Consider the following 144179-nt stretch of genomic DNA (forward strand, 5'->3'; position numbering starts at 1 on the left):
ATAATATTGAGTAGAGTTCCCTGTGCTATACAGCAGGTCCTTGTTGGTTATCTATTTCATCCATAGTAGTGTGTGTATGTTAATTCTGTGGAGGAATCTTAAATGCGTGGTACTAAGTGAAAGAAGCCAGTCTGAAAAGGCTACACACTGTGTGACTCCAACTACGTGACATCCTGGAAGAGGCAAAACGATGGAGACAGTGAAAGATCAGTGGCCCCCAGGGGTTTGGGAGGAGGAGGGATGGATGTGAGGGGCGCAGAAGACGTTTAGGGCGGTGAGACTGTCCTGCGTATGATACTATATGGTGCATGCATGTCACTATACGTGTGTCTAAATCCATAGGATGTACAACACAATGAGTGAACCCTAAGGTAAACTATAGACTTTAGTTAATAATAAGGTTTCAACATTGGCTTGTCCATTGTCACAAATGGACCACATCAATGCGAGATGTTATTAACAGGGGACACTGCCCGGGGTGTGGGTGGTCAGTTATGGGAACTCTGTATTTTCCAGTCAATTTTTCTATAACTCTAAAACTGTACTAAAAATACCGTCTATTTATGTTTTTCCTTAAAGTGAAGACATGCCCTGGAATTTCTTAGCGTCTCTGCACTGTGTTCTACGGGGAAGCTTGAGGCCACATGCTTGGGCCCTTCACTTTCTCGGCGTGTCCCTGCCTCGCAGCCCTGAAAAACCTCTCCAGGGAGACAGGAGTGTCGAGAAGTGGATGCCAGTTCTGTTCCCATGACTCCTCTCTTGGCCCTCCGTCCACAAGGAATCTGAATGCCAGGCTGGCACCCAAGCCCACTTCGGAAGCTTCCAGCCCCGACTCCACCAGGAGTTCAGGGACTGGAGTGAAAAACCAACAGTTTCTGCCCAGTTCCCAGGGCCGAGTGGAGCAGGGGCTGTTTCTCTTTCCCTCGAGATGACTCGTCCCAGGATGAGAGCGAATCACAGGCGTTTGGTAACAGTGTGTCCCGCGTCCTCCGTGGCCGTGGGGTCCTGCCGGGGGGGTGCCTGGACTGTGCCCCTCAGCCAGCGCCCCAGCGGGCGGAACCTAGGGCTGACACTGACCGGTCCCTAGGCCACGGGCCGTCCTCTAGGGGCCGAACTCTGTACCAGGCAGGGGACGGACGTAGTGGGGAACAGATCTACCCCCAAGAGACTCGGCAGAAAGGATGAGTCCAGCAACGTGGTAAGTGCTATGCAGAAAAAGTGTTTTGCAAGAGGGATGTCTACGGCCACGCCTGAAGGCTCAGCAGGAAGTAGCCAGACCCAGGGGCGGGGGAAGAGGGGAAGCTCTCCCCGCCGCAGACACTGCCAGGCCGGCCCGCAGACGCCCCCCTGCAGCCCTCAGGACGCCAGGTGGCGCTCTCTCAGTGCACCCGGTCCCCAGCTAAGCTTGGACATCTCAGCAGCACCCGGGGGCACAGCGGGCGAGGACCCTGCTTCACACGCCGGTGGTACTTACGTCACTCCAGGGATCTTCCATGGATTTTTCTTCAAGGGACCATTTCCAAAGCCCTTTGGGGCAGTTACGTTGCAGAGTAGGCCTGTGGACCAGTATACCCATTCATAATAGCATCTAACAGCTCTAACTCATCTCATCACATAGTATCACAGCCAGGAGGGATCTCTGGAAGCCTTCATCCTTTCTAAAGCTGAGGAACGGAAGCCCCGAGGGCTAAGTCTGGTTAGGGCTTTCCCTCCTCCACAGAGCTATTTCTTGGAAGCAAGGCGAGAAGAGCAGAGGAATCTTGGCGAGCTATCACCTCATTTGGGTGCCTCCGACCTAAGCAACATTGTATTTATCACATCAAGGGCACAAATCCTCTGTTCTGAGATAAACCAGTAGATTGCCATGTACATACACGACCCCGACTGTTCTCAGAATCCACCCCCATTCCTGAGTTATCTGGCAAAGAGCACAGGTGCGGAGACTTTGCGGGGCGCGTGACATCCCCCCATTTCCCAGAAGAGAGCCTGCAGATCAGTGGTTCCCAGTGCAGCCCTAGATAGGTAGTCAGTGGCTTTGCCACGTGGCCGGAGTGCGAACACAGCTGAGAAAGAATACGTGTCATCGATGCTGGGGGTGAGTTGATGGTTGGCAGCAACTCCAAGCAAAAGTGTCGGTAGAGGGCAGGTCTAAACAGTGTCTCCAAGACAAAAAAGCCACCACCAACACCAACCAAAAAAATACCCTGTTATTTTAAAATACAAGCTTTCCAATTTCAAACTTTTCAATCGGTTTCAAAATTGTGAAGAAGAGAAGCTCTATTTTGCTGTGTGTCTTCGTGCGCCAGTCTTGGTGTCACTAAGGTACTATTTTGTCTGTAAACTGCGCGGGCTCTTGTTGCTGAAGGTGTTTTATCTGTGCTGGTTCTATAGCAACATTCAGAAAGAAATCCCACAGCGTGGGGAGCCGCAGGGCTGGCGTCTCACACGCCTGTGACTCCGGGGCCGCAGGGGCCCCAGCCAGTCGCGCCTCTCAAGTTACAGCTGCAGGGTGGCTGTAGCACTGACGTCACCACCCAGATCAGCAGGGACTTTTCTCAGAGTAAAGAGTGAAGCGAATGGAACATGCAATTGTTCTAAGTGAGAGGGTTTAGACCAGATTTGCAAACAGGTGTGTGTGCAACCCAGATCGGCCCTCAGGTGTCAGCTGAGTCCCATTCTCCGCCTCCGCGAGCCCTTCCTGAATGGTGACTGTGAACGTTTTGGGGGAGGACGGGGGCTAAGAGGACGGCTGAGCCGCAGGGAGGGTGGCAAGGGGATCCTGACGACCAGACTCGGGGTTGGTGCCGTCCTCCATCCTCCTCTGGCACTCAGATGGGTGCTGGCCATCCTCCTGCTCGTCCAGCTGTGCAGCTCATTCTGTGTGTCAGTTCAGATCATACCTCTGGGAGAACATCCCTACCCCGAAAGCCCCCTGCGAGTCCCAAACCCTTCATCCAGGATGGCGATGTCACGTGGGGTCTGTTTCCTGCCTGTCCCACCACAGCTGAGTCCTGGAGAGCAGAGGTCAGCCCTGCAACTCTGTGTCCCCAAGCCTGGCAAGGTGCCTGCCACATGCCAGCTATTCATCAAACATGGATAAACAACAAGATCCTGCTGTGTAGCACAGAAAACTATATTCAGTATCCTGTGATAATGGAAAAGAATATTAAAAAAATAATGCATATATATGTACGACGAATCCCTTTGCTGTACAGCAGAAATTAACACAACATTGTTTTTTTCTATTTTTTTTTATTGGAGTAAAATTGCTTTACAATGTTGTGTTAGTTTCTGCTGTACAATGAAGTGAATCAGCTGTATGTATACCTATATCCCCTCCCTCTTGGACCTCTCCACCACCCTCCCCCCATCTAGGTCTAGAAAAATGGTACAGATGAACCTATGTGTAGGGCAGGAATAGAGACGTAGATGTAGAGAATGGACGTGTGGACACGGGGGGGGAAGGGGAGGGTGGGACGAACTGGGAGATTAGGTTTGACATAAATACACCACCATGTGTAAAATAGAAAGCTAGTGGGGACCTGCGGGACAGCACAGGGAGCTCAGCCCGGTGCTCTGTGAACACAACATTGTAAATCAACTATACTTCAATTAAAAAAAAAAGTATTTGAGATGAACAAGAGCCCGGGAGTCATTCAGCAGGATGGGGATGCTGACTTCCAGCTTGTGGCCCCCATCCCTGCTCTCACCACCCCATCGCCCCCAGCTAAGCACCAATTCCTGGACCACAGGAAGTAGACCTCACACATCATGGTGGCTTTCTTGTCTCCACGCTTAGGCTAATCATGCCTGCACACTCTTCCTGTTTTCTCTGAAATGGCTCTTGTCTTCCATAATTATATATTTTTAAAGTACTTCCTGTGCCTTTGTTCTATTGGTTTGCTTAATTATAAAAAGAGGCTGCCTTTTTTAGATTGAGTTATATATTAGCCTATTGTACTATCAAGTTACGTAACAGATATTATTTGAAACTTAACGGAAATATTGCACGTCATCCCTGCCCCAAATTTCATGATCTATCAAAAACTGGTTGCTCAGGTTAATTGATCCACAGTATAGTTAATCCATTCAAGACCAGGGCACTCATTTTTCCTTTGATTGCTCATGAAAATGTCTTTTATTTTAGTGTCTGCCCTGCCAAACACGGATATGTTACGCTACAGCCACTAAGGGAAGGTATCGTAGAAGACTGTTTAATGACAATAGACAAAGCTGGCCTTACGTCGTATATAAAATAAGAAAGTGTGTTAGAACCTCTATTACATTATGATCCCAAATGGAAAAAATTTGGGAAAATCATCTCTGGTTGGTGCATAGGGATGATTTTCATTTTCTTCTGTATGTTTCTCTGCATTGGGGAGTTTTCTGTGATGAACAGAAATTTCCTTGTAACAAGGGGGAGAAAAGTTTTAAAAATCTTTGGCATTTTGGAAACTTAAGCTCTTCATTTCCTTGAATAGCTAGAGAATGAGGAGCCCTTAATTCACAGAAAGACCAGAAGATTCTGCTACTCTCCAGGGGTACTGGAAACCTCCACTGAAACTCTAGGTTTATGGCAGGTGGGAGGTCATCGGTATTAAAGGTTGTGAAGCTGGATCTGGGAAGGACGAGAGCATTCTGAACTAATAAGTCTTCAACAAGCAGGAGAAGCCATATACATCTTCAACCCATGGGCCCAGAAGGAGTGTCATTTGGGGAGCTCATACGTTCGGGTGCATCTAGGAGATCAGCCCTCCAGGAACAATCACTGGGTCTTATCGTGGAATATCATGCCTTCCGCGGTGACCCTATGTAACAGCACCTAGGGTTGCCCAAGGAAGGGCCGCACCGAACGATACAGCTGATCAGTGGAATAGGATGACGCAAGACTGACGTGAGGTAGACCGTCCCATCACATCTGCCAGCTCGGGATGCTTTTAGAAATAACGTTTCCTAAAAGGAAAAAAGAACCCTTCCATGTGTCTACTCCATAAACCAGGCATTTTACATACAGCTTTCTGTTTAATGTCTGTAGAATAAATCACATCTTCATTACACAGATGAGAACGCTGAGACCCAGGGAGGTAATAGCCCAAGAGCCAGGAAGTGGCAAGAGTTATAACCTACAGCTGGGTCTCCAGATCCCATCCAATCCCACGCTTCCCCACCATCTGGCACCCCATCAGCAACGAGATAAGTCGGCCGCACCCCCTTGAACGAGCCCATGTCTCCCAGCTTCAGTTTCTGCCTATAACATGAGGTGAGTGAGTGAAGTGGACTTTGAGGTCTCTTTAGCCTTTGCATTTTATGCTTCTTGAAGGATTTTACTCATATACTAGAGTGACAGCTTAACACAGTTTTTAATGAAACGCTACATTCCTTTTGGCATTAACTTCACGTGGTCCCATGAGCAAAGCACAGCAAAGTAAAGACCGGTTATAGGTTCAGATGATAGAGGATTCCAGAAAGCCTAGGATTAGAATTGCATTTCCAGAGGCCTGTGCTCCCCTCCCTGAACAAGACCAAAATGTTGGTGAAATTGAAACATTGCCTGTAGTTTGAAAGTGAGTTTCTGAGGAGTACATTTAATGATGCAGTTATAGCGCGCTCTCTCTCCCGTTCCAAGTTTCACACGATATGCACCGTTTGGGATACACACGTTAACTTTTCATCATGTTGGAATTCTAATTTCCTCCAAGTCTTTGAAACAAGATTCCAAAATGGCAAATGGAATTCCTTCCATCTTTACTTCAATACTACACTGTGATTGAAATAAACGTGTCCGAGTCGAAAGACAGGCGGCGCCGGGGAGGCGGGGCGCCAAGGCGCCGGACACGGGTCTCTCGACTCCTAGCCTCTCTCCCGTCTGCGCCCCCCGGCCTCCTCCAGAACCCCGACTCCCCAGGAGGGCCACGCGGGAAGGAGAGCGAGTGCTGCTTTCGCTTTCCCTTCCCCGTGCCCAGTCCTGACTCTGCGGGCGGCGCTAGACCCCCGCCCCGGCCATGGCCACGCTCAGGGTCTTGCCTGAAGCCCAAGCCAAGGTGGCTGTGTTCCGTGAAGACCCATGTATGTGGTAAGACAGAGACCCGCTCGGGAGCTATTTCTCCAAGAAGATTTCTGAGTTGGATGCATTTTTAAAGGAACCAGCTGTCAATGAAGCCAACCTGAACCATCTGAAGGCCCCCTGGACATCCCAGGGCCTGATCCACTCAAGGAGAAAGAAAAGGAGCAGCGGAAGAAACAGCAGGAGAAGGAATACGAGGAGGAAAAGAAGAAAGAGGAAGATGACGACAGAGGTGCTCTTTGTGGCCCCGCGAACTGCAACAAGAAGGTCCTCCTGCAGCGCCTGAAGCCTGACAGCAAGGATGTCACCGAGAAGCTCAACCTGGTCACCACCTGGTTGCAGCTGCAGATCCCTCGGATTGAGGATGGGAAAAATTAGGCATGGCTGTCCAGGAGGAGGTGTTTGAGCAATGACCACCCTCCACAGCAAGCCGGAAGGCTTCCACACTCAGACCTCCGAATATTGCTCTGAGCGCTCTGACGCCGTGACCACAGCAGCTGAGCAGCCCCACGTGGGTGATTATCGGCGACGGGGGCACCAGCTGGATGAGGCAGAGTCCTGGGATATCCGGCTGACGGTCATGGAGATCTGCGAGGCTTATACTGTGTTCTACGACAGCATCCTGAAGAACTTCGAGAAGCTCAGGAAGCCCAGGGGAGAAACAAAGGGAATGATCTATTGGCCTCCTCTCATATTCTGTGACGGGTCCAGCAGGGACCTTCCTGACGTTTACAGGGGACTCCAGACTTTTCCCACCTTCTGTCTGTTGAGATTTCTCCCTCACCTTGCCTCCCAGGCACAATAAATATAGTCATACCATTGCGCAACAAAAAAAAAAAAAAAAAGGAAGAAACTTGTCCAAGCACATAAGAACAAATATTTTCAGTACCTTGTAAGGGTCTGAGTGTGTAAGGTGACTGCAAATCAAAGCCGGTTAACGGACTCAGCGCTTCAGACAACGAGCCACAGGGAGCTGCGGCCGGTCTTTTGTTGTTCAGGTTACACTTGGACCCAGGTTCGTCTGCTTGTAATCATTAACATCTAGAAAGAAGAGTACATTGTTTTATAACATCTGTATTGGAGTATAATTGCTTTACAATGCTGTGTTAGCTTCTGCTGTATAACAAAGTGAATCAGCTATATGTATACATATATCCCCATATCCCCTCCCTCTCACATCTCCCTCCCACCCTCCCTATCCCACCCCTCTAGGTGGACACAAAGCACCAAGCTGATCTCCCTGTGCTATGCGGCTGCTTCCCACTAGCTATCTATTTTACGTTTGGTAGTGTATATATGTCCACGCCACTCTCTCACTTCGTCCCAGCTTCCCCTTCCCCCTCCCTGTGTCCTCAAGTCCATTCTCTACGTCTGCGTCTTTATTCCTGTCCTGCCCCTAAGAAGAGTACATTTGAATGCAAAAAATGTTAGAATTTCACATGTTTTTTATCCAATGGTCAAAGTGGGAAATTAAGTCCATAATTTTTTATGAATGTTTTGATGCCTGTGAAGGCATACAACTTAACTAATGGCTGAGAATTGTTGAGACGCAGAGGTTATCTGAATAAACACTATGAAGAAGCGTATTTAGACTTCCTCTGCGTTCAAAGGCGGGCACGGGGTGCCTGAAGTCTCTGATGGCAGCTGGCGACCAGAAGATTCTGCCTGAGGACCAAGGAAGCCTCAGTTTCTGAGCTCAGAAGGGGGCAGGCTGTTCTGCTGTCAGGCAGCCATTGGGTTTTCACTGGTTCTGACACGGATTTGGAGTCATGTGAGCACAGACGCGTTACTTACATTCTGAGTCTCTGCCTCTGTGAAGGCGGATGAGGGGCTCCGCTTCTCTGTGAGATGGTGGTGAGGCTGGCAGGAGACTGTGCAGGTGGCGGCCCAGGTGACAGGCCAGCTCAGGGCCGGGTACGGGCCGGGTATCCACTGAAAGTTGGCATCCACGAAGAGGGAGAGGAGTGTGGGTGGGGCTCCCTCTCCCGGGGCGTGGAGGAGGGGCTGGGGACGGGCGCCTTACGCGGAAGGCCTCGCCGCTCAGAGGGAGACCCGGGGCGGGCATCAGCCACCGTGGTGCTTCTTCCCTCCTGGGATTGGCTCGCAACATGGCCTTTTCTCTCTTTTTCTCGAGCGTCCGTCATTGGACGGCTCTTGCCAACAGCTCATTCTAACCTCGAAAGTAACTCTCACTTGCATTTTCTCTCGGGGGCTGTTCTTGGTTCTTGCGTTTGCAGGAACCCCAGATTCATAGACGTGTATCTCCATCTACCGCTGGTCCAAGGTGCCATCTCTGCCTTGGTCTGCACAGGGGTCACGTGTGGGCCGGCAAAGCTGGAGAGCGAGAGTGGCCTGGCGCTGCGGTTTAGCGCAGGCCTTGGGACCTGAGGCGGCTGAGAAGCTGGTTGACCAGGAGGCCACGCAGGAGAACAGGGCAGAAGGTAGACCTCGGGGAGCAGTGCGCTCCGATGACAAGCGAGGGGGCCTGGTGAGTCTCACGGCCACTGTCACCAAATTGCAATGTCATCACTTTTCTCCCCAATTTGGTCACAGTCTTCCCTGATTGGATGGTTAATCTTTGATAGACAGCAAGCAACTCTGAATAATCTTGTAATTTATAAATACGAAATAACACCATATAATACCAAAGGTGCTCTTTTGGAGGAGGAAAAAGATAAACATAACTTTTAAAAATATCCTTTAATAGCCTAAGAGTGGAACAGAGTACAAGGCCCACCATCCGTAAAACAGTTTTGTCATCGGCTTAGAAAGTGGATGGAAAGAATTTTGGTAAAGATATACAATCTTACAATGTTAATGAGGCCCGTTTGCAAAATTCCGCTTTTAAACAGATGTTGATTAATCTGTAGGCAGCCGAAAATAAGAATTTATGAGTTTAAAAAGTTAATTATCTTAGAGCAACCAAAGCTGTCACCCTTAACCTATTTCTTCTGTGGACCAGCAAAAGCACACATGGACAATTTGTTTTCCTGACCATTTGTACCATAATTTTACTTTCAGTGAAAGACTATGTCTGAATTAAAGGCTTACCCGGCAAAAATAAAGCTTGCCTATATATGATTTTACGGATGGTGCCATCACTGATATTCCTGGCTATTAATACTTCCCCATTGATTTAGGCCATGGGTGAGGGTGTTATTTAGAATCTGAAATATTACACAACAGTTTCAAAGGAAATATAATTATATGATCCATTATCCAGGGAGTGGGCCAGAGTTTTAATCTCATAACATCGAAGATATAATTTTTAATATGATGTATGCCTGGGATTCTGTTAAACTATAACTTTCAGAGCCTTGTTTCTGTTGCATCAACAAATGAGGAAATGAAGCTGCCAGAGGAGGTGCTAGTTGCTTCACCTGAGATCTTTTTTTTAAATAAAGAGACAGACGACGGTGTGTACAGTGCTGTTGGGTGAACAGGCACAGATGGAAGAGAGCGAGAGCTCCGTCCTGGAGGAGGGGAGCCATGGAGGGCGCGTTAATTTGAGAATCTGTTAATTTTACAGAGAGACAGCTATGTTTCCTTATCCATCAACCATGGTGTTTCCTCATTCCACTCTGGGCCAATGGGGGGGATTTTTCAAAACAATCAAGTCTTGGGTACTTCCTGATGGTTTGTTCAAGCAGTTCATACTTTATCTCCAGTGATTTGAAGCTCAATGTTTATGAATGGATCTTCACCTTCCTTGAGAGAGGGAACGGGAATGCTGCTCAGAGCAAAGTCTGTGGTCTGGGGGGAGGGGGCAGGGCCAGGCCATCGTCTTTGGCTGGAATCCTGTTCCCTCCAGAAATCACAAACAGCACGTGGGAGAGACAGAGTGATGAGCAGCTGCAATGTCTACTGGGAAAATCTTTAAAATCCTAGAGAACCTCGATATTCCAGCTGTGAGCCCTAGCTGAGGGCAAAGGAGATTCTCAGGATCATAAAGAGATTGTCTGATCTGTTGGTTTTCAAAATATTTCTCATCAACATGTCCTATTCTCAAACAAAATCTCAGGCAGGTCTCTAATACCACAAAATAAATAGTAAGATAAGGGGGAAGCTGCTCTAGTGAGGGCAGGGGTCGGGTGGGGAGCCCAGAGCGGTTCGTTCTAGATGGTTCTAGGTGGTTCTAGATCAAAAGAGCAACCCTCAAGAGCAAGGGAACTGATGAGCCTATGTGGCTGTTAGCAACTCAGCTCAATGGACGCAGAAGTGCTACCAGAACTTAGTTCCTTTGAAAAACACAGTGGGGTGATGTTCTTTCCAGCACACAGCATGCCGACAAGAAACGTGTATTTCAGTAAGAGGTGTATTGTTTAAGAAGCAGAGAGACTCACACTTCAGTTTAGAAAAATTTCCGTTAAGCGGTTTAATGAATACACCAGGTGTTAAAGGTGTCTTCACCTTTACTTGTCTAGACAACTTATTCTCACGAGGGGAAACTTCATTTACTGGTGCTGGACAAACAGGTGGTTTGGTGCACATGTAGATAACAATACAAGTCATTTGGTCTTGCGTTTTATGTTAGTATGCACGCCTTTCAGGGCCTGGGGACCCAAAACAACTACGTGCCTCATTAACCAATCTCCTCCCCTCCAGCACCGTCACCTGCCTCTCCTGGTGGTACCCTGGAATCTTCTCTTGATCAAGGTACTATTATCCACGTCAACACCCTTCCCACCATTTCTCTCAGGGTAACACTGTCTGACTGTGGCGATCAGAAAGAGCCTGTTGTAGGCTCTTCTCCTTCTCTTATAGGGTAAGTATGCAGGACGTGTTTAGTCACGGGGCTGTGGCTTACAGAAGCAGGTACCATGCTGTATGAAAACTATCGTATCCACGAAGACGAGAAGTTTCTGGGCCCCCTTCTTGCCTCTACCCTCCATCTCTGTTCCTGCCACAGCCCTTTGTGTGACAGAAGGGAACAGCAGTGAGAGATCTGTCTAGTGAGGGAATAGCCCTATATAGAAATCTACACAGATGATGACGTGGCACCTTGCACATTGCAGCAATGGACATTTCCTGGTTTGGATATTGCAGTGTGGTTATGTGATATCTAACCATAGAGGAAACTGGCCTGTGGGTATCAGAGGCCTCTCTACATAATTTTTGTAACCACTTGTTAACCTACAATTAAAGTACAGTAAGTCCCCTACATACAAACCTTCAAGTCGTGAACTTTCAAAGATGCGGACTTGCGTTCTCATGTCCCATCACGTAAGCTAGTTCACGTGTATGGCGTACGTTGTCACATCCGTGCATCCTCTGCAAGGGGTTGTGCTTTTGTGTACTTTACAGTACTGTAGAGAGTACAGTAGTACAATATCTTTATTTCCAGCCGAGGATGTCCAGAAACAAGCGTAAAGGTACCGGTGATATAGCTGGTACTGCTACCAGCCCCTGTATGCCAGCTGTTGTCCTGTACTACTGTACTTTTCAAGGTACTGTTCTGTAAGATTAAAAATGGTTTCTTGGGCTTCCCTGGTGGTGCAGTGGTTGAGAGTCCGCCTGCCGATGCAGGGGACGTGAGTTCGTGCCCCGGTCCAGGAGGATCCCACGTGCCACGGAGCTGCTGGGCCTGTGAGCCATGGCCGCGGGCCTGTGCGTCCAGAGCCTGTGCTCCGCAACGGGAGAGGCCACAACAGTGAGAGGCCCGCGTATCAAAAAAAAAAAAAAAAAAAAGGTTTCTTTATTTTTAGCGTTTGTTTTTAGGTATTACTTGTGTGAAAAGTATTATAAGCCTATTACAGTACAGTACTACATAGCTGATTGTGTTAGTTAGGTACCTAGGCTAACTTTGCTGGACTTATGAACGTGCTCTTGGAACGGAACCCGTTCATATGTAGGGGACTTCCTGTACAGAGAAGGAACCCCAGAATCTCTTTCCTAGTTGGTACTTGCCCCTTCTCCCCATCTTTCTGGGTATCCCACCTCCACGATCTCAGCCGGATGGCAGCAGTCACCCAAGCTCTGAGGGAACGAGATGAGGGAAGAGCACGGAGCCTGGAAAAGCTGAGAGGTCCCCACTCCTTCTCCCCCTCTGCTGGGTCCCAGATCCATGCACATCAGCCCTAGGACCAGGATGCCTATAATTTTAAGGCATCTTTTGCTGTTTTGCATTCAGTAGCGGCATCCACAGGTCTGTGTGACAGACCTCTTGAGATGGACGTTTTTCTTTTTTAACCAAGATTACTTTAGAGAACAAACTCACAGTTTTTCGACTTCTATTAAAGTACATGGCTTTCTAGGTACTTTTCAGTGTCTCATACAAATCCCTGTTGTGATAACAGAGCTAATGAGAGGATGCTCTCTGGGCTCCTGCGGGGCTGAGGGTGGGAGTCTGGGACTCCTCCTCTGTCCCTTTGATTGGAGGTGTAGGAAATCTAGGTACTTTTCCCCACTGGCACTGAAGTCCTGTGTAAAACGAGTAATATCACAGGATACCGGGAAAACCCAACAAGAAATTTTCAAGTATTTTCCCAAATGTTCCTTTGAAAACCTTTTATGCACCATTGTCACATTTATTATAAGACATGACGCCTGTGGCATAAAATGTGTACACGGAGCTTTTCCCTCTGAGATACACAAACAGTAAATCTGAACAACGGAGCAGGATTAAAGCATCTTCAATTGTGCAGTGAAGATGCTGCGTTCTTTTTTTTTTTTTGCGGTACGCGGGCCTCTCACTGTTGTGGCCTCTCCCGTTGCGGAGCACAGGCTCCGGACACGCAGGCTCAGCGGCCTTGGCTCACGGGCCCAGCCGCTCCGCGGCATGTGGGATCTTCCCGGACCGGGGCACAAACCCGTGTCCCCTGCATCGGCAGGTGGACTCTCAAACACTGTGCCACCAGGGAAGCCCAGATGCTGTATTCTTGACATGGTGTCATAGCCACCATTAATTTCTTTTTTAAAAAAGTTTATTTTATTGAAGTATAGTTGATATACAATGTGTTAATTTCTACTGTACAGCAACTTGATGTTATACATATATATAGTGTGTGTATATATATATATATATATACCTTTTTTCATGTTCTTTTCCGTTATGGTTTATCACAGGGTATTGAATATAGTTCCCTGTGCTCTACAGTAGGACCTTGCTGTTTATCCATTCCATACATAATAGTTTGCATCTACTAATCCCTAACTCCCACTCCATTCTTCCCCTACCCAGGTGGGGCAACCCCTTGGCCACCTCAAATCTATTCTCTATGTCTGTGAGTCTGTTTCTGTTCTGTAGATAAGTTCACCTGGGCCATAGTGTGCCACTGCTCATTTCTCACTGTGCCATCGTTGTAATGATCATCAGATCTGCTCTTAAAAAGGTTGCTGTTAAACATTTTTTTGGAAAACAGTATTTAATAATTCGCAAACACTGACTGCAGGTGAAGCATATGTAACATTATCTCCGGGCTTTGAGTGAATTATTATTAAAGAAGTGAAAGCAAAGGGAAATAGCTAATCCCGGTCTTCGAAGTCCGTTTGGAACTTAATTGACCATTAGGACACCAACTACCTTGGCAGACCACCATTCAATAAAGAGAGACTCAACCTTACATTAGGGATGAGAGCAGAGCAATTCATCAGAAGTTACACACCATTTACATCGCTTTCCGTGGAGATTTCTCGGGGAAAGTGCAGAGCACACAGTTTTAAGTAATTTATGAGCTTTTTAGTAGTGTTACAGCAATTGAGTTCTGACAATAATGAAACTGTTTGTTGACAAGTGTGTGTGAGATTTGTTTGAATTGGGCCGTGATTGTACCTCGTCTCCTGCCTTAGAAGCTCAGGCTGCAATGAATGAAGTCATGGGGGGAAATGTTTTGAAAAAAATAAGTAATGCTGATACACATAAACATCTCCAGTGTTTAACCAGACGAAAACAATAATACCGCCTTATATCCAAACAACATCCATTTGTAAAGTTGCGTTGCTATTCTGACAAATCTCATTGGATCCATAGGGACCCAACTGTCAAAATATCAATTTAACAATTAATTGTCAGGCTTGAAAAAATATTACTCTCACATTAGCCCTATGATGTGCTTATAACCAAGAAATAGGATCAAAACCATTTTTTCAAGTTTTGATCTGAAAACGGACATAACCCTGGTCCCACTGGTGGGCTTTCCATGGTAAGGACACTGGATAGATGCCCACCAGCTTCTTTGTTTCGAGAGGTTGAACAAGATACCAGAAAAGAGGGATTCTGACTTTTCTTTTGATGAGCTCCATGGCCTTGAGTATAGCATTCAGCCTGTCTGGACTACGGGTCCCAGTCCATGGTTCTAGACTGTCCTGTAGAATTGTGATTTTCAAGCTTTGCGCACACGAGGACCATTTGTGTAACATTAACAACTATACAGACCACCATAAAAATAGTAGGTTTACCTTCATTCTCCACCGATGAAAAGAAAAAAATATATGTATATATATTTATTTAATTTACTCAGTCTATAAAATCATAAGAGCTATTACTCTTAGCTAGTAAGCATTGTGCTAATTATGTACTTGACATTATAAGTGAACATTATTAGTATACTGATTTTACAAGTGAGGCCCTGAGGCCTTGAGAGGTTAATTAACTTGCTCAAGGTCACAGAGCTGGAAAGATGTGGACTATCGAACCCTCTCAAATTACTCCAGACCCTAAACGCCCACGTTCCAGACCTCGTGTTGGGTACTGCAGTGGGGCGGGGCAGGGCGGGGCGGGGGGGGGGGATGACGATAGGTTTCGTCGTTCTATCATGATGCTTGAGTCTAAGGAAATTCTTCCTCACCAGCCCCCAGAGCATCAGTTGAGAAGACCACACCTGTTTGTTTATTGCACAGCGTTGATTTACTCTGTTAGAAGAAGTGACGGGTCTGGATCTACACACAAAGCAGTGAATAAATCATTAGCTGTGTTGGCGACCCCGTCATTGGCTAATAATGGGCTCGTACTTGATTCCCTATGACTGTAGGATATCCCAGGTAAGAAATGTAGGAAGCAATGTATTTTTTTTGGAGAAGCTGACTTCAGGTGAATAAACAAAATAATGACTTGAAACGTCTTTTCATGGACGCTACTGTATTATTTATCAAATGGTGTAAATGCCTACCTTTAAGGAGGTTTCCAAGGCAAACAACGTGCGAGTCTTGTTAAGTGCCCTAAAATATATTTTTTTTTTTTTGCAGTACGCGGGCCTCTCACTGTTGCAGCCTCTCCCGTTGCGGAGCACAGGCTCCAGACGCACGGGCTCAGCGGCCATGGCTCACGGGCCCAGCCACTCCGTGGCATGTGGGGTCTTCCCGGACCGGGGCACGAACCCGCGTCCCCTGCATCGGCAGGCGGACTCTCAACCACTGCGCCACCAGGGAAGCACAAGTGCCCTAATATTTAACAAGAAATTCCCTGCCTAGATTTTCAGGTATGGCCCTATTGTCTGTGAGGTTACTCACTGTTACATAATTCAGCACCTCTGAAATCATTTTGAATGTCTCTGCTAGAAGAACCTTACTTTCCACTGTTAACATTGGGCAGATATAAGACCCTGATTTTGAACTTATACCAAAGGGACACCAACTGACCTCTGATAATGTTTGTGTCATAGATCCAGCTCTGTTCCCTCCATCCAAATCAAACCTCTTAGGCAACTTTGTGCTCCATTAATCCCACGTGTGGTTCAGGAAGACTGTTTTAACTATAAGACTCACTTGGGGCTCAGGGTGAGGGCAACCCCACAACTTCACACACAAGTGAATCAAGTACACATATTTGATTTCGTTGTTATGTTAGGTTGGCATTTTTTCTAATCAAGCGGCATCTTTCTAAGGCTGTACTCCATAGGGTGTATTCATAGGGTGTTCTAGATTGAAATGTACATTCACACACATTATCATCACGTTGAATAATGCTAAATCGTTCCAAATTAGAATATCTCAATGTATTTATATAAATCTCGTTATGAAAGTTATTTGCATATGGAACATTATTTAAAAGAAATTGTCATTCCTAATTATTTTTTAACCACATCCTTTATTTATGAACTTGAATCTTTACTTCAAATGGTCCACAAGAGACAACATTCCCAACAGGAATCCACTGACGCTGGAGCTATTTTCATGTGAAACCGTTTTGCAGATGCCAACTGTTCTCCTCTTTCCAAATTCTATTCGCTATTTGAAGTTTGACCCACAAGTATTTATATTAATTTGTATTATTAACTGAGCTGCAGAAATTTTCTCAGCAATGTTTTGAATAAATAGGAATATTGTCCCAATGATACTTAGACCGAAAAATAAGTAAATGCTTCAAGAAAGTATTTTGAGATGCAGGAATATTTGACGCATTTTCAGTAAGTACCGACACCAGGACATGCTGTGTTGACCTCACTAACTGAAGTGACAACTACAACAGTAAACCCTCCACCTTACGTGTTGTTTCTAGTCACAAAAAAGCGTACTTTAAAAAAAATGTTTTTATTGACTTACAGTTGCTGTACAATATTATATAAGGTACAGGTATATAATATAGTGATCCACAATTTTTAAAGGTTCTACTCCACTTATAGTTATTATAAAATATTGACTACAGTCCGTGAGTTGTACAACATGTCCTTGTGGCTTACGTTATACATAATAGTTTGTACCTCTTACTTGCCTACCCCTGTGTGCCCCTCCCCTTTCCCTACGAAAAGAGTACTTTGGAAACTTGTCAATATCCCCACAGTTTTCGTACAAATCTGCTTAACAAAATCTATCAACTCTTTTGCTTTTGACCAAAATAATGTATTCCAGCTTGGCCTCTCCACATTTGTTTTATATTAATTTTTTTACTGGCATATTTAGTTGCTATGCCTAATTTGTGGCTCATTACATCATTTTGAACAAAAATCGAAACCAGTCATTTTTTTTTTTTCCAAGGGGGTGTATGCTCCAAAATATCTGACAGACTCTAAAAAAGTGTTTGGGAGGAATCGTCGTGCACACTGATAAATTACACAGTTAAGGAAGACTCACCAGGTTCCAGACAGCACATCAGTGAGCACCCCAGATGTGGACTTTATACATCATGAGCACCCCAGATGTGGACTTTATACGCTAATAGTGGGAAATGCAGTACAGTCCGTAGAAGTAATAAATAAACATAGTCTCTGCATGTTACAAATGGACCTTTGTTATGAAAAATAAAGTAGAAGAGGGGAGAGAGACTTAAGGTGACACGTGGGCAAAGCCTTGAAGGAGACGGGGGATGGGAGGACATCCAGGGCTAGCTCAAGGCACCACGTGCTGGAGGTCCTCGCCTTCCGTTGGAAAGAACTTGACTTTTTCCTCCCAGAATGAAACAGGGAGCCAAGTATCGATTGAGAGAAAGCCCTCTGTGCAGAGGGAGCAGACAGGCACAGCCTCTACATGGTGGGTTAAATTGCGTTCCCCAAAGAGATGTCAAAGCCCTAACCCCCGGTATCTATGAATGGGATCTTAGTTGGAAATAGAATCTTTGCAGATGTGATCAGGTGAAGATGAAGTTATCAGGGTGTGATCAGTGACCTTGCGAGAAGAGACACACCTGCCGGGAGAAGGCCATGGGAAGCAGAGGCAGAGATTGGACCACTGCGTCTTCGCCCCAGGATCAAAGGCCACCCCCAGCAGCTGGAAGAGGCAAGGAAGGTCCTCCCCTTGAGCCTTCGAGGGGGCTTGGCCCTGCCAACACCTTGATTTCAGACTTCCAGCCTTAGAAGCGCACGAGAGAATACATTTCTGTTGTTTTAAGTCCCCCAGTGCATAGTATGTTGTCACAGCAGCTCTGGGAAACTCACACATCAGCTGAGAGTGAGGATGGGGTGGGAGGGGGTGGAGCCTGAGGAAGGAGGGCCCGGGGCAGGGAGAGTGGAAGGGGTGCTGGATCTGGAGGTGCAGGAGGCTGTTCAGCGTCCTGGGTTCATTGGATGCTTGTGTTTGTGAGTTTCCCGGGAGACCCATCAGTGAGTTCCGTTTTCTCTCACAGCCCGATGGTGGAGAATTGCATGAGGTACAGGTGGGCTCATTACAGCGGGTGAGAGGCATGGCAGCATAGGGTATTTGCCAGGGAGTGACATAACTAAGTTGACCTTGGAGTTGAAGTTGGGTATCTATCGAGGGAAGCGAGGGCTGGAGGGCCGGCTGAGAAATCATGCAGAAGTGGGGAAAGCACTGATCTCTGGCTCCCACTAAAGTTGTTTTTCATTTTCCAATTGCTGGAGTAGTTAATTCCTATATAATTCCTGTCCAATGAATTGACAAACTGAAATAATGCAGCCCTAAGGTTGTATTGCTTACAAAATCAGGGCTCTGGGTTTAAACATGGTTGAGGAACGTAATTTTTTAGAACAGAAAGGAGCCTCAGCCGGCATCTAACCAGACACCCACATGTTTTTAGGTGGGAAACACTTAGGGTAAGTGCGCTGCCCGTAATTTCATGGCTATTAAGTCATAGAAGCAGGAGCAGAATTGAGGTGGTCGGTTGGTGTAGCGCTGCTACCACAACTACAACTTACTTGACGTAAATGTCCATCAACTCTGGCAGGCTGGAAACGACTTTGAAATACATTTTTTTAATGCGTCTGTTAATGTGTCTATTAATGGTTATTTAGAACAGTTTGCTTTACGGAACGCATTTTAAGAATCAAACAAGATTAGAATAAAAAGTAACTATTATTATATCTGTTCTATTTTAACTTACTTGCTTTTCCCACTAAATTACACCTTTTTTTAAAAAAAAAAAACCCTACCATTATTTTTGTGTCTTTTAGCAACCTAAGCAAATGCAGTCACCTGGCGATTACTCAGAGGGGCGACGGGTGTTGGGAAAAGGAACTGTAGTCTGTGTAGCAATTTGCATGAAAATGTATGCTAGATGCTGGGTGAGGATTTACAGACGATGCATTGCCTCGTATTCCCTTGGTTGTCATACGTTGAAAGAAAATATTAGTCATAAGTGGGAAAATCTGCGCTGCTGGCCACTCGCATGCACGCTTTTGTGTTTCAGTAAAGCTCCTTGGGTGGAGTGGGGTGTAATTTCCAGCATGACTGACTGTGTCTGTTACTGGCCTCCAGTCCACTGCTTTCTCAGCAATTTATGTGTTTTGAAAATGTTCGTGCAACCTCAGTACTTTCTTTTCCTTCCACTCAGCATCTCAAAGCTACAGACACCGAGGAACAAAGACTAGAGAGGAGGTGGAACCTCATTTCTGCTCCACTGAGGATGCCAGCCAAGTGGACGCTGAAACGTAGAAGTCCTTCCATCACTTCTGAAGGAGAGTCAAGAGCCCTCTGTGGTCTGTTCTCCCACGATTGCTCCTGGGCTACCTCTGCTGTTCCTGAACTCTCCAGTTCCTTATTCTCTCGGCCCCAACACTTCTCTTACCACTGAGAACGTACCCTCGCCCATCTCACGTGACTCCAGCTAGAGGGTTAACTCTGAGACCCCCGTCTCCAACCACGAAATGGGCACCTGGCTGAGGCTGGTGACCCTGGCGTCCCATTTGCCCTTCGCAGTGATGGTTCATCAAGGCATATAGGAAACCCCCAGGTAGGACAAGTCTGAGTCGTTCTGTGACAACTGATACTAGATGCCGGGAGAGAGGGGTTCTTTCTGGCTTCAGAGCACTAGCTGTAAAGAAATGGTCACCTTTCCAACCGTGGGGAGAGAGTCTGCCTGCTGGTGGGGACAACGGAGTCAACAAGGAAAATTAAATATTAGAAATAAGTCGAGAAGGGAGAGGGGAGGGAGAGACAGAGAGAGAGAGAGAGGTCAGGTTATATTATACCATCTAAGCTTTAAGCTTCAGGTCCAAATGTGCCTTCCATCCAGATTGCGTGCTGTAGGTCAGTAAGCCTTTTCTAATTAAGTCAGTGCAACCAGTGGGCACCAGGAACTTCAAACACCTTCTACATCTTTTCCTCTTTCTGCCTCCTAAAGACACTCAAACCGGTCCCATGACTTTTCTGTCACCCTCAGTTATCGGCACCCTCATTTCCTCAGACATTACAAATGCCACTCCCATACACATCAAAACCGTACTCTTTCTTCCTGGTCAAAGAGCTCTTCCTTCCAGCTCAGGGATTCCCTGAAATGTGGGGACCAGCCATGAGAGAGGAAAGCTGGCATTTGTCCTTCAATTCTTGGTGTCGTGACTTTCCCCTTGGTACGATGACTTCCGCAGAAGGGAAGGGAGAGCGTCCTGCTTGAACGGTGTCATGGTCTGAGTGTTTAATCCTCGTTTGCAGATGCCTAGACGTTGGGCGTTTCTATTTCTGGAAATAGAAACCATCCTGACCCTGCCTTTTCCCCGCCGCCTTCTTGGGAGAAGTCTTTGAGCTGGTGACATTTCCTGGTACCCAGCTGGTCCCTGGGAAAATCTGGCACCCTTGCCCCTCCCGCCTCCCCAATCCGGGAAGAGCTTGTTTCTCCCCCTGCTGCCTGTCTTTTTGTCTTGTCACTGGGGGCTGCTTCAGCCTTCCTGCTTCTGCAAGTAAGATCAGGTCAACAGTCTCTTCCTTCAAATATGCCCACCAATTCCAGGGGTGCCTGTAAGCCCCCCGGGGGCTCCTGGAGGTGCACTTCTCGATCACTTCTTGAGCCAGTGCAGGTCTTATGAGGCGCTAGAGGGTGTCTCCTCTTCTTGAAAGTACATCCTTGTTGCTCAAAGATTCTCCTGGACTTCCCTCAGTTGACTCGGGAGCACAAATGCCATAAAATCCAAACTAGTCCCGGCAAGGAGAGCAAGCTCGGCCATCAGTCTCCTTGACTCTCTCCTCTTCTTTCACCTTGGCTGGCGGTGGGTGATGGGCAAAGGATCTCAGAAGGACCTTCTGCAGGTGCTGTGCCTTTTCCCATCAATAATGAGGACAATCCTGTCCCACTGTCCTGAACCTCTGAGGCACGAGGAAAGTTTAATGTAGTATCCCATGACAGTGATTTCAACTTAGGTTGACTTTATTGCAAGCAAAGGAGTCCTGACCTGCACACCTCCTATTTCTCATTCATTCCTGAGGCCTTGGGGTCTCCTGTTTATAGAAACTCGCTTCTCCCCTGGAAGGCCCCTATACATGTCAGGTTTATTACTGCTGTTTCAATTCCCTGTCATCCAGTTGGCATCCCCTAGGAAATCCCCTCTGCTGATATAGAGGTCCCAAATATTCTCTCTCCCACTCCTTGGCAACAAGTGCTGGATGAAGGCATAAATAGACAAGTCAGTACAGAGATCGATGCGCTGCCATCGTCCTGATGTGTCAGGTCGGTAACTTGCCATGTGAAAGTGCATGACCAATGTTCGCTACTGCCAACAGTCAGACCGTTTTCCACCCCTACGCCGAACAGTGTGCATCTGTCTCTGTAGAGACATGTCCAACCTAGAGAGGTAAACCCTACCAAATGCTATAAAAGACAATGAAGACTCTCAAAGAAAGGGCAGTGAGTTGCCATCAGCTTGCGAACAATGAGAAGGCAACAGGCGCACCCCCTGGGCAAGCCCGTGGAACACAGGTACCACGGTGCACGAAATGAAGGCGGGGCTTAGTCAGCTGCTAAAAGCCAGTGAATTTGTTCCAGCAACCAGGTCCATACACTGAACGATGCCAGCCTCCCCAGAAGCCCTGGCTGTGTCCCCCTTCCCGTCACGGGCTCTCATCCCTTCCAAAATCACCACCCCTCTCCTGGTTTTGACACTAATCGCTCCTTTACACTTCCTTATTGCTGTACTTAAACTTGATTAAGTTTTAAGTCCACACATCATCTCCCACCAACCAATTCTTTTTCTTACTGTTCATCTGTTGAAGAAGGTGGGCCATTTGTCCTGTTGTGTTTCCCAAGGACTAGATCTTGCTGATTGCCATATATCATGAACAAACCACACAGCAATAATTACATAAAGTTTTACTGATCCAAAAGTATTATGTTTGCCACCAAAAATGATTCTGTGTATATTTTTGTTCTAAAAATCATAATGATGCCACAATTCAGATTTGCTGCCTACTTTTTACAATTAAATATTAAATCCTTTTGGGAGATCATGATACACAAGAGGGAGGAGATATGGGGATATATGTATAGCTGATTCACTTTGTTATAAAGCAGAAACTAACACACCATTGTAAAGCAATTACACTCCAATAAAGATGTTAAAAAATGCATTTATTTCAGGAATAGCTTTTGTAAAGATGTAATTGATAACATTAAAAATCAGAATATGCGTTTTCCATACTTACCTGTAAAGTACAGAAGTGCAGTGTTGAGATGTTAAGGCATTTCGGGACAAAGGACACTTCCATGTTTCCTTAGCTTAGAGCTTGCTTCTTTGCTTAGAAGACTCTTTCATCCTTTTGACAAAAGAAAGGTCCCCTACTCCCTAGAGCCAGTTATCCTGTACCCGCTGTGTGTGGTTGGATTCAGAGGTTCATTCAGATCTGGGTTCAATTCCTTTGGCAAGACCACACTGGGATGTATCCTCAGAACGTACTTTATGTCTGTTTCTTTGTCCTTTTCGACACCTCGATCCATAGATTCACTGGAGATTGGTAAATAGTTGCATTCAAATTTTATCGTTTTGTTTTCATTTATTAGCTAGAATAAGTTTATAAGTAGAGCTTTCCCCTCATCTGATCTTGAGTTAAATGTCTATAGTTGATGGAGGATAAGCATAAAAAGTGCTTGATCCTTTCCTTTTATTTACTGGGGTTTCAAAATAATGGGCTCATTATTCATGCCTCTCAAGAAGTGACCAATTTGGTTTTGTAAAATATCATTATAATCACAAGGATTTAAGCCAATGTGATATAGGTCAATCTTTGCCGTTTCTACCCTTTTTAAAACTCAAATTGCGCCCTTTTGACCAGGGGGAAATTTGTCAAGCTGGCTCCCTAGTTCTTTTGAAATAAGCCTAGTAGTCTTTTATCGCTTAATAATTATCTGGAATTACAACATGTTTTAGGCTAATTGTAGTAGTTTCTTAGGGCTCCGTAGCAAAGTACCATAAACTGATTGTTTAAAGCAACAGAAAGGTATTCTTCCAGTTCTGGAGACCAGAAGTCTGAACTCGAGGTATTAGTAGGGACGTGCTCTTAATGAATGCACTAGGGGAAATCTGTTCCACACCTTCCTCTTGGTTTCTGTTGCTGGCGATCCTTGCTCTTTGGCATGTAGCAGACCTGACACTCCAATCTCTGCCTCTGTCATCAGGTGGCTTCTCCCTGTGTGTCTTCACACCATCCTCCCTCTGCATGTGTCTGCCTCTGTGTCTCTTCTCTTCTATAAGGACACAAGGCCTATTGGATTAGCCCACCTAGTCCACCATCACCTAGGCTGTGTTATCAAAGGGAGATACCCATGTCCAATTGCTCTCACCCTCCATTGTCTGAGGGTTGCCGCGTGGTATTGGGTTGCCGTGGGACTTTCATGTAGCGTAAGCCTGAGTGCTGAGGAGACATTCCCTTGTGTCTTTAGTATCACAGAAGCCCAAGGAAAGAGCAAGAGAGGAGTGGCATGCGTTTGAGTTGAGGTGCCGTCAGCACGAGGCCAGCTGCAGCCTCACTGAACCGCCAGCCATCGCCGTGGCCAGAATCAGAGAGGAGCCTGGAAGGATGGGAGGCTTTGCACAGATGCACCCAAAACAGGGGCCTGGCCTGGGCTCAGCATCGATCCAGAAGCAGGTGGTGCAGAACTGGTAAGGCAGCTCTGCTGTCGTCAACACACGTCTTAGTTACCTCTGGGTCCAAAGTGGTTCCACAGGTGCAGAAGCTAAGGAGCACATGCCCACTCCCTGGGAGGACGCGTCCAGAATGTATCACCCATCTCGTCCTGGCAGCTGGAGCTACGTGAGTCATGCACGTCGGGCTCCAGAGGAGAGGGGGAAGCTCTTAGCATGCCCAGCTGGTGGTCCTGTGCTTCCCCAAGATCTCCACGAAGGGAAGCAGAATGGGAGAACGCACATCCCGACGCAGACGTCAGGACCTACTCCGGAAGGAAGTCTGGGAGGGAACAACGGCAGCAAGCAGGAGCAGCCCATCGGACGGCAGAGACGCCTCGCGGAGGGCTTGGGAAGGGCAGCTGGGACAGTCATGCTAAGGCAGGGACCACCCACGGGAGTGCCAAGGTGTCAGCGCTGCTGGGCTCCCTTTCTTTTCTTTAGCTGAGGTGGTTTCAGTGCAAAGGAGTTGGTGTCCTTGCTTTTCTCCTTCAGCCCAACTTCCTGCCTGGTTGAGTGCCCTCCTCCCCTCTTGGCCAGAACTCCTCTGGGGCTCTACCTGGATCTCATGGTAACTTTTTCCAATTCTGCCAAATTGTCGGAGGAAAAACACGTAACAACAGTTCCAAAGATTTACAGACAAAGAACAATAGCTTACAAACATTTATACCTGGGCCAAGTTTTCATAAATTTTCAGCCAGGTACTTCCAGGAACCCTCCTAGCAAGCATCACGCTGGAAACACCACGCTGAGCCCAGGGCTCGGGGCCAGGGCATATTCGGGGATGTGTCGTGGGATTGTTTATGTCCAGGTTTGCATTTGGACTCGACACCAGCCAGGCTTCCCTGGAGCGCCTCTCGCCAGGGGCCGCTTGGAAGCCTCCAAACAGCAAACGGCGTGTGGATCGGAGGTTCTGAGAGGCCGGCTAAGTTCTGGGGTCCCCTGGGGCTTCTGCGTGTCACTCTGCTGGCTGAAGGGTGTACAGGTCAGTCTCTGCAACTCGGAGCATTCTTCAAACCAAACTCAGTTCCTTAAAGAATCTGAGGGCTAGAGGTCGTCTTGGGCTGGCCGGTCACTGTTCCTTTCCGTACCGTCTCCTTCCTGATCTTCCTTACCCAACCTTCCACCAGGAAGGAGGGAGGGAACCTGGGACCCTAACCTGGGCTCGTGGTACATAAGCAAAGCTTAATCGCATAATCGCTGTACCGTTACTATTACGTCTGTTTCCTATCCTGAGGGCAGGACCCATGGGGCTGCTTCATCGTCCCTCCTGACACACAGCTCAGTGCACTGCGCACAGCAGGTCCCCATTGACCTTTTTGCTTAGCTAATGGTGGGAATGTGAGAAAATAAGTTACTGGTAACCCTCCTCACCAGCTGGCTGTGTGGGCGCTGAGCCCACCTGTGGCCTCGGGCACCACGCAGCTTCGGGGTGGGGGGTGGCATGGCCCGCAGAGCTCGGCTGCCAGCCCTGAATCTCGGCTCTGCTCCTCACCAGCCATGTGGTTTGAGCTTAAGCACCACTCTGTGCCTCAGTTTCATCATCTATAAAATGGGAAGAATGACACCTGCAGTATTTAGGACCATCCTTGCTATATCTTCTATTTCCCTGACTCCGTTTTGCGTCCTTTCTCTTTGGGTCCTCAGTAGCCAGGGCTCCTGCTTGCAGAAATACAACAAATGCTCAGTGAACTGAACGGACCGCCATCCACGTCTGCTGTCAGCATCTGCTGCATCTGCAGCCGCTCGGGAACAGTGACCATCAGACAGTGGCGGCGATGCTCACAGGCCGTGTCTGGCTCTTCCAAACGTTCTGAGCCTGGCAGCCCGTGGGCAATGAGTGCAAGTGGCCGAAGGGACCAGGTAATTGCAGTGAGGAAATGGAATGGTACGTAGCCATAAGAAAAATCATGTTTTAAGAAATTGGTGGCATTGAAACATTTTAAAGCAGCATGGTTTCCATTTTGCACAACAACATATATGCATATGAAAAGACAGCCAGGATGTCCTTAAAGCGGTAACAATGGCTGTCTCCGGGTGCACACTTATGGCTCATTTTAATTCTCCTCTATTCACTTTTCTATAGTCAAAAATTTGTCTACGCTAAGCAATTATTCCTTCAATAATCAGAATATAGATGTGGCATTTTACAAGGCAACTGAAATCGTTGCCAACCTCTTCAAACCCATGTTACGACACTGAGGGTAGATGGGTGGCTTGTGAAACCGTGCGTGTGCTGTGGGAAATCAACGGGGAAGAGGGATGTATGTTTGTTATGCGGTAATTATGTGGCTGAAGGTTAAAAGCCTCTTTGGGCAATCAAATTAGAGCATTCCCTCAGACACTGTTAATGCAGGATCGTGGATCGTAATGCCTTCTGTTCGAGTGCATCCCAGGTGATTCAAGGTCAGGACCCAGCACCTCCAGCACAAACCCCTAAGAGAAACTTGTCAGTTTATCAGAAACTTTTTGTCTTCTGATCTGGTGGGATTAGGGCACTACCTGGTTCTCTTCTCCTTAATTTGGGAATGTCAGCATTTGCGTTTTAGCCTTGCCTTCCCTTTTTTCTTAATTTTCTCTATCCATTTCTGCTCTCCTTCTGTTTCCTGTTTTTGAAATAAGCACATCTTTTGGAAGAAAGATTATGCTTTGGTTTTTTTGTCTGTTGCAGTAGGATAACCATGGCGTGACTTGAACCCTCTCCGTAGAGGTGAAACGCTTTTCTTTAATCACGGAGGATTCTTTTAGGTGAAATTCACATAACATAAAATAACTATGTTAAAATACATAATTCAGTGACATTTAGTACTTTCTCACGGGAGATGTTTTTTGAAACAAAATTTAAGACTTTATTATTTAGAGCAGTTTTAGGTTTACGACAAAATTGAGAGGAAGGTTTAGAGATTTCCTCCTGCCCCCCTCCACCCATTCACAGCCTCCCTCATTATCACATCATTCACCAGAATGGTGCATTTTTCACCACCGATGAACATATATTGACAGCTCACAATCACCCAGAGCCCATAGATTACCTTAGGTTAACTCTGGGTGCTCTCTATTCTATGGGCTTGGATAAAGATGTAATGACACAGAACCATCATTACCTCATACAGAGTGTTTATTTTCACTCATCTCTCGCCTTCCCCCAGAAACCACTGATTTATTTATTTTTATTGTCTCCATAGTTTTGCCTTTTCCAGGATGTCATAGAGTTGGAATCATACAGTGAATAGCTTTCTCAGATTGCCTTCCTTCACTCGGTAACATGCATCTAATGTGCTTTTATATCTTTCATGACTCGACAGCTCAGTTTTTAAAAGAACCGGTGAGTATACTGGTTTGTTTATCCATTTACCTATGACTGTGAATCTTGGTTATTTGCAGGTTTGGCAGTTAGGACCGAAGCTGCTGTAGCCGTTTGTGTTCACATTTTATATGGACATGAGTTTTCAACTGCTTTGAAAAAATACCAGGAAGCATGATTCCTGGATTGCGTGGTAAGATTATGTTTAGTTTTGTAAGACATTGCCAAACCACCTTCCAACCAGCGCAGTTTTCCTCCCTCATCTCCCAAACTCCTCCGTAGGTTCTTTCAAGTTTCCATTTGACTCTAAACCTGAGTCTGTCTTAGGTGAACCCTCCTTCCATCCTGAGGACGCCCGCTGCCCTGTGCTCCCCAAGGATACTGCTATTTCTCCACCTCAGCTACCCTCGGAATTCTGTGTCCTGCTTGGTCCCCACCGCTCCTGCCAGGACAGTACTTTCAACCCATAATGGAAGTACTTCCCTTGTTCAATTTCATCCTCAGGGACCCTGCTCATCTTTCATGCCTTCTCTGGGCTTCCTTCCAACCTCCTTGTCTCCACAAACACCCTCCATGAGGAAACCACTCCTGTCCAGATCCACAGCGGCTTCCATGTCACCAGATCCACCTCCCTGAGTCACTCAGTATCCTTACCCTGCAGGGCTGTCCTCCGCTCACTCTTGTGATGCCTCGCCCTGCTGTTTTCTCCTGCTTCAAAGGCTGCTTCTTCTGAGTGTGCTCTGAGGGCTCCTCTTCCTGTCACTGACGTTGAAATGTGAGAGTGTCCTGGGTGCTCTCCCTGCTCTGGTCTCTCTCGCTACGATTTTAGCCCATCCCACAGATTTAAATGCCACTATATGCCTGTGACTCCCAAACTGATACCTCCGGTCCAAACTTCTGTGACAGTCTACCCATCATCTTCCCTTGGATCCTGACGGTATGTCCAAACCCTCCGGCATCTCAAGTCAACCTCCCTCCCCAGCCCTCTCTCCACGGCCAGTCTCCCCACCTCAGGAAAGGATGCTGCCAACCACCCAGTTCCCATGCAAGACATTTCAGGAGCCATTCTTTGTTGTTGTTTTAATTTGATTTTTATTTTATATTGCAGTACAGTTGATTTACAAAGTTGTGTTAGTTTCAGGTGTACAGCAAAGTGATTCCGTTATACAGGTACGTATATCCATTCTTCTTCAGATTCTTTCCCCATATAGGTTATTACAGAATATTGAGTAGAGTTCTCTGTGCTGTACAGTAGGTCCTTGTTGATTATCTATTTTATATAGAGTAGAGTGTATCTGTTAATCCCAAACCCCTGATATATCCCACCCCGCACCTTTCCCATTTGGTAAACATTAAGTTTGTTTTCGAAGTCTGTGAGTCTGTTTCTGTTTTGTAAGTAAGTTCATTTGTATCTTTTTTTTTTTTTTAGATTCTACATATAGGTGATATCATATGATATTTGTCTGACTTTGTCTGTCTTACTTCACTTTGTATGATCATCTCCAGGTCCATCCACCTCACTACAAATAACTCAATATCGTTTCTTTTTTATGGCTGTGTAATATTCCACTGTATATATGTGCCACATCTTCTTTATCCACTCCTCTGTCGATGGACACTTAGGTTGCTGCCATGTCCTGGCTATTGTAAATAGTGCTGCAGTGAACATTGGGGCGCACGTATCCTTTCGAATTAGAGTCTTCTCTGAATATATGCCCAGGAGTGGGATTGCCGGATTATATGGTAGCTCTACCGTTAGCTTTTTGAGGACCTTCCATGCTATTCTCCATAGTGGCTGCACCAGTTTGCATTCTCGCCAGCAGTGCAGGAGGGTCCCTTCTCTCAGGAGCTATTCTTGCTTCTTCCCTTCCTCCCTCACAGACATACCATCAGCAAGGTCTACTGAGCCACTAACCATTAACATACATTACTTTTACACCTCTGAATATTTAACAGATTCTTGTGTTATATTTTCTTTCCTTATACTGCATCTTCAGATATTATGGTCCGTACGAATAAAGCTGCCTCGTTTATGCCTCAGTTGCAGAGTATTGCATCCATATATGATTTGACCAGTTCCAAATTGTTGGCACTCAACTAGCTTCCAAATGTTTGCTATTCCAGACAAGACTGGAATGAAGGTCTTCCAATACGTATTATTTCACACATGTATATCAGGTTCATTCTCAGCAATAATGCAATAAATACTCTTGCAAAGCAATCATTTCCAGAATGCACAAGTGATTCTCAGAAGTTAGACTGTCAGTCAAGGAGCGTGGGCATTTGTCACTTTGATAGATTGAGTCCAATTGCCCTGCGTGGATGCTGCTTCAGTCTATACCGCCAGCATCCTTGCATGGGAAACTTTCCTGACATTCTGGCAAACACACTGTGTTATCAAACTTCTCATTGGTGCCAATCTGATAGGTGAACGATTGTACCACTCTGTGGGTTTAATTGGCATTTATCTTATTATGAGAAAGGTTAAGCAAGGTTTAATTGGATTAAGACTTTCTTGCGTTTATTTTCATCATTGTGAGCTTTGTGTTCAGATCTTTCATCCATGTTTATGTTGTGTTTGTGGTCTCTTTATGATTGCCTTACAGGAGACTTGAAAGTATGAAATAAACACAAAATTAGCACTTCATCTGTGATATTGGCTGTGATTTCTTCCCAGTTTGCTGTCTGTACTTTGATTTTGTATTTTTCTCCTCAGAATTCTGTTTCAGAGAGTTAAATTTATCAATATTTCTTTCCTTTTCTCCTAAGTTTGATGGTTTCATGTTTTAAGATGCAGAACTTTGATTCATCTGACATTTTAGTGGGAGGAGACAGGGATGCAACTGTAACGTGTCTTCAGATATATTTTCCGGTTGTGCCAACATCATTTATCAAAGAGTCTATCTTCTCCAGAAACGAAATAAAATGCCAACTTTAGAGTACACCAACTTCCCCTGTGAAGCTGGATGTGTTTCTGTACTGAATGCCTCTGGCCCCTGGCTTTGGCTATGTACGTACAGGCTCTCTGTCCCCTCAGACGGAGCCTCCTGAAAGGCAGTATCTCAGGCTGAGATTTCATTGTGCTTTTTCCTTATGAGCTGAGCACTTAGCCTGTCACTGTGACATGCTCACTGGCAGAGGACATGGGCTTCTCGGGTCAGAGACTTGTGCCACAGAAAAGAGCAAGACCTGCTTCTGTCCCTCACATGCCCCCAAGCATCATGGGGGTGATATGGGGAGTCCCAAAGGATGTCCCTGCAGCAGGGGATAGGCTGTCACAGCTGCGGTTCACCGGGCTTGGGAAATCCACCTCTTTTGTAGCAGGAAATAAGCAAGCCTGCTCTTTATCCTGGAGGGAGCCATCCATCACCCTATCTCTTAGGGTGACTGCTGCAAATGCAGTCCCTGGAAATGGCTTGAGTAAGGGGGAGCCAGGGACCTGCACATCTCACTTACCCAGCAAGAGGTATGGGGACCAGAGACACCTGTGGGAGGCCGTCCCTCCCGACAGGCACAGCTCAGGGGCTGCTGTGGGTTTGCATTTTGGTGCCAACAGGACCACACAGACTTTAGCTCAAAGTAGATGCTTAAGATGTTGATCAATTTGATAGAATCAAATATTTTATTGGGTTAGTATGAGTTTATCACCAGATAACGTTAACTGCGGACCATCTACTAGTATTCCCTACTGTAGACCTTCAGGACCGGTTGTCTAAAATATTAGCTTTAAAAACTTTAACCTAAAAATAGTCTAAACAGAATTACTAATGTTTGACTAGTTAAAACTAATTTCCATGAAATGAAAGTTAGAGACTTTTTTTTTTTTCTTAAACACTTTTCATTCCCTGCGGAGTTTTCGGCTTGGGAAGCAAGCACGGGGTTTAAGCACACTTAATCTCGTTTAAATGGATGTGTCTTGCTTGTAAAATGGGCACTTTGTTATTATCACTAAAATGTTTTAATTATGCATGGCTATGTTTGAAATTGTAGTCCAATCACGATTGGGAACAGCATCCAGAAAGCAAACTTGGGAAGACAACACGGGTTTTCCCTCCTATGGCATCAGCTGGAGATTGCAAAGAGCACTGAGAAGAGAGTAAAGTGAACTTGCTTAAGAATTTAAAGGGAGGAAAAAAAAAAAGAGAACCAGTGGAAAACAAACAGCTTAATTACAGTTAGGAAACATTTTGAAATGAATGACAGGAACTTCAATAGCATTAAAAATGGGGTTGTTACTCTAACTGAACATGGAATGAGGGCAGATGAGCCATGCACATGCTCCTGTGAGACCAGGTGGAAGGTCTTTCATGGCTCAGGATCACCTGCAAATTGATTTAAATATTAACTGCTCAACACCTCCCATCAAGAAAATGAAATAAAATAAAAAGCCATTTAAAACAAGATTAATGTTAAAGTTGCCTCAATTTACCTTTTACTTGTTCTCATGTAGCCTCTTTCTTTCTTCTAATTGCAAACAGAATTTTAACCAGAAGATAGTTCCATGTAACCAAGATGAAGTTCAGCTTTTGTTTTCTTATTATATCTTCATATCACCTTTTCCTGGAATTTTCCTAAATGTTATCTAATGTGATATGGGATACTTTGTGAAAGTTCCTGGGCTTAAAGATGAAAATCACTTTCTCTACCATATATTATTAATTAGAAGAGGTTAAAATAGCAACATTAGGAACCAAAATACAGCATTAAGAAAATTAAGAAAAATGCCAGATGACGGTTGTAATAACATATAACAATTTTTGTTTCCGAATTATATGTGACAATATTGTAATGAAAGAAATTTCTCAAACGTAAATCATTTATTATTTAGATAGAAAACCAAAGGGGCAAAAACCTATGTTCTAGATAATTCCTAAAATGTTTGATGCTTAAATGAATACTTAACATATGTTTAATAATTTGATATTTCCTGATTTTCATATTTTAAATTGAGAAAGATAAAAATTCACCTGCATAATAAAGGATAAGCCTACTTTTCTATCATTCTATAACTGAAAAATAATGTAACTTTAAACAATGTTGCTCATTGACAATCTGCATATTAATTTCCTTTAAACTGATACCATGAGGGATACGGTTACCATTTTGAAACTGGAATCCACTTTTAGTGTGCAGAAGTTTTAAAATCAGAGACACACTTGCCAAAATAAAAACAGAATAATAAAGTCTCAAAATACCAAATATATTTCATTTTCTGTGTGCTGTTTAACAGCAGAGAAAAGTATGGCTTTTTAATCCTTACTACTAACTACCTAAAAAGACATTCTTATAGGATCAAATGTCATTTCAAGAAATTTTCAATATGTAATTCTAATCTTTTTTCTCTCTTCTAGCAAGACGATAGGCTGACATTTTAATGAAGAACTAACAAACGTGAAAATGCAGGCTGATGTGTGCGCTCCCAGCAGGGATTCTTAGAATGTGTTTATCTGAACTGAAATCTCCGTTTAACATTTAACAGTCAGTGGGGAATGGCGATAGTGGCATCTGCTTTAATTTCACAAGTTGTTGCTCTAATTATTTTCTTGTGAACCTCAGGAATCCCTCTTGCCTCAAGTTACTTCAGTTTAGTTAATATCATTTGTGTTCTAAGTGTGTTAAACAAGGCAAAAAGTAGCATACACATATAAATAGCTCATCATTCTTAAACATTGTATGTGGGTTCATAGTTCAAGTTACTAAAGATAACCCAGAATGGGAATTAAAGATCTAGCTGGACGCTCACTTGTGTCAGAATCATATGTTTATAATGTTGGCATTATGGGAGAATGATGTATTTTATTATATTACATTGATACCTATTATAATAATATATCAATATGTTATTAATTATTATAATATAGTTATAACTATAATAATTATAATATATTAATTAATAACATAATAATATATATTACATTATTTGATTTGATACTCACAGATTGGTGGGAATCAAATGCTGTAACATGTAAATACACTGATAAACCACTCTAGTTAGTTGTTATTATTATTATTATTATTGCTATTGGGTTTTTTTTTTTCCTCTTTCATCCAGGATAAAGGTAACTGAAGAACAAATTTGGGGACTTCCTTGGTGGCGCAGTGGTTAAGAATCTGCTTGCCACTGCAGGGGACACGGGTTCGACCCCCGGTCCAGGAAGATCCCACACGTCGCCGAGTAACTAAGCCCGTGCACCACAACTAATGAGCCTGTGCTCTAGAGCCCACGTGCCACAACTACTGAAGCCCGCGCACCTAGAGCCCGCGCTCCACAACAAGAGAAGCCACCGCAATGAGACACCTGGGCGCTGCAATGAAGAGCAGCCCCCGCTCACCGCAACTAGAGAAAGCCCGCGTGCAGCAATGAAGACCCAACGTAGCCAAAAAAAAAAAAAAAGAACAAATTTGGTAGCAAATAAATCCCATCTTCTGATCCCTTCACCTTATTTGGGTAACTTAGCTCAAATACCATCACTAACTTGACTATCTCTGTCATTGGCATTGCCTAAAAACTGAGACTAGAGCAATTATGAAAGATGGTATAATTTATACATTTAGCTTTGATAAATAAGCCATGAGTTCATAAGTTCAAATTAATCAGAAAGATGGCCACGGTTGACACTTCACTGCTATTTGTCATTTATAGCTTTTAAAATGTTCTTATTTATAGTTTTTAAAATATATTTTCTTTCCTCCATACTTTTCAAATTTTGCTTTTCACTATCTCTCAAGATGACTTTGGCTTATTCTAAAAAAAAAAAAAAAAAATTGAGACTGATAGGTCGGTTCAGTGGAGAAAACAACCAAAAGTTTGTATCCCTATTGTAACCCTTAGGTTTGCTCCAGGAAATGGTCGAGAATAAGCTTGTTTAGATTCTTGTTTTTAAATTGTTGGCTAAGTAGTTTTCTAAAATCTTAAATGGACATTGGTATACATTTTTTATACAACAGCTGTTCTTGGTAACTAAAGATGCAAATTGAGATTTAAAGAATATTAGAAAATGTGACCATGTTAGCTTGATACCCAATCCAAAAAAAAAAAACAATTCTTAAACTTACTAATATACTCATCCCTCATTTGTCATCTGACTTTGCCCTTAGTTCACTTGTTGATATTTCTTTGTTTTATCTCCAACAGTTTCTATTGATTTATTTAAAGATTTGTGCAGAGCAAGTGTAGGTGAGGTTGCAACCAGCTTTCTACAAAAGCAGGGACCACTCTGGCTGTGACAAGTCGCTTGGGAGCTGGTCCTGCCTTGGGAAGAAGCGTTGCCAGTTGGTGGCAGCATTCACAAGAGCGGGTCACATTTCCTCTCTTATCTTTAGGTTGGATTTCAAAACAACTCTAGAAAACAGACTGAAAGGCAAGCCTAGAAACAGCACGTGAACGACTGCAGAAAAGTGGAAGGTTTCTGACTACAGCCCAAAACACCAGAGCATTTGGCGAAAAGCGAGGCAGCCGTGTCCTATTTGTGTCCTGAGCAGTTTGCAAAAACAGGGCGAAAGCTTGTTCCCAGAACTGACAGTGGGATCAATGAACTCGGGTTGATCTTTCCCCTTCCTTAACATTTGCGCTCTGTTCAAGGGCACTCCCAGCGGGCCTCACTGCTCATCCCCCCTCCCTTCCCAGAAAATATAGCCGTGTCACTTTAAAGCCCCCCCCCTTTTTTTTAATGTCATCTGCTCATGAACGACACATTGAGAAGCAGACACTTTTGTTCTGCTCTGACAGGAAAAACCAAACAAACACAATAAACAACGCTTTAACTCTGCAGCCAGAACATTGCAAAGCATCAGTTTAGTCAAGCAAAATGTTAGTATATTGTATTTCAGGGCCAAGAATTCCAAGGAAGAGGGATGTTTTAAGAAGGAACAGGTTTTTTGTTTGATTTTTTTTTAATGATTCAGTAATTTTATATAGCCATTAATGTGAAATTTTTATTTCAATCATGGGAAGTCTTTAGGGAAAAAAAAAGTTCTGTTTGGTTTTTAATCTAGAAATATATTCTCGAAATTTAAACACAACAAAATTCAGGGGTTAATGAATAAGAATTTTAAGTCACTGACAGCAGTCACTATGTAATTGGTTGTTTATGTGTTAATATTTCTTCAACACAATTCTATTTAAAATAAAAATGTTTTTAATATTGGATTAGCCTATCCTGGTGCCTACTACTTAAATGAGCATTTTTCTAAACAGTATTAATTCAATTCATACACTTTTCAGAATAATTCTTAAGTGTTAGTTTGCTCTAGCATATATGTGCATGAGAAATCATTTATTTTAGAAAATCCCTCTTCCCCAAATGAATATTTAAGGAAAGGACTATTTAAAATATATCAGGATTTTTAATGAGCGAAAGAAATAGTGAAGTGGAAAGCCTTTACAACTTCCGAGAAACCGATACAATCTATGAACAAATCCTGCTTTTTCAAACATTTGCAAAGCCACCCGTTGACAGTGAATGATCCAAACAGCAGTTACATTCCTTCATGTAAATCATTCTGTTGCACAGCACTGGAATGTTACAAAATCCTTGTGAAATTTCAGTTGAAACATATTAGCAAATATATTCGTGAGAGAAAAAAACTAGCTGCGAAAGTGTAGGAAGTCCCCATATGAATCCTAGATGAGGAAAAGTCTGTCCTCAGGGTTCATTCATCACAGAAAGGGAAATGTGTTAAATGAGCAACTGTTATACATTATTTAACACAGCAAAATTGATGAAATGTTGCCACTCTTTTTAAAGACTACAATGTAAACCTCTGATGTTAAAATTTCTATTCCTAAAATACATTTTATTTATTTATTTATTTTTACACGGTATATCTTAATTTAATTTTATTTTTTTAACATCTTTATTGGAGTATGATTGCTTTACAATGGTGTGTTAGTTTCTGCTTTATAACAAAGTGAATCAGCTGTACCTATACATATGTTCCCATATCTCTTCCCTCTTGTGTCTCCCTCCCACCCTCCCTATCCCACCCCTCTAGGTGGTCACAAAGCACGGAGGTGACCTCCCTGTGCTATGTGGCTAAAATACATTTTAAAACCGGTCATGTAATATTCCACTTAGTGATCTGCTTACTCAGTCAGATAAGAGTTCATCCAGACCAAAAATACTGTCAAACAGCTACAGGGTTAAGAATTAAAAAAACCAAAAATACAAAAAAAACCCCTCTCATGTTATCTACTTTTCTCCTGTTACAGATGCTTCCTTATATGAAACAGAGAAGAAAATTAATGATGGTCACTATTATTGTTACTGTTATTTGTGTTATGGATTTATGGTACGTATTTAATGTCTACACTTTTGTGAAATTGACTACTTTATGAAAGGTAATTAAATTATTCCAGAAAGGACTTTTGGTTTTAGTAAAAGAATCCTTGTGTAAGATTCTACGTTAAAAAACAAAACAAAACAACAAAACCAAACAAACAAAAATCCCTCCTTGTTTAAAGATATGGCCATTTTGCTATCCATGAAAGGAAAGAGAATTTCTGATGAAAGCTTTCGGACCATGAGAAAAAATTTCATCCAGGCTCTTGCTGGCAACAGGCCACACAGCAGCACCCAGCCCTGCGCAGAGAGCAGGTTGCCAGATGTTATTTAGCTGACTTTTGCTGGAAAAGTATGGGAGAGCAGTTGGAAAATCACAAGGTGTCACACAAGCTTTAAATAAATAAATAGCTTATTTGGCAATGGAAAGGGAGAAAGGCAACCAGTTCCTTCGCTGAGGAAGAAGACTGGGATGCTTCTAATTACAGAGCTCCTTTCTGCTGGTTTCATGGACTGACTTCTTAATGAGAATGGAAACTGTGCTCCCACACTTGTAGTGAGAGGTTCTAGGACTTCAGAATGACAAGTAGTTTTGCTGTAGCTTTGTGATCTTATAGTACGAGAACGCCACTGAGAGAGGAGATCATTCTTCACCCTGCCTTGTCTGCCCCTAATCAGTGACTGAGGCAGTACTACATGGGGAAAGTGTCAACTGCCAAAGGAGAGCTTCTGACACCTTTACTTGAAACTGGCATTGAACATTGTAATCCCTCTAAGGGGAAAAAAACAAACAAATCCAAGATGGACTTGTTAACATCTGAAGGGCACAGCAAAGAAGTATTCAACGAATATTTGAAAACTTAATTTTGTATGAAAAGCCAAAATCAAAAAGAAAAGGTACTTTCTCAGAAGACATTATTATGGCGTGATGCTGAAAACAGGTTGCCCCATGATCATACTATGCCCATTAGGGTTACTGAACATACAGGCAGCGCTGCTTTACTGTAACTCATCACAAAGCCAATAAAATTGGGCCACATTTTCTTCAAGCTCCCAGATAAGAACCCCTTCATCTCTCAATCTCTTTTTTTTTTTTGAGTTCCTAAGAATTTTATTTTTCAAAGTGTCAAGGAAGAAGAAAACATGAATGGATATTAACTACTTAGCAGATTGCTAGGAAACATGTTACCATAAAAGGGGCAGCAAGATCTAAAAAGAATAAAAAACCGAAGCACAATGTCCATAATGGTGGTGCCCCCAACACATACACAATCACACACACACACACACACACACACACAAATGTATATACACACCCAGGCCCACACATAGAAATACACATGCACACTTAAAAGGGCACTCCCAGAGGTATTACTTTTTAAAGCATGGTTTAAAATGAAGGATCAACTTTACATACACCTCTTTTTTTTTTTTTGCGGTACGCGGGCCTCTCACTGTCGTGGCCTCTCCCGCTGCGGGGCACAGGCTCCGGACGCGCAGGCCCAGCGGCCATGGCTCACGGGCCCAGCCGCTCCGCGGCATGTGGGATCCTCCCGGACCGGGGCACGAACCCGTGTCCCCTGCATGGGCAGGCGGACTCTCAACCACTGCGTCACCAGGAAAACCCTACATACACCTCTTTGAGGCAAATTCTATGATGATTTTTGTGACATTGATTATTCTTATGTTTGTTACTCATCAATAATCATAACGTGTATACACAACAAACAAAACTACTATGATCTTTCTGTAAGTAAGGATCTCTTGGCCCATAAAATTAGCAGAATTTTTAGGTCACAGTTTTACAAACAGGTTAAAATATATATCACCCTTTCTAATATTATAATCTTGTTACTTTTCTTAAATTTAAGACTTTATTATATTTAAAATAAAGACTTTTATAAAGTACAGAGGACATTCAAAGGCAAACTTCCAGGACTTAATAAAAAAATAACCAACATCATTGTTCCAAATCATTTCGTGAAGACACACAATTGAAAAAAACAAAAAACGAAAAAACAAAGACACAAGCTTGCTTTTAGCCTTCGTGGTTTCTGCAGGATCCGGAGCCTGCTCTGATCTGAACTCGGGGACTCCCACCCTCACCAGTAGCCCTCACTGTCATTTAGGAGACGCGATTGTATGGTGGGTCCTTATTTGTGATCGACTTTGAAAGTCACAGAAGGCACACAGATGTAAAAATTCGAAGCATCCATGGGCGCCTTCCACGCAGCGGCCGCTGCCGGCTAAGGGCGCGCGGGTCTGGAACCGCCCACTCCCGCGCCTCCGCGCGTGGGGCGGAGGGTCTAGCAGGAGGAGGGCACCCGCCGCGGGGACCCGGCTCACAGGGCTGTGTGCTCGCTGGAGCGCGCCCCCTTCCCAGCACTAAGGAAACTGCAGTTTTCTACGCCTGCTCGTCCTCCTCTTTCTCCTATTACATCCAACAGACGATTTCAACTTCCCGAGACCCTGACAAGTGAATGGCGCTGATGACGCCCCGGAAAGAGCCCACGACCCGGTGCGAGGGAAGGGCGCCCCTGAGCGGGTGGGACCCCGGGAGCACCCCGGCTCTCCTTCCAGGAAGGGGCACGAAACTGCTATGGATCCAGAGCTCACTGGTGCTAACGTGATGCTCGTAAACAAGCCGCGGGCCGGGCACCCGGGAACCACCCAGGAACCACCCAGGAGCAAACCCGCCCAGCCGGGCGGGCGCGCGTCCACCCCAAGCCGGGGCGCCGGATCCGCAAGCCAAAGTGTGTGCTGAGGGGAGGGGGATTCCGAGAGGGCGGCCAAGTTCACTGCCCCTATCTTGGGCCCCGCTAGTGGGGCGGCGGCGAGGCGATGCGGGGCCCGAGTGCGGTGCCACCGTCCCCTCCCACGCACCGAACCCTGGCAGGCGGTGTCGGCCCTTGATCTCCGCCGGCCCCCGCCCCCTGCAGTCCCAATTCCTCCCCCCTCACCGCCCACCCCAGTCCCCTCCCTGGCGGAAGCTCCCAGCCCAATTAATTGAGTCAAAGGCGGGAGGGCAGGGCCCTCCGCGCGTCGGCCGCCGGCCCCCGCCCCTCCCGCGCGCCCCTTTTCCCGCCCTGGGTGGCATCTCCTCCGCCGGCATCCACAACGAGCCTCTGATTAATGAGGCCCGAGCCGGCCCCCACCCGACCCGGGCCCTGGCCTCCGCGGGAGGGGGAGGGGACGGCGGGAAACGCGGCCCCGGGAGAAAGGGGGGCGGGGCGGGGTGCGCGGCCCGCCCCGCCCCCCCCGCGCCCCGCGCCTATTGGCCGTGCGAGCCGTCCGTCGCGGAGCGCGGCGCCAATGCGGGCGGCGGGGCGGGGCGGGCCGCGCCGTGTGTGCCTGCGTAACGCCGAGTCACATGTTGTTTTGCTCTTCTTAGTTCAGTCACTCGGTGCGCGATGTGTTACTCACTGTGCGGCGGGGACCGCGAAGAGCCCGGGTCGCCGTTGGCAGCACCAGCAGCAGCAGCCCCGGCGGCGGCGGCGCGGACCCCGAGTACCGGGGCACACCCCGGCACCCCGGAGCGCGGCGCGGCGGCGGGACCCGTGCGGCCGGGCGCGCCTTAGGCTCGGCCCCGAGGCTCGGGGACCCCCGACTCTCGGCCCAGCCCGCGAGCCCCAGGCGCCGCCCGAGAGCCCGGGAGGCAGCGGCCGCTGCCGCCGCCGCCGCCCGCGCGGGGCATCCTCTGGGGCCCCGGAGCGCGGAGGGCGCTGCGCCACCGCGCGGTGCCGGCCCCCCGCCCTCCACCCGGCGGGCCTCCCCGAACCTTCCCCACCTCCTGGGCCCGAGGGACGCGGGCTCCGGCGGGCGAGCAGGGGGGGAGGGAGCCGCCCGCGCCCCCTCCGCTCCCCCCGGCTCCTCCACGCCGGGCCGGGCGGCGCGGCCTGAAGCGCCGGTGATGGCGAGCCCGCCGATGAACGGGCGCCCCGGGCCGGCGGGTGGCGACGGCCCCAACCTCAACCTCAACCACAACAACAACAACAACAACAGCGGCGTGCGCAAGTGCGGCTACCTGCGCAAGCAGAAGCACGGCCACAAGCGCTTCTTCGTGCTGCGCGGACCCGGAGCGGGCGGCGACGAGGCGGCGGCGGCGGCGGCGACAGCGGGCGGGGGGCCGGCGCCGCAGCCGCCGCGGCTCGAGTACTACGAGAGCGAGAAGAAGTGGCGGAGCAAAGCGGGCGCCCCGAAGCGGGTCATCGCGCTCGACTGCTGCCTGAACATCAACAAGCGCGCCGACGCCAAGCACAAGTACCTGATCGCCCTCTACACCAAGGACGAGTACTTCGCAGTGGCGGCCGAGAACGAGCAGGAGCAGGAGGGCTGGTACCGCGCGCTCACCGACCTGGTCAGCGAGGGCCGAGCGAGCGCCGGCGACGCGCCCCCCGCCGCCGCCGCCGCCCCCTCCGCGTCCTGCAGCGCCTCCCTGCCCGGCGCCCTGGGCGGCTCGGCCGGCGCCGCCGTCGCCGCCGCCGCCGCGGCCGATGACAGCTACGGGCTGGTGGCGCCCGCCACGGCCGCCTACCGTGAGGTGTGGCAGGTGAACCTGAAGCCCAAAGGCCTGGGCCAGAGCAAGAACCTGACGGGCGTGTACCGCCTGTGCCTGTCGGCGCGCACCATCGGCTTCGTGAAGCTCAACTGCGAGCAGCCGTCGGTGACGCTGCAGCTGATGAACATTCGCCGCTGCGGCCACTCGGACAGCTTCTTCTTCATCGAGGTGGGCCGCTCGGCCGTGACGGGCCCCGGTGAGTTGTGGATGCAGGCAGACGACTCGGTGGTGGCGCAGAACATCCACGAGACCATCCTGGAGGCCATGAAGGCGCTCAAGGAGCTCTTCGAGTTCCGGCCGCGCAGCAAGAGCCAGTCGTCCGGCTCGTCGGCCACGCACCCCATCAGCGTCCCCGGCGCGCGTCGCCACCACCACCTGGTCAACCTGCCCCCCAGCCAGACGGGCCTGGTGCGCCGCTCGCGCACCGACAGCTTGGCCGCCACACCGCCGGCCGCCAAGTGCAGCTCGTGCCGGGTGCGCACGGCCAGCGAGGGCGACGGCGGCGTGGCGGCGGGGGCCGGGGCGGCGGGCGGCAGGCCGGTGTCGGTGGCGGGGAGCCCCCTGAGCCCGGGGCCGGTGCGCGCGCCCCTGAGCCGCTCGCACACCCTGAGCGGCGGCTGCGGCGGCCGCGCGAGCAAGGTGACGCTGGCGCCGGCAGGGGGCGCCCTGCAGCACAGCCGCTCCATGTCCATGCCCGTGGCGCACTCGCCCCCGGCGGCCGCCACCAGCCCCGGCAGCCTGTCGTCCAGCAGCGGGCACGGCTCGGGCTCCTACCCGCCGCCCCCGGGCCCGCACCCGCACATGCAGCACCCCCTGCACCCCCAGCGACCCTCCAGCGGCAGCGCCTCGGCCTCGGGCTCCCCCAGCGATCCTGGCTTCATGTCCCTGGACGAGTACGGCTCGAGCCCTGGGGACCTGAGAGCCTTCTGCAGTCTCAGGAGCAACACGCCCGAGTCCATCGCCGAGACGCCCCCGGCCAGGGACGGCAGCGGGGGCGAGCTGTACGGGTACATGACCATGGACCGGCCCCTGAGCCACTGCGGCCGACCCTACCGCAGAGTCTCCGGGGACGGGGCCCAGGACTTGGACAGGGGGCTGAGGAAGAGGACCTACTCCCTGACCACGCCTGCCCGGCAGCGGCCAGTGCCCCAGCCCTCCTCCGCGTCCCTGGATGAATACACCCTGATGCGGGCCACCTTCTCCGGCAGCTCAGGCCGCCTCTGCCCGTCGTGCCCCGCGTCCTCCCCCAAAGTGGCCTACCACCCCTACCCCGAGGACTACGGCGACATCGAGATCGGGTCGCACAGGAGCTCCAGCAGTAACCTGGGCACGGACGACGGCTACATGCCCATGACCCCCGGCGTGGCCCTCGCGGGCGGCGGCGGGAGCTGCAAGAGCGACGACTACATGCCCATGAGCCCCACCAGCGTGTCCGCCCCGAAGCAGATCCTGCAGCCGCGCGCGGCCGTCGCGGCCTTGCCCCCCACGGGAGCCGCGGGGCCCACGCCCGCGTCTGCCGCCAGCAGGGCCTTCCCGGGGAGCGGGGGCGGCTACAAGACCAGCTCCCCGGCCGAGAGCTCCCCGGAGGACAGCGGGTACATGCGCATGTGGTGCGGAGGCTCCAAGCTGTCCGTGGAGAGCGCCGCCGACGGCAGGCTGCTTCCAAACGGGGACTACCTCAACATGTCCCCCGGCGACGCGGGAGCCTCGGGCACCCCGCCCGACTTCTTCTCGGCCGCCCTGCACGCCGGCGGCGGCGGGGAGATGCTCCGGGGCGTCCCCGGCTACTGCTACAGCTCCCTGCCGCGCTCTTACAAGGCCGCCTACACCTGCAACGGGGACAACGACCAGTACGTGCTCATGAGCTCCCCCGTGGGGCGCATCCTGGAGGAGGAGCGGCTGGAGTCGACGGCCGGCCCGGGGTCCACGCAGCCAGCCGGCTCCTTCGCGGCCGGGGCAGGGGGCGGCGGCGGCCACCCGCAGCCACCCCACCAGGCGGTGCCTTCGCCCGGGAGGCCCGGTGGCAGCGGCAGCGGCCGCCTGGAGGGCTTCCTGGGCCAGCGCTGCCGGGCCACGCGGCCCACGCGCCTGTCCCTGGAGGGGCTGCAGACCCTGCCCCGCATGCACGAGTACCCCCTGCCGCCCGAGCCCAAGAGCCCGGGCGAGTACATCAACATCGACTTCGGCGAGGCGGGCGCGCGCCTGTCGCCGCCCGCTCCCCCGCTGCTGGCCTCGGCCGCCTCGTCGTCGTCGCTGCTGTCCGCCGGCAGCCCGGCCTCATCGCTGGGCTCGGGCACCCCGGGCACGAGCGGCGACAGCCGGCAGCGCTCCCCGCTCTCCGACTACATGAACCTCGACTTCAGCTCGCCCAAGTCGCCCCAGCCGGGCGGCCAGACCGGGGACCCCGTGGGCTCTCTGGACGCCCTCCTGTCCCCCGAGGCCTCCGCGTACCCGCCGCTGCCCCCGCGCCCCGCCGCCCCCTCCTCGGCCCTGCAGCCGGCGCCCCCGCCGCCCCCGCCCGGAGAGCTGTACCGCCTGCCTCCGGCACCACCCTCCCAGGGTCCTGGCGCGGCCTCCTCTCCATCCTCGGGGGCGGGCGACAGCGGCGACTACACCGAGATGGCCTTCGGCGTGGCTGCCACGCCGCCGCAACCGATCGCCGCGCCCCCGAAGCCCGACGGGGCCCGCGTGAGCAGCCCCGTGTCCGGCCTGAAGAGGCTAAGCCTCATGGACCAGGTGTCGGGGGTCGAGGCCTTCCTGCAAGCCAGCCAGCCCCCAGACCCGCACCGCGGGGCCAAGGTCATCCGTGCGGACCCGCAAGGGGGCCGCCGCCGCCACAGCTCGGAGACCTTCTCCTCGACCACCACTGTGACCCCCGTGTCCCCGTCCTTCGCCCACAACCCCAAGCGCCACAACTCGGCCTCGGTGGAGAACGTGTCTCTCAGGAAAAGCGGCGAAGGGGGCGGCGGCAGCGTCCTGGGTGGCGGTGACGAGCCCCCCACGTCCCCCCGCCAGTTGCCACCGCCGCAACACCCGCAGGCGCGGCCCTGGACGCCGAGCCAGCCCGGGGGCTTGGTCGGCTGCCCCGGGGGCAGTGGCTCGCCGATGCGCCGGGAGACTTCTGCTGGCTTCCAGAACGGCCTCAACTACATCGCCATCGACGTGAGGGACGAGCCGGGGCTGTCGCCGTCCCCGCAGCAGCCTCAGCAGCATCCTCAGACGGGAGACAAGAGCGCCTGGAGCCGGACCCGGAGCCTCGGGGGCCTCATCGGCGCGGTAGGGGCCGGCAGCACCGGCGGGGTGTGTGTGGGGCCCGGCCCTGGCGCCCTGCCCTCCGCCAGCACCTACGCCAGCCTCGACTTCTTGACGCATCACCTGAAAGAGGCCACGGTCGTGAAAGGTGAGACCCCTGCGGCTGGTGGAAGAAGGGTGGGCACGCGAGGGCGTCCGTGGCTCAAGCCTCTTCCCTTCTTTGGTACCTCGACCTAAATGCCAGAGTGCGGGCGCAGGTTTCCTGTTCTGTTTCACTGTGGGGCCGATGTCAGCTCTCGAACCCCAGAGACCTTGCCAGGAGCACTCGGGTCATCTTTGAGTTGAGTGGGAATCTTTGGACTCGGGAGACTTTTGATTTGTTTTCTTGGGCCCAGACTCCCCGTCTTCCCATGAGCACACCTGGCGGGTGCCCCCAGGTCAGCCCCCCGGGGGGAGGCAGGCGGCAGAGGGGGTCTTCTCCATCTGAGAGGCGGGAAACTGGTGCCGGGAGGGGACTTGAAGTTCCGGTAGCTCCCAGGCCGCAGCCTTCACCTTTCTCTTTGTTTTCCTGGAGCCAGGCCCGGCTGACTGTCGCCGAGCCTCAGAGTTTATAAAACACGGGCCCAAAAGTTGTTTAGGAAACGCACATCCATTTTGGTGACTGCTGCAGGGAACAGCGAACCATTTCAAGTTTACACGCAGCCTGTGGGAGCTTTTCCACCAGAGACGTTCCTTTGCTCCGAGCAAGCTGAAATGGTGACGCTGCTTAAACACAGCTCAAAAGCAGTGGTTGTCCAACTCGAGCCCACCTGGGAGTCACCTGGAGAGTTTGCTGAGCCCCGGACGGCCGGGCTAGGTGAATCCCCGAGATTCCGGTGCAGTGGGTCTGGGATGCGGCTCCCAGTGTGCTTCTTCTAAGAAGCCCCCAGGTTGTACTGGTGCTGCCAGTTTGGGGACCATGGCTGGGAGCACCTGACCCAGTTAGACCGCCTGAGTAGGCTTGAGAAATGGCCTATGGGGGCAGCCCAGGCGCAGTCATGTGAAGCGGCCAGTGGGCGGGGCCCAGGCCCCCAGCATTTTTCGGCCGCCCAGGTGATGTGAATCTGGGCTTCAGAGGAGACAGTGAAAGACGACCATGCTGGTCTTCTCAGGAACCATTGGATGGGATGGTGTCCAGTATTGTTCTTTGCAGTCTCATCACAGATCCAAAAGGAGAGAGGTGTGCTTGCCTTGCACCTGCAGGTGCGTCCTGACTGTCTCAGAGGTTCTGACTGTCTCAAACTTTGAATGATGCGGTGGAGGAGAGGTGGGGGGGGCGGGGGGGCTCAAGAGAGTTTCTTCTTTAATTTTGTAGCCGCTTCTGTGCAGCGTTGTCAGGAAGATAGAGGCTTTATGGGAACCGCAGAACACAGAGCAGCGAACACGTCTTAGATGCTGGCCCGAGGTCAGCAGTCTGCAAGGGTTACAGGGTGACGACTGAGGTAGCTTGGGGATCCGTACACCTTTTTTTCTAAACGTGAACAGAGCCCTCTAATGCCATCTGAATCCAGCATGTGTTTTCTAGTATCCACGGGATTTAAAGTTATAGCTGTAGAGTGGATACCCTGGAAATCCAATATAACGGAGGAAACGCTACCTGCTTTTTTATTAAAATTGTGGAACACGAGATAAAAAGAGTCACGGAGAGCTATCAGAGTGTGGTGGTTCAGCATCTAACGAAGCCCCCTGGGAGTTGTCAGGATGTGTCCCATAAACGATGCTCAGCGGAAGGTCACTTTGCTTGGAGTTAACTGAAGCCCTACAGGTGCATCTGAAAAATTGTGCGTGTGTCTGGGACTTGCAGGGTGATTAGCTGCCGTCCAAGATGCACACCAGCGTAGCTAGACTTGAGTGGAGGAGAAATCTGTACACACAGGAATGGGTATAAGCCATCGTGAGCACGAAAGTACATTTTGCTGAAATCTGATTCTAATCAGAAAAACAGCCTGAGAACACAACACCTCTCACTGCTTCTGGTGGAGTAGGCGGGAAAAACCTGGACTGGATTGAGGAGGGCCCTGGGAGGCGTTTCTTGCAGTCACAGGGCGAACGAGCTGGAGCGCGCACCTCCAGGCCTGAAAGGATTCAAGGCCTTTCCGATAAAGTAGATACTTTCAGAAACGTGATTCACGTCTAATATGATACCCTTTTCAGATGAGGGAAAATGTTAAACCGCAAGAGATAAGTTTATGAGAGGCCTGATTTGGCCTGTTTTGTTTCAGATTTCCCACCAGTATAAAATTCCTTACAACCTATAGGATTCAGGATTCTGAAATCAAAACAGCAGTTTGTATGTTCGGTGGTGGCTGAACAAAGATGAGAGATCGCTTTGCTGGTTGTCCAGAGTCTCTGTGGGCGTTAATGTAAACACTCTCTTAAGAAGGAAAAAAGCCTATTTTTAAGCAAAATGGATAACTACAATTGGTCCATTGTGCCCAAACCACATTTTTTTTTTTTTTTTGGAAAAAAGGACTACATGCTAAATGGATTTCTAGTAAACTAATTTGAGCACAGAGAACAGTAGGGTAGGGAAGACGGGCATCTCATCTTAATTAACGGGGAAACTAAATTGCATTTTGTGGAGCCAGAAAGGGACTGTGGAGAAACCCAGAACGAACATCCACTTTTACTGAACTCACGTTTACGCGTAGACATTTGTCTGTGATGCTGATAGATAAAAAGTGCACAGGAGATAAGTGTTGTTTGAGAGCACGGTTTATGGAAGGAAGACTTGCAAAGCATTTCTTTGAAGAGAAAATGGAAAATGAACTTCCTGAGTCATTGGGTGTGCTGCCCTGACTCTCGGAAGTGGCCGTGTTTCCACATCCAGCTCCTTGGGTTCCGCGTGGAAAAACTTCACGAGTTATGCTGAAGTGGAACCATTCGGGGTCCCTTGGGGGGCTAGCGTTTGGTATTTGGAGAGGTGGTGACAAAGAGGTAAGGTCCCAGCAGTGTCTGATGGTTGTTTCCAATAGAATTGGGGATGGCGGTGGGGTTTCAGTGGTGGAGCCAATTCAAAAGTTAGCACGCCTTAGATTGACACAGATGGGTGTGCATGTATCTGTAGGTCCTGCAGAGCAGGTACAAATTTACCTCGAAACTATGCACCTTACTTGGGAGCCGGGAGAAGGTTACCTATCCTTTGTTTTGTGGGTGTGTATGGGAACAAATACAACCAATGTTTAGAGTATTGTTGTTTGGGAACTGAAACTATGCTACTGGAGTCACTGTGCTTTAAAGCCACTTTTTAAAATGAACTTTATATATTTGGTCGTTAGGGTTATAGATCGGTGTATACCATAAACTGTGCTATTTTGCTATTTCTCTTTAGTGGGGTTTTTGTTCTAGAATTGGTTTATCTGTAGGTACAAGGCAGATCAGATAAGAATTACCCCGAAAGCATCTGTATTTAAATTTGTTCCATAAAAGGACTGTTTATTCACCTCCCACAGTGAAAGAATCCAGGGATGAGAGAGCAACACAATTGTTTCTGAAGGGGCAGCAGAGTCACAAGGCACGTTTAAAAGTATTGTCTGTTGAAGTCTTAAAGCAAGGGGCTTGAATATTTTTAGAACTCCAAGGAGATGACTTGACAAACCACACACGCTTTATTTTTCCTGTCGTGCAAGCTTTTCTGCTTTGGTTGGCTAGCTCTTGTCATAATAAGGTAATCCGTGCCCTGTTCCCACCCTGTTCCCAGGAACAGACAACTAAGGTGCTAATGAAAACACACACAGGCTTTCCTGAATGAAAGTCACATGACTTGTTCTAGTTCCTTTATTGAAAGAGAAACCTTTACCAAAATAGTACTTCGGAGCAGGAAGCAGGGTGTGTGGAACACTAGCCCAGGAATCAGGAAGCCAGGTGTCTAGTTGCCGTGCTGCGTGAGTCACGTGCAAGAGAGGAAAGCCATTTAATCCCTCTTTCTCACTTTCTCTGTCTGTAGAATGGGGTCCTTATAACCCTCTCCTCCTGTGCTCAGGGCCCCTGGGAGGCCCAGGAGGTTGTCAACATCCGGAGCGGTTCAGCTCCTCTAAAGAAGCGTGTTAAAAAATCCAGCGATGCTACCGATGTTTATGTACAGGAAAGGCACTTCTGTAAACGGGTGTTCTTAAATTAAAAACCGGGATGCTCAAAGTTGTCTGAACGTGGGGCCGGTACCTTCCTAAGAAATTCAGGCCTTCTCTGTTTTGGTGGCTGGTTTTACTCCAGTCTCCGAGAACCATTGTTTTTTCCCCCCTCTTTGTTTCACTTGAGATTTTTCTTTTCCTAGATAATTATCAATTGTCATGAAGTAGTGTTTTAAATTACAGAGTAAAATAACGATTAAGGAAAAGAGCATTCCGATCCTGAAACTACATCAGGACCGTACTTTCTGATGACCTTTTGCGAGGTGCTTGTAAGAGATAGTGTCAAGATGAAAAACGTGTAACTGGAATATAGGTTTTTTAAAATTGACAGTATTGCTCCTAATATGGGGTGCCTTATGAGAAAAGCAGAACCCTTAAACTGTGAGTTGCTGAATCGGCCATTGTTTGGCCTGGGGCTTCAGTCTTCAGGGTTGATTTAATGAGGGTGATCACTCCTGCCCTGTTTTGATTTGACTGGTTGTCAAACTGGGTAGGAAAACCTCCAGCGTTTCTTTTGTTCTTCCACAGGCCCACTAACCCCCAGAAGAGGAATTTTCATAGGTAATTAATGCTTTATTTTCTTTAGAACTCTTAGTATTAAAATGAATCTCTTTCTGAAAAGAACTTGCGAAAGTTTCAGGACCAGCACGGGGATAATGGGTTTTCTGTTAAAATTCCCACTAATGCGTTTTCTGTAGCAGCACAGTCCCAAGAGCCGGTTAACTTTTGGTATCAGATTTGGCAAGTAGAGAGGGTTTTTTGTTTTGTTTTTTTGGGTAGCACGGAATCAGGTGTTCCCATTTCACCTCAGAAACTTAAGGGAAAATGTACCTTGACTCCTTTATCTGCTTTGCCAAGTACACCAAGTTGGGGAAGCTCGGAGGGAAGGGGACCAACGTGCCCTTCCCCACAGCCCGGTCTTCACTGGGGCTCCTGTGATAGGTGCATCCTCTGCAGACTTTATCTGCTGCAGACATGAGCAGAATGCACGTTTCCGTACAAGTTGGGCAAGGCCTTTGAATGCTGGCATTCTTCTCCACCAAACGGAATTTTCTGAACCTCCAAGATCAGCGGGTATAAGCATGTTATCGATCAGGTGGTAGGTTTTATGAGAATAGCCACATTTCAATGGGAAGATTCTTTCTGTGTTCGTTTCATTAATTTGAACGTATTCTTCAAGGTGGCAGTGCTTATTCTGAATCACTCCAGGTCGATTATCGTAGACAGAGTTCAGCGGTAGATTTTTTCTGAAGAGAACTGGTGAAGTCATCACTCAAGATGGAGGAAATGCTGAGGCTGATAATTGCTCCTGATGATTCCATTTCTTTCTAGATGTGGCTGCAGAGACTTCCATGAACTGTGCACTGAAATAACGGGCACAGAAGAAAGTGTGAACAGAGCTGGAGTCTATGTTGGGCACTAGCATTTTGCTCTGTGGGTGCGAATAATACAAGATACTTCTGTGCTTGGCCGTCTCATTTAATTGAATTCATTGCATCAGAACTGAATTCATTGCATTCTGCTGAAATGGAATTGGGTTAAGACTTACAGGCTGCATTTTTACAAATGATACAGTGGTTAAGTTAGCGGCTCTCGATGTCTTTTCTATTGGACTAGGAAATGTTAACTTTGTATCAGGTCGCTTTTACCTGTCCAGAGACTTTGTGAAAGTTCATCAGGCAAACGTGTCTTCAGACTTGGCCCAGTTTTCTTATGCCATAGGTGATGTTTATGCCCAGAGATGCGATTTGCTTCTGGTGCTTTTACTGAATTTGGAATATTTGGTCAAATATTGTGATCCATGATAGACCTTAAAGATGAATGATTACGTGTACGGCATTTTGTAAATACTGGGCTTTTTAGTATCAGTTTTAAAGAGTACCAAATTTGGGGGAAATAAATAATTACTCTTTTGGGGTGATGTGTGTGTGTGTGTGTACATGTGTGTAGCTTCATAATATCGCATCCAGTTGTGCTCCCAGAGGCTGGCTCTGGATATTATTTTCATAATTGAAGCTCCAATACTGAATGATAATGTGTTCTCTAATCGCGTTAAAACTTTATAACCTTAAGTATAACTATAGTTTTACTGTTACTTTAATCTATCCATATGGTACTGTTAGTACAGCTGCTTGAGTGAGTTACTATGGTAGAGTACTAAATTTCAATCTTTCCAATGTGAAAAAAAATAGGTATTCTGATAGAGTTCATTATATTAGTGATTTTAATGATTACCTTAAAATCCATATGTATAGCTCAGGAATGACTTACACTTTTGCATAGAATCAGTGCATAATCTTTACTATTTATGAATGCAACACAGTGCTTTCTCTATGCAAATTCAAAAGTACTTACTTAAATCCACCCATCTTTTGCCTCCAAATTATAAGTGTAACTAACGATCCCCAAAACTCCGTGGGCAGTGAATGATTTTGAAAGAATGCTGCTGAAGTCGATGAGATGATGAAAACGTAACCCTTGTTCTGATCAATATGGAAAGATAATTGCATCCCCCTCTCCCCTTTCAATCAAAAGAAGTGTTTAAAATCCAAAAAGTATTTTTTTTTTCACTTTATAGCGTTCAGACATTTTCATACATAAAGTCTCACGTAATACTCCAAAAGCCCTGTGTCATAGGAGGGCCGCCTGGATCTCCATTTTTGGAACGAGGAACCTGCAACTTAGAGAGTCCCAGTGACTTGCCTGGGAATCCCTGAGACAGAAAAGGGTAGTGATGGGTTGAACCACACGAAGACGCTGTTGTACCAGTACTCTTTATTTTATATCCCATCTTATCCAAGTCCTACACACTGTCTACTTCGGAAGCTCCTATACAATAGTGACCTTGGGATTTTACTGTAGATCGGCCTTAGGCAGCTTTCAAGTGAACAGCTGGGTTTTTATTTCACTTGGTGGCAGTAACTTAATTTCTCTCTCTTTTCTTCCACACGTTATTCATTCAGAGTGAGATGGGGACAGCTAAAAGCAGGAAGACTGAACAATAAAGGAAAGCTCTGTCATTTTTTAAAAATGTATTTTTTATTTTATTTTCTAATTTTTATTGTAGTACAGTTGATTTACAAGGTCATGTTAGTTTCAGAAAGCTCTCCTTTTTTTTTGTTTTTGGTTTTTTTGGATGGGGACCACTTTTAAAGTCTTTATTGACTTTGTTGCAATATCGCTTCTGTTTTATGTTTGGGTTTTTTGGCCGCGAGGCGTGTGGGATCTTAGCTCCCTGACCAGGAATCGTACCCGCACCCCCTGCATTGGAAGGCAAAATCTCAACCACTGGACCACCAGGGAAGTCCTCCTCATTTTTAAAACTGTTTTCCACACCTGCCAGTTGGAAGAGCTCAGGATTCGACATTGTTTTCAAAGCTCTTGTGATGTTGGTGAATTTTAGAGCTGAATCAAAATGTTGGTTGGTCGTCTCTTCTGGGGCCTCTCAGGCTCTCTTCCTGGACTTCCAGTGGTCTGCAGAGTTGGAAAACTTACATTCCTCCAGCTGTCTTTGTTTTAGTAAAGCAAACTGTAGATTGTACTTGATAAGCTACCCCCCCACCCCCCACAACACTAAATGCTTGAAAACTCTCTCCACACAGAGTGGTGACAGGAAAAAAAATACAAGGTCATTTTGAGGGAGAGGAGTTGAGAACCATCCGTCTAATGTAACTCATTTTAAGGTTGTGAAAACAGAGTCCGAGGGAGGTCGTGCGTCTTTTCCAAGGTCACTGATTTAATCAGTGGGTAGAGATGTTAGTAAACATTATCAGGAAAGAATAGGTTTGCTCTGTCTCTGTGGGCCTTTGTGTGGAGATGAATGCCTTTCTCCTAGGATATGGCCTGTTCCCTCTAGAATGATTTATTGTTTGTAGAAGTGCTATTTGTTTTTTGATTTGGGAGCCTTGCAGGAAATGGCTTCATGCATATACTACAAGGTATGCTGGTGGACAGAACTAGAGGAAAGCAGACACTTGAATAAGGAAGAATGCTGTAAGTTAGAGAAGTAGGCTGCTGATGCCCATGTGGGCAGTGTTCTCTAATGTGGCAGAAGGGTGAAGGCCTGGCAGACATTCAAGATCATGTGCTTACTTGTGTTTAAAAATAAAAAAAAGAGAAGAGGAAGAAAGAAAATTCTTGGGATAATTCAAAGCGAAAGGCCTCTGTGATCTGGGAAAATGTAAGTCCTTTTTCTTTATCAGTGGGTCATCCTGGGGCCCTGATCTGACATCTAATGGGGCTGTGTTTTCATTCATTCCTTGAGGGGTCCTTAAGATGCATTTCTTCTCTAAGTGAAATATCCTATACTCGTCATTATGAATAAGGCCATTAGCAGTCTCCTAAGAAACTGTTTCATGATGAGTCATCACTCTATTTGATGATGAGTCTATTTGAAAACGAACAATTTTAGAATTTGCCTAAGGACCCATGAATAATCAGTGGTTGCTAGGTGGTGATCTTCTGGGGAGTGGATTATCTCACCGGTGCCCTTCTTGTTTTTAAGATCTTTTATTTTTTTCCGAGAAAAAACTTACTTAACTTCATTGTTATGGGATGAGAAATGGTTTTTCAGAAGGCACTGCCTTCCTAAGATGTGATTCTAACCCCCCTTTGAAAGGCATAAAAGAAGACATAAACAAACATAACAGCTCACACAACAGCTATCCATGTTTGAAAAACCGTGGTTGGGAATCTATAGCCTTGTGCTCTGGGGAGTGGTTCAGGGCTGTGTTTACACGAGCTGCCAGTCTCTCCAGCATCCGCAGAGAGAGCACTTCCTTCCTAGCAGACGGCCACACGCCTGCCATTAGAAGCCACGCGCACCAGTAATCCACCCAGCATCGCTGGCGGCCAGCGGCGCAGGATAACAAAACGGGAATGCTTGTCCCCCTGTCAGGAATGAATGGAGTGATGGAACTGCTTCTCAGGATAAGAAGAAAGCAAAGCTCAGAGGACCCTGTCAGGGGGCACTGGCTCTGTGGAGCACTTTCCCAGTTAGGTGGAAAGCGGACGAGAATAAAGACGCTGACGTGCTATGTGGGGAGTGTTTGTAAGTAAACCCGGTCGTCTTGCCCTGGGTGAGGTCTGGATCCCTTCTGTGAAAACTTGTCTTCCTCGGAGGACCTGGGACGGAGCTCTGGCTTCCCGGCCCCGTGCTAGTGATGGAAAGCAACTGAAAATAGAGGCTGAGCTCAGTGACCGTCTGATGCCCGTGGATGCCCAGGTCGTAGAAGCCTCCCCAACCTGTCATGTGAGTGACGCAGCCGTTTTCTGCCCTGCCAGGCCCGGCTCAGGCCCCCTGTGGTCCCCTGCTGCTTTCTTCCTGGAGGGCTTCCGGAGCCCAACGTGGGTGGATGAATGGATGGATGGATAGACGGAGGGACGGATGGATGGAGGGAATTGTTAGCTGGGGGAGAAGTTTTGGAAACAGGCCAGGACGTTCTTACTAAATTTAAAAACTGTGCATATAGTATTTTAGAAACTCCAGGCAGTAAGCAGGATTAAACAGGGCATGGACTAGAGGGTGCTGTGCACATTGATTTTGTTTGAAAATCAGAGATGGACGTACAGCCAGAGCTCCTGAAGTGCTAAGGCAACAAGAATTCCTAGAAAGGGAAAGTGGTCAGTTTCTTATACCACAGCCTGGATGCATTTTTTTAAAAGATAATTTGCTACCGTGATTTGTGGTGGTGTTATGCTTCTGTTTTATTCTTATATGATGCAGGTAATTTAAAAAATGTTTTCCAGCATGAAAGGGACCTAAACTAATACTTTTGGTATTATGCAAATGAAACAAAACAAATCCATGAGCTACTCATAAGCTCTTCCAGTTACATTTATATCAAATTTTTTAAACAAATCCTTGATCAAATATTTATATCAAATAAGTTTGGTGAAACTAATACAGAGAACTCTTCTTACTTCACCAATTAGACTCATAAGAAACGTACAGTTCAGCTGAAAATATTTAGATGCGTTTTCGCAAAATATCTTAGTTGCGAAACTGCAAAATCTGTATTTCTTCTTTCTTTAGAATATTATAAAACCAGAGTGGACATTTATCTCAGTCAGTTTCAGAAAACTCACTTTAACTGGTTGAATAAACAAAAAAAATTTCAACTTTTAATAATGAACCGTGTGGAAATGCTTGATATGAAATATTGACCCACTTCTATAAATACAAACATTCATGAATTTTGAAACAGTCTTTCGATTTTATTTATTTTGACAAGTTTTTGAAATGAACATTTTCTTTTCAAGTTGAAAGTTTGCAGTAGCTTCCAAACACTGATAGAATGACATTTCGGTGCGGAGGGTCAGAATCAAAACTAAAGACACAGTAGCACGGACAGATCTTAATTCCGTTTTCCTTCTTACTGTTATTTGTGGTTTAGCTTGTGGGTAGTGCTGGTTTATGAGTAGATTTAGTTCTCAATGAAATAAGCACCGCAGTAAAATACCCAAGTTTAACGCAAGTTAAACGCGTGGAGCGTTTAACTCGGTTCCTAGAATAACTCTGGGCGACAAGCACGCATCTTCACGAGTCTGGAGTCCGTGCCGTTCAGCTGGAATGTTCAGAATTCATCTCTGAATTTACTCTTGAGCCGTTCTTGGCCAAAGACACAGGATGGGCTGTCCCTGCTAGGACTGCAGGTGTCCTTGCTGGAAAAGTCTGGTGGAACCACTCAAACGTGTAGCGCCCCCAGTCCCCCACACACACTTGGGGTCCATCCAATGAAGTGGAATTTCCACATCAGTTTTCTCCTCCGAGAAACCACAGGTTTGATCTTGCTGGGCCCCGGCTCCGAGCTGTCAGCCTCTCTGAGCTCTGGGTAGCCTCGCCTCAGAACTCCCAGTATTTCTCTGTGTGCTCTGTCTTTGCTGTTAGCCTTTGGATTCCAGAAACTTCACGAGGTTAGTGGACTCCCTCTCCCGTTCCTTCTGAGGCTTCCCTGCTCACCCTCAGCTCTTGCCGAAGAAGGATGCTCACCTGTAGTCTGTGTGATGGGAAGCATCCGTAGCTGCAAAGCTGAGAAAACTCACACGTAAGATGTGCTCAGTGCTGCTGCCTGTCCGTGAGAAGTCAACATTTCGATTTTAGTTCGTTTTTTTCCTCATAAATGATCCACAGACATTTCATGTGATCACAGTTGTATTTATAGTGTAGGCTTCAAAATTGCTTAATTTTCAGACGTCCTATTAATTTCCAAGTAGAGTTCTGTTTTCTTAAGACACACCTGAAACCACGTGCAGGCAGCTCTGAGCCTTTTTAAAAAGTGTGTGTTTTATCTGTTTTTCCCCGAAAAAAGCCAACAAAGAAATGACAGGCACTTCCCTTAAGGGCCCCTTGGGAGGATAGAAAGGTGGCCTGTGGGGCGGGAGAGACAGAGGCGGGAAAGGTTAGATCTTCCTTCAGCTTTCAGATTTAACCAAATGGTTACGTTTTCTTATTTTTTCATTACAGAGATGCTAATTGTGACATGTTGCATACTTTAAAACTATTTCACCCATTTGAAAAATATTACAGTGCAGGCTAGAAAGAAAGAGGTTTGGCTTCCAAGCTAAAACAAACAAACAAAAAACAACCCAAAACCAGAAGTACCGAATCTTCAAACCTACCTTTGAAACCAAGGAAATAAACGTAATGTTGACATGTGTTCGGAGCATGAAGTAGTGTAGGTAGTAACAAGTGCTCCAGAAAACAAGGCAGGGAAGAGAGAGGGAGAAGGTGGAGAGGAAGCAAGTCCTGTAGGTATTTAGGGGGAGAGTCCATATGAGCAAAGGGAATGACTAACTGTGCAAAGGCCCTGGGGCAGAAAGTTGCTGGTGTGTCCCAGGATCAGAAGGAGACCCGTGTAGCTGACCAAGAGGGAGCAGAGAGAGAGCAGTAGGTGATGAGAAGGAACTAACAATGAACCGTGACGTGTAGAGCCTGGGCAACCGGTGTAAAGACTTTGTTCACGTTCAACAGCGAAGACGGAAAATATAGTTTCTTTGGAACAGTATGTGAAGTGTTTAAAAATTTTTCATATCATTTCGCCATAGCGTCTTTTTCCACTTAGTGTGGTATATGTCAGCTCCTGACTTTCTTTCTCAAAAATATGACGTAAAAGGTGAAAAGACCTAAAAGTTTCTGGGGGAAGGAATATGCTGAGATGTCATTGCACTGGGGAAGGCAGAGGGAAATTGTCACAAGATAAACAATGCCATCAAAGCACAAGTGTCTGGTCGTGGAATTACATGCTCGGTTACACAGACGTTATTTGTAAAGCACCTTATAACATGTCTAGATGGTGTCTCATCCTCAGAACCTCCAAGGAGGGAACGTTCTTGCCCTTACCCTTATTTTTTAAAGGAACCACCCGAGGGTGAAGGGGTCTAGCAGTGGACCTCAGGGGAGCCTCTGCCGGGCTGTAGGGAACGATGCTCTGGTCCGCTCGCTGCTTCCTGGTTCTGTGTCTTCTCAGAACCCCCAGTGGCTTCCTTTGAAAAACTGGGTCAGTTACTCCCAACTCCCCCTCCCCAGGGCATCCATCCGCACAGTGTGCTTTCCGGTAAGGCGCGTGAAATTCGGGCTCTGCAACAAACTGATTTTCTTCATCAGCTGATTGGGAAACTAAAATGATAGAAAAGTCATTATTCCTTGTATTTCATGGAGATTGGGCCTCAACGTGGAAGCACCGGTGGGGGTGAGCTTGGAGTTAAGGGGAGTAAGGCGTCCAGAACAGCTAGTACCGCGTGTGGATAAAGACCCTCCCCTTCTTCTAGCCTTTCTGTGGAGAAACCGCACCCTTCGTACGTGGACTTTGTGGCTATTTGTAGCTTATGTCACTTTAAGGACTTGACATGGGTTTAGGTCTACCTTCAGAACATAAGCTCGGTTTTACTTAATTTTTCTGAGATACGTAAAAAAGGGATGGCCTGCATGAAGTGTCTTAAAGCAGCTCATTCATTCGAACAAGAGAAAAATGACGATCCCATCCTAATTGTTTATTTCTACTGTGTTAGTAGTTGTTCCTTCTCGTAGGGGTTGCTATTACTTTGTCCAGACCGGAAGTGTGAAATTTGCATTTTCTCTGTCCAGTGTATATTTTAGGAAACACGCTTATGCTCGTGGGTCTCTTAAAGTCATTTTTCAGAATCTGATGTGTAAGGAATCAGAGCAGGAAGGGGTGGATGGCGGGAGGCTGCGTGTTCGCGTTGGGGGGAGGTTTGTGACCCACACCCAGGGTCTCAGCGGGGACGCACGGCCGGGGGGGCTGTGCTTCCCCCTCTGTGTCTGCCACTCTCGCCCTACAAGCAGATTGCTAGCATAGACTTGTAAATAACTTGATTCACGCATAGTCTTGTCAGATCTGTGCAAAATGTGTGAAGTATGGGCAAGTCAAATAAGGCTCCAATTCAAGCTTATCTCCAAAGAATGACAATGGCTAAATATTAATATTTCTTTATGTGAGCATATTGAAACAACCGATTTGTAAATATAGTAAAAGTTACAATGAATGGGCAAGTTTATTCTGCTTCTTCTGTTTCGGTCACTTTGAAGCCTACGCCCCATTCGTGTTCAGTTCGATACAACGAGTAGATTTTGCAGAATGGCCGGCTGCCCTCTAAGGAGGATGGAGAAAATAAGTTATTTTATGTTAATTCATATAGACCGAGTGTCGCAGAATCATAACGCTGCTAAATGTGAAAAGGTGGAAGTGATCTCTCCGGACAGGACTTCCCTGTCTGCGTGATGCTTTTCTGGAGGGGAGGGGCCTGTGTGTGTGATGTATTGGGCGTCATTGTGGTCTATCAAGTGGTCGTCTGCTCAGTCTGGAGTTTGTGTTTTTGATTCCTGAAGAGGTGGTTGGGAAGGCATGTCTTCTTTAAATCCATTCTTAAAAGTCATAGAGAGGGCTTCCCTGGTGGCGCAGTGGTTGAGAGTCTGCCTGACAATGCAGGGGACACGGGTTCGTGCCCCGGTCCGGGAGGATCCCACGTGCCGCGGAGCGGCTGGGCCCGTGAGCCATGGCCGCTGAGCCTGCGCGTCCGGAGCCTGTGCTCCGCAACGGGAGAGGCCACAACAGTGAGAGGCCCGCGTACCTCAGGGAAAAAAAAAAAAAAAAGTCATAGACAAACCCTGCCCAGCTTTGGAGCCCGGGAAGGTTTTCGTGTCAATCAGTAAGAAATGCCGTCTTAACACCGGATGATGGATCGTTTCCCACCTTTCCAAGCCTTCAGCAGTTTGGGAAGCTGACTTTATGTCGCTGGGTATTTTGGTCCTGCCCTCTGCCTTCTCCCTGGAGAAGAGGGAAGGATGAGACGGGTTTGTGATCAGGGGTGTCCCAGCAGTGTCCCCCTGTGTGTCACCGTCTGGACAGGACTGGGTGCCCTCCAGCCCCGGGCATGAAGGCTTCCCACCTGGGGGCAGCGGCAGACACCTCCCTGCTCCGTGTCTGACAGCTGGTGGCCCTGGGCACTCCAGGAGGGACTGGGGGCCAAAGTTTCCAACCACAGGCTTCTGCGGATCTCCCGATGGCACGTTGAAAGTCCCGGGTCTGAGGCCCCTGGTGTGCAGGGTCCCTCCCAGCAAACGAGCAGGTAGAATGTCTAGGCTGGGCTCTGACAAGTCTGCACAAGTTCTCTTCAGCAGGTGTACCCAGCTGAGGCTCAAGCTGTGAAGGACATTAAAAACATTTCAGCATTTGGGCGGAAGGAGCGTGCAGGGCGGCTTCACCTGGCTGGTCCAGGCACTGCCTGCCGGGGAAGCTGGGGGTGGTCTGCAGCCTGGGGCACCGGGGCCTGGGTCCCCCTGGAACCACGGGAAGGCGTGGCTGTCAGTGGCTGCTGTCTTACTTTACTGTTTAGCAAATGCACTTGATAAAGATGGTCCGTAACTTCGCACGTTCCACTCTTCATTCCTGAAATTTCAATCAGGGGTACTCCATTTGGATGTAAATCGCTCTCTTCGGCCACAGAGGAATTTACAGAGGAATTTAAATGTCTGTCTGCATTATGGGGCACCGCTGTGTGTGACTCCCGAGAGAATAGAGGTCCTGTGCCCCGTGGCCCCGCCTAGTTGGGGCCCCGCCGGCTGCTGGCATCTTGCTCGCGGGCCCTGCGATGCGGAGAGGGATGTGTGCGTTCTCCGGTGATGCAGAGACACGCGCGGCCTGTGCACGAGGCGTGCAGAAAGCACCCAGGCAGGATGCTCTGGGCAGGGTCTGAGAACTGTTAGCTTTAAATGGCCCTGAGTTACCCCCTCCCAAAGAAAACCACAATTCTGCTTCTGTTCCGCTTCTAGCCAATGAAAACAAGTTTATTCATTTTTTTTTTTCCCTCCCGAGAGCTCTTCGCCCTCGTGTTTGTGCATTCATGGCTTGTTTACTTACTGCTTGAAGTTGCAATTGCTGGTGATGTCATTCATGGGTGTAGTTTTGAATGGAGGAGACGCCGTGACGGCAGATCGATGTGCTCAGAGATTCCCAGTGCACAGGGCTGCCAGGCCTAGGGCTTTGTCATTCACAGCACAGCGTGTGGTTACCCGTGTACATCATTGAAAGGTGCGGGAAGAAGGCAGAAGGACCCGGCCCCAAGGTGCACATCCTGCCAGCAGCACGTGCTTGCTGTGTGTGGAAAAAACATTTTTTGTGTGTGTATATATACTTTTTCTGTTTGTACTACTTAGTTATATAGTGTATGCATAAAACCTCTTTTGGTGGTTTCCCCATGCCCAGTGAGAAATCTAGGGCAGAAGAATAATGTCCCCATTTTCCTAACAGGGAACACCCTGGTGGGTGCTGCCTGCTGGGCCTGGGGACCCCCGACTCTGGTGAGGCCAGTGGCTCTCCACACTCGCATGTCCTTGAGCCGTGGGGACGGTTGCCCTGAGTCCTTCCTGAGCTCCCAGCAAGGCTCCTGAGGTGGCCGGTGGTAGGAATGGGTGTCCACCTGTGCCAGGGCAAAGGACACGGCCCTCAGCCTCCTCACTGCTGGGAGATCCTGCATCTCAATGTAAAGGCCAGGTGTACGTCTGCACAAGGTGTGTTCTTCCCCCCGAGCCAGGACGCTGGCGTCCGTATCAGTGAGGTGTCGTCCACGGGAGGGAATGTACTCGCAGTCTGGAGGTGGAGGCTGCTCAGGCCCTGTGGGTCTGTGCCCAGCAAGACAGCTCGGGGCGCTGGCTGGGCTGGTGGTGGGTCACAATATGTTTCCCCCCATTTTTTCTAATCCTTTCTTTTTTTTTCTTTTTCTGTGACGACAGACAAGCACTTCACAAATCCCGTTTTCAGAACATTTCCAAATTATTGCATTATCATTATGTATAAGCCAGAGTAAATTTCAGATTCCTGAAGGTGTACCTTTTTAACTGTACTCATAAGTACGTTTCCTGTTAGTGATATCCTAGAGGTAATTTGAGTTACATTTGGCATAATTTCAGACTTCCAGAAAATGCTTATTTCAGTTTCAATAATAAAAACAAAAAAGGTATCAAATTATAAAATGAAGAAAACCCAGTAGCAACTCTTAAATATTTAAATATTCGAAGGAAAGAACGGCTCATTTGAAATGATACGTAACAGGATATTTGGGGATGGATATATTTTGAACAAACTGTTATTCTACACTCCCTTAAGTTCATAGCAAAACTATAATATTTAGGTTTGAGAACCTCAGATAGACACAATATAAACATTTTTATAGTGTACAAAAATACACCCCTGAGGGAGAATTACACCGTTCATAGGATATGTGCAATTTTAACGCAGGTTCCATCAGTTGGCCCAGATACTGTTTCAGAGGGTAGGAACGTAATGCTTCTAGTCACGTTCTCAAATGACTCAAGCAAGAGAAGAGATTTGGGCCCTTTCTGAATTGCAGATCTATCATATATTAACTTTACTTATCATGTTCAAGTTGAAAGAGTAGTACTGTAGGATATATTTAGTAATAATGAGATTTCTTCAGGACTATGGTGTTATGCATGGAATATCAAGTGGAAGAGTAAGGAAAACTAATTCCTAAAGTGTGTGCTAGCTTCATAAATGATTTTATGACTTGCTTCCTCCTCCGTAGGGTCTGTAACAGGATAGCAGGCTTTTAAGTCAATGGGATTGCATCTCTGAAGCACGTAAGCCTGCCGATAATTTTCAGAGGGGGTATCAATTAGTCTCCAGGTGTAACCCGCAGATGGAAATGTACGTTGTAACTTTCACAAATTTACCCTTCTTTCTCCTCCTTGTCTTCCTCGTGTCCTGGGACACAATGTCTCTGTCACCATCACTCAGCTCCACTGTTAAAGTGAGAAACAGCCGTGTCCAAGTGAGTGAACGTGGCTGTGTTCCAATAAAACTTTATTTCCAGAAACAGGCAAGGACCCGATTTGGCCGTACTCTGCTGACCTCTCTCTTAGAAGGCCACTCTCGCGTGAGACGACAAAGGTTTTCTTTTCTCTTGGGCCTCAGACAGTCCTAAAGTTCTGTGCTCCTTTAGAAGATTTTATTCTGCTTTTCTGCCTATGAGAAATGGCGTGAACCACATGGGTTTTTCTTTCTGTTTAGCTCGTCAGAGCTTCGTGAAGGACCTAACAGGCATGTGCTGTATGCTGGGGACCGAGGTGGTCCAGGCCCTTGACCAAGCAGGAGAGATAGTTGCACGAAGCAGAAACGCACAGTTTGCAGGGTTCGGTGTCTTCGGGGAGTTGACAAACAGCTGATGGTACCGTGTAAAGGTTTAAACTCCAGGACCCAAATGGAAGTTCCAGACCTCCCCTCACTCCTTCCCGAGTCCTCCCGTCTTTTATTCGCAAAAATGGGGGCTGCATTGTCGGCTCCCAGTGCAGCAGTGAGGAAAGTTCTGGGAGAAGTTAAGGATCGTCCTTTCCTGCTGATCAGCTCCAAGGCAGCGGGCAAGTCACCAAGGCTCCCTCATCTGGTTTTTACCTAGAAAAGGTCTAACGTTTCATAATTTAAGAGAAGGGTCCACCAGCAATTTAAGGACATTTTTGCTTCTCGGGTGTTTGCGTTAGGGCATGATAATAGTTCTCCGATGATGCTAGAAAACTCTTGCCATAAAAGGGTAGCTTCCAGGATCCACACACCAGGCTTTTCAATAACAAACAGAAAAGGAATGGATACTTACGTATTACAACATAAAGTTGGTGTAGGCTGTTCACTATAAAGTTTACGCTGGTTGCTGTGGGTGAAACTTGGACAGTGGGGGGAAATTTGAAGTGCGATAACAGTCTAGGACACCTGATTGCTCTAGTCTTTGGTGATTAAGACAAGGTCTTATGGGAAGGATTAAGCAAGAGCTAAAGAAGGAGAGATGCCTTTCATTAACCCCAGCCTCACGTGAGAACTTGGTTGTCTCATCCTGTTTCACGTTGTGTCATTAGCATCAAGTTGCAACTTGATGCTGGGAAATGTCTTCAATAACAAGCATTCCGGATGAAATGATTTCAATTGTCAGTGGAAATGATGAGCTCAACTCCAAGAAGCTTCTAAATCTTTCACGAGTCGGGTTGGTGAAGTCAGTTACTGAGCCCGTTTGTCCCGGGGACCCTGTGCTTCCATATTTTCCTTTTAAGTTATTTTTTTTTTTCCACTTGCAAAGTTCAAGTAACCGTTTTTCTTAGAATCCCTGGCTTATCACACCCGACCTTACTTTTTTTTTTGTATATTCTAAGAGTGTTTTTGCTTCTAGTAAAGTGAGGAGATACTGAATTATCAGGTTGACTTTTCTAGGAATTTCTCATGTAACAGAAAAGTTTATTTTCTCCTGTCATTCTGTGTTTAACATAAAAAGTCTCAATGGGCCTGAAGGACATGTTTGGGCTCACCATAGGGTTTATATATTTTTTTTCAATCATAGTTACTACTAGAAATATAAATTTTAATCTTAAGAAGTCTAACGTTTCATTCTTGTCACGCACATAAGTGTCTGCACTGGTCCTCATTCAGATCTGCCTGAAAATAGTAAGTCACTGGTACCTGCGACGTGGGTTTGCTGTCTGTTTTGTCCACTGCTGCTCACCCAGGGCCCATGAGACCAGGCCCCGTTCCCTCCTGCTGTGCCGTGGAGCCCCACACGGGACTCTGTCTGCATCCAAACCCAAGTAATCGTAAGAAATCATTTAAAAAAGAGCCGTGAGTGAGAACACGCTCCCAGAATGCTGCTTGAGTTTGTTTGCCAGAGCACATCTACCCGATGTATTTCTGAAACCTTCTCGACCCGACGCTCACTGCATTTTCCACTGAAGTGTTTGCGATCTCGGAGGCCAGCTCGGCGGTGGTGTGATGTGGCCGTGTTCTGACATCCGAGCCTTCCGTGGCTGGGGAGCTCCCCCACTGGGCTCAAGGACAGAGTTTTTCAGTGATTGTTTTCTTTTTCTTTCCTTTTTTTTTTTTTTTTTTTTAAATAGAGCAAATTGGAGGTGGGACCTTTGTTGACAACACCCGTCCTCATTTGCATTCTGATTGGTCTTTTAAATGGAAGAGAAAGGGCAGAATTAGCGCTGGTCCCTAGGGAGTTAGGATAACTGCATGAGGGACTGTATCCCTCATATGAACATCATTTGTCATATGTCACCGAGTGAAAAGGAAAAGGATAGCTGGGCTGCGTGACATGCCATATGGGACAACGTCAGTCTTTGTGCTGAAAGTTTTTTTTTTTTTCAATCAAATAACTCTAGATTGATGCTTTCCATGAATGAGTTTCTTTACGAAGCAATGTCTAGGCTACAGAACAGTACAGTGTGTAATTATACCGCAAATGCAATGTGTATCAATAAATTTAAATTATTTTAGAAGCATTACATCTAGGAGCAGATTCAGAACTGGTGCATGTTACTCTGTAATTTTCACCAGCAACACATGGTTCTGGCCTTTATTTCTTCTCTGTGTCGCCCCTGTACCCTCACAGTTCAGAGAATGTCTCCCATCTTAATGATATTCACCGTGGAGGAATTGTGAAATTAATCACTGGTTCTTTGCCTCTAGTAGAATTAACATAGGTCATAAAATAAATAAAATTTTGCTGGAATCTCATCGTTACGAAGCATACATATTTAACAGTTGAGGGTGATGGGCTGGCAGTGTTGGAAGATTTTTGTTTCTAGTTGGCTGAACCAGACTGATTTTCAGCGGGAGGGGTAGTTTAACTTACTTTAGAAGGGACTAAATAAAAGGCAAAAGTGGGCTCACATTCCCAGGGCCCCGCTCCCGCCTCCGTCCCCTTCTTCCTGGGATGTGGGACGGAGCGACAGCAGTGAGAGGCGGCTCCTGGCAGGCGCGTCTGGCTTTGCTGGCTGGCTGCTGGCCTGGCCGCAGAGAGCCTGCCCGCTTGGCGCACTTGAGCCCCGAATCCCAGGCATCTTCCACGAGTGGCCCCCTCCTGGTGATCCTAGGTCGGGATTCTTGCTGGGGTGCGTGCAGGAGGATCTCCCCGTGAGTTGGGGGTGAACCCAAGAGGGTTCAGTGGCAGGTGACTTGGGTGGCGTGGACTGAAGTTCGGAGGCTGTCTGCCTCGAGGTGTCTGTGCAAGGCCACTGTTATCTGACCCAGTAGGAGACAGATTGCATCCACGTTGGGTCGATGTGTTGGCTCCAGGGCACATCTATATGCTGAGATATGTGTTTGAAGCACGGCACAGCTCTCGCCCAGACATCTGTCTCTGAGCTGGTGGCCGTCCTCTTTCTGCTGTCCTTGGCCTGAGGCTGCTCACGTCCTTCCCACGTGCCGTGAACGAACCCCCCTCCCTGTGATGGTACCTGTGTGTGCGTGCATGTGCGCGCGTGCTCAGCCCCCCTCCCCAGTCATCCGTGGCTCTCCCTGGCCAGGTGTGGGACCACATCCCTGGCCCTTCCCTTCCGTGGAAGCCTGGGGCTGCTCGGCCCAGGGCTCAGCATCTTAGGGGACCATGTTCCTTACTGTCCCCACATCAAGTTGACTCACTGGGTGGCCGACAGCCCGAATCTCTCTTGTGCCCTTGGAAGAGCTTTCTTCTCCCTTTGCTGGTAACGGCAGCCGAGCATCCTTCAGAATGCAGGTGTTTACAGAGGGCAGCGCACCTTTGAAAGAGTTGCTTCCTTCCCTGCCCAGAAAACAGCTGTCATGTGACTCCCATTCTCTACCTCATCATTCTCCCATGTGCCTCACAGAGGCCCTGCACCGGAGCAGAATTGGAAGTCATGTTGAAAGGTCATTGTGTGAATAAATGCATGAATTATTTCCTTGCTCCTTAGCAGCTCTTTTCTTTCATAATGCTAGTGCTTAGAAATTAAGGTTTTGACAATCGTGTTGTTTGTACCTCAAAAAAATGAAGTTACACATTCAACTTGATTAGAGCTCATGACGGTCTAATGATAGTTATTTCATAGCAAGAAAGCATCCTTAAAAACAGAGCAAAAATGTCCATGGCCCTATGAGTTTGCAGTAAAGGAATGTAAGTTTTTCAGCAATAATTAACTCTGTGTGTTTGAGTTTGAGGGATTAAAGAAGTTACTTGCTTAGCTGTTTTCAAGGTAATGGGGTTTTAGCGTTAACAGGAGACAATTAGGTACATTTAGCTAATCGTTAGTGTAAAAATAAAATAAACTCTGAATAGAAACCTTCTGAAAGTGGACCCACAGGGTAGTACTCCCTCTAGGGTGGCCGTCAGATTCTTTTCACCGTCAGGGCCTGAGTGACAAAATGCAAACTCATTTAGGGTGAGACTCAAGTCCAGGTGGATTTTAGCAAATGCCTGTATTTATTAAGGGACACTAACCTTCAGGTTCTCACCAGAGCCTCTTAGAACCAGAAATCACAATAATGAATAAAATAGCCGGAGACACATCTTCCCTTCGGAGGAACTTTGGGACCCTGTTCTCCATTAAGTTTCATGTGCTGAACAGTTTACTTGTTACATTTCTTAAAGGACGTAAGCTTTTTTAAAAACAATGAAGTGACACTGCCTCAAAATGTCACATTGTAGGGAACTTCTGAAAACGTCATGAAAAGATACAGTATCTGTGTTGCATGTAGACAGCACGTGTCTACACAGGCTCTTGTTTGGGTTCTGCCGGGCTACAGAGCAGGTGCTTACTCTTGGCTGTGGGATACTGGAAGTTTCTCTCTTGCTGGGATTAGTCCTCTGAACTCAAGATGAACAGAAAAGAAGTAGACACACACAAAAAGCAAATCCAGGAGTGTGGTGAGCGCCGAGCGCAGAATTCTGAGTGATTTTAGAGGAATATTCAGAGGTGCAGGTTAAGTAACTACAGCTGCAAAGGAAGACACTGTTCTGTTTACGGTGGGGCGTGACCCGCCGGGCACGCATGTGACCAAGTAGTTACCAGCATGGGGAGTGATGAACAACTTGGCATTTTTGTTTAAAAGCCAAGAGGCTTAAAAAGAGAAAAAAGGCGGTATGCTGTGAAATGTCAGTCAGTCTCTCCAGTCTCTCCTCTAAAGGGACAAACACATCCAGTAAAAATATGCTGAAAACATTGGGGACTGGGAAAAAGTTAAGGAAGTTGGATCTTTCAGCCCAGAAAGAGGGGAGCACTTGAAGCTGGTGAGGGTCCTGCTGGCTCCGCCCAAGGGCAGAGGAAGCGGGTGTGTAACGGGGGCTTATTTTTGAATCTTGGGTCGTTTTAGCAACAGGATAGAGTACCCAGTGGGAAGGGTTTTCCGAGGGCAGAAGTGTGAACGTATTACTTCTCCCACTTTCTTACCGCGACCCACATTGGCATTATCCGTGTAGCTGAGAACACGTGGCGTGGTTTTCATTCTCTCCGCAGCCCTGTGAGGAAAGCAGTGGTTTCTCCCGCTCTGTCCACACGAAGAACTGAGACCTGGGCATTTAAGGGGCCGTTGCCAGGTCGCTCAGCCCCTCTCTCAAGGGTAGAATCATGAATGGTTTTCTTGCATTGAAAATGTGAACCTCACTTTATGGATCTCACAACTCACTGTAAACCCAGTCGCCCTGCTCCTGGGGAAACCGAAGGGGAGTTTACCCATTGAACTCGTCTCTGGAAAACGGAATGAGTAAACGTTTGCTTCCCAAAGTGGATCATTTCCTGGAAGTGACACAGATGGTAAAGGAGGGTTGAGAGGGACCTCGTCTCCCGCAGTAGGATGGCTCTGTGTGCACAGCGGCCCCGCTGACTTCTTTCCTTCCTCTTTCAGAGTGAAGATCTGCCTGGCTTTATCCCCGTGACGACACACATCAGAGAAAAACATGAACAGAAGATGCTCAGCATTTTTTTAAAATCTGAAGCTGCTCAGCTTCCTTTTGAATCTGAGCGATTACCACACGTGGACGCCTCTGGATTAGACGTGGAACCATCTCTGTCCCTCGTTCCCACAGGGGGCATTCATCCTTGTGCTGGTCGTGTTGTGTTTTGTTTTTCGACGAAATTAGCGGAAGGAGTGATTCACGAGAAGATTGGACGTTTTCCTCGGCCTTTTCCGTTGTGGCCAGTGTCTTAATTTCTCCTTAACTTTCATTTTGGCAAAGCAGATATATCCCTCAGCATGCTAGGAGATTCCACCAATTCGCATTAAAGTGGTAAAGTCTGGTATTTACTGGCATCCTCTCAAAACTACCACCGTCCTACCTCAGTTCCAAGTGAAGCCAGATCGGCGTGGTCAGGGGCCGGCAGGACGTCTGGGTACCTCGAGTCCCAGCGCGGTCATCTGCCTCATCGAACAGGCCCGGTACACAGCTGCTTGTCGGACTCCAACCCAGGTACCTGCGTGTTTACTCACAGACAGAGCCCAGCGTGGGACTGACGTTTCCCAACGGAGATGAAATTTGAGATTGGACTTTGAAGATGGATGGATAAATAATAATTATTATATGTAACTGAAGCAACCTACTTTGGAAAACCATCAGCTGTATTGGGGGATGGGGGGTGGGAGGGGCGGGGTCTGGGAAGGGGGTGAGTATCTCTTTTTACCTTTAACAGACTTGTTTAATCTTCTCTCTGTAGATGTTTATGTAGGTACTGCAAATTGCAAACGCCTTTGATGCTATTTACAAGCTCAAACGTCTCTGCTATCCTTAATCCTGAGCTTGCATTTCTCTAACCAAAAATTCACGTAGGCATGCTAGCGGTTCAAGGCTGGTCAAGGGTTTGGCAGGTTTCTTTTAAAATGTATTATCTTTACTATGATGCTATTGTGTCTGGCAACGAGGCTGCCCTCAACAACAACAACAACACACACAGACACACACACACACACACACACACAAAGGAACTGATAAAAGAGGCATTCTGGCCCCTATGTTATTAATAGACAAGGAAGAAGAAAAACAATCTTACAGTACATGTCACTTGTGAAAACAATTCCCGACAAGGCTACCCCTATTGCACATGTTTTCAGTGTGGTGGCAGTTACCGCGGGTGTCACGGAAGACCACTGCCCTTGACCTGCAGGATGTCACGGCATCTCTCTGCTGCCTTGACATGTCGGGGGAGCTCTAGAGCCCCCCTCCCATGTCTGGGTCCCCAGTGCCTCTTCTCTGAGAGTCCTGTAGAGGTTACACGAATTCATTGGAGATACGAGTTGTGTTTTTTTGGGGGGGGGGGTGGGAGAAAAATATATATAAATATATAGATAGATATCACTATAGAATAATGCATTCATAAAATGAGGCTTTTCTAGAGGAAGACCAAAAAATTCAATGTCTTAAACATGTATTTAATCGCAATGCAAAAGTCTTTCTCCTGCCATGCTGACCTTTTAGAACAGAGGATTGTACCGCAAGACAAAGTTGAATGTAAAGTGATCGCCCTGAGCATTTTCCAAGTTTCACTTTTCTAGAGAATCACACAGCACAACAGTGCGTAAACTATACCACGTTAGTTTGATGGTCATTTTCAGTGTGTAATATAGAGAGACTTTATTAAAATGTATAAAATGTCCTAAAGTTTTGGTTTAGTTTTGGGACTCGGGATGGATGGAGTTGCTATGGAAACCACCCCCCCACACCCCCCCCATAGATAGGACTGAACGTGGGCGCTGCTGATCGCAGTGTCTGACTCGTATTTAAGTAGCTCTCCCCATCCTTCACGTGGTCCTGCCACCCTTCCCATGGTTCATGTTCCTCCTGCAACTTTAAACAAGCGAAGTAAAAAGTTGATAATATACTAAATTTTCTTCTATCCTGTACATTTCAAAAAAAAAGGCATATGCAATATTTACATTTTTAATTTAGTTTACAGAATGGAACCAAAATGTATAAATGTTATGTTTGTTAAAACTTCACAATGTATATTGGGTCTTTGTACATTTTGCCTGACTTACCTTAAATTTAAAATATTTTTTGCTATATAAACTTTAACAGTTATTAAACAGTGTTTTCTTTTGGGGTACGTATTGTTTCTGGAGATCAAGATGTTAAATATATTTCTTGCTATTGTGATATGACAAAAGACTGACCTTCTCTTGCTGTCTTCCACTGTCCTTGCTGTACATAAGGGCCTATATGGCACTGCTGGAAACCAGACTCAATGGAACTAGACTAGTGCATTGTATTTAGTCTGTAATGATCATGGATGCTCTCCTTAATAGCCATATGCAATACAATAAAATACATTATTTATGAAATGAAGGAAGCCTGGAGAACGCTTTTTCCTGTGTGGATAATGAAGTTGACATCAAGCCACTCTTCTGGTGTTTGGGGTCGTTCACTAAATATTTGGTTCTTTAAAAACACTTGGTGACTGTGTGACCTCTTCACTTATTATTTGTATTCTGGAAACCAGAAAATACCCCACACATCACAACATTTATGAAAAGTCGATGTGTTCATTAAAAAAATATTTTACTCACTTCACCCAACGTAGAATCATTGCCTGTGTGCTGGGTGCTGTTCTCAGTCCTGTACAGACACTCACTCCTTCATCGTCCCTCACACCCTTCGGTGGTGGCATTCGCCCTCCCATTTCGTAGATGAGGAGACTGAGGCTCACAATGGTGAAAGGACTCGCCGGAGGGCACAGAGCTCACTAGCCGTGGAACCAGGACTCAGACGCAGAAGCACAGCCCCGGAACCTGTGCCCGTGTGCTTGCTGCCATCCTGCTTCCGAGACACGGGCACGGGACAGATGGCATCCAGAGCACGTGGCAGTCAGGTCAGCAGAGCCAAGAGGTGCAGTTCGGGAGGTGGAAGATACGAAAATGGTGTCTGTTGGTTTTCATCAAGGATGGTTTCACCTCCTTGTTAGAAGTCGTTTTTCTGTACCTCCGCTTTACCTGGGCGTTATAGTAATGCAATAACATGGGTGTCGTCTCTTTTGAACAAATAACATCAGAGCGATGGGGAAGGTGATTTTTTTTTTTTTTTTTTTTTTTTTTTTGCGGTACGCGGGCCTCTCACTGCTGTGGCCTCTCCCACTGCGGAGCACAGGCTCCGGACACGCAGGCTCAGCGGCCGTGGCTCGCGGGCCCAGCCACTCCGCGGCATGTGGGACCCTCCCGGACCGGGGCATGAACCCGCGTCCCCTGCATCGGCAGGCGGACTCCCAACCACTGCGCCACCAGGGAAGCCCCGGGAAGGTGATTTTTTAAATGATGGCGTTTAAGCCACAAGACTGGCCTGCATTGTGTGGCATCTGGGAACTTGTCGGTGACGCGCAGCCCGTTGGTGCCCTGACTGATTGTTCCTGGGGGCTCCTGTTCGGCACCGGGAAGAAGGCATGATCTGCAGGGTTTAAAATCCCTGAAATCTGGTATTTTAGTGACGAGAGGGCTGTCATTCTAAGGGAGTCGTACAAGGCAGGAATTGGCGAGTGTATTTACCCAGAAAAGTTGATTGTAAATAAAGAAGCGAGGAGTTGTTTCAAAGTCCCGTAGATGCTGGAACTATTCACCAGAAACCAACTTATAAACTTGGAGGAGAATGCTAGGTTCCAGGGCACCCCGCGCTGAGGGCTCAAGGGCCCCCCTGCACTGTTTTGGGAGAGTTTGACTCTGACCCATTAGTGGTCAGCTTGGAAGATGCACATTGACTCCTGGTGATCTAGTGATGCTGTTACCATCTTCAAGGGTCCGGCAGGATCATAGCTAGTCCGTCTTGAAGCCCCTGAGTCCCAGGTTAAAGATCACTTGGCAAGTTTGCAGGCTCCTTGGGCAGGCGGTTCATTCCTTTGTGTGTCCAAACCCTGAGCTATAGCAGTGTTCGACTTCTTTGTCATTTCCGCTCTTCAGTGCCGCCAGTTGAAAGACAAAGGGAGCCGTTGCTTCTTTCGATCTTGATGACGCTGTGTCCATTGCCCTACCTTTAAGATAGGGCATGTGATGAGTCAGGGTGATTCAGAATTGCCGGGCTGTGTATTTTCTTCATCCACTGATATAACTGCTGTTAGCACTATTGTGGTCTTGGTTAGTATGACCATCAGTGATGTCTGCTATACACGGCCATGCTGTGTCCTAGAAAAGCGAAACATACAAGAGTCACGGTCCTTTTGTCCTCACACGGAATGAACGCTTCCGGGTGTGCTGAGGAGGGGAGATGGGCACCTCCTGTTACAATAATCAAAGATAAGGTTTTAATGAAGTTGCCGTCTCTCTGGCAGTGTTTTCACGGGCCACCTACCTTCACCACCCAGCGAGGCCAGAGGATGCCCAGAAGTGGTCACGCCCACGGCGACTTTGCAAGATTAGAGATCCGGTTCATAACTGTCCTGCGGGGTGTGCAGAAACAGGTTTTCCCCTAAAAGAGCGAGGGAGGCCAGTTAATTTGCGAGGGCACCAGACGACAAACCCCAGGGAAGGGTCTGTCTTTGCAAAGTTCTTTCATCTGTGTGGATGTGGTCATGCCCCTCTCAGACTCCTTGTGAGGGAGGAAGGGAAGCCCTGGGCTAAGACCCAGACGGGCCCTCCCTGCAGGACCCCGTGGTAACAGGACCCTCTCGTGAACGAGCTCCTGTCCCGCGAGAAGCACCTGCTGGCAGAGTTCGGGAGATGCTGCCTGGCCGTTTCCCTCCATCCTCTTTTCCCATCAGGGAGCTGAGCCCTGGTGGCGTTTATCCCAACCACCAAAGCCAGCCTGGGCTCTTCCTCTTCCTCTGGACCATGGCCCTCCCTGGGAAGGGAGGGAGGAGAAGGGACGACCCCCCCCACCTCCCCCCCCACCACCGCCCCTGCCCAGCAGCCCTCCTGCTGCCCATTCCCAGCCCTAACGAGGCCCCAGCAGCCGCCAGGCTTTCCAGGATCTGCTGGAGACGTCAGCTCCTCCCTGGCAGGCAGCCAAAGTTTTGTTTACTGCTCTCAAAGCAAACCCGTGCTGCTTCCTCCCGTCCGGTCTATTTTTTGAAAACACTCAGCTCTTGGCTCACAGACATCGCTTCCTGCTTTCATCTGCTTGGCCTGGACCAAGGACGTCCGGCCAGAGGCCAGAGCAGCCCTCCAAGGTCAGGACCACTGGTCTTGCAGAAACACAGAGGCCCGGGGAATCCTCTTCTTCTCACTCCCCTCCGAGTTACTTACCAGGCTGACCTTTGAAGACTCACGTGAAGGGGAGTGTATCCCACTTGGGCCACGGGATGTAAAGTCGATAATACATCTGTCTCCGGCTCAGCCGTGCCCTCAGCCACCTTGATTTTTGCCAGATGGCAGCCCCCGGGGTGGTCCTCCAGGGCTTGCCTGAATTCTGGAGTCGCGCTGCTAATGGCCCCTTTCTGGCCTCCTCCAAAGGGTAACTGAACACGGCAGGAAGCTTTTCATCACATACTTTTCCAGCAGGAAGCGAAGTTGTTCCACTGCAAGGATAGTGAGTAAACCCCTCCCTCCACTTAGCCTTCCTCTGCACAGACTCCCATCAGTCATAGGGATGTTGTTTCCCTTCCACTGAACGTTTTCTCCCGACTACCTGGGGGCATCCAGGTGTGGCTGAAAATACGCTCCATCCCGGAGTAAATGCCACACCTGAGGGCAGTGAACAGCCGTGCAAGACAGCTGGGCAGGGCACCGATGCTCACAGTAACCTGAGCTGTTTACCTGGTGACTCAGGAGAGATGCAGGGGCCAGGTGGCTGGCTTGTTGCAAAGGATGCCGGGGTGCTGATTCCCTAAGTTCTCTGGAAAGAGGGTTTCACACGTCCTCATTCTTTCTGGACGTCATGGGTTCATTACCCTGCTCGCTGAGCTCGTATCTTGGGGAAGAAAATAAGACTTTTCATGACATGCCTTGGCATTCAAGGTCTGGTAGAAAGGTGAGACTTGTAGTGATTGAAAGGCACCAAAATGAACATGTCAGGAAGTTGAAAACATAGGTTGAAATGGTTTCTGTGTCATTTTCTAGAAAATAACTTCTCATCTTTGTTTGTTGCTATAGACGGGATGTGTGTGTCTCTTCCAGATTCCTTTGTTGAAACCTACGTCCCTGGGTGATGGTGTTGGGAAGCAGGGCCTTTGGGAGGTGAGGGGGTCATGGGTGGGATTAGGGCCCTTATGAAAGAGGCCTGAGATGGCCCCCTTCTACCACGTGGGTACAATGAGGAGTCTGCAACCCAGAAGAGGCCCTCACCAGACCCTGCCCAGGCTGGCACGTGGACCTCGGAATTCCAGCTTCCAAAGCTATGCGCGATAGGTTTCTCCCGTGTTTAAGCTGCTCAGTTTACGGTACTTTTGTTACCGTAGCCCAAACAGACTGAGACTTTTGTAAAGTGCCCACCCACCTAGGATGTGAAAATGGCTAAAAGGATGATACACAATTCAAAGTCAAAGCCAGGAGACGGCGAAGAAGGATGCTTTTGCTTTTCTCAGTCTCTGGCACTTGGACATTGCAGGGAGCTGTCTCGGGGCCCAGGATAGAGACCAAAGCCTGGGTCCGAGTCTCGCTTGGCATTGGACGGATGGCTTGGAGCCCTTCGGCAGCCACGGGTAGAGGGGAGACCTCCCAGCCCTGCTGTGCCCTCAACATGGTGAACAAGCATGAAGGATCTCCAGAGAGCGAGTGAAGCCTCGTGTCAGGAAGTGTTAGAGCCACATGGGCCACTCCTGTGACACCAGCCACCTGCCCTGCTTTGCTGTGGTTTTGTATTTTTTTAATTTTTCTTTTATACTGGAGTATAGTTGATTAACAATGCTGTGTTCGTTTCAGGTGTACAGCAAAGTGATTCAGTTATACACATACACGTATCTATCCTTTTTTCAAATTCTTTTCCCATTTAGGTTATTACAGAGGATTGGGCAGAGTTCCCTGTGTTATACAATAGGTCCTTGTTGATTATCTATTTTAACTAATCCCACTTTGTTTTGATTGATATAATCAGCGGATAAGGATAGAATCCTTTATAGGAAAAACAGGATCCCATGATTTCCTTCATAACGTGCTGCCCATGAATCCACTCCCAGGACACACAGCTATCCTTTGCTGATCGCGTCTTTTTTGCTGCTACAGATGTTTCCCAGCCAAGCCACGTGTCCACCAGTTACTGCCCGTGGCACGTGCTTCTTCTGGAACCTCGTCTGTGACTACGTCCCCTGGGCTTTCTTCCGTAGTATCATTGCTCTGTGGTCCAGAGCTGCTCTTAGCCAAGGGCCCTCCTGCAGTTTGAGGATGGAATCCCCACTTGCTTTTGACAAAGGGAAACGCTGACCAGCAGATTGAGTATAAAAAGCAGAAGATCCTCTTGTACTGAAGTCTTTGCTGAGTTATTCAAGAAACGACTTCTCCAGACCTAAAGAGAGGATCTGGAGTGAATATGGAATCAGCTGTCCTGGAAAAATCTGAGGCTAAAATAAGTACCGTTTGATAAAATAATTGAACAACGTTCTTGGGTTTGATGTCCCAAGGCGTGGTGTTAGGTAGTCGGCAGAGAAACTGGTTCCTTATATTACAGGATAATCTATTTCATATCATGTAATATACCACCGTAGCCACAAAACTTTTGAGCGAAGCTAGGTTAAATAAATTTAAAATGATAAAACATATTACGTGACTTAATGTTACAGTGTCTTCAATCATTTTCTCTTTTCTTATCACGTATAAAAAAAAAACACAATTAACAGAGAATGAAAAGGAGGCGGGATTAACTAGGATTCGGGGAAAGAGATTCTCCTGTGTGACACTAAGCAAACTCTTCTGCCTCTCTGGGCCTCATTTTCCTTACACGTGAATTATCTCAAAGGGGATTGAATTAGATTCATTCAGCAAATACCTCTACTAATCACCTACCCTGTGTCAGGCACAGGTCTTTCATAAAAGTTCATTAATTTTATAATAAGTGACAAGCACGAAAATAAATCATATAAGAAACTCTAGATCCTTCCCCCAATTCCCTAAATGACATTCTACGTGACAGACCATCGTATCAAGTGGCAACTCATTCGGCCTTATCAGGAGTTGTAAATGACCCAATGCCAAGACTTCACGCTCCGAAGTTCCCTGCCTGACGACAGACGCCACCGTAGCACCATTTTTCTTTGTCTCCTTCCTCTTCCCCAAGCTTCAGGCATACATTTACTGCAAAAACGCTCCCACGTATGTCCCTCTCCGGCCCCGCCCTGCATCTCCCCCCTGAGATGTGACCCCCGTCTCATCAGGAAAAGGAGTCTGTTTCTCCACTCCTGAGTCAGGCCGGCCGTGACATGCTGTGTCCAGGAGGATGCTGGCACAAATGACAGGGACCGAACCTGGTCGTCCCCAGGACCGGCAGCTTCCGCTTGCCCCCCTGGAGCCTGAGGTCGCCGTGGAGCAAGCCCAGGCTGGTCTGTTGGCTGATGGGGGACCACACACAGCAGATACCCGTCAGGCCGGTTGTCCCAAAGCCTTCTGAGAGCCCAGGCTAGACGAGAAGTCACCCAGCTGACTCAAAGACTCCCAGCCCGCCCTTCGGAGCAAAGGGGAAGGTCTGTCTGCCACTGGGCTTCCCTGCTTGTTCGGTGACAAGAAGGTCTCCTCTTGAACATGCCCCACTTCCCCCCGTGCCGTCCATGGTTACGACACTGCCCCTCGCTTTTCTCTATGTCCCCAGCCCATCCTCCCTGCCACCCCGTGGTCTCAGGTGCACATTTAACCTGAAGCAGGTGGGCAAGCATAAATAGAGTCAGGAGATCGGTCCAGAAAGGCCCGACAGGTTTCACCTTCTTGGCCCAGAGGACCCTGTGGTCAGGGCCTTCCCGACCTCGGGCTACGAGGACACCCCACGTCAAATCTGCACTTTCTAATCCCGGCTCGGGTCTGTAACTGACAGCTCCCCGCCCCTCCCGCTCTCCAGGATGCTGGCCGCCTGGGTTTCTCCCTCCCTTTCCCCCGTCCAGCCAGCCCCAGGGGTCCTGGTTCTGCGGCGGGGGGTGGGGGGGGTCGACGGAGTGTCTACCACGCAAACCCCCTCCCTCCCCTCCTTCTGCCTCATTCTCATCAGCACTTGATCCCATCCTGCTCTAGGACGTGGGCATCATTCCTGCTTGAGTCTCTGTCTGTAATCCGTGTGGGTGGGCTGGTGCCAAACCAGCTGGTGAGAAACTCAGTGGCCCCCCCTTGGGCCTCATATGAAGAACAAAGACTAGCAGACGCCAGTCGCTGAGATCCCAGTTCTGCTTTGAAGAGTTGAGGAAAGCGTTCGAGGGAGAAACTGTCAGTTATAGCTTCGAAGGAAGGCAGGGAGACAGACAGTCTCCATGTTTTCCAGGTAGAGAAGGGACGACCCGCAGTGGCTCCGGCGCTCCCTGCCAGCAGGTGCCACGGGTGCGGACAACCTCCCGGCCACCGGAGCCGTACGTCACGGCTCCTCCGAGCGGCCTCCACGGGGCGGTCGTGGGCCAGACCCTGTGGTCGCACTTCATCCTCAGAGCACCTCCCCCTGGAACACGAGGGGATGCTGGCAGGGGGAGCCGCGCTGTACTGTGGCCTCAGGAGGGGGGGCCCAGGGCTCATGCCCAGTCTGTCTGGCTTCACGCCTCCGCACGGCGCCCACCCTCCCCCGGGGCTCTGGTTGCCCAGCTGTCCTTCTCCTCCAGCCCCTCCTGCGTCCTCTGCCCTCTGACCCTCATCGAGCCCCGCTTTGCTTCCGTAACCTCCCGGCTCGGCGTTTCCTTCCTCTGCGACCTCCTTCTTGGTGTCTGCTCCCATCTCTCGGTCCCAGAAGCCACGATCTCGCATTGACAGTGGCCTGCAGGATGCCTTCACCTGGTTTTCCTGATGGCATCGTCAATCCAGCAGGTCCAAAAACGGACCATTGTCTTCCCTGAACACCAGTTCCACTTCCTGACCACGTTCTCTGAGTCAGTGAGGCTGAAACTTACTTCTGACAGCCCCCTGGGCCCTCCCCACATCCAGCCAGTTTCTGTCTTCGGGGTCTCACTCAGCTCCGCCCCTGCTTCGCCGTCCCCGCTGATAGGTTGCTGCTTCTTGCGTCAGCTCCTCTGGACTCCCTGTTCCAGCCCGACTCCCGTCCAGCCCACCTCTGTGGCGTCACACATTCATCGTTCTGATGCTCAGCTCAGGTCGCATCACTGCTCAGCGCACAAAACCTCAACAGATCTCCCTCTTGTTACCCAGCAAGGTCTAAACTCTGGTCTTCAGGGTTCCGGGCCCTTACGACTCAGCCCCATTTCCAGCGACTCATCTGGGCATCCCCGGCGCCGTGTGGTCCAGGGGCGGCGGGAAGGAATCAGGAGCCCTCCTTACACATTTACGCCCCCCTGTCTGTGTGGATGCCGCCTCCTTCTGTCCCCTAAGTTGGCCTGGTAAAAGCCTAGCCGTGCTCGAAGGCCTTTCGCCACTGTTACCTCCTCCCGGAAGACTTCCCTGATTCCCTCAAACGTACGACGGACCCATGGCACGGGGGTGGCTGCGGCGGCTCATGCTTGCCCCTGAATTGAGGTACCTGGTCACCCCTCTAGTAAAGTGTATGTTCTCCGAGATTAGGGATGGACGAATGTCCAGCCTACCCCGAACCTGGACTTTCACGGGCGTAAATGTTTAGAAAACTGACTCAAAATGAGAGTATGGTGGTAACTGTGGTTTTATAACTCAGGGATAGTCCTTTTAGAGGCGTGAACGTACTCCGGCAGAGTGGACGGGGGAGGTAAGCTCGCGGGTGCTAAGGCCTGAACGGCTTGCTGGGGGATTAACCCTAGCAACGGCTGGCCTCTCCCTGGTCAAAGTGTTCGCCCCAGTGCTACTGGATCTCAAAGAATGTCAAAGTTTGGGTCTTCAAAATCATTTGTGGACTTGCGGGTTGGTGTGAAAAGGCCGTCCTGTGGGGAGCTACCTTTGGATCTTGATAAATGACTTTTGTGGCCAGGTCAGCTTAGCCAGCTGCACTCTGCTCTCTCTATTTTGACAGGTCTGTTCTTGAATGATAGGATTATGTGTAACTCGGACAAACATATCATAAGTGTGTATCGCTTCTTTTATTTGGACTCTCTGATTAAATAAATCTGTTCATAGGAGAATCCTAGCTGTATCCTTAGAAGATCTAACCAATGGGTATTGGCATTTTGAGAAACGCTCTCCCCAAATTCTTTCATTCATTGAAAATTATGTTAAACCCCATAATATGCACAGTCATTTTTTTTTTTTTTTTTTTTGGCGGTACGCGGGCCTCTCACTGCTACGGCCTCTCCCGTTGCGGAGCACAGGCTCCGGACACGCACGCTAAGCGGCCATGGCTCACGGGCCCAGCCGCTCCGCGGCACGTGGGATCCTCCCAGACCGGGGCACGAACCCACGTCCCCTGCATCGGCAGGCGGACCCTCAACCACTGCGCCACCAGGGAAGCCCTGCACAGTCATTTTTTTATGATGTGGAGACATGACGAGGAATAAAATAACAATTTGAGTCGTGGCGGGGGTGTGAGGTGGCGGGTAGCGGAGTCCAGCTTTCCCTCCCTGAGGCCAAGGTATCTTAATGGAAAAGGACATCATCCCCCAGACCCACATTTCTTACCCCATCAGCAGCAAATATAAAGATTTCCTTACTCCAGTGAGCTGCATGTTTCACACTCTTATGCTATATTTAAAGTTTGAAATCCCGACTTGGCGTCAGAAAGGCAAACACACAAACAAGGCGACACAAGATTTGTTTTAATTCACACTTCCTCCCTCTGCCTCCAACTTCCTTGTACTTTTGCCCCAACTCTCTCTCTCTCCATCTTTCTCTCCGTCTCTCTCCCTCCATCTTTCTCTCCATCTCTCTCTCTCCATCTTTCTCTCCGTCTCTCTCTCTCCATCTTTCTCTCCGTCTCTCTCTCCATCTTTCTCTCCGTCTCTCTCTCTCCCTCTCTCCAGTTTCCAGCTCTCTCTCTTCCTGCAGACATTCCAATCATGCAGACTTGACCTAATGCTGCCTGGGACCCCCTGACCCAACTCTTGCCCGGCTGACACCTCTCCACGTGGTCCTCAGAAGAGCCCACTCCCCGACCTGGGCCTTGGTTTCCTCCCGGACTGACCCCCCAGCTTCGCTCTCACTGCCTTTCAGTTCATTCCTCATTAGGAAGCACTGTGACCCTGTTAAGAAAATAGGTCAGATGTGTCCCCACTTGACTCGGGGGAAAAGTCTGTGTCCTGAAAACCTTCCTGGCTCCGTTCCCAGCTCTGCTTCCCCAGGCCACGCCACACGGTATCTCCCAAAGTCACCAGGCAGGGCCTGGTGCCCAGCGAGTGCCCCCGTGCTCACCACGACGGGCAGCCCCCTGTGCTCCAGAACCTTCTGTCCCCCCCGGTCCTCTGTCTGAGGGGCATCCTGAGCTGTGTTCCCCATGTTCCCTCTGGTCCTCAGCCGCCCTGAGTCCCAGCTGCCCCAGTGCAGCTCACTCTCCAGGCTCCCTGCTCACCTCCTACTTCCCCACTGGGCTTCCTGGAGTTGCCTCCCGGATAAAGGAATCGAACCCAACTCCTTGCGGGGGCTGGTTATTTTCACAGTCAGTTCTTCCCTGGCTACTATTTAAAATGAAAACTCTAGCGTTGCCTCCATACTTCCTATCCGCTTTCCCATCTGTTGCTTTTTCACGCTTGTCCCTCCGTCGTTCCATTTGCTGACCCTGTGTGTTGTCCGTCTTTCCTGCCAGAAGGTAAGTGACCTGGGCGGTGAGGTCTGCTTTGCTCACTCCTGCTACCCAGACCCTAGAAGAAGAGTCCCCTCCACACAGTAGGCATTCGATAAATCCTTTGTGAATCTTCCGTCCTGACAAAGTGGGACATTTCAAACAGGTGTAACGTTACAGGCTCTTGGAGTTGGAAGAAGCCTCAGATGGGCTTGAGTCCTAGCTCTCAGTACGGAAACCCTGGGATGAACTTCCCGACTGGGAATCCGTCACTTCCGTCCCCTGGAGTTATTCTCGGGATGGGGACTTGCAACTTCGCACCGCTGTTCCTCTGCTAGAGATCCCCTGCTTCATTCCACAGACATTTCTAAGAGAACGCTGAGGCCCCGACGGACCTTATGCCGGAAGGAGGCTGGTCCCCCTGCAGCTCCAGGGGGGCTGCCTTCTCGTTGCTGGGTGGTTCGGGACCCCGGATAGCATGTGAGGGAGGCTTAGGGCTCATGGAAGGGTTTCCCCAGCACTGCTGAGAACCTTCTGGAAGCAGCTCACTCAGTGCATGTAGGTAAGATCTCAGGCATTCAGCCCAGGACTGCAAGACGTGTCAGTCCGGGACGGAGCTAACGCGGGATGAACAAGCAGAAGAATGGAGACCTAGGCTGATGGCAGGGGAGGGGGCAACACAGGACTCCCGGCCCCTCCAGCCCCGAAGCAGGCCCTGCCTCTGGACTGATGGTCCGGAGGAGCCGCTACGTTTCCTTATTAATTAAACCAGTTTGGTACAGGATTTCTGCCACCCTCACTGGTGCCCTCTCACTACAAAGGGGCGAGGTGGAGGTGAGCGTGTGGTATATACTGTAGACGTACTTCCAAGGAATACGTCAACGGTGATGGAATTTCTGCTGCTACAGCTCACGTTTGGTGTGGAGGCCACCTTTCCGTGGCACCCCTAAACCCTCGTTGCAATGAATCCTGACCTTCTCCGATCTCTTTTGAATTTTATAAATGAACGCTAAGTAGGGAAATAGAGAGAGTAGCTTTATTTTATTTTCAATAAATCAACTGGATTTCCTTATGTATACTGCTATCTACTTCCACGTGTTAGATAAATTTTGGAATAATCTTCTCTTTGCTATAGAAACAGAGTTGCCTTTGTGACAGATGACCAATGAGCCCTACATTTTGCATTGTTGAGTTTAAATCACCTGACGCCTGATGTTATAGGGAACGAAGTTCTCTAAAATCACAAAGAAATACGTAAGCTTAACGTAATCCAAGAAGTTCATGGATACAGTCCAAATTATAATTCAGAACTGAAAAGGATGTATTAGGCTGAACCATCTAAAACCTAAGGCAGTACTATGACTTCATTTTATTACCCTGGTGACAGATATATGAACCACATGTATCTAACTAGAAAATCCTGGCATTACTGTATATCTGAAGCAGCACTGTGAATCTTCCATTTAAAAAAAAAAATGATATTCGAAGGTGCACGTCGGGACACAGAGCCTGAGATGGGAGCAGGCGGATGGAAGCTGAGCTCTGCGGAACAGTTCTGCATGTTGAGGGTTCAGGTTTCCGTGGTTTTAAACGTTAAGCCACTGTGATTCCCTCAAAATATATGATCTAAAACAAGTCAGCTTATTCTTAAAATGTGAGTTGTTTGCACGTTTTTCCAAACACTGCTGGAATAGGAAACAAGAAAAAGAAAGGAATAGGCTCGTGCAAAGAAAAGAAAGGAATGGGCTGGCGGGGAGGAGAGAGATGGAGGCCATTCCAGCAATTTCTCCTACAGCCCAGCTCCCTTAAATTGCACAGCACAGTCATCTTTGGGGGAAGTGACGGGTGACTTTTTAAAGGCCTTATTGGAGTGTGTGTTCTCTAGCACGGTACCAGCCAGGGAGGACAGGGTCCCTTGCAGATTCGGGAGAGATTTAATCCCGGAACCCTGCACGACGGAGCCTGGGGCCAGGGCAGAGCCGGAGGAGTGAAGGGCCTTTGCAGAGCCCAGCCAGCCTGCAGGCATTCCAGATCCAGGGAAAACACTTTAATTAATATGTAAAACAGCAGTGGGAAGAAAAACCAGGTTAATTTCCAAACCACATCACTGGGCAGCATTCGGGTTGTGCAACCCGGGGACCCTTCTAGGGGTTGCTGTTAAAGGCACAGAGGTGCTTTTGTGAGTCTGTGAGCCGCTTCTGCGATGCTCAGAGCCCTTTGATCTGCTCCCCGCCGTGGCATTCCTCTTCTTATGCTGAACAGCATTGCCTTTGACGGGCAGGCTGTTGTTTTTAATCTGCAATGCACCCTCCCCTCGGTGAGGCCATCAGAGGGCCTCCCAGTGGCTCTGGGCGATTGTTTGGGACCAGCCTGAAACCGCGTTGATGGGGGGGAGAGCAGCTGCCTTTCTTTCTCTTTCCTGCTGCTTCCTGTTCGCTGCTGCTGGCTACCTTTGGAACGTGTGAAGCAGGTCGTCTTTCTGGGCTCAGGAGACCCTACTTGCCTGGGGTGAGACTGTAGCTTCTTTCCTGGGCTGAGGTCTCCAACCCCGACCTGGGCAGAGGGTATCACAACCTCACTGTGCTGAGCAGCACGTGGTCCCTCCAAGGTGAGGTGCCTGAAGAAGCAGAGCTGACGAGTCTTCCCTGAGTTGAACTGAAACAGCTTCCTTCCGCGCTGGACCGATTAACCCAGTTAAAGAACACGTGCAAAGCACGGAGCTGACCTCCCTGTGCTATGCGGCTGCCACCTATTTTATTTATTTCCCACCAGCCACCTATTTTACATTTGGTAGTGTATATATGTCCATGCCACTCTCTCACTTTGTCCCAGCTCACCCTTCCCCTTCCCCGTGTCCTCAAGTCCATTCTCTACATCTGCATCTTTATTCCCATCTTGCCCCTACGTTCTCCATGACCATTTTTTTGTTTGTTTTTTAGATTCCATATATACGCGTTAGCATACGGTATTTGTTTTTCTCTTTCTGACTTACTTCACTCTGCATGACAGACTCTAGGTCCAGCCACCTCATTACAAATAACTCAATTTTGTTTCTTTTTATGGCTGAGTAATATTCCCTTGTATACATAGCCACATCTAGAGGGGTGGGGTAGGGAGGGTGAGAGGGAGACGTGGGAGGGAAGGGATATGGGGATATATGTATACGAATAGCAGAAACTAAATGTTTACAGCATTGTAAAGCAATTATACTCCAATAAAGATGTTTAAAAATAAAGAAATAAATAGATACATCAAAAAACACACAAAAGAACATGTGCACCTAAGACTTGCCGACCTGTGAACGCGTGTGCCCTCTCCCTGGCGTGTCTGCAGGCTACCCTCCCCCTAGGCTCCCTGGAGAGAAGCCACAAGCCTTAAGAGTGACGCCCCATTCCTACCTGCCATTAACCAGTAAAACACCCAATCCCGCCCAATGGACAGTATGCATCTCCAAAATTAGATAAGGACGTCTTCTTGGGTCACGGACATCTTTAAGAATGAAAACTGTCCCCAGGAAGAAAGGCAGACTTGCACACGTATGCAAAATCTGCCCCCATTGTCACAGCTCTTCACATGCCCCCTTGTAACCCAGTTACGCTGTCTCCTGCACATTCTGCCCCGCTGTCCCATTTCCTCTGTTACTGCTGCCGTTGGCAACTCCGCCCGCCACCTGCCTCTTGCCTGGATCGTGACTCTCACCCTCCAGCCTTGGCACTGGTTTCTTTTCCATCCGCGATGCTGGCAGGTGTCTTGCCGTGTGCCCCGGGCTTCCCGATGGCCTTCATGATGAAGCCCAAGCGCCAGCTTGGCCTCCCGGTCCCAGGAGTTCCTCCCTTGCTCTGGGGATGCCAAATGGCCCGGGTTTTCCTGCACTTGGTCATTCTGCCCTCCTGCTTCTCCTCCTGCTACATCCTGTTGCCTCTTGTGAGTCGCCTCCTCCAACTGGGTAGCTCCTACTGGTCTAAGGTACAGGCCCTTCTCGCTCCCTCCGGGAATTCCATGCTCCGATGGACTCGTGAGCCTCCCAGGAGCACCCGGGGTCGACCTCTCTGCTCTACACAGTTCAGCATCGTCACTACCTCCTTACGTTGACCTTGGGCTTCTGCAGTCACAGTTTCTGTGGTTGGTGTCCTCATCTCTAAACCTCCCAGGGCAGGGGCAGCCCCGGATTTCTACAGGGAGGACCTGTGGGGAGGGTGATCTGAGGAGGGCACTTGTTTGGAAGCTGCGTTTCATGGCAAATGCTATCTTCTAACTTATATCCAGCATCTATTTGAGGGGGCTTGAGGGCTTGGAGATTACACAGGGCAGGAGCTAAGGCCCCAAACCCTACCCTGCAACTGTTACCAGATTGGTTGACCAGACCCATGCTGGGGTCGTAGCCCGGGTGGAGACGACCTGTCTTGGTTGGGGAGGTTCTTTTTCCGATCAGATTCACGCAGCCAATAACAAAACTGATGCTGAGACTGGAAGAGCACCAGGTTTATTCAGCGGCCAAAGGATGGGGAAGTGGGAACCTAGTTTGCAAATCAACTTCTCAACACAGTTCGGGTGGAGACACCAAGTATATAGGAAGGTCGAGGTAAAAGGGAGGGGTTTGGAAAAGAGTGGGAGGAACACATGAGTTATCTGGAAACAGCGTTGTGGCTTGGGCCCAGAATTGATGCAACCGTCCTTTTCAGTCCTTGTTTTGGCTTTTCCCGGTTGTTGTCATGGCAACTGGCAACCGTGTGCAGCTGGTGGGCGTGTCATTCAGCTAATGCATCGCAGTGAGCTTGTGATGAGGCTCAGGGTCCACCGGAAGTCGGATCTTCTGCCATCTTGGGTCACGGTGGTTTGAACCAGTTCTTGTTTTTTTCTCTTTGTAGCTTCCTCCTGAAACTTGGATAACAGTAATTGTTTTCTATTCATGGGGGGGGGAGGGGTATGATTCTGGGGCGACAGCCGTGGTCACACGACTCTCGCCTTGGGCGTTGCTATGTCTCTGTGCATGGTCACATTGCCTGGCGTAGAAGGTGCTCGTTGAACATTTGTTGGATGAATAGATGGGTGACTCTGGAGGAACAGCGTGCAGACCTATGGGTGGAAAGCACGGAACCCAGGAGCCAGAAGGTAGGGGTTCCAGCCCAGCTCTGCCCCAGAGCCCTGTGATGCCTCTGTCTCTCTCTCTCTCACACCTCTGCAGCCGTGAGCCTCCCCACTTTTACAAGAGGGTTGCCTCATAGGATACCCCACACCTCCTCTCTTTTCCATTGCTTCCTACTCACCCCTCCACTCAGTTTATAAGCATGCGGCCATCCATCCTCCTAGGACACGCCCTCCTCCAGCCTCCACGTCAGCCACCTGCCATCCACAACCTGTGTCCTGGGATGTACACCCCACCCCCAGGACAACTGCCGGTAGCATCTACTCACTCCTTTTCCAGCTTAGTTTCCCTCCCATCTCCATCCCCTGCTGAAACAGCTCACCAGTCTTCTCCATGGGCAGATCCAAAGGACACTCCTAGGCCCACAGCCCTGGACCTCTGGGAGGCGTTTTAAACCACCGGCCACATCCTGCTTTTCTAGGAGCACCGCATGCAGTGACCACTGCCCGTGAGAACTGTCCCCTCATCCACTGTTCTCCTTTGCTCTCATCTCCTGTGATATCTTTTTCGGCCATTCTTTCTCCATGCATTTAGCAAAGGTAAGGATGCATGTCATTTCCAAGTCTTCAAATTTTTCTTCAAAGATTTCATCGTCTGTCATTTTTCTCCTCTTTACTAGAGTTTTGTGTTGTGTGAATTGCGGTGTTCTCCAGTGGCCACATCTACGCTTCCAGCCCCCTCCTTTCTCTGTGGCCTGGACTCCTCTTGCTAACTGCTTCCTGTGTAAATGACAGCCACTCAGATTCCACATCCCCAGCGGTGCTTTCAGCAGTTCAGCACTCATGGCGTCAGATAGGACTTCTGTCTGTGGAGCTTCAAACTTCCTCTTTCTTGTAAGCATCAGGCAGATACTAACGAACACAAAACAACGAAAACACCCCCCAAGGCACCTCTGTAGTGAAAAGCTTCTCATTAGAAAATAATTGTTTGCTTGGGATGTACAGAAAGACTTTAACTTTTTCATGAAAATAATTCAAAACTATCTTGGTTTTGTTTCTTTTATTTTAATCAAAGTCTAGGCAAAGAAAGGGCATTTGTTAGCTCATGAAAGTAAAGACTCCGGGGTTGACCTAGAGCCGTGGTTTTCTAGGGGAACTTGCATCAGCCTCGCCTGGAGGACCCCACCTTCAGAGTTTCCAATTCACTGAGTCTGGGGTGGCTGAAATTTGCGCTTCCAACAAGGTCCAAAGGGATGTTGCTACTGCTGCCCTGGGTATCCCACTCTGAGAACCATTGGCCCAGAGATCCCGTCACTGCTGGATCTCAGGGATGAAATTCCTAGGAGTCTATTTCTCTCCTCACCTCTCCGTGTTGTATTCCTATGGGTTGAAGTCTGGACACAGTAAGCTCCCAGCAGCCCCAGGCCTACATTCCCTTCAGAGTTAGCAATTTCAAAAAGAGATTTTCCCAACATCGTACAAAGTTTCCTCCAGATGATTCTGGTTCTGTATGGGTTGCATGCTCACTCCCAGACCAGTCACCGGGGGACCCTGTGGGGTAGCCTGATTCCGCAGCCTGGGTCAGCGTCCACCCTATGTGACAGCTCTCCTGCCCACCCGCATTCAGAATCCTAGTGAAAGGAAGGACGTTAGGGTGGACAAAATATTATATGTATCGATGTGTATTGAGCTGGGCAAGGTACTCAGTCTCACAGAGCCTCACTTCACTTATCCAGCTAACTGATTCAATAATATTACATTCCAGGACCATTGAGAGGATTAGAAATATCACCTGCTTCAAATAGCCACCACGCTGCCTGCCACATAAAATATGTAGAATAAAAGATAGATAGTTAGTTATTAAGGGACGACTGCTTCGTCCTGGACCCCTACCTCTCCCAGTAAAGCGGATTCCTTAGATGCCTGGGAACTGACGGAGTGCAGCCCCCTTGAGGATAACCTCCCCCATCATTCGTCCTCACCCATCTCTTGCTCCTCGACCAGTGACCACAGCCCTCCATCCATGCATGTGAGGGCTGAGGGTCTCAGCTGGAAAATGAAGCATATGTTTAAGAAACACTCACCCAATTAGCACCCGTCAAGATCTGCTTCCATTTGGTCAGAGATGCTGGGGCCCAAAGGGGCTCCTTCCTGCTGCTAAAGTTCATTTCTTGTGGCTTTGCTATTTCTTCCTTGTTGAAGTTTTCTCAAAGACTTCAGATATTCACAGGTCTGCAAGAAGGCTGTGAGGTTGAATTTTCCCTCCTCTTGGAGCTGATAATGTCAGCTCTGTACCTCTTTCTTGCAGGTCCCTCCTCTGAGCTTCCACACGGAGAGCATCTCTGTGAGGCTTATATTAGGGCAATTAGGGTGCTCCCTTGTTCGGGAGGCCTTTGCTTCTTGGTGTGAACTTCCTTCTATCACAGCAGCCTGAAGGATCATAATAATACTGTCTTGTGTGCTGAGCGCTTCTGTGCCGGCCTTGAAGCCTCCCGGAGCCTGTGAGGCTGATATCCCATTTTATAGACGAGGAAGCCAAGGCTTTGTGAGATAAATGTCTCACTAGAGGCACAGCCATCGGGTCCCTTCAGACCTGGGCTGGGTTTCGCCCTCGCAGAACAGGGAATGTTCAGTTGATGTTGTTGTTCTAAATTGGATTACATATAAATTCTCTCTCCCTCCAATATTCAGTGAGATTCCTGGCAGTCACTGAAGACTCATGGCCTAATTGTTGCCATGGGTGATTTTCTCAAATCGCTGCTCTGGGCCCAGGGCCATCACACCGATTTACCATGCTGAAGAGATGCCTTTGTTAGTACAGAGGCAACCTCAGGTAATCCACCCTTTGATCCACCTCTGAGGCTAAGCACCAAATTAATTTTAGGAGTCGCATAAGGAAGGGCTGACCTTTCTGTTTTCTCTGGGAGTGGCAGCCAGCGGTGAGCTTGTGGGGTGGGCAGCTCTGCCTTTATCCCTGCCCTCAGCCCAGACTGGAGCCGTTCTGGGGTGGGTCGAGGGTCCTGCACCAACGTCATGGGCAAGTGCTAAGGGCTTAGAATGGCCGGAAGCTTAAAATACTGGGCTTCAAATCCCAAGGAGTCCACTATCCTGTCCTATATATCAGAAAATTTAACACCCCACTTCCTTTCCTGGCAGATAGATTAATGTACTTGAGTTACATCTTAATGGTTTAAGAAAGTTAAAAGTAATCCATTTGGGGGTCCCTACATGGTTTTATACACTTCCTGCAATTCTGCTTTTGTGTGATGTCAGCTTCGGAACGAAGTGAATGAATGAATGAGTGGATGAATGAAGGCTCTGAACCTAAAGAAATCAAACACTTGAGAATAGAAATGATGATAAATGTGTAATTGAATTTTTATTTAAGGCCAATTAGAGCTTCTTAAAGGTTTGGGGGTAATTGGAAAACATTCACAATTTATGGAGAAAATAAATCACAAATTTTGGTGTATCTGACACCACACATTACCTATCTGACAAGATTTTAAATTGCTCTTCTGAAAAGAGAACCCTCCTACACTGTTGGTGGGAATGTAAATTGGTGCAGTCACTATGGAGAACAGTATGGAGGGTCCTTAAAACACTAAAAATAGAGCTACCGTATAATACTGCAGTCCCACTCCTGGGCATATATCTGGAGAAAAACATGGTTTGAAAGGTTATACGCACCCTAATGTTCATTGCAGTGCTGTTTACAATAGCCAAGACACGGAAACAACTTAAATGTCCACCAACAGATGAATGGATAGAAAGATGTGGTACATGTATACAATGGAATATTACTCAGCCATGAAAAGGAATGAAATAATGCCATTTGCGGCAACATGGATGGACCTGGAGATTATCGTACTAAGTGAAGTAAGTCAGACAGAGAAAGACAAATATCATGTGATATCACTTATATGTAGAATGTAAAAATATGATACAAGTGAATTTTATTTACAAAACAGAAACAGACTCGCAGACATAGAAAACAAAACTTACAGTTACCAAAGGGGAAAGGTGGAGGGATAAATTAGAAATTTGGGATTAACGGATACACACTACTATATAAAAAATAGATAAACAACAAGGACCTACTGTATAGCACAGGGAACCATATTCAATATCTTGTAATAAATCATAATGGAAAAGAATATATACATATGTATATATACACACATATATGTATTGTGTATATATGTATATATATCTCATTGTGCTGTACACCAGAAACTAACACAACATTGTAAGTCAACTATACTTCGATTAATAAAATAAATAAATAAACTTGGGAGTACAAATTTAGAGAATGAAATAAAATGGCTCTACTGGAACCTAGAGCTGTTCTCTCTGTGACTGGGAGATTCAGGGCTCTACCTGGACCCGCATAAGTTATACTGGCGCTCAAGTTGTTTCTAACCTGCTTGTCTTTCCTCTTCCCCTTTTTTTCTTTTTCTTTTTTGGGAAGAATTACCTGAGGAGCGGGGACGCCCAGCACATCTGACTGAGAGTTGAATTTAAGGGAGCCTGGAGGTGACACCTTCAGATTGAATTTTGCCTGTTAATGGAAGTCCACATACATCAAGGCTCACACAGCTCCTCTATGAATAAAATATTATACCTGGAGGCAGGACGATGTGCTGTATTTTACTACCTTCATTAATCTGCAAGTTTGCTGTTCAAGGCAGAGGCTGCCCATCATGGTAGAGGGGAGACGTTCTGCCATTTCCACAGATCAAGAAAATGTTTTTTCTTTTGCGAAGGAGCATCTCTTTGCTCTGATAAACACCTCACTGCACTTGTTTGAGGATTTACAGAATTACTTAGTCATATCCAGCTTCAGGTCTTGGCTGGGTCCTTGAACCCTGTCTTCAGGTGATGACCACCCAGCACTCAGTAGCACCTTTTACTGTTTACCTTTTACTCAGATCAGATGCGGTATGATTACAAAGACCCCTGTGTGGTCAACAGAGTAAAGACTGGATCCGCAGACATGGCCCCAGACTGGTCGCTGTGAACGAAGGGATGATGGGAAAATCTAAGCTGAGGTCCAGGTCTTAGGCAAGACAGTTACCTTGAGCTCTGGAAAATTCGGTACCTTAAATATTTTGGTACGGTCCAGTCAAACAGCGTTTGTGACCTAGTCTGACAGTTATTCAGGATGTGCAGTAAGGTGATTTTTCTTCTAAACCATCTTATCAACCAAGCAGATTCTTCCATGGGGCGATCTGCTCAGTTCTGCAGCCCTCAGCAGTTCTTTCTTAGAACTGAAAAAAATAATCCTGCTCTGGAAAAAAATCAGTGTCCTTGTCTCATAGAGACATAGATTTACTATGTCACAGAACAGATGCCGTAGAAATCTCTCAATTGATCACACGGATCATATCTCCATTTGATTGAGAGATCTTAGGGTCAATAAAGCGTGGCTCCATGGAGGAGACGTCAGATTACTTCAGTTATTGTTTTAATGACGAATTCAGCAATTTGAGAAAGTAGAAGAAGGAAAACCCACAGCACACTGAAATCGATTGCAGGAAACTTTCCTGTAGTGATGTCCTGTTGAGACTGTTTTCCTGGTGTTTTTGAAACTGTGGTTCTCTACTGGCACTTTCGAAAATAAAAGCTTTGAATTTGGATCCATTTGGGGTTCAGCAAATTAGCGCAGTTGGTTCTGGTTTGTGTTTGAGGCTCTGTTTGGTACAAGTCCCAGGGTCGATGCCATGGTTGTGAACAGGGCCCACTTCATCTGAGCATGTAAATAACAGGAAAGACTTGATGGGCAGCACACAGCTGTAATCACCCCACCGCGTCTGCATTCGCGTCCGTGACTCTGCGTTCCCACCTCGAGGGGAGAGCGGGCTTCTCCACCTAGATATTCAGGCTGAGCCTAAGGAGAGAGAGCAAGGGTGTCAGTTAGTGGATAAATACAGCCGTCCAGATGCTTGACCTCTGCTCCCAGCCCGGCACACCTGCCGAGGGGTCGGACACACACCTGTCAGTGCTTGTGTTTGCCATCGGGACGATGCGGAGGTTTCTAAAGGGGAAGTCGTTGGTTAGCATCCCCGAATGCCTCTCTCCCGCCAGGCAGCGTGCTCAGCCCTTCTTCCACCCACGTGAACCTGGCAGTTCCACCAGCTCTGCTGCAGGTCATATTGTCTGCATTTTCACATTTGAGGAAAATCAGACTCAGAGGGGACTCAGATCTCCAAGTCCTGTGGCAGTCCGTGATGAAGTTCATTCAGATGCTTTTCGGCTCCCAAGTGGTTCTGGTTTCTTTCTCGTAGCCTCCATAGATACAGGGAGATGGTAGCACATAAATTATAACCTTCAGTATGTTCACAGGCCAAACATCTGTGAAAACCACAGCAGTATGATTATAAAAACCTGATGTAAATCATATATTTTAATGTGGTACAACCAACGACAGCCACCTGTCCTACCTGAAGATAGCCTTTGATTGGCCAAGCAAGGTTTTTGTCGAATACGATCGTAGCTAGTCAACCCGCTATTTTTGGGAAATACTTGCCCTCATCCTTGCTGCAAGCATGGCCTTTTCTGAATAAAAGATAGACGGTGGAGCCACAGTCTAGTTTTTTGTTCATCGGAAGTGGGCTGACCCATGGGGTAGGGAAAGCTATTCATGTAGCAGAGAAGAACCTTTGTATTCTATTGTGAGGTCATCACTAAGGGGATGCTGCTTGTAAGCTTAATTCCTACCTACTGGCCCATCTCTGGGACGTGTGCCTCCCAGGTTATGAGCGTTAAGCTAAGATACCTTTTTCTAGCTCACAGGAGACATCCTGACCAGGCCCACCTGTGAATGGCTGCAGGAGGGAAGCAATGAACATATCCCCTCCTAAGTCTTACCAGAACCAGGACTTTTACCCCTTACCCTTTTACTATAAAAGAAGCCTGAATTCTAACTCAGGGAAGATGGGTCTTTGGGACACTAGTCCACCATCTTCTCAGTCTGCTGGCTTTCTGAATAAAGTCACTATTCCTTGTCCCAACAACTGGTCTCTTGACCTATTGGCCTGTCACGTGGCAAGCAGTACGGCAGGAGGTGGGTAAGACACGTCACTATTCATCCAATCAAGTAAACCCTAAGTTCAGGTAGGGACTCCATTACAATCTAGGTACAAATTTATGTGACTCTCTATCTTCATTTGCTGTGGGTTAGTTAAATCAAGCAGACAGAATATGTTGCCAATGCAGAATATGAATCAAACAAATAAACGAAGTATTTACAGCAGCTGTGATGATTACTTTTAGTATAGAGGAAAACTCTCGCAGTGTGGTTTGCGCTAGCGATTTTTTGATTTTTGTTTGTTTTTTCATTTTTTTTAAACGAAGGAATGATATTTTTATTTTGTTTTTTGTATTTCGTGGTTTATACTCCTAAGTTGTCCTACTAAGTTGGCTCACGATTCTAACTCCCCTTCCCTGGCTATGTCTTCCTATATCGTTACAGTCACCCTTCAAATGAACAAAATGGTCCCTTTGAACCGTGGAACAGGTGAACGCCCTTTTGGAATAAATGCACACTCCTGCAATGCAGCCAGCAAAACGAAACAAATTGCAGCCAAATAAGAAGTGATTGGTTCAGTGGAGGTTCACCTGTCAAATCGAGGTTGCCAGCCGGGAAATTCTCGCGCATCCTCCTAAGCTGCTGTTATATGAAGTATTGAGGCTGTGTGCCTCTGGAAGCAGCCGTCACTCTGATATTTAAAGAGCTTTGTTCTTTTCTTTTTCCTTCCTGGAATGGAGACACAAGAGACCAGGGTTTACATATTGAAAATGAGAAAGCAAATCAAACAGTGGCTTATTCTTTAAAGTAAGCAGAGCGAAGGCTTTCCGCGGTAGGTGTAACCAAGAGCTGCCTCTCTGCAGACAGAGAGGGGGTTAGGAAAACAAAAATCTCTTCCACTGAAATAATTATCTTGAATTAACTGAACTGCTTTTAATGGTTTTCGTTTGCACAGAATTTTCAAGGTAAATGATGCTGAGAAATACTGATGAGAAAATGGGAAAGACTGGTTTATAGATTGGGGGTGGGGCTCTGAAAGACCTCCCTTCTCACTTTGCCTTCATGGACCCTACGTCTCCTTCAAAGCCCTGCTGGGACCCCTCCTCTTCAGGGAACCCCCGAACCCCCTGATCCTTTCCAACGTCCGACATCCACGAGGTCAGCAATCAGCGTATCCACGTGGTCACTTGGTGTAGCCTTTTCTCTTTAGCCGATGACTTGGGGACAAGGCGGGCTCCTTTCAGGGTTCAGAGTTGAAAACTGAAATTGGATTAAGTCTCCCATTATGCGTCTTGTCCGCGGCACACCGTCTGCACTGCAGGCAGCAGGACAACTTCGTGTCTGTCTCTGCCCTCCCAGCCCCCACTGGATGTGGAAAGGAGGCCACGTGATTGCACTCTGGCTTTAAAAGTTTCTTCAGATATTGGAACAAAATCAGACGCTGTCTCCAACAGGTGGTAAAATTCGATCCTTCAGCCAACCAGCTGAGGGTGACTGGGCTGTCTGCGGAATCGTCCCAGAGCCACGCCTGCTGCCAGTTTGCAGAGGACTTGACCTCTGCTCTGGGTTCTGTGTTTCCAGACGCCCGGGCTGGTCAGGGACTGGGAGCGGGTGCGTTGCTGTTGTTTGGTTTCTCAGGTCTGACCCTGGTGCAGCCGTTCTCTGTCCTAACAAGGTCCAAGCTCTTCCAAAGAGGGTCCGTTGTCCACAGTGGGCAGTGTCGCAGTGGGAGCCGGATGTTCCCTGATGAGATCACTGGACCTTCAAAACCCCATGACCGGTCCTTTATCAAAGTCCTTGAACAGAATACGGTCGAGGAGTTCACGACCCTTTGTTAGCCCAGGTATTGCCAATTCAGCTGTTCATCCTAAAGACAAATTCTTGTTTGGGATTCCATCTACATTTATTATAAACATTGCACAACCCACTCATTTTCTCCTTCTCCAAGAGCAATGGGATCTCTCTTTTACTTTATGAAGTTCTGAGAAGGGTTAAATACTCAAATCCCATTGTGTGTGTGAGACCAGCTGTGAATTCTAAGTGTAAAACTAAACTTTAACTCTAGACACAGCGTTTTACCCTGGTGATTGGCACAGTGGTGGTGCATCTCCATTAAGTGGGGGCTGTGAGGCTGGATCACAGTATTCAGACATAGATCTGGTATGAATAATGACTACTAGTGTGTATGTGTATAGATAGATAGTGTATGAATGTGATACAGGGCATGTATGTGGTGTGTATGCATATTGATGTCTGTGTTATATAAGTACATATGTGTGTATGTGCACACACACACACACACCCTAAATACATACATATTTCGGTCCTTTGGGACATGCTTCCTATTTTTTTGCAAAATGCATATTTTATCATCCCAAGAAAATGTTTGTCTCATAAAAGTGTACTGAAATATTTAGGTTGGTAATTCAAATATGGTTTTCCTTGAAGACAAAGCACGATCTGTGTTCGGTTTCACAGGGTTCTTTGAATCCTTTCCATACCCTTGAGAATTATACCGTAAGGAATTTCATCTTTTTGCCCTTTCTGTAACTCACCATCAACTGTGAATCGAGTTCCAAGAACAAATGAGGCTGTTTTGTCAAATCAGTAGGAGACTGATAATACCTTTTGGGGGGGCGTTTTTACTTTCTCTTCTTCCGAAGTTCTGCCCTTCTAGCACCTTTCCTATTAATCAGTCAGACTCCCTGTGTCTGTTTATCTGAGTTTGCTGTCACCCGGAAGAAGGCATATTTTGTTGGAAGTAGGTGCAGCCCACAGGCTACTTACAATCATATTTACAATCAGCCTGTTGAATTAGATATTTAGATTTAGTGTGTGTGTCCCACTGATTTTTATTTTTTTGAAATTTATTTATTGATTTATTTATTTTTGGCTGAGTTAGGTCTTTGTTGCTGCGCGCGGGCTTTCTCTAGTTGCAGTGAGCGCGGGCTACTCTTCGTTGCGGTGCGTGGGCTGCTCATTGCGGTGGCTTCTCTTGTTGCGGAGCATGGGCTCTAGGGGCGCAGGCTCAGTAGTTGTGGCTCGCGGGCTCTAGAGCGCAGGCTCAGTAGTTGTAGCGCACGGGCTTAGCACGGGCTTAGTTTCTCCGCGGCATGTGGGACCTTCCCGGACCAGGGCTAGAACCCGTGTTCCCAGCATCGGCAGGTGGATTCTTAGCCACTGTGCCACCAGGGAAGCCCCCCTATTGCTTTTCATAAAGGACATGCTTATTTCTCATTTTTAAGTTATAATTCAACTCCAGTTGGCTAATAGGTATATATTAAATAATATTTTGACTTCTGAGGAAAATGAGTTTGGCCTTTGAAATAAAGCAATTTTCTCTTATACTAAAATCAAACAAACAAACAAACCCTCTATAATCCCAAATCCACTGAGTCTCTTATGCACCGTAGGCTATGTTGCCCCCATGCTCTCAACCTGGCGACAGTGTAACCTAAGTCAAACAGGCCCCTGTCCTCTGAGTCACGCCTCAGGGTGGTTTCCATGGAAATTCTGTGCTTGGAGGGCTTTCCCGCCCCTGCTGCAGTGAGGAGAGCCCTGGGCACTTCCTCCAGGATTTCCACTGCTGATCCCTGGGCTTCCCGGGGCCATCCCGAAGGGTCCAGAATTGGGAAGCGTCACATAATTGCAGGAAGGAAAAAAAAACCTAACATGCTTGTGTGCATATGATGGTGTGATGCGTAGGTTCTGAGCTGGATGATTTTACAGTTACCCGTAGATTCAACTCCGTGGACCCTGAGGTACTGAGAGGTGAAGTACAGAGCTGGGGAGTGGGGGAGGGGAAAGGGAGCCCCACTCAGCCTCAAGCCTGCTTTTTCTTCTTTTAATAAGAATTATTTTTTTTAATACATTTTTATTTTTTGGCCGCACCGTGGCATGCAGGATCCTAGTTCCCTGATGAGGAATCGAACCCGTGCCCCCTGCAGTGGAAGTGTGGAGTCGTAACCACTGGACCGCCAGGGAAGTCCTCAAGCCTGCTTTGCTGCCACTTTCTTTCTGACCTTGGTTCCTCTGAGACAGACGTCTTTGCTTTGTCCTCCTATTGCCGTCGGCTTGGAACTGCAGGTTCCTTATGGGGCATCTTATTCGTGTCTGTGACTCATTCCCTCGGGTGCTGGGAGCTCTGTTAGTCCTGTTGGTTATAAACCCTTAGTGGTACTTACATCCTGCCCACAATTCACCCACTTACTCGTTCTTTCATTTAACCAGTCACCCCCTTCTCAGTCAGCTATTACAAGATAGTGGGTAAGAATTCTCAGTTTCAAAGACATCATGTACTTCCCTGGAATGAATGACCTCTGCTCCAAAAAGGATCATGATAATTACAGTAATAATATCAATTATTATTATTGTTATTTATAGCAACAGTGTTATGGGTTGAACTGTGTCCCCTCCAAAGTCGTATTCTGAAGTCCTCATCTCAGAAGGTGACTGTTTTTGGAGATTGGATCTTTAACAAGAAAATCAAGGTAAAAGGAGGTCCAGGATGGACCCTAATCCAATGTGACCGGTGGCCTTAGAAAAATGGGAAATCTGGACACAGAGACAGACACGCACAGAGGGAAGATGTTGTGAGAAGACACGGGAAGAAGACGGCTGCCTGCAAGCCTAGGAGAGAGCCCTGGAGCAGACCCTCCCTCATGGCCTCAGAAGGAACCAACACTGCTGACACCTTGATCTTGGACTTCCAGCCTCCAGACTGTGAGAGAATCCATTTCTGTTGTCTATGGTACTTTGTTATGGCAGCCCTGACAATGGAATAAAAACAACACTAACTATTAGTTATTATTACGTATATTGTATATCTATTATATATATGCCAGGTACCGCATGCCTTTAAGGTGTAGAGCAAATGCTTTCAGTGCATTGTCACATAGAAACCTCCCAGTGATCTTTACGCTTCCAGTGCCATTAAGATTTAGAGATGATGAAACTCGTCCAAGACCACCCAGCGTGGAGGTGGGAAATGAGGGTGGAAACCATACCTCGTGCTCCAGAGCCGCTACCCCCAGCCTGGCTGCGTGAAGTCCTTCCAGTTTGCTGGATCTGAGCCCGAGGCATCCCCACTGTGCATGGCTCTTCTGTCTGAAATGTCAACATCCTTGTCAAAACGACGACGATGTTTTCAAATCAGTCTAACGTTCAGGGGGCATTAAACTAAGTAGGGTTCTTCATTCCTAGTCTCCAAACAGCAGGAGAATCTGTTAAAATGAAGAAGGTCATCACATCCGTAGGCCATCACCTTGGAGCTGACGAGCAAACAGGGGTGTTGGTGTCTCTGGCGACGGAGGGTTTGGGTCCTAAACAAAGCCAGTGGCTGCCACGTAGGATATACTTTTAATGACTAGGTCACTGTTTACAACACACAAGTGACTGCTGCCTGGGAAGCAGCGTGGCTTCCTGTCCGTCGTGTGAGCCTGGGGTGGCAGGCGGCCTATCTCTGAGGGTTCATGTGGAGATGGAGGTTCATGTGGAGATGGAGGAGCTCCCTTCTGCCTGCACCCCTCACCCCAGGAAGCTGAAGAAGACCTTCTTCTCTTGAAAGACCTAGAAATGGCCATGGGGGCAGAAGGAGAGTGAGGCTTTGAAAATCAGACACTGTAGATTGGGCGGCATTCATTTTGACGAGCCTGTGTTAGCCACGTTCCTTTCAAATACATCCATTTGGGGTTGAACTGTGGCCTTTGTAATTAGATTTCTCTGACTTACCTTTTCAGATTGTTCAATATTTATTGCTTTCTCTAAGATGTACTGACCTTACACACACAGGTTCTCATAGATTCAGGGAAATCAGAGTAGATTTATAGTATTTATACGGCTAACTAATAGAAGTTTCCCCTAAAATTGTTTAAAGTCCAAAATCTAATAGCAAGAGAAGACCTCATTTTTGGTTGCCTCAATCAAATCAGATCAGTTGAATCACTGTTTGGCTTTGTGGAATTCTTGTACTAACCAGGGGCTGTGTTGGTCCGCATTACACATTTCCCTCATCCGACATGATACTTTGAGTTTTTTACATAATGAGAAGTTGAGCTCTCCTCCCCTTTTTTCTAAAATATGCTGGTTTTACCAATTGGTCTACATTTAAATAATTATTCTTCCTTAGCAGTTAAGAGCCTAAACTGAGGACCTTCGGCAGAGAGAGGTGTGGACGGGACTGAGGTGCTTTAAGGGATGTAACACATGTCACCCACCCAATGGGTGACAGGTGCTCTAGCCATGAACCCTGGTTGCTCCCTCACTGGACTTGACTCACATGGAATCAGACAATTCTGGATCAGAAAGGAACCATCTCGCCGTGGCCAAATGTCACATTTTACGGGGAGAAACCCATGAGACAGACATTGTGACTGGTCCAAGGTCACACACCTAGTAATTGACAACACTGAGATCATAAACCAAGTCTCCTGATCATTAGTTGAATGTTTCTCAGCACAATTCCACTGTTACTAGTTATTTCGTAAATCAGACCCAGTTTGCACATGGCCACATGATACTGTCCTGAAAGGCGACGGCCGTATTCCCTCCCCTGTCTTTTCAAGCCCACTGTCTGGTGCGCAAAAGGAGCTCAGCTACATCTGCCACGTTAAAGCTTAAAGAACAAACCTGTTTTCCCTTCACGCTCACTTTCAAATGATTCTCATGCTCATCTAAGGATACTAATAGTTTTGACCCTTCCATTGCTCATGAATATGGTCACCTGAGTGTGAAAATAGGGAAAATGAATTAAAAGTCACATCTGTTTTGCTGCTCATTGTTAGTGATGGTGAAAAATTTCGTGGCAACAGAGACACAAATGGATGTGAAAGTGGAGTTAGGAGGCAACTTTTGGTTTCTTCTCTCTGTGCTGTACACACTGCCCCTTATCACACCTGGAGAAATGGAGCTAATATTCACAAAATATGTATTTCCAAAGCCCGTGCTCAGCAACTTCTGGTAGCACTTAAGGCCATTAGGATCTACCAATGCAGTCACAGACCCAGTGAGGTCAATTAAACTTTGAAGAGCTTGCTCCGTGCTATCGCTTCTAGGAAGTCTATAGGAGGAAGTGTGAAAAAAACGCAACAGGTTATTTTCTCTGCGTGGTAGGTTTCCAAGGAAGCATTGCGACGAGCTTCTGTCGTAAATTGATCGATACAAGCCGATATTTGAAGGTCATGTATAAATACTCTAGCCAGGGTACTAAGAAAAATTAAAAATAGATCATTTTTAGACACGGGATGTAATGTACAGCATGGTGACTATAGTTAACAATACTGAATTACCTAGTTGGAAGTTGCTAAAAGAGTAAATATATATATTTTTTAATTAATTAATTATTTTATTTTATTTGTTGATTCTTGGCTGCGTTGGGTCTTCGTTGCTGCACGCGGGCTTTTTCTAGTTGTGGCGATCAGGGGCTCCTCCTCGTTGCGGTGCGCGGGCTTCTCATTGCGGTGGCTTCTCTTGTTGCAGAGCACGGGCTCTAGGCCCACGGGCTCAGTAGTTGTGGCTCGCGGGCTCTAGAGTGCAGGCTCAGTAGTTATGGTGCGCAGGCTGTGGGATCTTCCCGGATCAGGGCTCGAACCCGTGTCCCCTGCATTGGCAGGCGGATCCTTAACCACTGTGCAACCAGGGAAGCCCAAGAGTAAGTATTTTTAAAAATTTATTTTATTGAAGTATAGTCGATTTACAATGTTGCGTTAATTTCTGCTATACAGCAAAGTGATTCCGTTATAAATATATATACTTATATATGTGTATACATATACATATTCTTTTTCATATTCCTTTCCATTATGGTTTATTACAGAATACTGAGTATAGTTCCCTGTGCTATACAGTAGGACCTTGTTGTTTATCCATCTTATATAATGAGTTTGCATCTGCTAATCCCAAACTCCCACTCCATCCCTTCCCCACTGCCTCCCCCTTGGCAGCCATGAGTCTGTTCTCTATGTCTGTGAGTCTGTTTCTGTTTTGTAGATAGGTTCATTCGTGTCATATTTTAGATTCCACATGTAAGTGACATCACATGGTATTTGTCTTTCTCTGTCTGACTTACTTCATTCAGTATGACAATCTCTAGGTCCATCCATGTTGCTGCCAATGGCATTATTTCATTCTGCTAAAAGAGTAAATCTTAAAAGTACATCTGAAAAAGGAAAAAAAGAATAGATTCCTGAAGCAGAAATTTCTTTTTCTAACCCTTCAGCAACATAGTTTTTGGTAGAGTATCTTAGTTGCATCGCTAGAAGAATCTGATGAGTTTTCAGGATAGAGATTTATCAGTACTTGCTATTCTGTTGACTATGTCTTTACCTTAAAGTGCATTTATAGTTTTTCTAAAGTCTGATCTCACGTGTACAAACACCCTTCAGGGATTGTCTAAATATGTTTGAAGTAAAAAGTCAATGCTTTTCAATTGTATTAAGGGTTTATTTCGTTTGCTGTCCTGCCTGCCCCACTCAGGGAATTCGAATTGCTTCCAAGATAACCTGGGAGACTGTGCCGAAATAGCTTACATAGCAACACGTGAGCCATCGTTTATCTTTTTGGTCAAAGGACAGCACTCAGAGGTTAGGAGTCTGGATTGCAGACCAGAACGCTCTTGACTAGGAGAATTTGTCTGGTTATCAACTAAGCTTTCTTCCCCCCTTTGTCTCTGGCCTTCCCTCCACTCCCAGGCACTTTGCCTAAATCCCATTCTTTCTTTCTGTGGGCTGCCGCTAATCTCTCCGAAAGTGTCAGCTGATAATTTAAGGTGTGACCACACTCCCAGGAGTATTGCATTTCAAAAGAGGCCTCCAAGATAGAAGATACTTCAATTAAAGGAACAGGGAAAAGGGAGGACACTTGTTATTTTTTAACTTACTTGTAAGTTGAGTTCCAGGCCATTTAACTCCATCTTTAGCTGGAGCCCCCTCTGAGGGCCTTTCTGCACGTAATTCCCTCCAATCCCGAGAGCTCAGGACTCTGAGAGACACTTCCTGCCTTTCAAGCTTCACCTCACAATAATTTCAGCCTAAAATCCAGTTTACTCACCTTGTCTTAGCTACAGACTCTGGCTGAGTGTGGTTGATTTCATCCCGAATAGAAACATGAAAACTATTCCATTCTTAAAGGATGCCTCAGCGGCCTGTGAAGAAAGAATTGGTATTTCCAGGACCCTGTACCTGCTATAACTATTCATGCCTTATAAACATAATAGTTTAGGCTTTGCGTTTAAAATGCAATTACAGGGACTTCCCTGGTGGCGCAGTGGTTGAGAGTCCGCCTGCCGATGCAGGGGACGCGGGTTCATGCCCTGGTCCGGGAAGATCCCACATGCTGCGGAGCGGCTGGGCCCATGAGCCCTGGCCGCGGAGCCTGTGCTCCGCAACGGGAGAGGCCACAACAGTGAGAGGCCCGCGTACCGCAAAAAAAATAAAATGCAATTACAAATTCAATTCCCTACTTTCCCAGATATCTGAACACACTGAAATAGTGAAGCATCCAGTGTGCCAGGGTTTACTCACTAGGGTTTTTTGCTGCTCACGTCTGTATGAACAATTTGTCTACTGTATATAACTATGTGTGTTAAGATGTATATAGGATGTACCTATACTTTCAACTTATTCTCATGTAATGAGATTGATAACAATGGTTTCTATGCTCAAGAGCAAACGTTTCTTGTTTTAAAAAATTTTTATTGAAGTATAGTTGATCTACAATGTTTGTTAATTTCTGCTGTACAGCAAAGTGGTTCAGTTATACATATATATTCTTTTTCATATTCTTTTCTTTTATAGTTGATCAAAGGATATTGAATATAGTTCCTTGTGCTATCCAGTAGGACCTTGTTTATCCATCCTATATATACTAGTAAGAGCAGACATTTCTGGAGTTCTTTCTATGCCCAGCCAACCCTTGACATTGGTTATACAACCAGGAATGTATACATAGAACTTTAGGTTCTGACGGTTTGTCTTATCACATTTCAATCTTTCTCCATTTTTCTCCTTCAAAAATAGCAAATGATAAAATGAAGACAGACAATCGTGCTCACAATTTAGGGAGGTAAGTTCAGTTTTAGATTCTTTTAGTCCTTAGGGTTACAACTATCTACTTTTGTTTTGGATTGGTCAAGGATTATAGCCAATAAGATGAGAATATACCGTCTAAAGGGGCTTAGTCCTGTATGTTTAACATTCACACACATAGGCACTACAGATCTTCAGGCACAGATGGTCAACTTTATGGACTGCACTAGTAGTGAAGAGGTTCATGGGGTTCATGGCAGCTGGCTTTCCCAACCTGCTCCTGCTTATGGGTTGCAGGGAGCTGTGCCCATGTGGAAAGGTCTATTTTGGTATACAAGCAAAAACAAAATCAGAAGTCTCGATTTATAAAATTTGGTGAATGCTTCCTAGTCATTGAGTTTTCAAATACTCACATTGCTAGAAATCCTTTTAATCTCTTCTGAATAATAACGCTGTTTTTAAGTTTGGGGTTAAAACATGGCTTTGTCTCTGAAACAACGTGGCAGCTCTCTGTTCAGCAGGCAGTTGTACAATAGGATAGAAAGTCCTACAGCTCTGTTTCCTCTTCTAGGGTGATAACTTCCCAAATTACCTACACTCTGTGCATCCAGACCCTTGCAGCCACCTGCTAGGAAACCATTCTAATGATACCCTGTTCACCCAGTTTTCCGTTTTCATTGTTTCCATCAGAATGTTGCTCAATAAGCCAATTTGGCCTGAAATATTTATTTGTTAATGGATATTACTTTTTCACACTTATTTAAAAAACATTTTCTAATGAGAAATTGTTTTTAATGGGCAGAAGTAGAGAGCAAGGTATAAGGAGTAGCCATATATTTATCACCTAGTTTCAGCAGTTATAAACTCACGACCAATCTTGCTTCACGTATTTCCCTCCACCCAGGGTTACAGTAGAAAAATGAAGTGCTTGAAAGAGGGGAGAATTAATGAATTAATAATCTTAGTGAGCAGTTATTGTGTGTGTGTGTTCCTCTGTGTGTGTGTGTGTGTGAGAGAGAGAGAGAGAGAAGGAAAGAGAAAGAGATTTGTAGGATTAGGGCTTTCTTAGTTCTTCCTTTTTTTTTTTTTTTTTGGCGGTACGCGAGCTTCTCACTGTTGTGGCCTCTCCCGTTGCGAAGCACAGGCTCCGGACGCGCAGGCTCAGCGGCCATGGCTCACGGGCCCAGCCGCTCCGCGGCATGTGGGATCTTCCCGGACCGGGGCACGAACCCGCATCCCCTGCATCGGCAGACGGACTCTCAACCACTGCACCATCAGGGAAGCCCAGTTCTTCCTCTTAAATGTATTTTAATATATCATATAGCTTGTGAACCCTTGTAATAGTAGTATGGTAAGGTTGACTCCAGAAAATTTTACACCTATATTTTAATGTTAAACTTAATGACTTAATGTGTATATCTGAAAGACATCAGATGTCCATGTGTCAACTGGAAAAATACAGTCAACTATCTGGAAGTGCATATATCTAGATAGCTGTCTTTGTGTGGATAAAATATCTAGCTTATGTTTAAGACCGAATGAAGCCAAAATGGGTTCTGGTCCTGGATGAACAGAGAACCTAGGGTCTGCTCCCTGCAGGGTGACTTTAGGCAAGTCACTAAATCAATTGCTGTGGGCTACACTTTCCTATTCTTTCATTTTAAAATTAAATTTGTATTGAGTGAGTACTTTCTGCCAGGCACTGTGGGGATACAGGGAAAATAAATCAGCCTTCTAGACACAAGGGGCTTCAATCTAGAGGAGCGGGAGTGGCGGCTGGTTATTCTCTAAAGCCATTTCCAGCTCTGATAGTACGTTTTTAGTGATTTATTTGATGTTAATATTGTTTCCCAAAGTATCCACTGTTACCTACAGGATAATGCTTTCAGTCTAACATTTGAGAATGACCACATTCTGACCCCAATCTGCCTTTCTAACTTACATTTCTCCTTCTCCCTTACTGAAGTCATTCTCTCCAGTTACAATGATTTCTATTATTATTGTCACCCTGACATTGGATCACCAAGGAGTCCCCTCTGCTTCCTGGGCCCTCACTGCTTCCCTCTGAGCATCCAATTTCCACCTGTTCTCCAAGAGCAAGCACAATTCTCATTTCCTCTGTAGACGCCCCCCGACCCCAATTCTCATGCTTTCCCAGGAACTGCAGCCTCTTCCTATTCAGTGCAGATGCCCATCTTCAGGTGTCCTCTCTCCCAGAGATTCCCTGGCCTGGTTCCCATGGCAACCACTACTTTGATCCTTCTCACCTCCCTTTCCCACCCGGAAGCTGATGGATAGGAAGTAAGTTTGTGTACAGGAAGTAGTTGTAGATAGGATTTAAGTTTATAGACAGGAAGTAAGTTTGTGGACAGGAAGTAGCTTGTGAACAGGAAGTAAGTTTGTGGGCAGGAAGTTTGCCCCACTGGTCTCTGAATCCCAAGCTTAACCAACACAATGCTTGGTCCCAGGTGCACGATCAGTAAATGATGGATGGTGGATCAAAGTTCATCTCTTTTCCTGTCTTGTAATATTATTTTACCTGAGTGTGCATTTGGGGAAGATTGCAGAAAAGCTTTAATTCCTCCATGGCTCCCCAGGTGTGATTTACGGAGAAGATCTTCAATTAGCAGGATTCCATTTTCAATTTATGAAACAGTTATATTTTCAGGTCTTTTTCAAGAGCTAATAATTTTTAAAAATTACTTAATCAATTGCTAAAGATTTTATGAATCACAGCAAAGGTATTCTTTGATAATTCTTAATTACATACAATTCCAAATGCTTAGATATTTGGAAACACCTGGGTGTCCTTAGTAGGTATATAAAATTTGTTTAATGATGTTTTCACAATCTCAGTGGAGAAAAATTTCTCAAAAAATTTTAAAAAATTATTTTCTTTTAATTCTGCTTTCAACTGAAATAAAATCTTAAAACCCTCCAATGATGGTAATCCCTGGGTTCAGAACCCCTGAAAGGCATTTGAAACTGTTTCATGGATCCTGTTTTGTCTGAGCCTTAAACAGTGAGGTAGGAGGTTTCCAAGCTTAAGTATTCTCTCACAGTTAGCAACGAGGAAATTAGGTTTAACACCCATCTTTGTAAAGCTGCGTAGAGAGCAATAAACAGGCCACGGTCTGGTTCTTGTTGGCCAAGCTGTTAACCACGTAACCTGAAAGCTTGAAAGACATCTGGAGTATACATAACGAACAAGATGAAGCAAATATGACAACCAGGAAAAGACAGGGATTCTTGAAATTGTGGCTTTGCTGCCTGCTGCCCATCAGAGTGGTCTAGAGCTGTGACTGGTTCCGACTCCCCGGCCTCGAATCCCGCCTGCCCGTCATTGCTGCTCTGTTCTCGGCGTGTTGCCTGAACTCTGGGGCTTCAGTCTCCTCCTCTGTGAAATGGGGATGGCGTGAAGATTGATGTGCTTCAAAACCCACGAAGCTGTTCCATCAGTCCTGGCACACGTGCTTGTTTTTATTATTGCACAAATGAATTTTATAATACGATAGTAACGTCATGAAGTATCTTGCTGGTCTGTGTTTTGTCCTTTATTTAGTTCATCCATTTATCCACAGATAAAATAAACCATTTTAATAGCTACTTCTCATGCGTGTGCTCATACATATTAATTGAGTGCATGTTCTGTGAGAAGCAGCGTGCTACGTGCTACACATCTATGTAAGGCCTGGAGAGCAAGTCTCCCTGCTTGGGCCCTGTAGGCTGCAGGAGGCTCACATGCTGTTTTCACGGAGCCATCCCGAGGGCCCCAGCGATGCAGGGCACATTTCAGGGAGCTTTCATTCTCTTCTCTGGCCTGGCCAGCGCTCACCTGCTGTGACATTCACCAGGCTGGCCTTTGCTCCTTGGGAACCAAGGAAAGGAAGAAGACGCTCCCGGTCCTGCCCCCGAGGCCCCCAGGCTGAGAAGGGGCACAAAGGACCACCAGCATCGCTCCTGTTATCTCCGTTCTTAGGGCATCTTGTATCTACGGATGCTCTGTTCCAAGCCCTCTTCCCATGAAGCACGGAGCATTCGCACAGCCATTCTGAAATAAGCCTTGACATTTTATCCGAAGTTTTGTATCATGACTCCCGCCTGCAAGGACTCCCACCCTTTTCTTTAATGACTGGATCCTGCTTTCTCTTTGGAACCGCAGCACTGTTTTTGTGAGCTCCCCCAAGAGGCGGTCTGCCCCACCCTCTACTGCTGGCCTCCCAGCCCCCGGGCTCCCTGAGACGTTCCGTGCTGGCTGCGGAGTTATTTCCTCCTGTGACAAGTTAAGTGCTGCTTTGCATCAGGTTGCAACAGATGATGTCAGAAAGCGGAAAAAAAACCAAATGTCCTCCCCCAGGACCTGGGGACTCACAGCAACAGACTTGGTGGAGATTTCGATGGGAGAACGTCTACCTCGGCTGTAAACAGTCATCCTTTACACCCATCATCTTTATCATAGTTGTTTTTTTCTCATGGGCATTAAAAACATGTTCTTTGTTCTGAAGTGTTTTCTGAGGCTTAAAACTCATTTTGTTTACAGAATAACATTCAAGGTTCAGTACACGACTTGATTTTGTGTTCGTGCTTTTCCCAGGACAGATGATTAAAATACCATCCACAGTACGTACGGGGGGAACCTTGTGGAAAACTTCACCCCAGAACTAATATCCTACTGATGACTGTCCTGATTTGTTTAAGAAAATCACTTATTGTGGAATACATTCTGGGGATCAGATGCTTTGAAATAAAAATTTATATACAAAAATTGTCTGTGGTTTTGTGGGGTTTTTTTTAAACAAAGGCAACAATAGGACTTGAGTTGTACTTATCAATACTTTTTTTTTTTAATCATGGTTTCTTCTGCTGGTGCTTTGATTACATTTCAGAAAAGAGACTTTGACCCACATTGATACTTCTTCGGTAGTGATATCCTGGTCAACATGCCAAGGTAAGATCTTGGAGGGTAAGGAAATCCCCAGGAACCGGCTAAGGTCTTTGCTCAGAGCACGAGGTTCAGCTGTGCAGCCCTTTGGAGAGTCTGGGGACCTGCCCGCTGCAAATGTGGGGTTACGTCTATGGGAGTCTTTAGTGTGATAAACTCCTCTGAGCATGAGAAACACAAACACAAAAGAGTGGGAAAATAAATCCCATGCCATGATCTGTCCCTGTAACTCACAGTCTGCGGTTAAGGGTAAATAAGAATTAGTCCCGTTTCCTTCCCCACTCATAATTTCTTCAGGGATATGGCAAAGCCGGGCCATCCTGGAACCTCGGGGCTGTGGTCGCCTGTGTGACTCTAGCTCACTCCCACATGTCCACCTCTTTGAGGGGCATCCCCAATACGGAAGACCAGGAATGGGTGGGATTGGGGATTCAATCAAATGCCCTGCTCTCCCAAGATAATCTAGAGTTTCCCACCATGTTTGGGGGCATTTTTTCAACTGCATTTCAGACCCAGGTGTAGCTGGTGCCATTGCTGATGGGACAGTCATGGAGGGCAAGAACAATTGTGTGGCTAGCGACCCTCATTTTGCTTGCTTTGGTTCTGAGCATGTCCGGGAATTTAACCCCCCACTAGGAATGGCGCCGTGTAGAGAAATAAGGTTTAGGGCAGGGAGTCGATCCCCAAACAATCGATCCAGGCTTCACAGTTCTTGACTTCTGTCTGTGCACGATGGGTGAATGCACTTAGGTCATAGAACGAACCCGGCCGAGGGTCAGATGTGTCATTTCCGTGTTCCGGGCCAGAGCTAAGTCATCCTTTCCCTACTCTGTCCACTCCTGGCTTCCCTCTCTGGCCGCATCTGAACGTGGGGACCTGATCCTTCTCTGCCCAAAGCTCTGGCATCTTCCTGCTTGGCTCTCCACTCTCGGCCTTCCCCAGCCACACGGATTTTCCTCACTTCTCGAGCACGCCATGCTCCTGCAGCCCCCATTTTAAACAAAAATTTTCAAAAGTAATCTGTACTCCTTCTTAAAAAAAAAAGGAGAGAAAGAAAGTATCAAATGTGGAAGATAAAAAGCCAATGTATTCTCCCAAATTCCACCTGTGTACTCTGTCCTGTTAAATGTTTATCTCTATCTAACTATCTAATCTATCTATCTTCATCATCCTCATCTCTATCTGTCCAGTTTTTATGTGCATGTGTGTGTATTTAGCTTCAATAGGATAAGATGGTCCATTTGTTTTGCAACTTGTTTCTTTCACATAGTACACGTCCCTGCATGGCAGCACGTAGTATTATAATTACTCAATTTTAACCTCTTCAGAACAAGGTGGTGGAACCTGTCGCAAAGGCGATGTAATTCACGTCACTCAGTCCAACCACGTGAAGAAGAGTGAGCCGAGGCCAAGGGCTCCTGGATTCCTTTAAACTTCCTTGTGAATTTTCTTAGCTTCCCATGGCTGCCAATGGTTCATTCATACCACATGGCCCTCTTCTATCTTTTGTTGTGGGAGCTTTTAGAATGTTCCTTTTACTTTTGGTGTTCTTCTATTTTATCAGAATGTGGATGTATTTCTTCTTCATCCTGTTCTGGCCTTGGTGGACCATTACTTAAGAAACTTCAGCCCTGGAAATGATGCTTCAATTATTTCTCTTATTATTTCTTTCTCACCTTTCTGTCTCTAAGTCTCTATTAGTTTGACCCTCCTGGATATATCTCGCAAGACTGTTAAGTTTTCATTTATTCACTTGTCTGTTTATCTTTGCTTCTGGATCTGGGAGATTGCTTTGACAGTATCTGCTGACTGGTCTGCACAGTGGAGAAGGGCTCTGGTCTAGATAACCAGCTTGGTGTTTCCATCCATTTTTATTTTGCTGATCCTACGATCCTACTTTTAGTTCCAGGGTCTCTTCCTTTTCTGTGGTGCTGTTCTCTTCTTCTCGTTTTCTTTTGCCCCTCCCCCTTCCTGCTCCTAATTGCAGCCAATTCTGATTTTATGGGTGCAACTCCCTCTCTCACCTTTCAAGATCAAATTGGATTTTTCTTTTTCTTTTTCTTTTTTTTTTTCCGGCACGCAGGCCTCTCACTGCCGTGGCCTCTCCCATTGCGGACAACAGGCTCCGGACGCGCAGGCTCAGCGGCCATGGCTCACGGGGCCCAGCCGCTCTGTTGCACGTGGGATCCTCCCGAACCGGGGCACGAACCCGTGTCCCCTGCATCGGCAGGCGGACTCTCAACCACTGCGCCACCAGGGAAGCCCCTTGGATTTCTTTCATTATTATGATTATTTCTGTTTTCTCTCTACAGAGCTGTTTTATTTGTTCATCATTATCTTCCGTGCTGGTGTTTTCCTGTCTCGTGGCCCTCAGTTTGCTGAATTTTTATGAATGGAGGCCTGGGCTGGTTCACATGGGCGGTGATTGTGGGTTTCCTCTGCAGCCTCTGCACATCTGTTTCCTGAGCAGGCATTTTCTGTGACTGGCGAATTTCAGGCCCCATAGAAGTGGGTGAGGCACCAACAGTAGGAAAAACAAGTGGGCATGCTGGGGCCCTCCCCTTCCCGGGCCAAGTGCCAAACCAGGGCATTGATAACAGAGCATAGAGATCTCCCTGCTTCCTCGGTTCTTGGCCCCTTCGTGTCTCAGTGATTTTTCATAGCAACTCCTAAGCCAATAGTGGGTCCTAACTGCTCTTTGTATAAGTAGTTAGGTTCAAGCAACTTATTAACTACTTATGTCCTAACAACTTAGTAGCTGTTTAAAAGATGAAAACAGATGCCCACTACTGTATATAAAATAGATATACAACAAGGACCTACTGCATGGCACAGGGAACTATATTCAATATCTTGTAAGGACTAATAACAGACGAAGAATCTGAGAAAGAATAGATATATATATATATATAAATAACTGAATCACTTTGCTATATGCCTGAAACACTGTAAATCAACTATACTTCAACTTAAAAAAAAACAAAAACCCCCAAATACAAGTAAATTAAAAGAGGAAACAGTATTTCTCTGCCATACCTAAAGAACCCCCATACTTAGTGGTGGGCTGGATGTGCCTGACAGAACGGCACTGCAGCTCAAGCCCTGGGGTCGGATCGGATACCTTACCCTGCATTTTCTGGTCCCCCTTGATTTTGTCATCCACTTGCTTTTCGTTATTTCAGCGGCGGTTGAGAAACTTCGCTTCTAAAAGCTATGACATCATGGGAAAGAATGCTCATTATTGCCTTTTCCAAAAAAGAATCGAGTGGCTTCGTACTACGCCAAATGTCTATAACTTCAGTTCTAGACTAGTTATCCTTTCGCCACGTGTTTGGATGCCATGTTCTTCTTTCTTCCAACCTTGCTAAGCAAAATCCAATTCTTAAGAAATCTATAAATCAGGGAGCAAACTTGGCATGTCGGCAATGTATTTTTTTTTTTTTCACTTACTGAGATTTATCTGGGAAGAACGGAGTGCGCTGAGAATCTGAGGCTCTAATGTGTGACATTTAACCTTTCTGGATAGAATAATTTCAGTTGTATAATAGATTAGTTGTAAGGTTTGAAACACATATAAGGTTTTTTTTTTTTTTTTAAAAAAGCTATGTGGTAGTGTTCAAGCTATTGGAAGGCCTGGGTAGGTTATCCCAGTTTGTAGGAAATCCCATACACTTCAGAGTGTCTCCATATCCTGGTGGGGTAGCAAGTGGCAAGTATTTTGGGAAAGAAAATGGAAAAGTCAAGGCTGGGGCAAAATGGAATTTCCGTCATAATTATCTAAGAAACCTACCTAGGAGCCAAATTTGGGGCTTTTATGGGTAGTTCAAAAGTGATGTTTCTGTTCTACGGAATGGGGAGCGGAAGGCAAATGAAATATCCAGGTAGGCTGGCGATTATTCACATAAAAAAACAGAAAAATGGAATCAACCCACTCATGCTGGCTCTGACTTACTTGGCTTGGGATAGATGAGGTTTTTCTCCCGTAAGTGGACATAACAAAAACTGATGGGGAAATGTGTTGACTAAAATATATATTTATAGATATATTTTATGGAAGACGTTGAAAAATCCAACTATTCATTCCAACCTCCAGGCGTTTTGGTTGCCAGGGATAGCCTGACCGTGAATTAGCCATGATTCTCAAGCAAGCCAAGTAACATCCCTAGGACTCGGTTTCTTTAGCTGTGAAATGAGGCTGTGGACCGGGGGACACACAGATGACTTCCTGGCTCTGTGAACGGCTGGGTCGCTCATCCGTCTATCACGTGATAAGAAACCAGACACAGCGTGTTGAATCCTCTCTTCTTTCCTCCTTTGCTTCTGGGACGTCATTTTCTCCTGGTTCTTTGCCTTTTCTCTTTGGCCATACATTCTCAGCTTCCTTTCTCTCTCTGTTCTTTTCAGATACTGTGATCCCCCTAGCTGCATTCCCAAACTGTTTGTTTCCCCCCTGCGACCCTGTGTACAATTCATGAAAAGCAACTTCATCCGTACGTATGAATTCAACTAGCAAACTGACAGTCTCAGCTCAGGCCTCTTTCTGAACTTCAGACTCATATATTCAACCCCCTATACACATCGTTGCTTCAATGTCCATAAATGTCTCTAACTCAGAATGTCCAGAGCTGAAATCATTATCTCTTGCCCTTAATTGATCTCTCGCAATAGAATACTAATTGATTTCTTCCCCTTCAATGTAACCCTCTCCAATCCGTCTTCCATCCTGTCAACAGAATGACCCTACTAAAACCCAAATCTAATCATGCTTCTCTCGTGATTAAAAATCTTTCGTTTCTCCATCGCATTCAAAATTCATTTACAACCTCTTTGCAGCTCTTCACAGCTCCGTCTTCACCTGCTTCTCAAGCTTTTGTTCTCTACCACTAAGACCTTTCAACCACACAGCAATGGTGATTTTGGGGGGGGGTTGCAGTTCTATCAGTTTTGGCACATGTATGGATTCCCGTGACCACCACCACTGTCAGGACACAGAAGGGCTCCATCATCCCCAAGACCTCCCTCGGGGCTATCCCTTTACAGTCATATCCAACCCCATCGCTTGCCCCCGGCAACCACGAAGCTATTCTTCACCATTATAGGTCTGTCTTTTCAATAACATCGTGCAAATATAATACGACCTTTTGAGATTGGCTTCATTCACTCTCCACAATGCCTCTAAGATTCACCCAAGTTGTTGTGTGTCACAGATGTGTTCCTTTTTATTGCTGAGGTGTATTCCATTGCCCCAAGATACCACGGTTTGCTCATTCATGCACCCGTTGAGGGACATTCTGATTGTTTCCAGTTTGGGGCAATTATAAATAGAGCTGCTGTACACATTCAAGTACAGCTTTTGGTGTGAACACACATTTGATTTCTCTAGGGTAAATACTCAGAAGTAGGATCGTTGGGTCATATGATAAAGGTATGTTTAACTTTATAAGAACCTATAACGCTGTCTTCCAGAGTGGGTGCCTGTAATTGTTTTTGAAGACTCCTAGTTAATTCTGGTGTTGTCTTAGTCTGTCCAGGCTGCTGTAACAAAGACCATAGACTAGCTGTTTATAAACAACACACACTTATTTCTCACAGTTCTAGAGGCTGAGGGTCCAAGATCAGTGTGCCGGCAGATCTGGTGTCTGGTGGGGGGTCCCCTTCCTGATTCCTAGACGGCCATCTTCACCATGTGTCCTCACCTGGTGGAAGGGGTGAGGGAGCTCTCTGTAAAGACACTAATCCTATTCAGGAGGGCTTCACCCTCATGACCTAATCACCTTCCCCAAGGGTCCCCCATCTCCTTATACCATCACATTGGGGTTAAGTTTCAACATACAAGTTTTGGGGGACACACAAACACTCTACAGTAGGTTTGGAAACCATGGCTGGGTGTAATCCATGTATGTTGGTCTCCCCCCTAAACTATAAGGTGCTTGAAGAAAGCGACTGTGTGTATTTATTCTTGTAATCTCCGTATCCCCCAGACCTAGCTGAGTGCCAGGATATACTTGTTGATTGGTGCAAAAATGGGGGTGACAAAGGGTGCCGTAGTCAGTGATAATTATGCTTTTCTTGATTTGTTTTTTAGTTTTAAAACAAATAGCAGTTGAGATAGTACCTTTCTATTTTAAAAAATGTTTTCCAAATTCAGTAAAATATTGAATGAACTGAGATTTGTATTTACCAGACAGAAATATTCCATCTTGCAGTCCATCCTCTGTCCCACTGTTTTAAATTTTAACCATAAATAAAAGCTCAAAAAGGTCACCATGAAAGACAGAATTAAAATAACTCAAGTATGTTTCTTTGTTGTTATGGTCAATGTACTATTACTTCTTACTTAGAATCTAAGACTTAACTGCAAGAGTATGTCTAAACACAGGGGCTGGAGAAGCAGCTAGAACAAGCTTGACCTGGTTCCTACCCTCAGGCTCCTCCCCACCAAGCGAAGACAGGAGCTGGTCCTCCTGCGCAGGGGCCACTGTGTAACCTGGGGTTCTCTGGGTGAACTTTCACGTAGAATGGACGTTTATTAAATGATAAAAATACAAATGCATTCATGGGAGTTTACACGTCCGTATTAGCTTCCTGTGGCTGCAGTAACACATTAGCACAGACTGGGTGGTTTAAAACAACAGAATTTGATTCTCTCACAGTTCAGGAGGCCAGGAGCATGACATCAAGCTGGTGGCCAAGGTTGGTTCCTTCTAAGGTCATGAGGGAGAATCTGGTCCTGGCCTCTGTCCCGGCCCTGCTGGTGACCGGCGGTACGTGGAGTTGCTTGGCTGCTGTAGTCACGTGGCTCTAATCTCTGCCTTCGTCTGCACGTGATCTTGTCCCTGTGTCTGTGTCCTTTCTGTTCTTATAAGGACATCTGTCATATTGGATTCAGGGCTCAGGGTACTTCAGTAGGACCTCATCTTAACTTGACTACATCTATAGAGATGCTCTTTCAGAATAAAGACTCTTTCACAGGTACCAGGGGTCAAAATGTGAACATAAGTCTTGGGGGGACGCAGTTCAACACACACACACACACATACACACACACACACACACACACACACAGCTCAACAGTGACTGATAGCAGTTATTAGATCGACACATGCTTTTATGTGTGTGGAGGAGGATTTTATCACTGTGTTCACAATGATTAGCTTACGGTAATAATGAAAGCAGGTCATTTTCATCTGGTTTTCTTGTCGTGGCCCTTGGGAGCCACTGACCCAAACCTCTTCAGCTGGCTTATGATGGTGCTTGAAATTCCTGGTAGTTTCTTTTGCTTTAAGGCCGTACTTTTCAAACAGAACCAGAACACCATGAAGAGAAATGGTGGCCTATTGTTCTGGGGTCCTTGAAGCTCTGGAGTAAACACCGCTTTTCTTCCTGGACTATGAATTTTACTTGACCATAAGCAATTTTAATATTAACATAAATACAGTAGGAAGCAGGTTGTGAATTTTACATATACTTTAAAAATTAAATAGGAGACCACAAAATAGACCATAATCCCAGGTGCCTGAAATTACTTTCCTGTGTCATGACATTAAACCAATAAACAAATTAAACTAAGACAGGGTGGAAAGGGTGCATCTCAAAGCAATGAGACATGTCGTCTTTTCCTCTGACTTAGAGGAAAAAAATAATTGGGAGAACAGAGTAAGCGCTGACAGCACGGAGGAAGAGGCACTGAAGTTTTCTGTGTATTAATTTTCTGTCTTGATGGAAAATTTGTGAGCATTTATATCTTTGCAAAACAAGCTACTACTCAGACTTCAGGATTTATGTCAATATCCTTGATACTTCCATCCTCTGAGATACTGGACATCACAGGGAGGTGGGAAAGAGTGCAGGGAGGAAGGGACGGGAGAAGGCCCCCCATACCTCACCCGATGTCAACTCAGAGCCGCAAACCAGTGTTTTTCAAGGCTCGGGTCCTATTTGCAGGTCATTAAACCACGTCAGTGGGTCATGACCTGCATTTAAAAAATAGATCTGTTGGGCTTCCCTGGTGGCGCAGTGGTTGAGAGTCCACCTGCCGATGCAGGGGACACAGGTTCGTGCCCTGGTCCAGGAAGATCCCACATGCCGCGGAGCGGCTGGGCCCGTGAGCCATGGCCGCTGAGCCTGCGCGTCCGGAGCCTGTGCTCCGCAACGGGAGAGGCCACAACAGTGAGAGGCCCGCGTACCGCAAAAACAAAAACAACAACAACAACAACAACAACAAATAGATCTGTTTCGACTCCATGAGACTAGCATGGAGAATAACAGAGTGTGTGACTTATAGTATGTACAGCATCTTGTGACTTTTCGTCACACGCGTGAACATACAGCTACACTAGGTGGCCATACTTCATCACAAAGAGCTGTCACAGGAGAAGAAAGTCGTTCCCAGGAAGTTAACGCTTTGGAGAGAACATGGGGGAGTCACTAACATTTGTTTCTAAGTACGTGTAGGTGCGGCAATTGTGGAAAATAAGGAGGCAACCAGATCTAGAAAGACTTTGCATTTAGATCTAGAAAGATTTTGCATTTAGATGGCCTCCCGAGGGCTTCTTAAGTTTTCAAAAAGCCCCAACTAGAATTTAGGAATAGATACTGAGAGTGTTTTATATATGTGTGTGTGTATGTGTGTGTGTGTGTGTGTGCGTGTGTGTGTGTGTGTGTGTGTGTGTTAAATTCCAGCCAGCTGGCCCATCTTTAAGAAACGCCTCTCCTCCAAGCAGAATACCAGCACAGGAGCGTACAGTGTGTGGACAGATGTTTCATGATCGCTGCCTCACGCCCAGCTGTCCTTTGAAGGGACAAACTCGAGGTCCGAGTGCGTCCCGCTAAGTTGCCCTGGCTGTGGTTGGCAGGTACCCTGAGGTCCTGTCCAGGTGAGAGTGACTTCAGGACAGGTGAAAACCAGCAACTTCCAGCTCGTCCTTCCTTGCCCTCTTAAGATGGTGGGGTTTGGTCTCAACTTCCCTCTGTCCCTGACCCCTGGCCGAGGCAGACGGGTCACTGTGGGTGCAGAGGACTGGCAGGAAGGAGGGTGGGCCGTGCCCAGGCGGCCCGGCCGACCCCCCGACCCCCTAAGTCTTCCCCCCGTAGCAGAGTGTCCCCTGTCCTTCCTCAGGTAGGGGTGAACTGTGCCCAGTGCAGGCGGTGGCTTCCTCTGCGCAGGATGCGGACCGAGACTCCTCGAGCATCAGAGACCTCATCGCACTGGCAGGGCTGCGAGGAGAGGCGGAGGATGGTCTGGCCCGTGGTCCAGGCGGTCAGTGCTGACGGCAGAGAGGAGTCGAGGTGGAGAAACACGATGCAGTCTGATGCTTCTCCTTGGGAGGGCCTCTCTGGGGGCAGCTCAAGTGAGAACTGACGGAAACAGGAAACGCTGCAGCCTGGGGCCACCGGTCTCCTGCCTCTGTGTCTCAGCCCTGAGCGGGCGTCTGCAGTTGGACTGGGATGCCTGCTGGCTGGTGCCAGGCCACAGAGCTGCCCCTGGCTGCTGGGTCTGGGGACCACAGCCCGCTGGTGGTGGCTGGCTGTTAGGTGTCCACACAGCAGGCGAATCTCAGCCCAGGGGAAGAAATATCTGGTCCCCAGCATGGCGGCGGGATGCTACAGCGTCATGGAAGCTTTAGTGGCATTCTCTTATAACATCATCACCTAAGGACAAATAGATGCTGGCTGTGAAGTGGTATGGGGTCTGCTTTTCTAGAACCTCTGTGGAGAGGAGGGAGGAGTCTACACATGAATAGCAAATATTACACATAAATGCTACACAGATGTATTCCACCCTATATATTAGTGAAACTCAAAGCATCCAGCAACATTTTCATTAATATATTTTATTATTAAATAGTGATGACCTTTTATTATATATTCATTATTAAATATGTATTTTTTTCTTGTTAAAATATATCTGTATGAAAAGCTAGACTAATACAAGGAACACTGTGTCCTCACCACCCAGCACTGCTAGCATTTACCATGTTTGCTTGGGTTAGCTTTTAAAGAATTAACCTATTAGATTCTACAGAAGCCCATCCTACTAATTACTAGCCCTTCTGAAATAGTTTATTTTATTTTTAAATTTTTATTGCAGTAGAGTTGATTTACAATGTTGTGTTAGTTTCAGGTGTACAGCACACTGAATCGGTTATACATATATCCACTCTTTTTTAGATTCTTTTCCCATATAGGTTGAAATATTTTAAATGGTCCTTTCTTTTTCTTTTCTTTTTTTTTTTTTTTTTTTGGTAAAGCAGCAAAGTTAAAGGCCTGACATTTCTGCCCAAGGGGTTTCTCTCTGAGGGTGAAATACAGGAGCTGCAAGGCCTGTTGGGTGTGACATTCACATGCATGTGGATTTCAAACAAATGTCTTTTCTGTTTCAGCCCTATTTTTGGTTTTGTGACAGAGATGATACATTTGTTAACACAAGGACAGCTCTTCCCTGGTAGCACCTGCTGTTTGGGGCCACCGGGACCTGGCCATGACCTAGAACCCACGGCTCTGTGGTCAGGTGGGAAAGGAAGGCCCTGACAGACCGCACCAGCCACTTGAATGTAAAGGTTATACGACCTCAATCCCATGAAGGTTGTGGTTGTATTTTCTGCATTTCTGTGAAAAGGTAACTTTGTAGTAGTGGCCACTGGGCTCTTTCTGATTGGATGGGTGGATAAAGTTATCCATTTCCATGCAGGGGTTTGCATCCTACTCTCTGTGTCATTTTGTTACACAACTAGCTTGCCAGCCCGTTCCCATCGCCCTGTTCACAGGCAGACTGTGGCTTGTCATGGGACAGGGAGGGACTTCCCTCTGCCATCTGCAGCGAGGGATGAAGTACAGGCGGGGCAAGGTGTTCTGAAGTGAGCAGGTGTGACCATCATGCCGACGGCACAGGTGAGTCTTTGCGGAAACGCCCCGCCTCAGCATTTGGGTTTCTCCGTGGCTGGTTTTACTGCAAGTTGCACGGGGTTCTGACCCGGCACCGTGGAGCCCAGGCCTTTGCGGAGTACCCTGTGGCCCGGGCTCTGAGAATGGCTGCTGTTCCCACACCAAGTCCAAGTGGAGCCGGGACCCTGCCCTCCTCCCTCAGTGGTTTTCCTGTCGATGTCAAAGAAATCTGGGTCCACTGAGGAAGCTCTCTGACAATTTTCAGGAAAATATCAAGATGACCTTGGCGGGAATCAGGAAACGTCTGCAAGCAGATGTGCTCGGCGGTCTCAGTGAATTTGCTGCAGAGCTCAGTCTTCTCTGCCCCCCGTGCAGTGAAAGTACATGAGTGGAAACCATTGAAAGAACACTTTGAGAACTTGTGTCCGACGTTGAGGACACAGGGGTGCCCGGTGGAGGTAAGATGGGGAGCCTGAAGACAGAAAAATTCAATGTTAAAGGCTTCGACTTTATACTTATCCCATCAAAGAACTCATTTGGAGGCCCTTTCGATGTATAAACCTACAAAGGCTTTATGGACACATCGGTTCTAGGAGGGTTAAAGAGTAAATCCCGCCCAGAGCCAGCCACCTGCCAGCCCGCTTCCTGGAATGCTCTCACCCCAGAGAACCTTTCAGGCCTTGCCCTGAAATTTTCTTTCACTTTCCTGTTTAAATGTCACCTTATCTGAGGGACTTTCGCTGAGCACCCTAGGTAAAACTTCCTTCTCATCCCCTGTGCCCTGCTTGTTTTTAATCATAGCCCTCACTACCACCTGTCATGTTGTATTACTAAAGGTGATTTAATTGTCTGTCTCCTGTTTACCCCTTCCAGAATGTCAGTTCCATGGAGCCGGAACTTGTTGTGTTTTATCTACTGCTATATTCCCAGCCCTCAAATAGTGTCTGGCGTAGGTAGAATAAACGCTCATTAATTACTTGTTGAATAAACGAAAGACAAAAATGAGGAAACAGAACTCTGAAAACTCTAAATCCTCTGATTCCAAAGTTTGCTTTTTTTGCGGGGGGGGTGTGGTCGTCGAATTTTGTTCTCGCGTCTTATCTAAATAGTTTTCACCTCTTTTCAACAGGGATGTAGCATGTCTCACAAAATGTACAGGCAATAAGATCAAAACAGATGATGAGGTCAGAGCCAAGTGAAAAAGAAGAGAACTTCAATCCTGTAGGAAGAAAACACCACTGCTAGAAACCACTTTCTAATATATTCTAAGACAGAACGTCGGAAGTCAAAGACATCTCAGGACAACGGTTCTCCATCGGTATCCTTGTGGAAAGCATGTGTTCTACGGGTTGAACCAAGGTTTCTACTGTTAAAATAAAACAAAGGCCCTTTCTCACGGCACACACAAGGTTGAGAAAATGGATAGAAATTTCTCAATTTAAAAAGTTCCCGCAGCTGCTTTTTCTTAAATCTTTTGCACATTCTATGGCTTCTCTGCCAGAAAACACTTAAACTGATACAGAAAGGAGGGAACGAGTACAAACCCTGAGCAGAATCCCTTGGAAATGGCTCAGGGATGTCGTTTGACAGCTGGGTTTTCATAGAGAGCTGTCTTCGTAGTTGTGAATGTGTGTTGGTACTTTCGATATTGGCATTCTTCTAAACACTAAGAAGGAAAAAGCCTAGTTTTGAAAATAGAGTTGAACATCAATCTTTGCTTAGGCTCTGTAACTTTCTGGTGGTTCACTCCCTAAATAATTTTAAGAACCCCTGTTTAAATAAATGACTCTACTGGATAGTCAAAAACACAAATTGAGGCATTTTTTTCCAAGACAATTTATGCCCAGAAATGTGTTATTGAAAATAAGGAGGGGTCCATTTTACTTGATACTGCCCATCTTTCTTTTTTCCTGGGTGATAAAGATGAGTTCTTTCCCAAAATTGCCCCAAATAACTGTTCAACACTTGGGTTATGTCAGCCATTCTGTTAGAGTTGGAAATATCAACAACTACGTTACCCTTTCAAGACAAAAGTCCAGATTTGCCCCAGAACCTTTGGGCCAACGTCTTTTATATTTAGCCTTGAAAGGCTCCATTTGCTCCAAGAGATTTGTAATGAGCTGGTTGCGATCAGTCAGCAAGTGGCAACTTTTCAGGAGCAGAAACAGACGAACGCTGGAGCTCGAGGACCCCTGTATCAGAGCCGCTGGGTCTGTGTCTATCCCCATGGCCTCCCTCCCTGGGCATCCATCCTGAGCGGATCCCAGTCTATTTAATCAGCACCGGGCAGTCCAGCTGGCACCGGTGTCTTCTCCCGGTCCATTTTCGTGACCCTTTCCTTCCTTTTTGCCTGTTGCCCCAGGCTCTGTGTCCTGATCTTAATCTTCCCTTTTTTCAGACGGTTGCCTAACTGTCCCCTTCGGCCCATCTGTGCAGGGCTGGCTGGGAGGGGCCGCTTGCTGTGTCCCCTCCTCGTTTGCTGCCATTTCTGCTCCGGAGCTGCCGAAAATTCACGTTTCCTGAGCCCTGCAGTAAACATCACCTTTTCCCCAGTCGACCTGCTGGTGCGCACAAAACACACCCACCCCTTCCTGCTCAGATTACACACTTGGACTTGACCATGAGCCCAGTTCTTTTCACAACAGAGCAAATCCTCTGCCCCACGCTCAGCTCGACTTTCCAAGCGGGGGTGGGCACCCAGGCCGGCAGAGACAGTACCCAAGGCTTTTTATCCTCTGGGCCACAGACAACCATACCACATTTACTTCGATTAAGTGAAATTTAATGTGAGGAAAGGTCATTTCTCATGTGTCCCATTTTCAAAAATTTGTTGGTTCTCCATCTGACCACACACACCCCTTTCCAAGCGGGCTGACTTAGATATGCCCAGTCCTGCAGGTGTTCCGGGGAGGCCCATGAACCCTGAGGGCTCAGCATTGGGGGCAGTTACAGGTTCGTCCTGGAGGGGCCGTGTTACACAGACGCGTTATCCTGCCTCTTGGAGATTAAAGTCCAGGGCTGGCAGGTTCCCTAGGCCATGAAACAACGTTAGGAAATATTTCTGACGCACAATAAACACAAATCAGAACTGAAAGCTGCTGGGTTGGGCATCAGTATTCTGGGAACGGGGTCAAATCATGTTACATTTTCACCTGACTTTATATAGTTTAATGACTCTTCTTTGGTTTAGAAAGCAAAACTTTCAGACGGCATCATTCTTTCGGTGCTGACTTCCCCCACTTCCATACCCAGACACCAGACCTGGACCACTTTCTAGAGCCGCCAGCCCTGAGGTGGTTTGCTTGTGCTCCTGACTCCCCTGCCCAGGTGATGAGCATCTTCTCAGCCGCGAGCCCCTCTCTCTACCTCTCTGTTTCCCGCTCTGCCCCCGGGCCTTCCCGGAAAAGCATGTAACTGTGTTGAGTGATGTCCAAACAGCTGGACGTCGGTGCTGCGGGGCTGGGGGAGGGTCGTCTTCTGGCCTCTGGAAAAAGCTGCCTTTCCCATGCTCTTCAAGGGTCATTTTACACTTTAATGGTTTCCCTGCAATTCCCCAACCTGTCCCTCCCCTCAGCTGAGCAGGTGACCTTGACTTAGACTTTCAAAGAAAACAGAAGTCAGCAGGACAAGCCCTGGCCTTGCAGACCCCCTCCCCACCAACGACTCTATCCCTTCACACATCTCTTTGAAGTTCATGGCAGGGGAGGTCGTGCCTCTGTTATGGACTGGATGTTAGCATCTCCCCAAATGCTAATGTTGAAACCCTACCCACCCCCAGTGTGCTGGTAGTAGGAATCGGGGCCTTTGGAGGGTGATTAGAGTTAGATTAGGTCAAGAGTGGGGTCCCCATGATGGAATTGGGGTCTTTATAAGACGAGGAAGAGACACCAGAGCTCTGCCTCCACCACAGGAGGACGCTGGGAGGCAGAAGCAGCTCTCTTCAAGCCAGCAAGTGTTTCCCACCAGAACCCAGCCATGCAGGCGCCCCGATCGTGGATTTCCAGCCCACAGAACTACAGGATCCAATTCCTGTCGTTTGAGCCACCCTGGCTATGGTGTTTTGTTACGGCAGCCTGAGCTGACTAAGACATCCTGTCACTCTTCAAGGAAGTGCTCACCACCGCCTTTCTCTTCATCAGCTAATCAGTTAACGAAGTTCTGCTCTTCCCCTTTTCTGTTCTTTGTCCCATGTTCTCTACACACACTTTTCTATACTGAACACTTCATTATCATCATCAGACCGATACTTACCATTTCACGCTCATTCAAGCAATTTATGGGGCGTGTCCTTTGTGTCAAAACCTAGGTTGGATGTTGGAGGATAGAGAAGAAAAAGCCACAGTCGCAGCCTACCCATCCTTCTCGGAAATCATGTGGCTGATTTATAGGATCGCTGATTCATAAGCATCAAAATTCCAGAACTTGTGCCTTCCCTGCTGTGTGCCTGGTGAGTGTGCCCAGTGAGTGCCTGGTGAGTGTGCCCAGTGAGTGCCTGGTAGGTACTGGGGCTGAATAAATTGCTTTGGAACGAATGACTGAAGTTTCGTCCCGGGGCCGCCGTGCAGGAGACAAGAGAAACGGATCATTGCCCAGCTGTGCCTGTGAAGTGGTCTGACGGAGGTCTTCAGCGCGTGCTGTGCCGGGAGGTTCTCCCATCACTGGCTGTTGGGGAGGTTTTCCTTGAGCTGTGCCTTCAGGGATGAGATGGGTGAGGTGCAGGGGGAGAGAGGGGGCGGGAACATTCTAGGCAGACAGAGAAGACGGAGGCTCAGTGCTGAGGGGCTGAGTCCAAGCTTGGGGTATCCAGGGAGGTTCCAGCAGGAGAGAATTTCAGAGGACAAGGTGGTCCAGGTGTGGCCTAGGGGGAGGTGAGCTGACCAAGGGGAACTCCAGCTTTAGCCTATGGCTATGGGGAGACCTCGAGAGGGGTGTTCCCGCTGGCATTTATGGAGACCCTGTTGGTTTCAGTGCAGAGTTCACTGGGATGGGGCCACACCGGAGGAGGGAAACATTTCTAGGGACCCAGGTGAGGACTAGGGCGCTGAGTGTCGGCGTTGATGGTGGGGTTGCGGAGCTGACCGCAGGTCCGCGTGGACTTGAGGTTGGAGAGAGAGGAAGCCTGCACGGGTTGGGGGGAGGGGAGACATCTGTCGCGTTCTCCTTGGTTTTGCAACGGGTTTACATCACAGACAATCAATTCTATGTTAGTTATCAATCTACATTCCTCAGAAAATAGCGGCTGTGCCAGAGGAGGATAGACGAGCGGTTTTCCTAGGCGATGAGAAGCCCGCGGGAGGGCAGCAGCTGGAAGGGGCGGCCCTGCGCCACCAGCCCCGGCTGCTGGCTTTTGGACCCTGGGCCCCGGCTGGCAGGGCTGAGGGCTGTTTCTCAACCCGCTTGCATTATCCTGCTTCTCCGTTGGCGTGTCTCCCAGATGCGGCGGGTGGACGGCCGCCCTAGCTCCCTGTGCTGTTTTTCTCCTTTTCTGTGTTTTCATTCTGGTAGGAAACGGAAAGTGGCTGTGGGTCAGGCACTGTTCGAAAGACGCCATTTCGGTCCCGAAGTGTCTTTTGCTTGAAGTAACAGTTTTTGGGGGAGAGAAAGGAACTTTTTGGAAGAAAGAAAGAGTACCTTTGAACTAGTTGGTTTTCAGAACTTTCCAGGCAGTGCATGTGTGTGGCCAGGTGTGAAGAATGTGGAGTTCTGGAGACGGCATGGTTCTCCAGCCCCTGGTTCCCCATCCCCAAGGGAGACATCGAAGGAGCATTTAGGGTCTCCAGGGGCCCCGGGTGTGGCTCTGGATCCCTCTGGGGGAGGGGAAGAGCTGTGGACACACTTGAAGACGGTTCTCCTTGGAGACAGTAGCCCTGGTCCCCTCCCCTCTCTCCCGATCCTGGCTCCAGACCTGGAGGCACAGGCTCCCCACGGCTTAACCTCTTTCATTATAAATGCACGTTTGCTAGTTAACTGTGTGTCATCCTGGCCCTTTATCTGCGCCACGATGATGTCTCCGCCTTCTCTTGACACCTTCTCTGCTTCAGACAAAGCTCCTCCTAGGGGCCGCCCAGGGGCAGCTTCATGTCTTTGCTCGGGTGTCCTCCTGCAGAACGTCTCCTCCATCTTCAAGTGCATCCCACGGGAATCCCCCTGGAAGTCAGACCTCTCTGTTGCAGAATCGTGTGACTTTCACCTCCATCTCTCACAGTTTTCTAGTCTTCATCCACGGATGTGTTTCTGCACCCCTTCTGGACTGTAAACGGCCGAGGACGTGGCCTCATCTAGGTCCTATTTCAATACCCTGCTGCGTTCATCACCATATTCTGCCCACGGCAGGTGGCCAGTGTCACCCCCATGGGGATGCAAGGCTGACCCTCTGCTCCCACCTTGCCTTGAATGCTCACGTCACGCTGTCTGCATAGCAGCGCCCCCAGAAGGGACAAGCCACACACAAAGCTTTCCTTATTTTTCTTTTTAGTCTCTACTCAAAAACTTTGAAGTAAAAATTAGACCACTGAATGCTTAAAATTCATTCACTGAGTAAACAGATATTCATTGTGCGCCAACTCCATTGTAGGTACATCAGCGTATGTCTCCTCCACCCATCCCAACCCACCCCCAGAAAATCTTTGCCTTCATAAAGCTGATTTTCTGGGAAGGAAGACAGATGTTAACTGTAGACATAATAAATGTTAGGATATGATAAGTGCTGTTGAAACAAGAGAAAGGAGAGCCAGGTGAGGGGGTAGGGAAAGCCCCAGAGGGTAGGGGGTCTGTGCTATTAAACAGGGTGGCCAGGGTGAACCTTACTGAGACACCCTGGCAGTTACGAGAGAGAAAGAGAGAGAACGTAGCCAAGTTGGCGTCTAATGTTACAATTGTTCAGGGTGTAACGGGAAAGAATTCTATGTGGAACGTAATTTATAAATAAGGCTTGTGTGGGCTTTGAGCATAATTTAACTGTGCCTTTTTCTTTAGCCCTGCATTATGACGCTTCTGGAGATAACAAAGAAATTAATTGAATAGTGTAGTGGAGTTTTTATTATAAATGGAAGATTTATAAATACTCTAATAAAGGGCTTTGAATCTATCTTAATTTTCAAGCAAGGATTTGCGTATCTCGTATTTATCTAATAGATGTATCTGGTTGGATTCTCCTGTTCTGTCATCTTCCTCGTCTGCTGCCTCATCCGTCTGGATGTGGTTTTGCTGTTCTAATTTCACTGATTTTTCTCTTTGACTTACGCTTCTAACTGTTGTTTGTCTTTGTGGTGACTAATCGTCGTGTTAGCAAACAGCATTTGCATTCGTTGTACTCCACGCCACTGCAGTGAAAAGTATAAAAAGTTGATCTTCAAAACAATTAAATTAAAAAATATGTAAAGCCATGACCCAAGATCCCTAGTTTACATAGAAGTTCTTATTCAGATATTGTAGGTTCACATGCAATTGTACGAAATAATACAGAGACACCCCATATGCCCTTTGCCCAGATTGATTCCTCTAAGGTGGCATTTTGCAAAACTGTAGTCAAATATCACGACCAGGAAGTTGGCATCAACAAAATCTGCCAATCGTATTTGGATTTCCGCAATTTTGCTCGTACCTCTCTGTACAGGATACAAACGTACTATTTTACAAATATCTGTAGATAGCCTCATGACCAACTGACTATAAACCGTATTCAAACATTGCTGAATTAATGGTAGCTTTTTGTTGTATGTTTTCTCAAAGATTTTTTTTCAAACAGAAAGATCCCCCTCCCCCAACCGGCTCTCACACACACTCACACACTCACACCCCACACATAGCGTACACATCATACACCCACTCGAATGCCCTCCTCACACACACTCATATACACCTACACACACACACACACAGGTTGCCCAGCCCTGAGATGCGGACACAGCAGGTCCGGGGCGGGGCCTCATCACCCGCGTTTCTATCGGGTGTTGCAGATTCTGCTGCCCCGGGGACCACCCGGGCCAGCGTCACTGTAGTGTGGGAGCCATAGACCCACGTGCCGTTCCTTCCCATCTCCTCGCCTCCACGCCTTGAATAACTGAATTACCCTCCTAAGTGTCACCAGGGACCACACCATTGTCCCATCTTCTCATGGCCTTTTCTGGCCCTGTTGCCCTTCCATCCCTGCCCTGTCGGCTCTCCCCTCCCGGAAAGCCCTTCCCCCGCAGGCTCCTGACACCCTGGGGTCACCTGGCCCTTCATCCTCTCTTGCTTCCTCTGCCTCTTCTCCACCTCCGACACTGAGAGGTGGTTGTTCTCCTGGGGTCCTTCCCTGACCCTCATTTCTCGATCCACTCTCTCCTAGAGCCATGACACCCATTTCTAAGGCTTCAGCCTTCATTTCTAGGCAGGTGATGCCCCCATTCTGGTCCAGTCCCTCTGACAGCAGCAGAAGGCTTGTCCCTCCCTCTCAACTACAAGGCATCCCTCCCTGCCTGAGCACCTGCTTTGACCTTTGACAGGAACCACTCAAAACCTGGGAGCTCACTCTCACCTGCAAATCAGCAACCCTCCCACCTGCCGTCCTTTCCTTCTGCATGTCCGCTTTGCACACTGTCTCCTGGAATCCCGGCCGTTTCTACCTCAACTTGTCTGGCCGTCTGCCTCCGTCTGATCCTGTTGCCTTAGAGACCAGGAACCTCAGCTACAGAGCAGTCACATCCCTGCTGAGGCCAGCAGACCAGCGGCAGCAGCCAGGATTCAAGCCCAGGTCCCCCGGCTCCCAGCTACGGGCTCACCATTGGGGTGAAAGCTTCTGGATTGGAAATCATAGTGCTTAGCATCTAAGGAGCTCTGGGGCTTACAACTTCATTGTATGTAAGTCTCAAATTTGAGCTATGAAAGGCTCTTCACCTTCATCTGTTAACTCAGCACACAGGTGGCAGGCCTTTTCGTCTGGGTCCTGGAATCTAGGGGAGGGAGGATGGATTAGTGAGAGGTCACCGAGATAGCGAGCAGCCTACCAACCGAGGAACCTGCCCCCAGCCCTCACCCTGCTCCTCCTTTCAAGTCTTATCAGGTGGGCGCCTCCCTGAGGACAGTCGGCGCGATGAAGAGGGAATTCATCTGCTAGTTTCCTTTGAGGCTGAGAGCTTTGGGGCTAAGTCCCTCCAAGAGGCACTTGAAGAGTCAACAGAACGATGCTTGGGCTGAGCTGCAATCAGAGAATGAGGGGAAGGGGGTCCAAAAGCAAAGAGGAGCCTGTGCCTGGATCATACGGGCAGGAAGGGGCAGACATCTGTGGGTGAGTTCTAACAGAGTTGGGGCCCTTGTGGATATGTGCGTTGCCACTTTTCCTGCCACTGTTGAGTGGGGTCCGCAAGAAAGGGCAGAGCCGTCGAGATGCCTGAGGATTGGTGAGAATGAGTCTCCCTTGTCTACTCGTACTCTTATTCCTTTAGGTCCACTTCACGTCTTCAAGATCTGTGGTGACAGGGACATCGTGCCGTTTCCCCTGTATGTCTGTCCTTGGTGTCTAAGCAATTAAGAAACATAATTTCTTACTCAACATTTACTGATGTGGAAATTGGGGATGTGACCCGGGGACTCTGTTGCCATCAGGCCATGGACATGTGCACAGAGAGTTAGCAAGTGTACCTAGGTTGAGAAATCTGCTTGCCTACCAGCCCAACCCAAGCTGGCAAGGCTGCGTTCTCCTATAGACAGCAGAAGGCAAATCCCCTGACACGAGTTAACTGCAAACACAGTTCACTGAGTTGAGGATTAGTTATGAAATAGATGAACGTGCGTCGTTTCCAGGCCAAAGTTATTCAAACAACTAAAGTCTCGGCCAAGTTGGAGGTTCTTTCTAGATGCTTATTTCCACTGCAGGTTCATTCAAACTGAAACTCAGAGGGACACGTGCCTTAGCCAGGAAACTGAGTAAAACCAGGTCCTCTAGAAAGTTTTATTGTAATGTTGGGTCCTCGTCCAAATCCCAGTGACCTTTGCCTCCAAAGAGATGATTGCATGAAAGTGGTGCAACGTTGAGGCCTTGCTTGAAGGCATAATGGATAAGGGAAGTCATTTCTGTTCCCATCTGCCACTGCCCCTCATTTATTTTATTTTATTTCTTTTGAGATATGATCCAGATATCGTAATATCCACCCTTCGACGTGTGCAAGTCAATTGTCTGTAGCATATTCATGTCGTTGAGCAACCATCAATACTACCTCATTCAAGAACATTTACATCACCCCAAAGGAAGCCCTGCGTCCATCTGCGGTCACTCCCCACGCTTCTCTACCCCCAGCTCCTGGCAACCACCCATCTACTTTCCGCCTCTCTTGACTTTGGCGTTCTGGAAATTTCAAATAAATAGAATCATACGCCATGTGGCCCTTCCCGCCTGGCTTCTTTCCCTTAGATAATGTTTCAGGGCTTGTCCGTGTGTATCAGTACTTCACTCTTCTTATGGTTGGGTAGTATTCCACTGTACAACAGACCCCATTTTGTTTCTCTGGTTTTATAATAGGCGATTATTTTTTAGATTGCCAATGCGATGTGCAGTTTTTTTCAAACGTATTTACCCCAACACCGTGATGACTGGGCTGTCCCCTGGCCATTTCCCCGATGCTCCTGTGTTTCTTTGGTGATTCGTATGCTTACTCAGTGGTGTTACTTGGCCGTGTTCTCGTCCTGCCTGGGTTCTGTCTGCTCTGTAGACCCAGAAGTGGCTTCGACGGTGCCCTTGGCTTACGTGGTTGTTGGTCTAGCCTTGCTAATTTCAGGTTTTCCCTGAGATGCGCTCTCTGCGCTGGGGAAACACAGGGTCTTCTGAACTCACCGATGCGGAAAGCATCTTCTAGCTCCAGGACATGGCAGCACATACTCTGCAGCGAGAGGAGAGCCAGCCATGGCGTGTGGGAGGGTACGTGAGGGGGTGGAAAGAACAACTCTTGAGTTTCTGATAATCTTTCAAGCCATGGAGCAGAGCCTCCAGAGTGGTCCTAAAGATTCTGTTTCCTCCCTTCCATCCCTGGCTTCACAAGTTCACAGTCATGCGATGATCTTAGGCTGAGTCCCTGGCGGGGTCACGCCCAGAATAACCCTTGTAGGGTCGAGGGGCTCTCGCCTTGACGTGACCGGGAACTCAACAGGACCACCTGGATGCAGCATGCCAGCTGGGCAGAGTCCATGGTGGGCCTGGTCATGTTGGGTAAGAAGATTCAGTTCAGCTGAAGCCACCGCATGTGCTCAGCGGCCCCATAGCCACATCACTCACCGGTTGGAGGAAGTGTCACTGGAGACGGAGGCGAGGCCCCTCCGTGGGTTTACAGAGGAGGAAAGGCCCTCCCACCCTCCGCCCCAGCCACGCTTTGCTGTTCTCGCGGGTGCAGCCCGGAGCTGGGAAGAGGGCAGCGGTTCCTCCCTCCTAGGCTTGTGTGTTTTCTACTCTTATCCAGCTCAGCACACCCTATGCCACATGTCTTGCGAGAGTTTGCTGAATCATTTTTGAAGTTTGTCACGAAGATTTCTGGCTCTGTACTGCAATGTTCTTTGCAGCTCTATTTACAATAGGCAGGACATGGAAGCAACCTACATGTCCATCGACAGATGAATGGATAAAGAAGATGTGGCACATTTATACAATGGAATATTACTCAGCCATAAAAAGACACGAAATTGAGTTATTTGTAGTGAGGTGGATGGACCTAGAGTCTGTCATACAGAGTGAAGTAAGTCAGAAAGAGAAAAACACATACCGTATGCTAACACATATATATGGAATCTAAAAAACAAAAGGATATGAAGAACCTAGGGGCAGGACAGGAATAAAGACGCAGACGTAGAGAATGGACTTGAGGACACGGGGAGGGGGAAGGGTAAGCTGGGACGAAGTGAGAGAGTGGCATGGACATATATATACTACCAAACATAAAACAGATAGCTAGTGGGAAGCAGCCGCATAGCGCAGGGAGATCAGCTCGGTGCTTTGTGACCACCTAGAGGGGTGGGATAGGGAGGATGGGAGGGAGACACAAGAGGGAGGAGATATGGGGATATATGTATACGTATAGCTGATTCACTTTGTTATAAAGCAGAAACTAACACACCATTGTAAAGCAATTATACTCCAAAAAAGATGTTAAAAAAAAAAAAAAAAGATTCCTGGCTCTGAGTGGAAAATTCTCCCCCCCCTTTTTTTTTTCCTTTCTACAAGAACAGAATTGGGAACAAAGCTTGTCTCTGAAGGTGCCTGACGAAGAAATCCAGGAGCTCCAGGGTGGGACTGTCTCAGTCGTCAAGAGCCAAGAGCAGAGCTGGGCCTGTGGCTATTATGAGCTCTAAATATTTGTTGGATTGAGGTTCACAGGATTGGCTAACACTGACTTCAGAGCAACACGGGAAGGGAGCATCGTCTTCGTTTTGGGGACCCTGGATCTGGGCTGCATGGAGGCGAGCCCTGCTGAGCCAGTGAGGACACTGCCAGCCAGGGTCTGGCCCCGGGTGGCCTTGGGAAGGCTCTCGCTGGTACAATTTAGGATGCGAACTTCCCCCTCAATTTCTGGATTTCTTTTGTGATAAGTGGCTCACGGAAGGTCACAGGAGGTTGAGTCTGGCTTGACCCCAACTGATGCCGGACACATACGTGGAGGCTTATACTCGCCTCAGACCCTTGTCTCTTCGGGGGAAGGAAGGAGGATCAAATGTCCAGCCAAGCTGCTTTTATCCAAACCTTCAGCAAATCACAGGATGGAGGAATAGTGCCAGCGCCCCTACCCCCAGCAGGGCCGAGCAGGGGACCATGGAACCAAGGCTGGCTCGCGTGCTCCGTGGTTCTTCTCCTGGGCTCTGGGGCAGGGTGCCACGAAGCAGACCTAGAACATCTGAGTAAGACCCGATTGTAGGAGACGTTCTCTCAGACGTGTTCCTAAAGGCAGCATGGTCTGGACAAGTGGACGCAATTCAATTGAGCCCTGACTTGCTTGGAACCATCAGGCAGCGCAGCCCAGGCGCCTGTCTGAACCTCTGAACTGGACGCAGCTCGGGACCCCCCTCTCTACTGCGAGTCCTGCAGGCTGTCCTGTGACAGGCCCCCAAGGCTGCAGGGCACAGCAGGGGCTGCCCCAGGGGACAGGGGGCAGCAAACCCCAGGGAACATACGAGGCTCCTTCAGTGAATGTTAACTGGGCCCTTGCTACGTGAAGACAGGTTGATCATCTGGTCCGTTTGCTACATAAAGTGCTACGGGTCCCCAAGAAATTGGAGACTCTACAGGGCTGTCATCTGCCGGGAAGGGGTGGAAAGGACTGAGCTGTTTTATCTGCTTCCTCAATCCCTGCCGTCCACCCTTGTGACACCGCAGAGGAGCACGCGGTGGGGAGTTGGTGGGCCAGGGTCTCAGGGTAATGGTCCCTAAGTCACTGTAGATCTCCGGTGTATTTAAAATGTGAATTACAGCCTTTCACGCAAAAGCGTTGGAAAACCGGCTCCAAGTATTTCATCTCATACCAGCGGGGCCTAATTTTACCTGACAGGTTGAAGGCGTTTGGAAAAATCTCCAAAGGGAAAAGGGAGGATTATGACTCCAGCCCGGGAGGCTCGGCCAGCCAAGGATCTCTCAGAACGTACAAGTGTCTTTACGAGGAGCGTAACCCACCTTTGCGGCTACCTGCAACTCTGTGTTTTCAAGGAAGTATTCACTTAAAAAAAAAAAGTGACTTGTTCTTTCTAAAGCAAATATCTGCAGGGACATTTGTCACATGAGCATATCTCTGGTTGGAAACAATTACATTTTTGACTTGAATTTTTTTTTTTAACTGTTAGAAGCTGGTTTTGATTCCCAAATACAAAAATCTAGGGTCAAAGTAAATACCTAGCCAATCAACACCAGCTAAGTCTTCCTCTCCCTGCACCCCAACCAAAAAAAAAAAAAAAAACTCAACAGAAACAGAAACAAAAACCCCCCTCTCACAAGGCCATAGATTGTAGGGCCTTTTAATCGGGTTTCAGAAACTCCGGTCCCAACAGGAATTCCTGACATATTCCAGGCAGCTCTACCTCCAGGCACTTAGCAAAGGCGGGCACAGTCTTTTGAATTTGCTTAAAACTATTAAGAAGTAATTAAGTAGTTAAAGGGTCTTTTTCAGCCTGGCTGAGTTTGGGAGGTGGGTTCAAAGAAAGAACACAGCACCCTCGCCAGCCTCGCCTTCCTTTTAGCTGACCTTGCGCGCTAATAAATTCATCCTGTATTTTTCTGCTACTGCCAATTTATGGCCTACAGGAAACTAATCTCGTACAATAACTACCTTCCTGTACTTAGTTCCTAAATAGAGCCAAATGGATTTGGTGGCGGAAACGCTGGTCCGCGGCCCCTGGGAAACAGTGCTGAGCCCGCAGCAGCCCAGAGGCCGGCACTCAGCCACCACCGCAGATCCCACCGCGTCAGGATGTCCTTGTTTCGCTTGCACGCACTTGAGAACAGAAAATCAAAAGCAATCCTCCGTGCGGGGCCTCCCACAAGGATCTCAGCTTCCACCGGAGGGAGAGCTGTGCGTTTGAGACAGGCCAGAGAGACAAGGTCACCGGCAACCTGGCACTGAAGCCCTTAGATGCCCTCGGATGTGAAATAAGATTCACAGTGGAGTGAATTGCGTGATGAGCTGGTGAAAGAACTGTGTTCTCCTTTTAAAGTCAAACGTGTTATTAAGAGAAGGAATCCAGAGAGAGAGAGAGAGAGAGAGGCTGAATTCAAACGTAGTGACCTTTAGTTAGTAGGAGTTTACAGCCAGGTTGAGTTGGGAGGGATAAACACGAGGGAGTGCGGCCAAAAGGCAGGAGAGCCCGCGTGAGGCCCTCTCGGAGCCACCAGTAACGGAGCGGTGAAAACTCCAGAGGTTGTCTTTGAAGAAACCCCAGATCTCCCAGTAGCTGACAAGGACCCCGCCCCTCAGGGCTCCTGCTTCCTGACTTCTATCCACGCAGATCTGATGACTTCACGCGCACATCGCTTGGTGCCGTGTAGACAGACTCCACTTCCTGTTAATTGAGAATGTTCTAGAATTGTAAGGAAGCCACTAATGCAGAGGGAAGTGGAGCCTTCTATAAAGGCCAGAAAATATCACCCTGAAAAGGTGAGGAAAGGAGGACAGTTATTTAAACTGCTGGGTCAGAGATTTCAACCCAGCGAGGTGGGACCCCATAGAGGCGTACTGGGTGGGAACCTCTGGGGCCCAGCCTAGGGTGTCTATTTCCCTCTTCCACGGGGCCCTGACTGGTGAGCCTCAGGGGTTGGGAAGGACGGCCCTTGGCTATGAAACACCTCAGATCTGGTGAGTGACCTGTGGCCTCTGTTGATGACAGTAAGAATCTTGCGACGATTACGGATCATGAATGAAAAGTCAGAGAAATGCCAGTGTTCTGTATTGGGCGACACCATAAAAGATGAAAACATTCTTTGTTATGGTGATGAGCCGGTGTTGTCATCCTCCTTATTAAGGTCAGGGGTGCCCTGTGAGCCAGACGGCGGCTTCCAGTTGTGGATGGGAACAGCGGAAGGTCTAGGGCGGGTAGGAACGCACAGCACACGGATGAGTGGAAGAGGCTATAACAAGGAGATCCAAGAGCTGGCTTTGCGCCTAGTTTATTTCCTGGCCATCCCCCCTCACGCTCCTAAAAGTACCAAGCGTGACAGCGTTTACGCCTTGTGTTTTATAGCACTTTGTACACTCTGTGTTCCCTTTATACCCCCGTCTGCTTTAAACATTTGGGCCTACACACGCAGCAGAGGAGGCGTGAGTGTGCAAGGCCACGTCCCAGCGTGGCCAGAGTGGCTCCCATCTTTATGGAGAGAGAAGCACTGAGATCTGGCCTCCTGCCTCCCGAGGGCCAAGGCAGAGGGAAGAGCGCCGAGCAGAACTGGGCTGAGGAGTACAGATGCATCGTGCCTCCACCCAGACCCACGGCGGCTACGGAGGCCGGGCAGTGGGCTCTACCCCCTTCTCATCCTAGCCTTCCGTGCCCTGTCCTAAGACACGTGCGAAGCCCTGTTCTCGTACGGATGAGAGGGCTGTGTGTGCAGGACGGTCCTTGAAGATCCGGTGGCTCGGCTCCTGGGAACACGGGGTCCCCGTCTCCTTCCCTTTGCAGCATCATGGGTGCTCTGCACGTATAGGAAGACAAAGGGGTAGATGAGAGACCCCTGGGGCTGCCCCCAGGCACCGGCCCTCCCCAGGCTCTCCCTCCCTCGGACCCCAGCCTCCCTGCTCAGCTAGACGCGGAGGGGACAACTCAGTCACAGGGAGGGGGGGCGGATACAGCATCAACCCCATGTTAAAACCAGATGGCCTGGCTGGTGACGGCAACAGGCTGGCCACGGGGCTCTGGCCGCTGCCCGGCCTCCCCCGCATGCCTGGGAGTGTCCCCTGTGCATCCCTTGGTGACAGTCACTGAGATGGTCCTAGAGGATTCAATGGCTCTGTGTTTAGCCTGAACGCCATCACTATTCAACCAGAGCAAGGATGCCCGACGCAGAGCCCACACCGCGGGCCCCTCATCCTGGCCGTGTTGGGTGCGTGGTTCCACTTGCCAGACAAGATGTGACTTTACCCCCTCGAAGGTGACGATTCCAGAGAGTCACTCAAAGCTCAGCAGGGACATCGACGAGGTGGGGAAGGAGGAGGCTGTGGGCTCCCAGGAGGAGTGGAGGGAATTGTGCAGAAGGCCGGCGGCCGTGGAGCGTGACCCCTGGGAAGCTCCTCCCCTCTGTCAAGCTGCTGGTGTTGAAACGTGCTCACAGGACTTTCTACCAAGTTTTGCCGTGACAAAGGCTGTGTCTGTGAAAGCAGCCCTCAACACAGGTCTTGGGAGTCTGGGGCAGGCAGGCTCAGAGAGCAGCCTGTGAATGAGAAAGCTGGGTGTCCAGCTCCCTAATCAGAGGCTGTGACCCCGGGGGAGGCCCCAGCATCGCTGCCTCGGGGTCCTCATCTGTGAGAGCCAGAGAATACGTGCCCCCTCCTAGGACCACTGTGATGCTTAAATAGCAGAATGACCATAGCCACACTGTTTGTTTGTCTATGTTTTAATTTTCCTTTGAGTTGTAATGGACACACAACACTCTGCGAGTTTCAGGTGTGCAGCACGACGAGGCCACCTTTGCACGTGTCATGAGATGCTGGCTGCTGCCAGTCTAGTTAGCAGGTCACAGGTGCCTTGTCCTTCAACCTTCCGGGCCTCAGGTTTCCTCCTCCCTCGGGGGTACTAATTATACTCACTTCTCAGGATGCTGGCGACGGTCACATGAGATGCTGGAGCCGAGGATTTAGCACCGAGCAAGCCCAGCCGCTCTGGTTATTTTTAGTGTTGCCATTATCCCTGTCCTGAGATCCCCTGGTCACTTCTCATTGGAAGTTCATCTCGCCGGCCTCCCAAAGCAGACCTTTCCTGACCCGCTCTGGTCGTCAGTCAGCCTCTCCCTTCCTCCTGGTTGGCAGCCCAGGGATGTCATCTGTGGGTCTCACCGTCCTTTATTTAGGGTGCTGGCACACTGCAGGGGGTTTCGTCACCGTGCGCTGCGCTGGCAGCCCGGGGCACGCATGTGTCATCACAGGTCACGCTCATGTGACCTGGGAACGGTCCATGCCAGCTGGGGGAGTGGGGACAGGATGACCCTATGCGGGTGCACAGGCTGCCAGGGGTCCGGGGACTTATTTTCATCCGAAGTTTTTTTTATCCTCCCTTTGTGCATAAAGGAATCCCCTATAGAAAGTCTGAGTTTTTCAACAAGCAAAAACTACTTACATAAAAGTTGAAAGTACCACCCAAATAATGTTTTTTCCTGAAACTTTTGAGAACGAGTTGCCTCTGTGATGTCCTAAGATCCCTGAGCACTGTAGTCTGCATCTTCTAAACATGCGAATATTCTCCACGTGACCTCAGCAGAGCCGGGAAAACCACACTTAACAGGGTGCATCACCGGTCCCCAGATGGCACTCACGTTTGCCCTAAAAAGTGGTTGAAAACAAAAGGATCCGCTTCAGAACCTCGTGCTGCATTTAGTCGTCACGTTTCTTTTGTCTTCACCACCCTGAAGGAGCTCCTGGACCTGTCTTTGACTCTGGTGACCTTGACTGTGAGGGTTACCGGCGTTGTGGAGACTCTGGGGCTGCCTGCTGCCCCCTCGTGATGCTGGCAGCTCCTCCAGAGGCTGGCAGGAAGGACACAGGAGGGATGGTGACGGTCACTGACTGCCTGATGAGACGGCGTCTGCTGGCATCTTCACTCCTCTTCCCCTTCGTGACTAATACGAGTCGGGTGGGAACCACCTTAAAACTGTGCATAAGGGGCTTCCCCGGTGGTTGAGAGTCCGCCTGCCGATGCAGCGGACGCGGGTTTGTGCCCCGGTCCGGGAAGATCCCACATGCCGTGGAGCGGCTGGGCCCGTGAGCCATGGGCGCTGAACCTGCGCGTCCGGAGCCTGTGCTCTGCAACGGGAGAGGCCACAGCAGTGACAGGCCCGCGTACCGCAAACAAACAAAAAACAAACAAACAAACAAAAAACAAACTGTGCATAACCTGCTTCTTGTCCAACATTTACTCTGTTCATTTCCATGTTTGCCTCTATTAGTATGAACTCGTGGTTTCCATTTCACTCAGTGGAGTATAATCTTTTATTATCATCACTTATCGTGATGCTCCAATGTGTCCAGCTTTGGGGGAATCTGAGCGTGGAGCCTACGTGCCAGCACTCTTTAGGCACGTACTCACTGTCAGCATGAAGACAGGTTGTAGGCGGACCCTGGCCCTTCCCTGCCCTGGCCTCCAAGAAGCACTGGTTCGCCCGAGGGGAGGATGGGGTTTGGAAGCGAGCTCTGGAGTGGGAGCCGGTGTCAGCGGACAAAGCTGATCGGCACGTGCAGGCACCCACAGCTCCATCCACGTTTGCTTCTACGCATACTTACTCGTATTGAAGACCCCGAGTTCAAGCTGAGCGTCACAGGCTTGGCGTCACCTTTCGTCCTGAGTTTGTAACTCCCTGATGGTAAGCCTCCCTGGCCGCACTCTCCCACCGCAGCCGCCCCTCCCCTGCACGGGAACCGCCAGCTTCTGTTTGGCCTTCTGCCAGACTGCACCCCGACGTGGGCTTTCTGCCCACCTGTCAGCACCCTGTCTGGATTGCCCCCCACCTGTGAGCTCTCCTGGGCCTGCCCCTCCCACACGGATACACCCTCCATCCTGCTCAGTACCCAGGGTTCCAGCACCCGTGTGTGCCCCCCGTCTCGTCCCACTGGGGTCTGCTGCCAAGCATGCACCAACCCCCAAGGCTGCCCTTGGTCCCATTTCTCCCCCACCTCTCGCCCCAGTCCCCGTCTTGCCGGACCCTGGCACCGAGGCTGCACCACAGCCCCGGGAACACCCCCACACCCGGCTCAGGCTCCGGTGAGCCTCACCAGATGCCACCTTGCCCTCCTGCTCCTCTGTGGCTCCTTCCACCCAGCATGGACATCCACCTGGCTCCAACCCACCGAGTGGCTTTAGGATTGAATTGATGGAGAAGGGAAGGGTACGGAAGAAAAGAGGGAGACTCCCAAAAATGTTTTGGTAGTTTCAGCTCATTTCTAGAACAGTGTTACTAAAAACGCACCCTAAAAATTCACCTTGTTATGCTCTAGGTATTAATAGGCATGAAGCTCGGTAAGGATGAGACGTCTCGTCACCCAGATCTGCCTGTCGGTCAGAAATGTCTCTGGTGGTGTAACTGGGGTGGGTGGGCAATGCCATGGGTCATGGATAGAAGCGCGGTGACCCCACCAGGAGCCTCCATGTGAAGAGTACATGCATCTGCAATCGGATGTACTCTTGTTGGATGGAGTCCCCTGCCTTCTTTCTAACCACTCCTGTTGACCCATTAGGTGTCTCTGGACATCCATCCGGGCAGGTGAAGGCAGTGTGACAGCTCTTACCCCAGGGTGGTCAGGGCCCAGGGCGATGCTCTCAAGATTCTTCCCGTGGCCTTGAGAAACGACTTGTCTAGAGGCTGGACCCTCTGAGCTGGGTGCGCTCCCTCTGGCTCGGATTTTGCATCTGCTAAACACTTCAATATGCAGTAACTTGTTTAGTGAGTGCAGTGTTTACTCAGGAAATGCCAACCAGCCAGCAAAAAGGTTCCTGAGCCCAGTACCTGTTAGCAAAGGGGCCTCATGCAGCCAGGGAGGGGAAACAGCCGTGGGAAAGGGACCGCTTCTCACGAGAGATTCGCTGAGGCATGGTTGCCTCTTTCTCTTCTCGAGTCACGTAAGTTCTCGACTTTTCCCACCTCATCTGTAGATGTTGACAGTCATTTAAGAGGGTATTTTCAGGGAGAACTTCCCTTAGATAAAATATTTATTATGTGATAAAGTAAGCATGTTCAAATCAAGTGGGAAATGACACTTTCATTTAATAGATAATGCTAGGACATCAGCTAATATTTGTAAAACACAGCAAAGCAACAAATAAACAGACAAAACTTAGATTCTTACCTCAAAGAAACTACAAAAAATCCAGATGGATTAAAGAGTCAAATATAAAAAAGAAAAATATAAAGATCTAAACTAAAATACAGGTAGAAATATAACTAACCTTGGAAGGACGTTTTTCTAAGCGTGAATCAGTGGAAGAAACTACAGAAGGAATAGTCACAGATTTGACTTTGTAAAAATGAAATACAAAAGTTTACATGGACAAAACCCAAGAGCAGGAGTGAAACGAAAAGACAAACACAGACACAGGGTAAATATCTACAGCATTTTGGGCAAATGGTTCATGGCCTTCATTGGGGCAGATCTGTTGCCAGTCAGTAAAAAAAAAGATAATCGTTCCCAAAGAGAAAATTTCCAAGGCTAAGAACAACACAAATACAATAGGAAATGGCTTAAATGAACTTTGATCAACTACAGAAGGAGAGACAGATATTCCAAATTGATATGTCAGTCCTGGTGTAAGTAGAGTCTCAATTTGACATAGTTTGTTGTGACATATTCTGGTGTTACTTACAAACGAGGCTGAGAAGAAGTTGCAAGGAAATGATATGAAAGAAAAACTCTCAGATTTTGTCAGGAGTTTTGCCAACCCCCTAGCAGGCAGGGCGTGGTAACGCAGGAACCCCACCAACGAAATCTGAATTACATTTTGTTTCATGACCATACACAAGCTATTCTTGGGTAAAACGTATCATAAATTTTTCCAACTAGTTTGCTACCGTAAGTGTTCACTCCCTATCAAATAATCCATCTAATAAAAAAAGAATAAAAATGACAGTAGCTAACATTTACTGAGTGCATTCCAGGCACAGTGTAATATATACAGAATTTTATTCAACCATCACAATAAGTCTATGTCTTAGGCTTTATTATTATTATTATCCTCATTTTATAAATGAGGAAATGAAGCGTTGGTGCCCCAGATTTCATATATCAGTTAGTGTCAAAGACAAAATTCAAATCTAAGTTCCAAGTGCCCCCAAATCAGCGCCTTAATGTTACTCATCATCATCATCACCACCACCACCATCACCTTCTTCATCACCATCCCACCATCATCGCCATCACCTTCATCACCATCATCACCTTCATCACCATCATCATTACCTTCATCACCATCATCACCTTCATCATCATCATCACCATCACCATCATCACCACCACCGTCATCATCATCACCACCATCTTCATCATCACCATCACCTTCATCACCACCACCGTCATCATCATCACCACCATCTTCATCATCACCATCACCTTCATCACCACCACCGTCATCATCATCACCACCATCTTCATCATCACCATCACCTTCATCATCATCATCATCAACATCATCAATATCACCATCATCACCACCACCGTCATCATCATCACCAACATCATCATTACCTTCATCGTCATCATCATCTTCACCGTCATCATCACCACAGTTCTGGACCCAGTTCACACCGTCCCTGTATCCCAAATGCCCCCACCCCCGATCTTTGATATCCCCCCACTTTGGCTATTGAAAGATATTTTTCTCTGAAGGTGCATATCCAATGTTCCATCCCTACAAACCTTTTCTGTGGTTCCACATCCTCGATGTCAAGTGAATGATGTCTCCTCATTGGCCCTTGTATCAGTTCCCTAGGCCTGCTTAACAAAGTACCACAACCCGGTTAGCTTAACAGAAATGAATTCTCTCAGAGTTCTGGAGGCCGGAAGTCCAGAATTAAGGTGTTAGCAGGGTTGGTTTCTTCTGGAGGATTCAGAGTGCGAGTTTGCCCCCGCCCATCTCCTAGCTTCTGCTGGCAATCCTTAGTGTTCTTTGGATCGTAGACACACCACTTAGTCTCGGTCGCCACACGTGGAATTCTCCCTGTGCCTCTGCTTTTTCTTCTTATAAGGACCCCAGTCATTGGATCCACCCTAAACCTGTATGACCTCATCTCAAAGTTACATCTGCAAAGACCCTTTTCCCATATAAGGTCACGTTCTGAGATTCTGGATAGACATGAATTTTGGGGGGACTCTATTCCACCGAGCACAGGTCCCACTCAAATGTGGGGACTTCCATTATATCGGATCCTGCCCTGGATCCAAATACCCATGAACAGACCCATGATGGTACATCAAGAAATGCTCACTAATCCAAGGCAAAATGGAAAAAGATGACCAATCCTAGAGCTTTAGACAGAATGATTGATTGACTGATGGATCAGAGTAGCTTTTCTAACTATGCTCTCTTGACAAGGACGGTTCTTTATTCTGAGATTACGTCCTGTTTGTCACATTAAAATTTTTTTTGAAATAAAAAGGTTTTAGTATTTATCAGGAAGGGGGGTAGGGAATTGTCCTCATTCTGAAAACTGTCCTTCACTGGCAGCTCTAAATCTTCCTCTTATTCTTCTTTTTCTTTCTGGGCCTGTGAAACCCGAGTCAGGGAGCCGCAGCTTCGTAATAATTATTTGTATGTCTTTCTCCCTTCGCTTGATGAGAGCTCCTTGAAAGTGGGACTGGGATGTTATTTACTTTTATTTCTTCACTGTTCCACCTTTGTCTAGCTCATCATATCCACTGAGGGAAGGAATAGATGATGAGCAGGTATAGGAAGTGGGGAGGGGACGAGAGGACAGCCCCCTCTGAGTAGGACCAGTGGATGCTGGGCTGTTGGTCGGGACACAGTGCAGCGTGTGGCTTTGATCCACTTTCTCCAGAGCCAGCAGCTTGGGTCTGGCTGGTCACGACTGACTCTCTGGTGGGAACTTTCATCTTCAGTAAAGTGCTCGGGTGACACTGCCTGGGTGCTGTTCTCCATCACGTGGGCCACCACGGGGCATCCAGCAGGAGCAAAATCACGACTACATGATGGTCATTTGTGCCAAAAAGTATTTTTCCTAAAAAGGTGAGTTTTTTTTAAGTACCTTTTTTAAGAAACCGTTGGTTGTACAAATAACTGTCATGTGGCCCTGGTCACCTTTAGGATGAATATTTCTCTCTTTCTTGACATTGAAAAGTAAGAGGGGAAAGAGAATGAGTGGAGGCTGAGTTAGCCTACCTGGAGGGGTAGGTACACCAGGGAACGGAAGTTCCACTGTGGCTGGCGGGGTTCCGGGGAGTGCTGGCCTGCAGCTGGGGGTGTACACACCTGGAGGAGGGGAGATGCTTCTGTGTCTGTGCATGGTGCATCTTTTCGGAGAAAGGCTTTCAGAAGAGAAAGATTTTCCTATTTTATAGCTTCTTTAACTTTTGAAACTTCCTCCTCTTTCCAGAGGCTCACTGGGAAATCTCAGACTCCTGTCCCCAGAGTGAGCCGTCTTCTGTCCTCTTTACCCCGAAGGCGCTGGGATACAGTTTCTAAAGCTCAAGATCATTCTTCTCATGAAAAAAACCACTTACATGCGACATAGAGAAAGCGCAAAATGCAGACAACCAAAAAGAAGGAAAAAACGACCCATAATTCCCCTACCCAGAGATAATCAGTTAAAACTCTGCTGGTCTGTATTCCAGAATTCTCGTTCACATTCTGCTTATTTTCCCAAAAAGACGATCGTACTTGGCCTGATTTCTTCCCACCACGTAACACCGTTTGAGGAATATCTTTTCTGTCAGCAAATAACTATGTCCACTCTTCCGGTGGCTCAGCGATGTTCAGTTGTCGAATATATCCTTATTTATTTAAGTGCTTCCCTATGATTATATCTGACTATTTTAATTAGCTCTGTAGGATCCCTCTTTGAAATCTTTGGTACACTCTTGACCTTTGTATTTGTGAGAGATATATATGTGTTTATATCTGCTGACTCACTCACTCAGTGACTATAAATGTGTGTGTGTGTGTGTGTGTGTGTGTGTGTGCATATATATAATTTCAAAAATTTATAGTTTAGACTTGCCTGGAGGTCCAGCACTTAAAGCACTGCATGGTATGGATGTGTGGAAGCCATGGGAAGCACACGTTGTACACACTTCCTATGTTTGTATCAAATAACTGGGCTACATACTAAAACTGAATGAATTCTGGGATACCTGCTCTTTCCAGACCCACCAAATACTGCGCAAACTACAGTCATGACCAGTGAAACTCAAAACTACAGCGTAGACCTACTAGAGAATGGACTTGAGGATACGGAGAGGGGGAAGGGTAAGCTGGGACGAAGTGAGAGAGTGGCATGGACATATATACACTACCAGACGTAAAATGGAGAGCTAGTGGGAAGCAGCCACATAGCACAGGGAGGTCACCTCCGTGCTTTGTGACCACCTAGAGGGGTGGGATAGGGAGGGTGGGAGGGAGACACAAGAGGGAGGGGATATGGGGATATATGTATATGTATAGCTGATTCACTTTGTTATAAAGCAGAAACTAACACACCATTGTAAAGCAATTATACTCCAAAAAATATGTTAAACAAAAAAAACCCCAAACAAAAAAACTACAGCGCCCATTTGGGAACAAATAGGGCTGTTATTTGATATCTAAAATGGATTGATCTCTTGAAAAAAAAAAAGCTGTGTATATTTATTGGATTTCCCACCATTGTCTCTGGAATTTGACTCTTTTGACTATGCCCTGAAAAGGTTAAATGCTAAGGATGTTTCGGAGCCTGGTCTCCTGAGACAGGTGAGGGGTATTCCTGAGCCTTGGCTGTCACTGTTTCAAAGCAGCAACGAGAAATTATGAGTTAGTCATCGAAACTGGATATGTTTATCTGCACCAACATTCACCAGGGACAAATACCAGATCCACTTGTAATTTTTTCCTACTGTTGGAAGGCATTACCAAAATCAAAATTGAGCTGGTGTGAGTGAGTTTGGAGATTATACATATATATATTTGTTTTAAAATGATGTTCTAAAATTATAGCTGAAGTGGATGGGCACTGGTCCCAGAGGACTGCATTCCCTCCTGTGACAGCACTTCTAGAGAGAAAATGTGTTTGCTCTGCTAAGATTTGCTTTTAGGATTTCTGAATTTGTAGCTTGCAAGAGCCCATCCAAAAGATGAACAGTGTTTAATCCAGTCAATCCCAGTAAGCAAATATATACCCTTACGTGTGCAGCATTGCCAACTTAGGCAGGTGCACATCGATACAAAAAGAAAAGCTTTTGTTTACGCTCTTTGATACAGGGTTTAAGATGAGAGAACAAAGAAAATGTACCAAGTTCTACCCCCATCCCCTGAATCTCCCGAGACTCTTTCCTCTGTCCAATTAAATAATTTCATCTTGACTATAAATGCTTTCATAGGGCTTGGTTCTTTTAAAAATACAAACCAAGACTCCACATTGCAAATCTGAGACTCAGGACCCCGCAGACAGGCAGCGTTTGGCTTTTGACTGGGTGATGGCCTCCAGCATGGGCCGTGGTTCATAGGCTTGTCCAACCCTTGGATGGTGGACTCCACGGCCACCTGAGGACATATTCGATGACAA

The 144179-nt window shown here is 47.6% G+C and overlaps 1 protein-coding gene and 1 pseudogene across 3 annotated transcripts; both read left to right on the forward strand.

Annotated features, from left to right (window-relative positions):
• Window positions 1-6002: 6002 nt before the first annotated feature.
• Window positions 6003-40271, forward strand: LOC309835737 (proteasome activator complex subunit 1-like; annotated as a pseudogene). The gene is made up of 4 exons: window positions 6003-6762; window positions 8434-8552; window positions 39752-39917; window positions 39994-40271. The product of its transcript is annotated as a proteasome activator complex subunit 1-like (transcript).
• Window positions 40271-69902, forward strand: IRS2 (insulin receptor substrate 2; the record flags this gene model as incomplete). 2 transcript variants are annotated; one of them, XM_082675901.1, is made up of 2 exons in its annotated part: window positions 40271-44318; window positions 67497-69902. In XM_082675901.1, 2 exons carry the CDS (start codon window positions 40271-40273, stop codon window positions 67499-67501), a joined length of 4053 nt encoding a protein of 1350 aa, XP_082532027.1. In that variant the 3' UTR covers window positions 67502-69902. The 2 variants fall into 2 exon arrangements, with proteins under 2 accessions (XP_082532027.1, XP_082532026.1); XM_082675900.1 differs by lacking the exon at window positions 67497-69902 and adding an exon at window positions 49672-50225.
• Window positions 69903-144179: the final 74277 nt, after the last annotated feature.

The sequence above is a fragment of the Grampus griseus genome, assembly GCF_964374135.1.
Source record: "Grampus griseus genome assembly, chromosome: 18".
Classification (NCBI taxonomy): Eukaryota; Metazoa; Chordata; class Mammalia; order Artiodactyla; family Delphinidae; genus Grampus; species Grampus griseus.